The 144,179-nt window shown below is 40.4% G+C and overlaps 1 protein-coding gene across 2 annotated transcripts; it reads left to right on the top strand.

Moving 5' to 3' along the window:
- Window positions 1-24,244: 24,244 nt before the first annotated feature.
- On the top strand, window positions 24,245-137,210 carry CASR (calcium sensing receptor). Of its 2 annotated transcripts, none has more exons than XM_002813225.5 (7): window positions 24,245-24,389; window positions 99,510-99,936; window positions 102,673-102,979; window positions 107,137-108,021; window positions 121,475-121,705; window positions 127,700-127,823; window positions 129,276-137,210. In XM_002813225.5, the coding sequence occupies exons 2-7, from the start codon at window positions 99,752-99,754 to the stop codon at window positions 130,778-130,780; spliced, it is 3,237 nt and encodes a 1,078-aa protein (XP_002813271.1). In that variant the 5' UTR covers window positions 24,245-24,389; window positions 99,510-99,751; the 3' UTR covers window positions 130,781-137,210. The 2 variants fall into 2 exon arrangements, with proteins under 2 accessions (XP_002813271.1, XP_063578711.1); XM_063722641.1 differs by lacking the exon at window positions 24,245-24,389 and adding an exon at window positions 24,908-25,111 and having other exon boundaries at window positions 127,670-127,823.
- Window positions 137,211-144,179: the final 6,969 nt, after the last annotated feature.

Raw genomic sequence — 144,179 nt, 5'->3', positions numbered from 1 at the left:
TTGTAGGAACATAGAAGGTACAATATTTATGGGGTACATGAGATACTTTGATACAGGCATACAATGCATAATAATCACATCAGGGTAAATGGAGTATCCATCACCTCAACATTTATTCTTTGTGTTACAAACAATCCAATTATTACTTTTAGCTATTTTGAAATGTACAATTAAATTATGATTGACTGTAGTCACCCTGTCACCCTGTTCTCCTATCAAATACTAGATCTTGTTCATTCTCACTGTTTTTAGTCACCATTAACAATTCCCACTTCCCCACAATGCACCCCCACTACCCTTCCCAGTATCTGGTAACCATCCTTCTACTCTCTATCTCCATGATTTCAGTTGTTTTAATTCTTAGTTTCATAATTGTCAAAAGATGTGAAATGTGTCTTTCTGTGCCTGGCTTATTTCACATAACATAATGACCTCCAGTTCCATCCATGTTGTGGCAAATGACAGACTTTCATTCATTTTTATCACTAAACAATACTCTGTTGTGTATATATACACATTTTCTTTATCCATTCATCTGCTGATGGACCCTTAGTTTGTTTCCAAATCTTGGCTATTGTGAATAGTGCTGAAATAAACATGGGAGTGCAGATACTTCTTTGATATACTGATTTCCTTTCTTTGGTGTATATACCTAGCAGTAGGATTACTGGATCACATGGTAGCTCTAATTTTAGTTTTTTGATGAGCCTCCAAACTGTTCTCCATAGTGATTGTACTAATTTACATTCTCATCAAAACTATACAAGGGTCACTTTTTCTGCACATTCTCACCTGCATATGTTATTGGTTGTCTTTTGAATAAAAGCCATTTTAATGAGGGTGAGATGATATCTCACTGTAGTTTTGATTGCATTTCTCTGATAATCAGTGGTGTTGAGCACTTTTCATATACCTGTTTTCCATTTGCATGACTTCTTTTGAGAAAGGTCTATTCAGATTTTTTTGCCCATATTTTAACCAAATTTTAGATTTTTCCTATAGAGTTATTGAAGTTCTTTTTTTTTTTTTTTTTGAGACAGAGTCTCACTCTGTCACCCAGGCTGGAGTGCAGTGGCATGATCTCGGCTCACTGCAACCTCTGCCTCCTGGCTTGAAGCGATTCTCATGCCTCAGCCTCCCTAGTAGCTGGGATTACAGGTGCATACCACCATGCCCAGCTAATTTTTGTATTTTTAGTAGAGACAGGGTTTCACCATGTTGGCCAGGCTGGTCCCAAACTCCTTACCTCAAGTAATGAACCCATCTCGGCCTCCCAAAGTACTGGCATTACAGGCATGAGCCACTGCGCCTGGCCAAGGTTGTTGGAGTTCTTTATATATTCTGCTTATTAGTCCCTAGTCAGATGAGTAGTTTGCAGATATTTTCTCCCATTCAGTGGGTTGTCTCCTCACTTTATTGATGCATCCTTTCCTGTACAGAAGCTTTTTAATTTGATGTGATCCCATTTATCTATTTTTGTTTTGGTTGCCTATGCTTGTGGGGCATATGCTTAAGAAATCTTTTTCCAGTTCAATGTCCTGGAGAGGTTCCTCAATGTTGTTGTTTAGTAGTTTCATAGTTTGAGGTCCTAGATTTAAGTCTTTAATCCATTTTGATTTGGTTTTTTACATGGTGAGAGATAGGGATCTAGTTTCATTCTTCTGCATATGGATATCCAGTTTTCCCAGCATCGCTTATTGAAGAGACTGCCCCTTCCCCAAAGTATGTTCTTAGCACCTTTGTGGAAAATGAATTCACTATAGATGTATGGATTTGTTTCTGAGTTCTTTATTCTATTCCGTTGGTCTATGTTTCCGTTTTTTATTCCAGTATCATGCTGTTTTGGTTAACATAGTTCTGTGGTATAATTTGAAGCCAGGTAATGTAATTCCTTCAGTTTTGTTCTTTTTGCTCTGGGTAGCTTTGGCTATTCTGAGTCTTTTGTGATTCCATATAAATTTTAGTGGTTTTTTTCTATTTCTGTGAAGAATGTCATTGGAATTTTGATAGGGATTGCGTTGAATCTGTAGATTGCTTTGGGAAGTATAAACATTTTAACAATATTGATTCTCCCAATCCATGAACATAGAGTATCTTTCTATTTTTTGTGTGTGCTCTTCAATTTCTTTCATCAGTGTTTTATAGTTTTCAGTGTACAGATCTTATACTTCTTTGGCTAATTCCAAGGTATTTTATTTAATTTGTAGCTATTGTAAATAGGATTACTTCGTTGTTTCCTTTTCAGATTATTTACTGTTGGCATATAGAAATGCTACTGATTTTTGTATGTTGATTTCATATCCTGCAATTTTATTGAACTTGTTTATCTGTTATAATAACTTTTTGGCAGACTCTTTAGGTTTTTCCAAATATAATATCATATCATCTGCAAACAAGGATAATTTAACTTCTTCCTTTCCAATTTGGATGCCCATTATTCCTTTCTCTTATTTGATTGCTTTAGCTGGGATTTCCAGTACTATGTTGAATAACAGTGGTGAAAGTGGGCGTCTGTGTTGTGTTCCATAACTTAGAGGAAAAACTTTCAGTTTTTTCCCATTCAGTATTATGCTAGCTGTGGGTCTGTCACATATGGCTTTTATTATGTTCAGTTATATTTCTTTTATATCCAGTTTTTTGAGGGATTTTTATCATGAAGGGATGTTGAATTTTATCAGATTCTTTTTCATCATCAGTTGAAATGATCATATGGTTTTTGTCCTTCATTTTGTTGATATGATATATCATATCAATTGATTTGCATATGTTGAACCAGCCTTGCATCCCTGGGATAAATCACACTTGGTCATGATGAATGATCTTTTTAATGTGTTGTTGAATCAGATCACTAGTAGTTTGTTGAGGGTTTTTGCATCAATATTTATCATGGATATTGGCCTGTAGTTTTCTTTTTTTGATGTGTCTTTGTCTGGTTTTGGTATCAGGGTACCACAGGCCTTGTAGAATGAATTCAGAAGTATTCCTTCCTCCTCTATTTTTTGGAATAGTTACAGTAGAAATGGCATTAGTTCTTTAAATGTTTGGTAAAATTCAGTAGCAAAGCTATCAGGTCCTGAGCTTGGCTTTGCTGGAAGACTTTTTATTATGGTTTTGACCTCATTACTTGCTATTGACCTGTTCAGATTTTGAATTTCTTCCTGGTACAATGTATGTATCTCAGAATTTATTGGCTTCTTCTATGTTTTCCAATTTTTTGGCATATAGTTGCTCACAGTAGCCATTAATATCCTTTGTATTACTGTTATAGTTTTAATATCTCTTTTTTAATCTCTGGTTTTATTTATTTGGGTTTTTCTCTTTTTTTCTTAGTCTGGCTAAAGCTTTGTCAATTCAGTTTATCTTTTCAAAAAAACAACTTTTCATTTCATTGATTTTTAAAATTGTTTTCTGTATCTCAATTTCCTTTAATTCTGCTCAATCTTTATTATTCATTTTCTTCTACTAATTTTGGGTTTGGTTGGCTCTTGCTCTTCTAGTTCTTTAAGATGCATTGTTAGGTTGTTTATTTGAAGTATTCTACTTTTTTGATCTAGGTGCATATCGCTATAAACTTCCCTCTCAGCAGTGCTTTCTCTGTATCCTGTAGGATTTGGTATGTTGTGTTTCCACTATCATCTGTTTTACAACATTTTTAAATTCCCTTTTTAATTTCTTTATTGACCCACTGGTCATTCAGGAGCATATTGTTAACTTTTATGTGTTAGTATAGTTTCCAAAATTCCTCCCGTTTTTGATTTCTAGTTTTATTCCATTGTGGTCAGAGAAGATGCTTGATATTATTTCAATGTTTTTGAATGTTTTAAGACTTATTTTGTGGCCTAATATATGGTTTATCCTTGAGAATGATTCATTTGCTGCAGAAAAGAATGTGTATTCTGCAACCATTGGGTGAAATATTCTACAAATATCTACCAGGTTCATTTGGTCAGTAGTGCAGATTAAGTCTGATTTTTCTTTGTTGATTTTCTGTCTGGAAGATCTATCCAATGCTGAAAGTGGAATATTGCGGTCTCCAGCTATTATTGTATTGGGGTCTGTCTCTCTCTCTAGCTCTAACAATATTTGCTTTATACATCTGGGTGCTCCATAGTTGAGTGCATAGATATTTAAAATTGTTATATCTTCTTTCTGAATTGACCCATTTATCATTATATAATGACTTCCTCTGCCCTTTTTTTATAATTTTTGTCTTGAAATCTATTTTATCTTATATAAGCATAGCCACTCCTACTCTTTTTGATTTCCACTAGCATAAAATATTTTTCCATTGCTTTATTTTCAGTCTACTTGTGTCTATATAGGTAACATGCTGTTTTTGTAGATTGTTCAGTCTTATTTTTTATCCATTCAGTCATTTTATGTCTTTGATTGGTGAGTTTAGTCCAACTACATTCAATGTTGTTATTGAAAATAAATACTTACTCCTGCCATTTTCTTATTTGTTTTCTGGTTATGGTCTTCACTTCCTTCTTCCTTTTGTTCTTATCGTCCTTTAAACAAAGGCAATTTTCTCTGGTGGTATGCTTTAATTTCTTGCTTTTTATGTTTTGTGCATTCATTGTATGCTTTTTGATTTGAGGTTATTGTGAGGCTAAAAATAATATCTTATAATCTATTATTGTAAACTGATGACAACTTAACACTAATCGCATAAACAAACACAGCAGCTAGCAAACAAGCAAAGATAAAACTAATAAAAAACTCTACACTTTAACTTTATCCCGCTGCATTTTAAATTTTTGTTGTTTCTATTTATATCTTGCTGTACTATGTATGTGTTGAAAAGTTGTTGTAGTAATTATTTTTGATCAGTTAATCTTTTAGTCTTTCTACACAAGATATGAGTAGGTTATGCACCACAATTATGGTGTTATAATATTCTGTGTTTCTCTGAGTACTTACTATTACCAGTGAGTTTTGTACCTTCAGATGATTTCTTTTTGCTCATTAACTTCAATTTCTTTCAGATTTAAACCTCCCTTTAGCATTTCTTGTTCTGGTGTTGATGAAATCCCATAGCTTTTGTGTGTCTCGAAAGTCTTTATTTATCCTTCATGTTTAAAGGATGTTTTCATCAGGTATTCTGTTCTAGGGTTTAAAAAAATCTTCCTTTAGCACTATTTATTTTATTTATTTATTTATTTATTTATTTTTGAGACAGAATCTCACTCTGTTGCCCAGGCTGGAGTGCAGTGGCGCGATCTTGGCTCATTGCAACCTCCACCTCCTGGGTTCCAGTGATTCTTGTGCCTCAGTCTCCCAAGTAGGTGGGACCACAGGCACACACCACCACACCCGGCTAATTTTTGTATTTTTAGTAGCGATGGGGTTCTGCCATGTTGCCCAGTCTGGTCTTGAACTCCTGGCCTCAAGTGATCCACCCACCTCAGCCCCCAAAGTGCTGGTATTACAGGTGTGAGCCACTGCACCTGGCCCCTTTAGCACTTTAAATATGTCATCCCACTCTCCCCTGGCTATAAGGTTTCCACTGATAAGTCTGCTGCCAGACATATTGAAGCTCCATTTTATGATTTTTTTGTGTGTGTTTTTTTGTTTTGTTTTGTTTGAGACGGAGTCTTCTTTGTCGCCCAGGCTGGAGTGCAGTGGTGCAATCTCAGATCACTGCAACCTCCACCTCCCGGGTTCAAGCAATTCCCCTGTCTCAGACTCCCAAGTAGCTGGGACTACAAGAGTGCACCACCACTCCTGGTCATTTTTTGTATTTTTGGTAGAGGTGGGGTTTCACCATGTTGTCCAGGCTGGTCTCAAACTCCTGACCTCAAGTGATCCATGTGCTTCAGCCTCCCAAAGTAAGTCATTATTTGTTTCTTTTCTCTTAGTGCTTCTAGGATTCTTTCTTTATCCTTGACTTTTGGGAGTTTGATTATCAAATGCCTTGAGGTAGTCTTCTTTAGATTAAATCTGCTTGGTGTTCTATCACATTCTTATACTTTAATATTGATATCTTTCTCTAGGATTAGGATGTTCTCTGTTATTGTCCCTTTGAATAAACTTTCTACTCCTGTCTCCCTCTCTATCTCTTCTTTAAGGCCATAACTCTGAGATTTGCCCATTTGGGGCTATTTTCTAGATATTATACATGTACTTCATTCCTTTTTATTCTTTTTTCTTGTGTCTCCTTTGACCATGTATTTTAAAATAATCTATCTTCAAGCTCACTAAGTCTTTCTTCTGCTCAATCAATTTCGCTGTTAAGAGACTTGCATTCTTTAGTATGTCAATTGCATTTTTCAGCTCCAGAATTTCTGCCTGATTCTTTTTAATTTCAATCTCTTTGCTAAATTTATCTGATAAAATTCTAGTTTACTTCTCTGTGTGTCTTAAATTTCATTGAGTTTCCTCAAATCAAGTATTTTAAATTCTCTGTCTGAAAGGCCACATTTTCCTGTGTCTCCAGGATTGGTCCTTGGCACCTTATTCAGTTCATTGAGTAAGGTCATGTTTTACTGGATGGTCTTAATGCTTGTGGATGTTTGTCAGTGTCTGGGCATTGAAGAGTTAGGTATTTATTGTAGTCTCTGTAGTTTGTGCTTGTTTGTACCCATCCTTCTTGGGAAGGTTTCCCAAGTATTTGCAGGGACCTGGGTGTTGTGATCTATGTTTTTGTGTCACTACAGCCATATCTGCATTAGGGAGCACCCAGAACTCAGTAGTGCTCTTGGAGACTTGTAGAGGCACAGTCTTGATGGTCTTGATTAAGATCCAGAAGAATTATCTGAATTACCAGGCAGAGACCCTGTTCTTTTCCCTTACTTCCCCCCAAACAAATGCAGTCTCTCTTGGCTGAGCTGCCTGGAGCTGAGGAAGGGATGATACAAGTACCCTTGTGGCCACCACCATTGGGACTGTGCTAGGTGAGACCTGAAGCCAGCACAGCACTTTGTCTTGCCCAAGGCCTGTTGTAACCACTGCCTGGCTACTGTCCATGTTTCTTCAATGCCCTAGGGCTCTGCAATCAGCAGATGAAGAAGCCAACCAGGCTTGTGTTCTTCCCTTAAGGGCAGCAAATTCCCCCAGGCCCTGGGCAGGTCTAGAAATGCAGCTGGGAGCCCAGGATTTGAATCAAAAACTTCAGAAATCTATCTGGTATTCTATTCTACTGCATCTAAGCTGCCCCTCAAACCACAAGACAAGGTCCTTCCCCTTGCACCCTTAACTTACCACAATCAGAGGAGCCTCTCCTAGTGGCTACCACCACTGCTGGTCCAGTAGGAGTTCTGCCAGGCCACTGCCAATGTTCACTTAAAGCCCAAGCCTCCTCAGTCAGCTTGTGGTGAATGCTGCCAGGTCTCAGACTCACCCTTCAAGGCACTGGTCTTCCCCTGGGGTAGATTCACTTTCAGTCTGTATGTATCCATGTAGGTGAAGTGTTATTTTTGTAGATTGCCCAGGGCAGGCTCAGAAATGGCATCCAAGAGGCAAGGTCTGGAATTGGGGACCCCCAAAAGCCTGCTTGGCTCTCCACCCCACTGTGGCTGAGCTGGCACCTGAAGCACATGACAAAGTCTGCTTTATCCTTTTTTTTTTTTTTTTTTTGAGGAGTCTTGCTTTTGTCCACTGGGCTGGAGTGCAATGGCGTGATCTCGGCTCGCTGCAACCTCCGCCTCCCAGATTCCAGCAATTCTCCTGCCTCAGCCTCCCGAGTAGCTGAGACTACAATCACCTACCACCACGTCTGGCTAATTTTCATATTTTTACTGGAGATGGGGTTTCACCATGTTGGCCAGGCTGGTCTCAAACTTCTGACCTCAGGTGATCCACTCACCTCGGCCTCCCAAAGTGCTGGATTACAGGCAAAGTCCCCTTTACTCTTACCCCTGCTTTTCTCAAGCAGAAGGAGTCTCTCCTCATAGCCATGTTGGAATGTAGTAGGTCATACCTAAAGCCAGCACATCTCAGCATCTCACCCAAGGACCATGGCATGTGCTACCCAGCTGCTGCCCCTGATTATTCAGGGCACAAGGGCTCCTTAGTCAGCACGTGATGAATCCTGGCAAGACTGGGTCCTTTTCTTCATGGCAGCAAGATTTCTTTGGCCCAGAGTGTGTCCAGAAGCATTGTCCAGGTGCTAGGGCCAAGAATAGGAGACTTACAACTCTGCCCAGTGCCCTAGCCTACTGTGGCTTAGCTGGTAACCAAGATACAAAACAAAGTTTTATTTACTCTTCCCTCTCCTCATGTGGAAGGAAGAAGTCTTTCAGTGCTGTGAGCTGCACTGCCTGGGGTTTGGTGAAGGGTAGCACAAGCACTTCCTTAGCCACCCTGACTGGTGTTTCACTAGGTCCTGTGTCCCCAAAGTCCACTGGCTCTGAGCCTAACACAGCATTAAGACTTGCCTAGGAGTTGCAGTCCTTGTGGCCTAGACTGCCTTTCAAGTTTATTTAGAACCCCAGAGCACTTTAGCCCAGAGTGGTGAGGCTTGCTGGAACTCAAGTTCCAACCACTCAGATGAGTGGTTCCCATCTGGCTAGGACTGGTTGAAATGCTCCCTCCATGGGCACCAGCTGAGTTCTGCCCTGTGTTGCTTTCCACTGTGACAGGGTAGTACTGAGTTCCAACACAAAGTCCCATAATTGCTGCACTCTCCGTCCTCCAAGTGCACAGAGTCTTCATGGTACACAACCACTGTGAGGATGGGGGAAGGGTGACTGACATCCGCAATTCAAGACTGTCTATCCTACCCTCCTCAGTGCCTCTTTCAGTGATATGAAGTTAAAACCAGGTACTGTGATTGTTCACATGATTTTTAGTTCTTATGAAGGTGATTTTTTAGTGTAGGTAGTTATTGAATGTGGCTGACTGCCACAGTTACTACTTGAGACCATCACTATGACAGTTACTACTGTTACTACTTAAGACCATCATTACAAGACTGCATGAAGGGGGACGTATGCAGAAATGAAAACTTAAGACAAAAGTAACTATTTTAAAGGAAAGGTAACATGTGGAAGAAGAAGAGAGAAGAAGAGGGCTCCCTGCTTCTAGTGAGCAAAGGCAGCCACCTGAACCTCTACAGACCTTCGTATTTATTAGGTAGAAAGAGTAGGGAGGAGGAGATAATGATTGATCAGCTGCTTAATTGATCATAGGTTCACATTATTGCTAACAGGCTTCAGATGTGCCTAATCACAAGAAACACTTGTGCCCAGGTTGTGACTGCCCTCAGCATTCCTTCCAGGTGACAGACACAGTTTGTCAGTTTTCCAATATCCTGCTTTCATGAGAAGAGTTTGCTGTTTACTCATATAGCCTCCAGTGGTATACTGAGTTGATCACAACCCTCACTCTTTTGGCCTGCAACATCTCTCCCTTTTTGTTTTTGAATTAATTGAGAAAGGATTGCAAAATTTGCAACAGTATACCAAAAAAGCGATCCTTTAGCCTTCAATTTGCACTCTACAGGTGGGTCTATTAGATGCCATGGGTTGTGAAAGATAAATTTCCCATGTAGTTGCACTTCCAAATCCCTGATTCCCTTGTTTCTCCTTTGGTGGAGAAGGGTACAATTTTCAGGGAATAAGCAACAGTTGAGCAATATATTCTCCCTGGTTCAAAAACCCAAAGATCTTGTGACATTACCACCACTTAAATTTCTCCTTCATAATCCAAATCAACAGCTCCTAGGACTAGAGTAATGCCCTGTAAGTTAAGTGACTTTTACCCAAAACTAATTCCATGTATCCTGTTTTTCTACACTTATAACACTTAGCGTTTCTGCAACCACAAAAGAAGATGGTACAAGCCAATTTTCATTCTCCTTCTCCTGTTCACCTTGATAGGTGCTGTAGGTGGGGCAAAAAAAACTCTCTCAAACCCTGAAATAATAACAAAAAGATGGTATGTACAAAACTCCCACTCCAAACAAAAATGAGAAAAGAAATAACCAAATCCTTCCCCATGTTACCCTGATTCAAGAACTTCCCATTCTTTGTACCTCTAGGGTACTCACCAGTACCTTTTTAGAGCACTGACCTTATGTTGTTGCCGGCAGACTTGTAATGGGGTTTCTCATTCATCTGGTTGGTTTTAGTTTTTTCTGGGCTTTAGTTTTTTCTGCTCCAGCAGACCTTCCTCGTTCAAGTCCCTATAGGATCCTATCTGTCCCTATCTGTCCCTGTCTGTCCCTGCAAGTCTCTGCTAGTCTCTACTAGTCTCTGCTAGACTTTGCTAGTCTTTATCTATCCCTATCTGTCTCTGTCTGTCCCTATGGTCCTTGTTAGTTCCTGTAAGTTCCTGCAAGTCCCTGTCTTTCCCTACCTATCTCTATTTGTCTCTATTTATCTCTATTTATTTCTATTTATCCCTACTTATCTCTATTTGTCCCTTCAGGCCTCCTCAGGTCCCTTCAGGTCTCTGTTTGTCCCTGATAGTCCCTGATAGTCCCTGTTCGGGTGCCACTTGTGTCTGACTGCCACGGTTACTACTTGAGACCATCACTACAACAGTTACTACTGTTACTACTTGAGACCATCATTATGAGACTGAACGAAGGACGGGGACAAATGTACAAATGAAAACTTAAGACAAAAGTAACTATTTTAAAGGAAGCATAACCAGGGAAGAAGAAGAGGGCTCCCTGCTTCTAGTGAGCAAAAGCAGCAGCAGCCCTGAACTTCTACAGCCCTTCGTATTTATTGGGTAGAAAGAGCAGGGAGGAGGAGATAATGATTGATCAGCTGCTTAATTGATCACAGGTTCACATTATTTCTAACTGGCTCCAGATGTGCCTAATCACAAGAAACAGTTGTGCCTGGGTTGTGACTGCCCTCAGCATTCCCTCTGGGTGGCAGACACAGTTTGTCAGTTTTCCATCATCCTGCTTTCATGAGAACAGTTTGCTGTTTACTCATATAGCCTCCAGTGGTATACTGAGTTGATCACGATCCTCACTCCTTCAGCCTGCAACAGTTCAATTGAGTGTCCTTGCAGGGAGGATGATCAGTGGAGGCTTCCATTTTGCCATTTGCTCCTCCTCCCCAGAAGTCAAGTTCGTGATTAAATTTTGATTATTTATATTTTTCTATTGATTTTTCCACTTTACATTGCCAAATGTATTAACATAATGAATTTTATTTCTTCTATTAATATAATTATATGTACTTTTTTGTTTCTAATGACATTTGTGACTTATCTCTTTTCATGTTTTTTGACTTGGCAAAATTTTTCCATTTTATTGTTTTCTTGGAAGAATACTAGTTGTTAATTGAAGCACTGGATTTTTTATATGTTTTTATTTTATTAATTTCAGTCTTTAACTTGTATTGATTTCTGTCTTCTACATTTTTAGGCTTATGTATTGTTCTTTTTTTGACTTAAATATTTACTTACTTTATGTAGTACTTATTTTTTTCCAAGGAGTAAATTTAAGACTACAAATTTTTCTTTGAATAATGCTTTGGCTAAATTCAACAGGTTTTTATATGTGCTTATTGCTAGATCATCTATAATGTCAATTTGATTTCTTCTTCTTTAACATAGGAATTATTTAGAATACTTTTTGTTAACATTCAAGTGTAGAGATTTTAAATTGTGATGTGTACATACTTATAATTAGTTATTGTAATTAGAATAATTAATTAATTTTTAAAATGTGGCTTTTATGAGGTCTACTTTGGAGAATGTGTTGTTTTCTATGTAGTCTAATACATGGACAATTTATTTTTTTATTTATTTTTATTATACCTTAAATTTTAAGGTACATGTTCACAACATGCAGGTTTGTTACATATGTATACATGTGCCATGTTGGTGTGCTGCACCCATTAACTCGTCATTTAACATTAGGTATATCTCCTAATGCTATCCCTTCCCCCTTCCCCCACCCCACAACAGGCCCCAGTGTGTGATGTTCCCCTTCCTGTGTCCATGTGTTCTCATTGTTCAATTCCCACCTATGAGTGAGAACATGTGGTGTTTGGTTTTTTGAAATACATGGACAATTTAAAAAATACATTCTAGAGGTGATCAAAAAAGAACTTGTCATGCACATCTGTGTGACGAGATCACCAAACAGGCTTTGTGTGAGCAATAAACCTTTTTAATCACCTGGGTTCAGGTGGACTGAGTCCAAAAAGAGAGTCAGCAAAGGGAGATGGGGTGGGGCAGTTTTATAGGATTTGGGTAGGTAATGGAAAATTACAGTCAAAGGGGTTGTTCTCTGGCGGGCAGGGGCAGGAGTCACAAGGTATTCAGTGGGAGAGCTTCTGAGCCAGGAGAAGGAATTTCACAAAGTGATGTCATCAGTTAAGGCAGGAACCAGCCATTTTCACTTCTTTTGTGATTCTACAGTTGCTTCAGGTCATCTGGATGTATACGTGCAGGTCACAGGAGATATGATGGCTTAGCTTGGGCTCAGAGGCTGACAGAACTATTCTATGTTGAATACAGTGTTGTACATACGTGTGAATGTTTCATCAGTCTTAATTGTGTTGTTCATGTACTCTATGTTCTTATTCATTTTTTATCTACCCAATCTTTTAATTTCTTTAAAAAGATGTCTTAATTCCCCTTTTATGAATGTTAATCTGATAATTATCTTTGTTCTTCCAATAAATTTTCTATGTTTCAAGATAATTTTTGGTATATTATCTACGTGCTTTTTGCTCTTGGTAATGTCTTCTTTCCCCGTTTTTCTTCCTCCCTTCAAACCAGACCTTAGATCTTTCATGCCTCAAGGGAGGAAAACTGCTACAGAAAAGAAAACAGAAGAAAATAAAATTCAATATTAGAGTTGAATGCTTTTGAGTTGTACATGCCTGCATTTCACAAACCTAACTTATGATGTATTACAGTCCCTAAGCTATGTAATAGATTTGCAAGAATTATGATGTTTTAATAGCTAGTTTTTACTATCTCAGACTAAATGCAGGTATACTTTGGAGATATTGCAGGTTTAGTTCCGGACCACCCCAATAAAGTGAATATCTCAGTAAAGTGAGTCACATGAATTTTTTTGTTTCCCAACGCATACAAAAGTTATGTTTACATTAAACAGTAATCTATTTTGTGTGCAATATATTATGCCTAAAACATATACATACCTTAATTTTAAAATACTTTATTGCTAAAAAATTCTAATGATCACCTGAGCCTTCAGCAAGTCGTTTTCTTTTTGCTGGTGGAGAGTCTTGCCTGCTGTTAATGGCTGCTGACTGATCAATGAGGTTGTTTCTGAAGGTTGAAGTGGCTGTGACAATTTCTTAAAGTAAGACAGCAATTAAGTTTATCATATAGATTGGATCTTTCACAAAAGACTCCTCTGTAAAATGTGATGCTATTTGATAGCATTTTACCCACAGTAGAACTTATGTCAGAACTAGAATCAATACTCTCAAACCCAGCTGCTGCTTTTTCAACTAAGTTCATATAATATTCTAAATCCTTTGCTGTCATTTCAACAATCTTCACAGCATCTTTGCCAGAAGTAGATTTCATCTCAAGAAACCACTTTCTTTGCTCATCCATAAAAAGCTACACCTCATCTGTTCAAGTTTTATTATGAGATTTCAGCAATTTCATCACATGTTCAGGCTTCACTTCTAATTCTAGCTTTCTTGCTATATCTACCACTTCTGCAGATACTCCCTCTACTGAAGTCTTGAAGGCCTCAAAGTCATCTATGAGGGTTGGAATCAACTTATTCCAAACTCCTATTATTGTTGATATTTTGACCTCCTCCCATGACATCTAAAATGGTGAATCTTTTCCAGAAAATTTTCAATTTACTTTGCCCACATCCATCAGAGAAACCACTATCAACAGCAGCTATAGCCTTACAAAATGTATTTTTTAAATAATAAGACTTTAAAATTACTCTTGATCTATGAACTGCAGAATGAATGTTTAGTGGGCATGAAAACAATATTCATCTCCTTGAACATCTCCATCAGAGCTCTTGGGTGACTAGGTGCATTGTCAATGAGCAGTAATATTTTGAAAGGAATCCTTTTTTCTGAGCAGTGGGTCTCAACAGTGGACTTAAAATATTTATTAATCCATGCTGTGAACAAATGTACTGTCATCCAGGCTTTCTTGTTCAATTTATAGGGCACAGGTAGCATAGATATAACATAATTCTTAAGAGCCCTAGGATTTTTGGAATGGTAAATGAGCATGGGTTTCCACTTAAAGTCACCAGCTGCATTAGTCCCTAACAAAAGAGTCAGTCTGTCCTTCACAGCTTTGAAGCTACACACTGACTTCTCTCTAGTTATGAGAGTCCCGGATGAAATCTTCTTCCAACATATGACTATTCCATCTACACTGAAGATCTATTTAGTGTGGTCACTAAATAGATAATTTATCAATTATCTTAGCTGGATAATTTGTTGTAGCTTCTATATTACCACTTCCTGGTTGCACTAATATATTATGAAGACAGCTTCTTTACTTAAACCTCATGAACTAAGCTCCTAGCTTCAAAATTTTCTCCTGCAGCTTACTTACCTTTCTCAGCCTTCATAGAATTAAAGAGAGTTAGGGCCTTGCTCTGGATTAGGTTTTGGCTTAAGGTAATGTTGTGGTTTGTTTGATTTATCCAAACCACTAAAACTTTCTCCATATCAGCAATAAGGCGTTTTACTTTCTTATCATTCATATGTTTACCAGAGTACTACTTTTAATTTCCTTCAAGAACTTTTCCTTTGCATTCCCAGTTTAGCTAATGGATGCAAGAGCCCTAGTTCCAGCCTGTCTTGGCTTTTGACATGGCTTCCTCACTAAGCTTCATCATTTCTAGCTTTTGATTTCAAGTGAGAAATGTGTGGCTTTTCCTTTCATTTGAGCACTTGGAGACCATAGTAGGTTTATTATTTGGTTTAATTTCAATATTTTTGTGTCTCAGGGAATAAGAAGGACAGGTGGAGAGACAGGGAAAGGACGAGTTGGAGGAGCAGTCAGAACACACACAACATTTATCAGTTAAGTTTGCCATCTTATATGGGCAAGATTTATGGCACCCTCCAAAATTTACAATCATAACATCAAAGACCACTGATCACAGATTAGTGTAACAGATATAATAATAATGAAAAAGTTTGAAATACTGTGTGAATTGCCAAAATGTGACATAAAAACATGAAGTGGGCACATGCTTAATAAAGTGAACCACAGTGGTCAGGACTCAAAGTGATTTCAATGAACTGGAGTGCTAGGATAGCCAGCTAAGATACCAGCAGGTTCAAGCTGGGTACAGTGATGCATGCCTGTAGTTGCAGCTACTGTGGAGGTTGAGGCAGGATGATCGCTGGAGCCAAGGAGTTTGCACAACAATCGCACCTCCAAATAGCCACTGCACTCCAGCCAGGACAACTTAGCAAGACCCTATCTGTAAAACAAACAAACCAAAATCCCACAAATTTAGCAAGAACCAATTAAAGTTTTATAGGGCCTGAAGCCTATAGAATTTGAAATCCCCTCTTTAACAACAACAACAAAATACATTATTAATAACAAAAAAAATCAAGTACAAAAGTAAATATTTATTAGCATGGGAAAGAAATCACCACAGTCTTAGAGTTATGTCCCTTTATTCAGAGAAGCTTACTTTAAAATATTTCTTTATTATAATCTAGTTTTTACTCCCCACCTAGAACACTCTACAAGTCCCAGAATCTCTCAGCATTCACAGAGGCCATATGAATGAAAGACCCCGAAGCTTAAGCTTTATTAGCTTTAGAGTATAACTACCTCTGGCAAAAGTTCTACGTTTATGTTAAAATAATTAAATTTTATTTTTAAAATAGAGGATGAAGAGAGCCTGACTTTGAGACACTTGTGTTAAAAAAAATCAGGGGAATTTTCTTCAATCACAATCTTCCTGTACATTAATATTATGACAGTAAATAAAAGTGGGCCAGCTTAGGCAAGGGATATTCTAACTTTAACATGTGCATTAACCAAATCACTTCTGGGAGTTCAAATTGAAAAAGTTCAAATTGAAAACATTGGCAAAGCAGAGCCATGTACTAAGGGAAGCAGATAATATGACGAGAGAGATTCTTGCCACATGAGGAAAGGACTACTGAAAGAACTGAAGTGTTTGGCTTTGGGAAGTAAATGTTGCTGGGAGAGAGCTGATGAGGAGTCATGTGCCACTTCAAACTATAATACAAGGTTACAGTAACCACACTGTATGATACTGGTACAAAACAGACACATAGACCAATGGAACAGAATAGAGAACGCAGAAATAAGACCACATACCTACCGCCATCTGATCTTTGAAAAACCTGTCAAAAACAATGGGGAAAGGATTCCCTATTTAATAAATGGTGCTGGGAGAACTGACTAGACAGATGCCAAAAATTGAAACTGGACCCCTTCCTTACACCTTATACAAAAATTAACTCAAGATGGATTAAATACCTAAATGTAAAACCCCAAAGTATCAAAACCCTAGAAGAAAATCTAGGCAATACCATTCAGGACATAGGCACAGGCAAAGATTTCATGACAAAAACACCAAAAGTAATTGTGACAAAAGCAAAAATTGACAAATGGGATCTAACTAAATGAAAGAGCTTCTGCACAGCAAAAGAAACTATCATCAGAGTGAACAGACAACCTACAGAATGGGAGAAAACTTTTCAATCTATCCATCTGACAAAGGTCTGATATCCAGAATCTACAAAGAACTTAAACAAATTTACAAGAAAAAAAAACATTAAAAAGTGGGCAAAGGATATGAACAGACACTTCTCAAAAGAAGATATACATGTGGCCAACAAGCATGAAGAAAAGCTCAATATCACTATCATTAGAGAAATGCCAATCAAAACCACAATGAGATACTGTCTCACACCAGTCAGAAAGGCAATTATTAAAAGTCAAAAGACAATAGATGCTGGAGAGGTTGTGGAGAAAAAGGAATGCTTTTACACTGTTGGTGGGGGTGTAAATTAGTTCAACCATTGTGGAAGACAGTGTGGCAATTCCTCAAAGATCGAGAGGCAGAAATATCATTTAACCCAGCAATCCCATTACTGGGTATATACCCAAAGAAATATAAATTATTCTGTTACAAAGATACATGTACGCATATGTTCATTGCAGCACTATTTACAATAGCAAAGACATGGAATCAACCTAAATGCCCATCAATGATAGACTGGATAGAGAAAATGTGGTAGATATACACCATGGAATATTATGCAGCCATAAAAAGGAAAAAGATCATCTCCTTTGCAGGAACCTGGATGGAGTTGGAAGCCAGTATCCTCCGCAAACTAATGCAGGAACAGAAAACCAAACACTGCATGTTCTCACTTATAAGTGGGAGCTGAATGATGAGAGCACATGGACACATGGGGTGGCAGGAACAACAGGGTTGGGTGGGAGGAGGGGGAGCATCAAGAAGAACAGCTAATGGATGCTTGGCTTAATACCTTGGTGATGGCATGAGCTGTGCAGCAAACCATCATGTTACATGTTTACTTACATAACAAACCCGCACATCCTGCACATGTACCCTTGAACTTAAAATAAAAGTTGAAGGAAAAAAAAGAAGACTTACTCCTATTGTTCTAGAGAAAGAAAGAGTGAGAGTTGCAAGCAGCTGATTCAACCCAAGGTAAATCAATTCAACTCAATAAGTATTTATGATGTCTAGTATTTGCCAGAAATGTTTTCCGGCACTGGAGATAAAGCAGTGACCAAAATGGACAAAAGTTCTCCTCTCATCGAGTTTACATTAATGCAAGAGAGATAAACAATAATACATAAATATATAATATGTTGTGTTGAGGTGATGATGTACCCTAAGAAGAAAAATACAGCAAAGTACCAGCAACAGTGAATTGAGAATAAAATTTTTTAAAGATGCCAAGTAAAATTGCATCAAAAAGCATCAAATATCTAGGAATAAATCCAGCAAAATATGTGCAAGACTTCTACACAGAAAATTGTATAAAGCATTAGTGAGAGAAATTAAAGAATACTTAAATAAATAGAAGGCTATACTGTGTTTGCAGATTGGAACTCTAAATATTATCAGGATGTCCATTTTCTCCAAAATCGACCTATAGATTCAGTGTAATTCCCCAAAATTAAGGGGTGTGTGTGTGTGCTGATCAGATGATTCTAAAAATGTATATGAAAGTAAATGGCCATGGAGAGGCAAGGGACCTTAAAGAAGAATAAAGTTAGAGAACTTATTGTACCAGATTTCAAGACTCATCGTAAAGCCACGATAAATAAGACAGTGTGATATTTTGGCAAAAGAACAGACAAACAGGCTGATGGGATACAATAAAGAGTAAAGAAACAGACCCACACGTATACTGGTACTTTATTTATGACAAGAGTGACACAGAGCAGTAGAGAAAGGTGGATATTTTTAATAAATGGTGCCGAGTCAACAGGATATCCATTGGAAAAAAATGAAACTTCACCCATACAAAAATCAATTCCAGGTGGATTTTAGATCTTAATCTAAAAGGCAAAATAATAAGGCTTTTAAAAGATAACATTGGAGAATATATTCGTGACTTGATGTAGGCAAAGTTTTCTTAAGCAGAACTAAAACACACTAACCATCAAGAAAAAGATGAATAAATTGGACTACACTAAAAATAAGAACTTCTCTTCATAAAAAGGCACTATTAAGAGAATAAAAAGGCAAATCACAGAAATGGAAATGATATTGCAATATCTACAGTCTTAGTAATTAAAGGGTAAATTTTAAATGTTTTCACCACAAAAAATGTTAAGTATCTGAGATGATGAATATGTTAACTAGCTGACTTAATTATACACATTGTATTAGTAAATTATAAAATCACTTTGTACCCCATAAGTTTATATAATTATAAATCGGCAATTTACAATAAAAAATCTACACTTGACAAATAACCTATACCTAAAATATAAAAGAAACACTTATATATTAGTTTTCTAAAAGAGAAATAACCCAATTTTTTTAAAGGAAGGAGAGAAGGAAAGACAGGCTTTTCATTGAAAAGACTATCCAATTAGTCAATAAACATTGAAAAAGGTATTCAGCTTCACTAATCATCAGGGAAACACAAATTAAAATTGCAGTGAGATACCAGTTTATACCAGCCAGAGTTATAAATAATCTGGTTTTTTTGTTGTGTTTTTTTGTTTTTTTGTTTTTTTGTTTGTTTTTTTGTTTTTTTGTTTTTTGACGGAGTTTCATTCTTGTTGCCCAGGCTGGAGTGCAGCAATGGCACGATCTCGGCTCACCACAACCTCCGCCTCCTGAGTTCAAGCAATTCTCCTGCCTCAGCCTCCCAAGTAGCTGTGATTACAGGCATGCACCACCACACCTGGCTGATTTTTTTGTATTTTTAGTAGAGACGGGGTTTCTCCGTGTTGGTCAGGCTAGTCTCAAACTCCTGACCTCAGGTGATCCATCTGCCTCGGCCTCCCAAAGTGCTGGGATTACAGGCGTGAGCCACCGCACCCGGCCATAAATAATCATTTTTTAAAAGATTATACCAAGTGTTGGTAAGGAAATGGATACATAAGAACTCTCATTTGCCACTGGTGGAAATGTAAATGAGTATGACCACTTTGGAGAATTCTTTGGTAATATCCTCTAAAGCTAAACATACATACCTTTTGACCCAGTAATTCTACTGCCATATATTGCTCCACAGAAATGCAAGCACAGGCACACCAAGAAATAGCTACAAGAATGTTGATAGCAGCATTGTCCATAATAGCTTAAAACTGGAAGCAAACTTGAATGTCCATCAAGAGTAAAATGGTTCAATAAATTGTGATAGTCATGCAACAGAATACTATATAGCAATGAAAAGGAAAAAAACTACTGCAAAATATGGTTGAATCTCACAAACATTGTTGAAAGAAGCTAGACCAAATGAGTATTTAATAAATAGTTCTATTAATACAAATATAAATGATATATAGTGTTATAAATCAGGTTAGTGGTTACTCTGTGGGTTTTACAGAATGAAAAAGGGTATGGAGAGTTTCTATAGTGCTATTCAAGTTGTACAGATTTCTAAATGTGTGCTATATTTCAATAAAATAAGTAAATTTAAAAAAAAAACAGAAAATAGACTGGAACCTGAGTTTCTTAGAGTAATCCAAGATGAGTTAGGGCTGTGGGAGAAAGATTGAGAAAATACTACACTACTGAGACAAAAGACTGGGAATCCAGGAGGAAAGATAGTCAAGGAGAAATTCACAGTAGCTGGATTGCCTAAATGTTTTTAAAGAGCAGAGTATTTAATGTTCACTTTAAAATTGTGTTCTATTATGCCTGTAATCCCAGCACTTTGGGAGGCCGAGGCGGGTGGATCACAAGGTCAGGAGACTGAGACTATCCTGGCTAACACGGTGAAACCCCGTCTCTACTAAAAATACAAAACATTAGCCAGGCGTGGTGGTGGGCACCTGTAGTCCCAGCTACTTGGGAGGCTAAGGCAGGAGAATGGTGTGAACCCAGGAGGCAGAGCTTGCCGTGAGCCGAGATTATGCCACTGCACTCCAGCCTGGGCCACAGAGTGAGACTCCATCTAAAAAAAAATAACAAAACAAAATTTAAAAATTAAATAAAATTGTTTTTGATGCTACAATTTGCTCTAACCACTCTGTGACTCCATCTTCACCACCAATTTTATTGTTCTCAAGCCATCAGTAAAGTTTGCAACACCCCAAAAAAGCAGGGTAAGGAAACAGTGATGGAGTAAGATGAAAGAGGGGCTATGTCATTTATGAGATAGGAAAGCCAAAGGAATACCTCTCTGAATAGAGAGCAAAAGAAGGGAGGGATCACAAGTTCAGGAGTTCGAGACCAGCCTGACCAACATGGTGAAACCCCATCTCTACTAAAAATACAAAAAATAGCCAGGAATGGTGGCACGCACCTGTAATCCCAGCTACTCAGGAGGCTGAGGCAAGAGAATCGCTTGAACCCGGGAGTCGGAGGTTGCAGTGAGCTGAGATTGTGCCACTGCACTCCAGCCTGGGTGACAGAACAAGACTCAGTCTCCAAAAAAAAAAAAAAAAAAAAGGAAGGAGAGAGCCCCAGACTGAGAGAAGGAAATGCAATGCAAAGGTCCAACACAGGGTATGCTGCGCACATCCAAAGACCAGCAAGGAAACCAGTGTGTGTGAAGCCAAGGAAGCTGGTAGAGAGATCAGAGACATAGCCAGGACCCATATGATCTGGCCTTAATGGGCCATGAATTTTACTGAATTTCACTCTGAGACAGGAATCCATTACAGACATGGTTTTGAGCAGAGAAATGACCGAATCCAATTTTATTTTTAAATGTGTCATTGCAGTTGCTTTGGGAAGAACAGCCTGTAGGAAGGCAAGGCCGATGCAGGAAAACCAGCCAGGAGATCTTCTAAGAGAAAGATGATGCCAGCTTGGATAGGGCTAGTAGTGGTGGAGGTAGGAAAAAGAGGTTGAGTCTGGTTGTATTTTGAAAGTCAATCCATCAGGACTTGTAGATGGGTTGGAGATAGTGAGTGAGGAAAAGAGAGGCATCAGAGGTGTCTCAGGAAAGAATTGCCTAATCCAATTGAACAAGCTTCCCCTGATGTAGCTCCTCCAGTGGAAGCATTTAGTCCTTCCACTGGACTGTCTGAATGGTCTTTTCCCTCCAGCTTATCTGCCTAATAGCTTCCCAAGTGGCTTTCTGTTCTTAGCAGTCAGGGGCCCAGGTGATGTCTACACACCAAATATTCTTGAACCAAAAGGCAATCAGATTATGGTTTTGTACATTATGGATTTTCAGACTTTATGGTTTCAAAATAAATTTCCTATACCAAAGATACTTTTTAACTGCTGGGGACCCTATAAACCCTTTTTTCCCCACACATCCATTTTAATACTTGTCCAAAGGGTTCACAAAAATAGCAAGGGGAGCTGCCTTAGGGGAAACAGAGGCCACATGATATGGAATTTGGGGATGGGAAATGCTGGAACATGAAAGGAAGGAGGAACAGCCCCATCATCTTGGCCCTCGGGGATGTTAGGAATAGAGGGTACACCAGAAAAAGGTGTAAGGGAGTAAATGATTGAAGTGTAAACCTCCCAAATGTTTTCTCTTTCAAAAGTTACCTTAGAGAGAATCTACTAGTGCTCTGTTAATTATACCATGGTCACAGAGGCGCTGCTATTGTTCTGAGCTTACTTGGAACTCTTCTTTGGGATCTGTCCAAAATGAGTGAATGTAACTTGCTCCAAAATCTGTGTATCTAGAGGTTAGATTCCTGAGAAGCCCTGCTGTCAAGAATCCCAGATTCCCCTGGTTGGCAGGAATTTTAAAGCTTCTAGCCATAGCGTTTGAGCTCCCAAGGCTGTCCTTCAGCATCTTCCCAGGCAGCCCTGATTCATTGTGGACTGAAACCTGCCTGTCATTCCTTCTATCCACTGGTCATAATAGAGTATGGGCTTGTATTTCCCAAATGTAAATATCACTGGTCCTATTAGTTCTTTTAGATCTTTCTTTCAAGTTGCTCATTTTTCTCACATAAGAAAATTTACCTTAAATGGAAACCACATCACTTTGTCAGTGGAAAACTATGTCAATTGGAACTTAACTGCATAAGGAATAATAACAGATGGAAGAGAAAGCGATGATATTAAATTCTACTTAGGAGCTGTTGCCTAGCAAAGGTTCTGAGCGAGAGGTAAGCTCTCTCTTTGTTAAAACAGGAGATTAGCAAGTGTTATAGAGGGATGTGAAGACAAATACCACAAAAATGATACTCCTTCCTTGACATAATCCATAGGAACAAAAGAAGTAAAAAGGGCATATCTTTTTTCACCTTGTGATCCACTGTTATCTAATTTTATTGTCTGGGCACCACCCAATACCAAGCTTCCAATCTCTACTGGAAGATGTACATACTGGGACACACTGGTAAAGTGATCAAGCACCAGGACTGTAAGTCAAGCTGATCAGGTTCATCTCTTGGCTCTGCCAACTCCTAGCCACCCAACCCTAAATACCTGAAACTGTATGCATCAGTTTCTTCGTCTTTAAAATAGAAGCAATAATAGATCTTCAGAGTAATACTTTCTTAAAGATAGTGCCCAAATTTGAACATTATGCCCAGGTGTAATCTGACCAGTGAAGAGTATCAATTCAGCCTAAGATTGCAGCCTCATTCAGGTTTTGAACTGAACTCATTCAGCCTTTGGGTGTTCACAAAGCTGTGCTTGTAGCCAACTAAAATAAAACCTAAGGTATCTTGATAGGCACCGCTACTGAGCCACATCCTCCATTACTTACATTGCTGGGTGTTTCGGCCTGAGGGAGGACTTCACATTTATTCCTATTAACTAGATTTTCCCCCTTCACTGGTGCTTTAGCATTTGCTCAGCTCCTTCTCCTACCCTGTATTTGAGGGAAAGGAAGCCAAATGGGCAGAACTGGGCCATAACGAGGATGTGTTTGACATGCTGGATTTGAGTCTATGTTCCATTGAAGAAAAGAAAAGGAAACTTTGTTGAGTATCCATTCTACACTGAGCACTTTCCTTGACTATTTCATTTAACACTCCAAGGACCCCTTGAGGTAGATGTTATCGCCATTTTGCAGAGAAGAAATCTGCATTTTTATTTGAAGTTCTTAAACATGGTAAACGACCCAATTTTCTGCTTTTTGCTTAACAGTATTTTGCAGACATTTTATCACGTTACTTCATGTTTTCCTTTTTTTTTTTTTGCTTTATAAATAAATACATACTCCCTCCTTATTCTAAACAGAATTTGAAGCACTTCTGTCTTGATGTTTATCATTTTAACAGTTGTATAATGTCCCATTAAGTCACCCTAATTTATTCAACCAATTTCCTACTGTTGACAGTTTGGCTCTCTTTGCTTTTCGTGGTTTTTAAAATTATTTTCTGTAACAAATGATCCTGCTAAAAAAAAAATCTCCGCACGAATATTATTTTGTTATGGAAATTTCCGCAAGCGTGGAATACTGCATTAAAGGGGATAATATTTTTGGTGTTTCTTTATAGAGACTAGCAAATTGCCCACCCAAAGGAGTATGCTTTATTTGAGAGTAAAAAGCCAAAAACAAACAAACACATACCAAAAAAACTGGTTTTCTACAAAAGAAATTAATTTTCCACTTATTCATAAAATATTCTAGTGCTGTGATGGGTGGCAGGCACCGTGCCAGGGGCTAGGGACAAGGATAAGCAAGGCCAGGTCCGGGCCTCCAAGCAGCGCGCTGTGGAGTCGGGTAGAGTAGACGAAGTGCAACAGGCACCTGGCTGCAGCCAGGGAGGACCGCGCGCCCCTTCGCGCAGGAGAGTGGAAGGAGGGAGCTGTTTGCCAGCACCGAGGTCTTGCGGCATAGGCAACGCTTGACCTGAGTCTTGCAGAATGAGTAAGAGTTTGGGCACGCGATTTGTATTTATTTTACTGTGAATCTCTGGCCTTATATCAGAAAAAAAAAAAAAAAAAATTGTGCCACCCTCGGCACAGAGAACGTTGGTGGCGTCGTAAGCGCCCTAACCTTTCCATCGCCAAGGAGTAGGGGTCGGGGAAGAGGACAGCGGGAACAGGATTTGGGAGCCGGGAACCCCTGGATCGGCACGGGAGAGGGCAGGAGAGGACCTGAGCGCGGGGCTCGCCGTCTGCTAGGGACCCGAGCCGGCGTGTGGCCCTCGGGGAACCGAAGACACGCCCTCAGCGACCCTGAAGAGTCAGCTAAGCTCTCTGCGGGCTAAGGAGACGGTGAAGGAACCGGGACTAACTGGGGTGGGGGTTAGAGGGCAGCCCGCGAGTGGGCTACGAGGGGAGCTGGGCTCGGCAGTCGGGGACCCCGAGGGGGCAAGCGGGCGGGGAGCAGGAGAGGGGCGGAGCTCCGGGGCCGGGGCCGGGGCCGCAGCGGCCGCCCAGAGGGTCTGCGGGGGCTGCTGCGGCCGGACCCGAAGGCGGGCGCCAGGAGCGCAGCGAGCCAAGCGCGCCTCTCCAAGACCGTGACCTTGGCATAGGGAGCGGGGTCTGCGCGCCGTCCTGAGATCAGACCCGAGCCCATCCTCGTGGAGACCCACGGCCGAGGGGCCGGAGCTGCCTCTGTGCGAGGGAGCCCTGGCCGCGGCGCAGGTAGGACCGGGGAGCCCAAGGAAGGCTGGCGGAAAGCGCCCCCGGTGGGGGAGGGGCCGTGGCGGGGTCTGGGGGCCAAGGGCTCGGGGCCGAACGAGGGGCACACGCCGGAGCAGCTCCAGCCTGGGAGCATTGGGCGTGAACGTGGGGGAAAGTAGGGACCAGATTACAGGATCAAGGCTTTCCCCGGCTCAGAACTGGATTGTTCAGTGCCCCTAGAAGGGGCAGCGGGTCGCCCGCGCGAATGAACGGGAGCGCGCACCAAAAGGCCTGCTGTTGGTTGTTTCTTGTGCCTCTGCCTTGTTTCTGCCTGTGATATAGTCAGAAAGGACTCTCTTTCCACGTGTTAACAAGGGGACAGGTAGCTTTTACAGAGTGTATGAATATGGAGGGGAGGGCCACAGAGTCAGCTCTGGCCCCAGGGGCCGTCAGTGCCCCCACAGGATTCCTGGTCCAAGCTACCAGCTGTCTTGGGGACTTTGCTTCAGGGGCATCAAATTAGATTGTCAGTTCCCGGGGCCTGAGCACCAGCCTCCATGTGTATTTCCTGGGGAGAAAAAAAAAAGGGCATACCAGACTGATGGAGTCTTATCATTATTTTAACATTATAGCTTTCAATGGATAACATGCATATGTTTCTTTTTTTAAGTCAAACAATACAAACATTTATCTTCTAGAGGCAATGCCTGCACTAGCATGTGTGTCTATTGCTGTCTCCTTTCTACACCCATAGCCTTTCCCACTCTACGTGTTCTGTCACCGTCTTTTGATTCTTTATCCAGAAAATGATGTCACCACCACTGCCCACATCCCTTAATCTCCAGTGTTCCTTCTTGCAACGCCTCTCTTGTCCTCAAATATTTTTCACCAGGTTGTCCTCAGGGTAGGGAGCCCACTAACGAGAAGACATTTCGTTTACTTGCTTCAATTATCCCAGAGATTTGAAGAAAAGGCACATTGGGGAAGAGTCCCTGACAAGTTCTAAACACACTTATCTTTCCCCTTAAACTGGATCTTCCAAGTGCAGTTTAGGTAGTCTGTTACTGAGAGAAATAATGCAGGCTGTTTTCTGAAATGCTCTGGATTTCCAGAACTTAACACCACAGTAGTTCCTCTTCCTTAAAACAGAGTTTCATCAGTCACACCTTGCTGTTGCTTTTCCCATCTCCACTCCAGGATTCCCTAACTGGCATGCCTAGGATTTTTCCTCTGTAGGAACCTGGGAGAGCGGGTGCTTTATACCTGCCTCCCAGGTGTCCAATGAAGGAGCTGAGGGACAAAGCTTTGTGGTGGACAAAAGGGGAGGGGAAGATGTAGGAGAAGTTGGAGAGGAAGTAGGAAGGAAGAAGCAGGCCGAGACCCTTGAGTAGAGAAGACTCCTCGAGCACAGAGCCCTGTCATTTAGGAACAGTTTCCATATAATTTCTAAGAGACCACACATGCGAGTTACTTCCTGCCAACAATCAGCAGTCAGCTCTGTTCCAAGACTTCTTCTATGCTAGACCAAAACATAGTAAGTGAAAAAAAATCAGCAAATCAACCAGTTTTTGTCTCTATGATAAAACAGAGTGGTTGAAATTAAATTAGTTAAAAATTTTCATTTTCACTGAATTAGCAGGTTGTTTAGGAGCTATGTCCATTGTTTAAAATCACCTAATAGGTACTCCAGTCTCCACATTTTTCCTTTATTTTGTTTATCTTTTCATATTGCATAACCTTGAACTGGATCCCAACCATGTCAGAAAGTTCAGGCTGATTAGAAGCTGCCACTTCTAAGACTTTTTGGTGGGAGAGAGTGGGGAGGAGAGGGTGAGAAAATAATGACTGATCCTTGTGATAGGGTAGGGGTATAATGAAGAGGAAGAAGTTTTTGAGACTGGTGAGGAGTTGCATATAATTCTTAAGATAACACAGCAGTGAGTAAGAGGTAAAAAAATCGTTCATCATTCATCATTCAAAATGTTTATAGAGTGCCTAGCTATGTGCCAGTCACTGGGAACTAACTGGTATATAAAACCAGGTGAGGTCCCTGCTCTCCTGGAGCTTATAGATGCTTTGGGGTGGCAGCTGTTAGGAAAATAAATATTGACTATAAGTTATTACAAACTAAGATAAACTGTCTAAAGGAAAGAAACGAAGTTCTTTGAGGGTGTATACAGACTGAACTGTGAGACCAGGGAAGGCTTTCTCAAGGAGATCTCCCTTGAGCCAAGATTCAAAGATGGAGAGGAAGGTTGAGGATATATTTGTTGTTGATGTAGGACCAGAATGTATCCATTAGGAATGGTGTTTGGCTGCTAGTCATTAAGAAGACTGACCGCCCTGTGACATTTGCTGTACTACATGAGCACATGTGCCAACTTGGCATTTTTGGCACTTTGGGAAAGAATGCTCTGTTATCACAGTATCAATTGCATTGTCTTCAGTTGGTCATGGTTTGCCATTGCTGTATTCTTGCTTTATAATTAAATGTTTCAATTAACTTTATTCTTATCCACTTATTTTATTGTGTACAATAAAATGTGTGCATTGCAGTTCAAATGTGAATCATCCATATTCCCATTAATAAGGTAAATATATATATAACCCTGATACCAAATGTGGTTTATACACTGACTGTTCAATGTTATCACTAAATAGATTCTTTGATAGGTGAAAATAGGTGTGGCAGGTGGGCTGTAATATCTTCCTTCCATCCCTAGCCACTGCTCTAACTGGGAGGATGCCAGAATTTTTCAGTTATTCTAAAGCTGCATGATCCTTTTCAAAGATTCATATACAGCTCTTCAGTAAAGAAAAAAATCACCAATTGCACTGAAGCAACATATTTAACATTCAAACAAATATTTTTATTCATTCAACAGTGTTTACAGTAAACCTTGTATGTGCCCAGAGCTGTGCTAGACAGTATAATTAAAACCAATTACTAGGACAGAGTCCCAACATTTAAGGAGTTCATAGAAGTCTAAGAGAGGGAGTCATGCTCATCCATGTGCAGATAGTATTGTGTTCATTACAATGAAAGCATAATCAGGGTATGTTGATGTATAAGGGAAGGGAGTGGTCAATTCTACCAAAGGAGGAACGGTCAGGGAAAGGTTCTTGGAGGAGGTAAAGCTTGAGTTGAATCTTGAAAGGTGAGGAGTGACACCAGGTAGACAAAAGAAGAAGGTATAATGGGAGAGAGATTCATATGCAAAAACAAGCAATTAGCAACAACTAAACCAGAGGCATGAAATATCATGGCAAGTTCTAGGACCTGCAAGTGGTTCAAGGAGCTGAAGCATAAGGAGCCAAGAGGTAGGGAGGCTAGCAAGGTGGCTAAAGTATGCACGATGGGGTCACAGAAACAAAGGTTTGAGTCGTGGTTCTGCCACTTTCTAGCTGTGGGACCTCAGTTAAGTAATTTAGCCACGGTAATTAATGGTAATAAAGGTAATACTTCCCTCATAGGATTGCTGCAAAGATTCAGATAAGATATGCACAGATTATGTGCTCAGGAATTGTTGGCTATTCATTATTTATTCTAGGGCAAAGGAAGCTGCTGGAGGGTTTTACATAGAGGAGTGACTCGTGAGCATTTTTGCAGTCACTCTGGCTGCATGTGGATGCTGAGTTGAAGGGGGGTCATTTGGAACAAAGTAACTATTTAGAGACATTATAACCATTTAGATAATGGTAATGGTGGCCTGAACCATGGTGGTCATGGCAGCAACCATGGAGAAAACTAGCTAAATGCTTGAGATATCCTCAAAGTAGACTCCACCACAGAACTAAGTTACTCATTAGATGTGGTCAGTGAGGGAGAGGATTTGAAGAGGTGAAGCCTGAGATTCTGGTCTGTTATCCTTTGACTCTGTCATTCAAGTGATCTTGGGATAGAAAAAAAGAAGTGAGTATCAACCAGGACTGGGGATCAGGAATCTGGGAAGTGCTTGTATACAGAGAACTTCATGATTGGTACCAAAAAAATGCTATCTCTGATTCAGAAGAGCCCTTGACCATTTCTGTGTCTGAACATAAAATAGGATCAGTTAATCCATACCAAATATAATATCCATCTTCTCTCTCTCTCTTATTCTCTCTTTCTATTTCTGGGAGGCTTTCAGTTCAAAGTGGGTGGACATTAGACTTCACCTATTTGTCATTGCCTTGAAGCGACACGTGTACCTTGCCTGACACCAGCCTGATTCACTTTTTTCTCCTTTTTCTCATGTCTTCTCATATACAATAAGCACTAATTGAGGTGCCCACACGGACTTTATTAAAGTCCATGAGAATTAGAGGATTCAGGTAGTTCCTATTTCATCATGCAATGCAGTCTTGGTAACCACAGTATCCATTCATAAGGCAGGAAACTATACAGACATGTGTGATAGTGTTTGTTGAAAAGCTGCCGAGAGCTTTATTACTGTTTCCACCGAAGGTGGATACTAGGAAGTGCTGATTAAGGGTGTGCTTTTGGATTCAGTTGCTCAAACAACTGTATTATTACTCAAAGCCACAGAAATGAACATTATAATTAGGCAGAGCCAAATGAGTGAGATGGTCAAATATGAAATGAGGAAAACAAGGTCAGCCTCTGCCATGGACAGTCTAGTTTGGTGGAAAGTGGGCTTTCTATCTCTGACCTTCAGCATGACATTAACCTAGCTGAGCCTCAGGTTTTAGTGGTGGACATTCCTTTGAGATCTGTGAAGCTAAGGTAATGTCTCCTTCACAGGGCGGTTGTGAAGTTTAAATGAGTTAAATGTGCTAAACACAATGTGTGGCGTATGGTGGGTGCTTAACTAGCTCATATCCTTTGGCTCAGTTAATCCCCAGGGTCTTTCCTCACATTGAAAAAGCAGGAAGCGTGCAGATTTCTTGGGTTAAGTAACCTGAATTAATTTGTTTTAATGTGCTTTTCATCTATGATTGATTTTTTTTCCCTGGGAACCAGGGTGGAAACCTGTTTTCCTCCACCCTCAGTGAATGCTTATCAGTGATGATGGGGGCAAAGGTAATATGATACCTGCAGAGAGGAAACTAATTTTAGCCATTCTTCCTTCAACAAGTCTGTCACACACATGCAAGTAAAATTACTAACAAATAGAAAAATTGAGTAATTTGACTTCTTCCTCCCATATTTTCTGTTGGTAGAGTTCCTGTTAAGCATATTTTTTGTTTATCTTTTGTTTTTCATGTAGGTAGAAAGAAGCAGGCTCAAATAAATTGTAGTTGTACCCCTCAATAATTGTTTGTCCTTAGGAACAAAGTTTTGCTTTTCTTCTCTTAACAGAAGTTGATGGTTGAAAGAATTATCATATCTTTCATATAGTTTTTCTAAATATTCTATAATTTGACATAAGCTTTTAGTTTAGTTTTGTTCACCAGTTGGGTCCCAACTGCATGTCAGATTCGTTGAGTTGGCACTGTGTACTCAACACAGTTGAGTTGAGACGCCAGCTGTGGTGCCCAGATCTCCAGTCTGGTAGCCCTTGTGAGAGAGACTGGGTAGGAAGAGAAGTGGGGTGGAGGGTGCAAGCTGATCTTAAACAGCTGATGGTGGTGGGGGTGACACTCAGGCTGAGGCTCTCTACCACAGCTTCAGGCTTCCAGTGCATCCAATCATGCACTCCTTTGGGTCAGGATCTGGGTCTACTCATCCCTATGCTCCAAGCCCCTGCCCATTAGAGCCCTTGTGCTAAGTGCTTGTCGATTAAGAGATTCGGGGAAAGGTAGTGAGGAGGCTAGGTAATCTTCTCTTTTCACACTCTTAAAAATGAAAATAGTCCAAGTAAAGTTTATGCAATTATCAACCAATTTCCATTCATCCTCATCTTTTGAGAGGCAGTACACTACAGTGGTAATAGCCTGGGGCCAGGAATTAGACTACCCAAGCTTGTATCTCAGTTTGACAGCTCACTGGCTTTGTGACCTTGGGCAGGTTGTTCAACCTCTCTATGCCCCATTTTCCTTATCTGTAAACTGCAGTTATTAACACTACTTACCTCTTTAGTTGTTGAAAGACTTATATGAGCTAATACACGTTGTTCAAGCTCATCAAGTGTAGACAGCATGTCTTATTCAACATTGAAACTCCAGAATCCATCATAGTGCCTGGTACATTGGAGGAGCTGAATGAATGAATGAATGAATGAATGAATGAACAAATGAATGAGTGACTTGGTGAATGAACAAATCTCAATATGTAGACTGGTATAACAGTCAGCAATTGACAAAGCACCCTCTTAATGTTAATTCATTTGATTCCCAGAACATGTCAGGAGATAAATAAGGCAGCTGAGCAGGGAAGGTATTATCTCCATTTTACAAATTAGGAAACCAGGGTACTGAAAGGTTGGCTTGCCAAAGAAAGTGCAACTATAAATAAAAGATCTGGTTAACGTTGCTGATTCTACTTACTCCTAGCTCTCTGCTCTTCCCAAGATTCAGCTGCCTCTCCACCTTACACAGATTTCACAGAATTCAAAGGATGTCCACCAGCAAAAATGAAAACACATAGCTTATTTAGCTTTCTGAAGAAATGAGTTTCTTACTGTAAATACACTCGGTCAAGTTAAAACTTAAAGTTGCAACTTGAAGTTTGGAATGTTTTTATTTTTTGGAGAGGGGAGCAGTGGATATTTTGTAAGAATGAGGAAGTTCTTTCTAAGTATGAAAGTAGCAGAGAATCATGAAGGAAAATATTGATAGATTTCATTACATAAACATTTAAAATACTTGGGTTTTTTTGTTTTTTGTTTTGTTTTGTTTTTTTGAGATGGAGCCTTGCTCTGCCACCCAGGCTAGAGTGCAACAGTGTGATCTTGGCTCGCTGCAACCTCTGCTTCCCGGGTTCAAGCAATTCTCCTGCCTCAGCCTCCTAAGTAGCTGGGATTACAGGCACACATCACCATGCCTGGCTAATTTTTGTGTTTTTAGTAGAGACTGAGTTTTACCATGTTGCCCAAGCTGGCCATGAACTCCTGACCTCAGGTGATCCACCCGCCTCAGCCTCCCAAAGTGCTGGGATTACAGGCATGAGCCACCATGCCTAGCCCACATTTAAAATACTTGTATATAAAAAGTTATAATTAAATTAAAATGAAAATAAACTCAAAAAATTTTGCAACAAATATGCCAAAAGGTTCAAATTTGTAAATATAAAGAGCTCATAAAATTTAATAGGAAGAACATTAAGACCATGGTTTCAAAAAATTACCCAAAGGATGTAATGGTTTTCAAATGAAGACAATCACATGGATGGTGAAACATACAAATATTTTAACTTTTCTTAAATAAGGGAAGCACTTTTACAATGATATACCAATTTCCTTATCAGGAACATTAAGATGTTGAAGATAATGCTAGTGGAGTGGGGCACAATGGAAACTGTCATAACAAATTACCTGGAAAACAATTGTCTTAAAACTGTTCACAGCCTTTGACCAAAGAATTTCATTTTGGGGATTGTATCATTAAGAAATTATCAGAAATATGGTTAAAGACTTATTCCCAATGATGTTCTTCACAGTGAGTATTTGAAACTGAAACACAAGAAAAAGCCTGTGAGTCCAACAATAAGGGAATGGTTAAATATAATGTGGTGGATAGGAAGCAGTATAGGCTAGCAGCTAAAAGCATGATTTTGAGTCTTACCACCTGGATTCAAATTCTGGCTCTGTCATGTAACTGTCATGTAACTCTGCCCTGTAACTTTGGAAACTCTCCAGGCCCTACTTTTTTCATCTGTACAATGGGGACAATAAGAGTATCAAACATATAGGGCTGTTATGTGACTTAAATGGGTTCATACAGGTCTACACTTCCAAAATCTTCAAAGCTCTAAACACCTAAAGGTTTTATGTAACTTAATTAGCAGCAAAACATCAGTGAGCTGACACAGATCTACTTTATTCTATTTACTGTGACTAGATTTGGCAGATATAATCAATGTTAATCCCTTTCCATAGTTTTACCTTTCTTGCAGAATCTCCAAGATTCTCATTATGAATTAATAACAATCCTACACATTTGAAAAGACTAATTTTGAAGTCAAAGCTAACTAGAGAGCAAGTATATGTATTTTGAACTAATCTCTTGCCCAAGAAACTTTCGCAAATCTTCCATCCCAGGGCTCTCAAACTTTAAGGTGGGGAATATTCTTAATGCATAGATTGCCAATGTCCATCCCCTAGAAAATCTGATTAAGCGGGTCTGCAGTAGGAGCCAAATATATGTAGTTCCTGTGAGCTCCCAGGCGATGATGGTGAGGCTGATCTGTGGATCACCTCTTTTCTCTGCAGCTGCCTCTCCAGCTTATACAGATTTCATGGAACTCCTGTCCACCAGCAAAAATGAACACACATAGCTTACTTAGTTTTCTGAAGAAGTGAACTTCTTACTATAAATATGCTCAGTCAAGTTAAAATTTAAAGTTACAACTCGAAGTTTGGAAAGTTTTTAACTTTTGGAGAGGGGAGCAGGTAGCCGCACTCTAATCCACTCCTTCTTTAATTTTCATCACCCCTCACATTGTATCTTTTTACTTGAACCTTTTCATTTCTGAAAATCTTCGACCTTTTTTTTTCATATTATCATTCTCCTATTCTCTCATTTCTGGTTTTTTTTTTTTTTTTTTTTTTTTTGAGTCTCACTCACTCTGTCACCCAGTCTATCGTGCAATGGGGCGATCTCAGCTCACTGCAGCCTCCACCTCCTGGGTTCAAGCAATTCTCCTGCCTCCAAGCAATTCTCCTGCCTCAGCCTCCCAAGTAGCTGAGATTACAGGCATGCACTACCACGCCCGGCTGATTTTTGTATTTTTGATAGAGACAGGATTTCACCATGTTGGCCAGGCTGGTCTCAAACTCCTAAACTCAAGTGATCCACCTGTCTTGGCCTCCCAAAGTGCTGGGATTACAGGCATGAGCCACCGTGCCCGGCCCTATCCTCTCATTTCTATGGAGTGCTTTTATTCTTAGGAATAGTAATGTAATAAAATTATTTATCAGTTTCTGAATACTTACCATGTGCCAGTAACACAGTTAAAAGTGGAAAGTTTCTTGGCCAAGAGATTAGTTCAAAATACATATACCTGCTCTCTAGTTAGCTTTGACTTCAAAATTAGTCTTTTCAAATGTGTAAGATTGTTATTAATTCATAAACAGAATCTTGGAGATTCTGTAAGAAAGGTAAAACTATGGAAAGGATTAACATTGATTATATCTGCCAAATCTAGTCACAGTAAAGTAACACAATTACTACAGTTACTTTATTTTTTTATCCTTCTGACAACCCTGAAAGGAGGGTTATTGGAAGGGTTTTTATACTTTATGCTTTTTATCCTGGAAGGGATAAAAACCCTCCCAATAACCCGCATTTAAGTGATGAGATGACTGAGGTCCTAGGCCTGAGGGTTTGTAGGTGGTGGAAACTAGTCATCTTGGCCCCAAAGCCTAAGCTCTTTTCATTTTACTGTCCCGCGCATTTCACATGGTGGTACACATCCCGTGCTCTCCAGTCTACATGCCTTCTCATTCCTGCCTCCATTACTTAATTCCTGCAGAGTCCCCAGCTTGGAACTCCCTATCTCCTTATCACCTATTCAGGTACCAATCTAGGCCTTCTATAACATGAAGTGTCCCCAAATATACTTGCACAGCCTACACTCAGCTGCATCTGTTGTTCCTAGTTGGCCTTTTATCATATATGCATTTGTTTTTTTTCACCAAGGGATTTTTGTCTTCCTAACTGGATTTAGAGCTCTTTGAAAACAGGGCCCATCTCATGCATCTCTGGATCCCCCTTGGAACAGCCATGGTAAGGACTGATTGCCTCCTTCATCCCCCACTTTCTACTCTTCTTCCTTCCTGTCCCCCTACTCACCACTTGTCCCTTCCTATCTTGGTGAAATCAAGCCACACCAACAAGAAGGCAAAAAAAAATAGGCCAGGTTTCACCTTTCTAATCTCCCTCCCTGTGTGTGGTTTGTTAGTGTTTGCCTTGTGGTTCCACAATGTCATGAGAGGGAAGTTTTTTTATGAGAAGGAGCTTTTCTCATGAATGTTGTGAGAAGGAACTTTTCCTCTACTTGGCAGAGAGGTACTAGCCATGTCTTATAACCCTTGTCCCTCTTGAGGGTTTCCAGAACTCCCTTCCTTCTTTCCATGTTTATTCAAATTCCGTTTTCATTATTGTACTTCCCAGTTTCACCCAACATCCATGTTATCACCCAAGTATATATGTCAAGAGTCCTTGCCTGCCCATTCCCAGCTTATACATCTATGGAGCTACTTTCTGCAGTGAGATCTGTTGGGAGCAGCATGGCCAACACATTCACTTGGTCCGTACACTTTGGTTATATTCTTCCCTGCCACCTCCCTTCCTCTTCCTCCTCCTTTCTTCTTCTTACTTTTTCCTCCTCCTCCTCCTACTTCCTGCTGCTCCTTCTCCTCCTTTTTCCTCCTCCCTCTCTTTCTTCACTTCCCTCCATCCCTCCTCCCTTCCCCATCTTTCTGAGGTTATTACTCCTATTATTAGTTGGGCAGTGTTATCAACCCACTATGACAGCAGTCAACACTCAACTTACACATCCCAGAGCTTGTAATCTTCCTTTTGTAATTTTCCCACAACTTGTCATTTCCTTGTAACAGGGCTACAGAGCAGCTGGGCCTCCCAGCAAAAGGGTGAGATTTCCTGTGGTGCTTTCATTTCCTCCCCATCCATTTAGTACAAAAGTGCTGGTTGTGTTTGTGTTACAGGTTCATGCAGCTACACTGCTACACTGACACCACCACTATTGCATAATTTCAGATTGAATTAATTTTCTTGTTCAAACGGGTTTTTCTGACCCATATTTATGAACCAGCTTTGTGGTGTTCTTGATGCTTTCCTTTGGTGTGTTCTGTAATCTGAATTTCTTCTCTTTGGTGCCTCATTCCATGTGCTATTCTTGGTAGTTTTCATAGTGGAACACTAGGGGAAAAAGTTATCCTGAGGAATATCATTTACTGTTTATTTAGTGTTGACAATGCGTTAGGCATTATGCTAAAGATTTTATACATTTCTTCGTCTAATCCTATCAAAAATTTTAGGTAGTTATTATCCCAGTACACATGGGAAAACTGAAGTTTAGTCAGGTTAAGTGATTTGTATGAGGTCTCATGGCTAGTAAGTGGAACAACCTAGATTCAAAATCAATTCATATCATTCCAAAGCCCATAGTCAAAAATGTAGTTTATGGAATCTTTTAACTCACCTTTTAAAAATGTAATGAGTTTTTCAATAGCTCTCTCATACCCTGCTGTGAGAGTATAAATGAATACACCCTTTCTGGAGGGCAATTTAGCAATACATATAAAAAGCTTTTTAAAATATTCTTATCCTTTAATCTAACAATTCCCATGCCTGAGTTTATGCTAAGGAAATAATCATTAATATGTTCAAAGATTTTACCCTAAGGAAATTCAGGATGGCCATATTCATAATATGAAATATTTGAAACAGGTTGTATGTCCAATAAAAGAGAATTGGCTAAATAAAGCATGATACATAATCAATGAAATACCAAATAGTAATTATAAATCATGTGGAAAAAGACTATGTAGTGACATAGAAATGTGTTTATGATATAAACACATGGTACGGTATGGTAAATAACATAAATGTATAGTATGGTAAATAACATATGCAACATATGGTATGGTAAATAACATACCATAGGATTCAGATTAAATCAATTTTTAAAAAATAGATACTACAAAATAAACTGAAAGACAAATGACATCAAACTAGGACATGAATATGTAGCATATATTTAAAAATGTGAAAAGCTGTGAGATGAAGTAAGGTGCTGGAATTAAGACTAATTTTTATTCTTTTATCTTTTTTACTATGTAATAATTAATTTTTAATTGACATTTACTTTTTTTTAACTTTTTGGTTTTTGTTTTTGGGGTTTGTTTTTGTTTGTTTTGTTTTGTTTTTGAGGCAGGGTCTCACTCTGTCACCCAGGCTGGAGTGTGGTGGTGAAATCACAGCTCACTGCAGCCTTGACCTCCCCAGGCTCAGGTGATCCTCCCACCTCAGCCTCCCAAGTAGCTGGGACTACAAGCGTGCCCCACCATGCCCAGCAAATGTTTGTATTTTTTGTAGAGATGGGGTTTCACCATGTTGCCCAGGATGGTGGTTATTTTTTTAATAGGAAAAATGTCTGCATGTTGTCCCCTTTGCTACCCCCAGTTTTACTGAGGTATAATTGACAAATAAAATTGTATATGTTTAAGATGTATAATGTGATGATTTGACATATGTAAATATTGTGAAATGATTACTACAATCAAGCTAGTTAACATATCCATCACCTCACCTCAGTTACCTTTTTTTGTATGTGTGGTCACAACATTAAAGATCTACTTTCTTTGCCAATTTCAAGTGTACAATACAGTATTATTAACTACAACCAAGATGCTGTACATCAGAGCGCCAGAATTTATTCATCTTAGAGCTGGAAGTGTGTACCCTTTGACCAACAACTCTTTGGACTTCCATCTTGGGCATTTCCTCTGTTGGTGTTTTTATGCTAACTCCTTGGTCATTTTTTTGCCCACCAACCTGGTGGGCTGAGCTTGGGAGCTAATCATTTGGCCTGGAAATATTGGCACAAAACTGAACTTTTGTCTGGTGCTGTGTATCCTTGTGTGGCTCCGGTGGGAAATTCATAACTTGTTTGAGCAAAGCAAGCTAACTAACTAAATGTCCTTTCCACCTCCCTCTACTAGTTTTGTGAACCCCAGCAGCCCTTATTTTTTCCTCTAGAGTTTAGTAGCTATCTTTCTTTACCTTCACTCACATTGTGAAGGAAAATCTATACTTTTTTAAAAATTACAAGACCTTTGACCAATGTTCATATTTATCAGTGTTCCCATTTTATATTTACAATTTCCCCCATAACCAAATAAGCATTTCTATAGACACAACATTCTGTCTCCTCAGTTTCTTTAATAACTCTTTTTTTCTTAGTTTGGGTTTTCATTTGTTTTTCTTCTCTTTTGACTCAGCGTGTTTTGTTTGATCCAGTGTCAGGACTAGGCCACTTCCCAACTGCCTTGCGCTGTTGATTCATATCGATCTCGTAAACTCATCACATCGCCTCCCCTTCTTTCAGGCTTCAAGATGTCCTTGCAGAGTTCCCCATTCCTTCTTCAGCTTTTCTTTCTGCTGTCATCACTTTGATCATCTGTCTGCCAGCTTTGGCTTCCTTCATTGACCCCCTTTCATTCCTTGCCTATAAAGTCCACCTATCAGTCTCTCATCTATTTTTATTCTTCATTGACTGTTTCAACTGCTAGTCCTGAGTCTAATCATTTAAGCCTTTGATTTGGGCCTTCCCTGAAGCATTTTTTCAGATCTTTTAAAAAATGGCTCACCACTCTGACTTCTCAGAGCTCTGCAGAGCTTTTTGACTCATGCTTTTTTCTTTAGGGCATAATTGATTATAGAAGGAATAATTAACCTCAGGAGATAAAATACTGAAACAACATCAATTAGCATTCCTTCTATTAAAAAAAGTTTAGATAAAAAGCAAGTCATCTTTATAAAGAGCAAATTATCTGTAGCCAACTCAGAGAAAAGGATTTATGACACAGAATTTCCGCCTCTCAGAATAAATGCTGAGGAGATGATCAGACAAATGTTAAATAAGTACTTGCAAATAAGTAATTGAAATGTTATTTGTAGTAGTAAAAACTTAAGAAATATCTTAAATGCCCAGCAGTACATGATTGGCTATGTAAATTTTGACTCATGCATACTGTGAATTACTAGGAGTCATTAAATATTATGTTTTTGTGATAATATGTACGTATTTATGATAATAAATATACATTTTGAATAAAAAGTTGCAGACCAGAATGTATAACATGATCCCATTTCTGTAAAAATCGTATATGTATGTATATATATAATCACTGAAATAAGGTCTCTTGGTGATGGGCTTTTTGAGGGATTTTTTATTTTTTGTTTCTTTTTGTTTCTTCTTTCTACTTTTCTACATCATTCGTGTATTTTACAGTTAGGAAATGTTGTTTTTTAAACAAATAAAACAACTATTAGTTTCTTAGTGAATTACATAGCTAACTTCATTTTTTAATTGTTCATTTTATATCTTCCTAACATTTTACTATGAAATTACTCAAAAAAATTTCTTTTTATTATAAAATTGTAATTCATACTAGAGATAATATGTTTTATATATACATATATATGAGAGGATATATATATATATATATGGGGGATAAAGAATAATTATAAAATGGACACCTGTATTCCCAAATTCAGCTTAAGAAAATTAATTCTTTGAAACCTCTTTGTATTCCTAATCAAATCTTTCCTGCTCTTTCCTCCAAAGAAGTAATCATTCCCAAATTTGTATTTCACATTTCCTCTTTTTATAGATTTATGATATTTACATATTCAGTTCATTATGCTACTACTTGTGTTACTATAATGCACATTAGTTCATAAACAATAAGTAAATAAGGGAATTGCGTCAATATACATGGAAGTCACATTGCTTATACATCTTTCCCCATACATAAATGATCTGTACCACCAAGGAACTGCAGCTGCCTGCAGGGTACACTAACACAGCTGAATACAGCAAGCTGTGAATTTCTGTACATGGAACTCATCCACTGCAAGTTCTTCCTCTTGGCTCGCTTTGGCCTTCTATTCAATCTGAGAAGTGCTTATTATATAGTTCTTCCTGATCTTTGGGCATTTTATCCTAAGGTAGGTTCTTCAACCCTTCCTTAAACCTTCTCCTAAGAAATTATCTTCCTTTTTTCTATATGCTGAATTATTGTATTTGCAGTGGTATTTGTTTAATGTAAATGGAGAAAGTAGTATTTATTGATTAAGAATGTAATTTGCCTTATAATTTTCCCAGTGTTTTATTAGGATTTTTATTGTTTTATTAAATTCTGGTTACAAAATTATAGAGGATCTTTTTCTCTTTTTTCTGTATAAAAATAGTCCATAATCTGTTACTTTTAATCCTTAGTTTTGCAGAATGTGAGGGTTTAAAAAAAAACATATATTACCAAAAAGAAAAGACTGATTTCATAGAAGTAAAAAGTAGAATAGTGGTTACTAGAGGGTAGGAAGGATGCGGGGGTGGGAGGTGATAACCAGAAGTTGGTTAAGGTACACAAAATTACAACTAGATAGGAAGAGCAAGTTCAAGTGCTCTACAGGACTATACCGTGACTATAACTAACAACAATTTATTGTGTATTTTCAAATAGCTTGAAGAGCAGTTTTTTTTGTTTGTTTGTTTGTTTTTTTGAGATGCAGTTTCGCTCTCGTTGCCCAGGCTGGAGTGCAATGGTGCAATCTTGGCTCACCGCAACCTCCTCCTCCCCAGTTCAAGCGATTCTCCTGCCTCAGCCTCCCAAGTAGCTGGGATTACAGGCATGAGCCATCACACCTGGCTAATTTTTTGTATTTAGTAGAGATGGGGTTTCATCATGTTGGTCAGGCTGGTCTCGAACTCCTGACCTCAGGTGATCCACCTGCCTTGACCTCTCAAAGTGCTGGGATTACAGGCATGAGCCACCACACCTGGCCAAAGAGCAGATTTTGAAAGCTCCCAACACAAAGAAATGATAAAGTATTGAGGTGATGGATATGCCAATTACACTTATTTGATCATTACACATTGTATACACGTATTGAAATATCACACAGTACCCCATAAAATGTATAATTATGTGTCAAATAAAAATCATAATAAAAGCAAAATAAATACACATATATATATATTACCTTATACCAGAAACAGCTGTATCCCTAAACAATATATTTTTAAATGTTTCATTGTTTTGAGTTCTGTACAAATGGAGTCATGCTCTTTGCATTTTTTCAATTTTTTAAAAAATGTATTATATTTGTGAGAGTAATCCATGTTAATGACTATCACTGTAGTTTATTCATTTTTACTGCTGTTTAGAATTTCAGTGTATGAGTGTGCCAAAATTTATTTATCTGTTCTTCTGTCAGTGGAGCAGTTGGTGTTTGTGGTTTCCTGCTGTTATAAAAAATGTTATCAATATTTTCGTACGATTCTTTGGCACATGTACAAAAGTCTCTAGGGAATTATACCTAGGAGTAAAAAACATTTATGTTTATTGAACAATGCAAAATGGATTTCCAAAGTGATTTTACCCATTTAAACTTGTTCATTAGTGTAAGAGAGCTCAGCTAAGCACATCCTTGCCAACGGTTGAATCACTGCCAAATTGTTGTGGTTTCAATTCGATTACCAATGAGTATATGCTTCTTCTCTTTGTCCATTCATATTTTTTTCTCCATGTAATGCTTGTGAATATCTTTTGCCCATTGGTTTTCAAGTAGGAGTTTTCTATTCTTCTTTCAATAGGAATGCTATATATTCTGGATACTAATCTTTTCCGTTTACATTGCTGTAACTATCATCTTCCAATTTGTGGCTTATTTCACTTTTAGGTTCTTTTTATGAACAGTACTTCTTAATTTAATGTAATTGAATTTATCATTTTTTGTTTCACCTTTTGTGGCTTTTTTTGTTGTTTAAGAAACCTTTCTTAAGAATAGTTATAAAGACATTCTCCTATAATTTCTTCTAAATTCTTAAAAGTTTTTCCTATCACATTTAAATCTTCAAGGCATTTGCAATTGATTTTTGTGTATGATTTGAGTACAGATCCAAATTAATTTTTTCCACAGGGATAACCAGTTGCCTCAATACTGTTATAGAATAGTCTGCCCTTTCTCCTACCAATACATAGTACCATCTGTCAATTATCAAGGTCCCATGTATGCATGAGTCTGCTTCTGAGCTCTGTTCTGTACTGTTTGCCTTCCCTGCCATTATCAACTATCTCAATTATTCCAGCCAAATATTAAACTTTGGTAGTAGATAGGGTGAGCCTCCTTTCTGTGTTCTTTTTCTTCTGAAGTATTGACTGTTTCCAACTCTTTGCTTGTCCACATAACTTATAAGAATCAACTAGCCAAGTTGTGAATTTGCAACACACACATACACCTATTGAGATTTTTTATTAGAACTGCGGTGAATTTGGACAGAGCTGACATTCCAACAATATTGAGCCTTCCTATCTGTATGAACACAGGAGAGACAGTCATGGGTTGCTTTACAATGGGGATATGTTCTGAAAAATGCGTTGTTAGGTGATTTCATTATTGTTCGAACATCATAGAGTACACTTACCCAAACCTAGATGGTATAGCCTACTTACACCTAGCTATATGGTATAGCCAGTTGCTCCTAGGCTACAAACCTGTAGAGCATGTGCCTGTATTGAATTCTTGTGGGCAGTTGCAACACAGTGGTAACTATTTGTCTGTCTAAACATATATAAACATAGAAAAGGTACAGTAAAACATGGTATAAAAGGCCAAAAAAAATGGTACACATGTATAATAAGGTACTTACCATGAATGGGACTTGCAGGACTGGAAATTGCTCTGGGTGAGTCAGTGAGCGAGGGATGAGTGAATGTGAAGGCCTAGGACTCACTGTGCACTACTGTAGACTTTATAAACACTGTACACTTAGGCTATACTAAATTTATCTTTAAAAATAAAGTAATTGTACTATGATGTTGGGATAGGTAAGATGTCACTATGTGATAGGAATTTTTTAGCTCCATCATAATTTTATGGGACCACCATGGTATATGCAGTTTGTAGTGTATGACTATATTTAGATTTTCTTTAATGTCTTTCAGCATCTGAATTTTTCTCCATAAAGTTCTTGTACATCTTTAGTTTATTTTCCTTTTTTCATTTTTTTAAATTGATGAATAATATACATAGTTTGTGGATACCTGTGATAATTTAATACATTCATGTATCTTGTAAAGATGAAATCAGTGTACTTGGGATATCCATCACCTTAAATACTTGTCATTTTTTAGGCTAGGACCATTCCAATTCTTCTCTTCTAGCTATTTTGAAATATACAATAGATTATTGTAAACTAAAGTCACCCTGCTGATCTTTCTAAACACTGTCTTATTTATTTTACCAAACCTTGTATTTGTACCCATTAATCAAGTTCTCTTCATCCCCCAAGCTTCTGGTGACCACTAGTCTCCTCTGTATTTTCATGTCCACTTTTTAGCTCCCATATATAAATGAGAACATGCGCTATTTGTCTTTCTATGCTTGGCTTATTTTACTCACTATAATGATCTCTAGTTCCATCCATGTTACAATAAATGATAGGACTTCGTTCTTTCTTATGGTTGAATAATATTCCATTGTGGACAGGCCCCATATTTTCTTAATTTATTCATCTATTGATGGGCACTTCAGGTTGATTCCATATTCTGGCTATTGTGAGCAGTGCTGCAATAAACATAGGAGTGCAAATATCTTCTTGATATATTGACTTTTTTAGATATCTGTCCAGTAGTGGAATTGTTAGATCATATGGTAGTTCTATTTTTCATATTTTGAGGAACCTCCAAGCTATTCTCCATAGTGGCTGTACTAACTTACATCCTCACCAACAGTGTATGAAGGTTCCCCTTTCTCCTCATTCTCACCAGCATTTGTTATTACCTGTCTTTTTTACAAAAACCGATTTAACTGGGGTAAGATAATATCATGTTATAGTATGATTTGCATATCTCTGATGATACATGATGTTGAGCATTTTTTCATATACTTGTCAACCATTTGTATGTCTTCTTTTGAGAAATGTCTATTCAGATCTTTTGCCCATTTTTTAATTGCGTTATTCGTTTTTTTGCTATTGAGTTGTTTGAGTTCCTTATATATTCTGGTTATTAATCCCTTGTCAGATGGGCAGTTTGTATGTATTTTCTCCCATTCTGTGAGTTGTCTGTCCACTTTGTTTATTGTTTCTTTTGCTGTAAAGAAGCTTTTTAGTTTGATGTAATCCCATTTTTCTATTTTTCCTTTTTGTTATTTGTGCTTATGAAGTCTTACCCAAAAAAATCCTTGCCCAGACCAATGTCCTGAAGCATTTCCTGAGTGCTTTCTTCTGTTAATTTCATAGTTTCGGGTCTTATATTTTTGAATCAATTTTGACTTGATTTTGGTGTATGGTGAGAGACAGGAGTCTAGTTTCATTCTTCTGCATATGGGAAGTTACCAGTTTTCCCAGCACCACTTATTGAAGAGACTGTGATTTCCCCATTGTATGATTGTGGCACCTTTATCAAAGCTGAGTTGCCTGTAAATGCATGGATTTCTATCTGGGTTCTCTCTTCTGTTCCATTGTCCTACATGTCTGTTTTTTTATGCCATTATGCTGATTTTGTTACTATAGCTTTGTAGTAAATTTTAAAGTCAAGTAGTGTGATGCCTCCAGCTTTGTTCTTTGCTCTTTGGCTATTCAGGGTCTTTTGTAGTTCCTTGTAAATTTTAGGATTTTATTTTCTATTTCTGTGAAGAATGCCATTGGTCCTTTGATAGGGATTGTATTGAATCTGTAAGTTGCTTTGGGTACTATTGTCACTTTAACAATAACAATTCTTCTAATCCATGAGCATGGAATAGCTTTTCATTTTTTGTGTGTGTCCTCTTCAATTTCTTTTATCAGTGTTTTATAGCTTTCCTTATATAGATTTTTCACTTATTTGATTAAATTTATTCCTAGATATTTTATATTCTTTGTAGCTATTATAAATAGGATTTTTTTATGATTTCTTTTTCAGATTGTTCACTGGTGGTATATATAAATGTTACCGATTTTTGAGTGTTGATTTTTGTATCCTGCAGCTTCACTGAATTCATTTGTCAGTTCTAATAGTTTTTTGGTGGAGTCTTTAGGTTTTTCTCATTATAAGATCATGTTGTCTGTAGACAAGGCTAATGTGAGGCCGGGCGCGGTGGCTCACGCCTGTAATCCCAGCTCTCAGGGAGGCAAGAGGCGGGAGGATAGCTTGAACCCAGGAGTTCGAGACCTGCCTGGGCAATATAGCAAGACCCCGTTCTCCAGAAAAAGGAAAAAAAAAAAAAGACAAGGCTAATTTGACTTCTTCCTTTCCTATTTGGATGTTCTTTACTTCTTTCTTTTGCCTAATTACTCTGGCCAAGGACTTCCAGTACTTCATTGAATAAAAGTGGTATAAATAGTCATCCTTGTTTTCTTCCATATTGTAAAGGAAAGTCCTTTAATTTTTCTCCATTCACTATGACGTTAGCTGTGGCTTTGTCATGTATGGTCTTTATTGTTTTAGAGGTATGCTCCTTCTATGCCCAGTTTGATGAGGGTTTTTTTTTTTTAATCATAAAGGTATGTTGAATTTTATCAAATGCCCTTTAAATATCTATTAAAATCACATAGTTTTTGTTGTTGGTTCTGTTAATGTGATGTATCACAGTTATTGATTTGAGTATGTGGAACCATCCTTGCATCCCTGGGATGAATCCTGCTTAATCATGGTGAATGATTTTTTTAATGTGTTGTTGCGTTCATTGTGCTAGTATTTTGTTGAGAATTTTTACATCTGTATCTATCAGGAATAGTGGCCTGTAAGTTTTCTTTTTTTGCTGTGTCCCCATCTGGTTTTGGTATCAGGATAACGCTGACCTCAAACAATGAGTTTGTAAGTATTCTCTCTTCTTTAATTTTTTTGAAATGTTTGGATAGAGTTGGTATTAATTCTTCTTTAAACGTTTGATGGAATTCGTCAGTGAAGCCATCAGGTCCTGGGCTTTTCTTTGATGAGAGACTTTTATTATGGCTTCTATTTCATTACTCAATATTGGTTTATTGAGGTTTTGGATTTCCTCATGTTTCAACCTTCGTAGGTTGTATGTGTCCAGGAATTTATCCATTTCTTCTAGATTTTCCAGTTGGTTGGCATAATAGTCATAGCAGTCTGTAATGATTCTTTGTAATTCTTCAGTCTCAATTGTTATGTTTCCTTTTTTGCTTCTGATAGTATTTAGTTGGGTCTTCTCTTTTTTTCTTATTTACTCTAGTAAAAAGTTTGTGAATTTTGTTTGTCTTTTCAAAAAACCAATTTTTCATTTTGTCGACCCATTTTTTTGGTCTCAATTTCATTTATATCTGCTCTGATTTTATTATTTCTTTCCATTAATTTGGGGTTTGGTTTGTTCTTGCTTTTGTAGTTCCCTGAGGTGCATATTAGCAAATATTAATAGCTCTAAAGGGAGAGATAGACTGCAATGCAATAGTATTGTATTGCAAAGTCCCCTACAACAAGTAGAGGACTTTAACACCTCATGCTCAGTAATGGACAGATCAGACAGAAAATCAGCAGGAGAACATCAGAGTTAAACTACACAACACACCTAATAGGCCTAACTGACATTTATAGAACATTTCACCCAACTGCTGTAGAATACACATTATTTTCATCAGCAGATGAAACATTCTCCAAATAGACCATATCTTAGGCCACAAAACAAGTCCAAACAAATTTTTTTAAAAATGGAAATTATATCAAGTATCTTGTCTGACTACAATGAAATAAAACTAGAAATCAATGATAAGAGGAACTTCGGAAACTTCACAAACACATGGAAATTAAACACTGTTTCTGAACACCAATGAGTCAATGAAGAAATTAAGAAGGACATTTTAAAATGTCTTGAAATGAATGAAAATGGAAATGCAACATACTAAAATCTATGGGATACAACAAAAGCAGTACTAAGAAGGAGGTTCATAGCAATAAATATGCTTCTATCAAAAAAGTAGAAAGACTTCAATGGTTCATTTTATTTTTGAGAAAATTACTTTTCGTTACTGTTGTAAGTAGCAACTACTTATAATAAACTTCCTTCCTAAGAGTAAACTTCTTTCCTGAGAAGGAAGTAAATAAACTTCCTTCCTGAAAAGGAAGTTCATACCATTAACTCTGATGTTTCTCTGTTGATTTTCTGTGTGAATGATTGGTCCATTACTGAGAGTGGGTGTGAAAGTCCCCTACTATTACTGTATTGCAGTCTATCTCTCCCTTTAGGTCTAATAATAACAAAATGTGTTATTATTGTAGCAAAAGTAGTACTAAGAAGGGAGTTCATAGCAATAAATTAATATCTCAAAAAAGTGGAAAAACTTGAATAGTTCATTTTATTTTTGAGAAACTTTTTATTTTAAGTAGTATCTACTTACAAAGTATATATTTCACTTATCAATTATTAATGGAAATACAAATGATTCTTTTATACTTTATATCAAGCAACTTTGCTAAATTCTCTCTTTGTTTTTTCTTTAGACGGGTCTCACCATGCTGCTTAAGCTGGGCTCAAGTGATTCTCCCACCTTAGCCTCTTGAGCAGCTAGGAATACAGTCACCACACGCAGCCTAAATTTTCTTATTAATTCTAATTATTTGTATGTAGATGTTAAGATTATCATGTTTTCTGTAATTAATGATCTTTTTTTCTAAACTTTACATGCTTGATATATTTTTGTTATATTACTAAGCTGGCTGAAACCTCTGGGAAAATGATAAAGAGAAGTGATGATGGGGCATCCTTGTCTTGCTCTTGATTTTTAAAGGGAAGACTTTTAAGATTTTTGTCAGTAAATGTGGTATTGGGCATAGATTTTTTTAATGATCACTGTTTATTACATTAATGATATTTCCTTCAACTCCCAGCTTGCTAAGGTCTTCCCATGAAAGGATGTTGAATTTTATCAATTTTATCTTTCTCCCCAGGGGAGCAGACATCTGAGACTAATGAGTTGGCCTCTGGAGACCTGGAATGTGTGGAAAGCATGTTTGGCTTCTTTCCCTCCAGCACTGGATGGCTACGTATTTTGGAACATGCCTTCCTCATACTGATTAGAAAGAGTGAACCTGAAGTTTAGCCTTGAAGAAAAAGGAAAGAGTGCATGCCTTAGATGTAGATTATTTAGGCTAATGTGGTGGAGGAAAAAGATCTTTTGTGTAGTTCACTCTCAGTCACTAGAGGTTGACATTGGGGCTTGTGGGTCTCAGCTAATATTCTCAGTATATACATTTCCCCTGAAATCTTGAGGGCAGGATTTCTAAGTCCCCAGCCAAAAACCACCTCCTAATGCAGTAGTACTCAAACTCAAGTGTGTATCAGAGTCACACATTGTTGGGCTCCACCCGAGTTTACGTGACTCAGTAGGTCTGAAAATTTGCCTTTCTAAGAAGTTTCCAGTTGATGCTGATACTGTTGGTCTTGGAGTCCACACTTTGAAGAACACTGCCCTAAAGCAGTCTCTCTGAAACATCTTCACACCAAAAAAAGCCCAGGACCAGATGGATTTACAGCTGAATTCTACCAGAGGTACAAAGAGGAGCTGGTACCATTTCTTCTGAAACTATTCCAAACAATTGAAAAGGAGGGATGTATTAGTCCATTTTCATGCTGCTGATAAAGGCTGGGCAATTTACAAAAGAAAGAGGTTTAATTGGACTTACAGTTCCACATGGCTGGGGAAGCCTCACAATCACAGCAGAAGGCAAGGAGGAGCAGGTCACATCTTATGTGGATGGTGTCAAAGAGAGCTTGTGCAGGAAAATTCCGCCTTATAAAGCCATCGGATCTCATGAGACTTATTCACTGTCACAAGATCAGCACGGGAAAGACCTGCCCCCATGATTCAATTATCTCCCACAAGGTTCCTCCCACAACACGTGGGAACTATGGGAGTACAATTCAAGATGAGATTTGGGTGGGGACACAGAGCCAAACCATATCAAGGGACTTCTCCCTAACTCATTTTATGAGGCCAACATCATCCTGATACCAAAACCTGGCAGAGATACAACAAAAAGGGAGGAGCCAAGATGGCCGAATAGAAACAGCTCCGGTCTACAGCTCCCAGCGTGAGCGACGCAGAAGACGGGTGATTTCTGCATTTCCATCTGAGGTACCAGGTTCATCTCACTAGGGAGTACCAGACAGTGGGCGCAGGTCAGTGGGTGCACGCACCATGCACGAGCTGAAGAAGGGCGAGGCATTGCCTCACTCAGGAAGTGCAAGGGGTCAGGGAGTTCCCTTTCCTAGTCAAAGAAAGGGGTGACAGACGGCACCTGGAAAATCGGGTCACTCCCACCCGAATACTGCGCTTTTCCGACGGGCTTAAAAAACAGTGCACCAGGAGATTGTATCCCGCACCTGGCTCAGAGGGTCCTATGCCCACGGAGTCTCGCTGATTGCTAGCACAGCAGTCTGAGATCAAACTGCAAGGCGGCAGCGAGGCTGGGGGAGGGGCGCCCGCCATTGCCCAGGCTTGCTTAGGTAAACAAAGCAGCTGGGAAGCTCGAACTGGGTGGAGCCCACCACAGCTCAAGGAGGCCTGCCTGCCTCTATAGGCTCCACCTCTGGGGACAGGGCACAGACAAACAAAAAGCAATAACCTCTGCAGACTTAAATGTCCCTGTCTGACAGCTTTGAAGAGAGCAGTGGTTCTCCCAGCACGCAGCTGGAGATCTGAGAACGGGCAGACTGCCTCCTCAAGTGGGTCCCTGACCCCTGACCCCCGAGCAGCCTAACTGGGAGGCACCCCCCAGCAGGGGCAGACTGACTCCTCACACCGCTGGCCAGGTACTCCAACAGACCTGCAGCTGAGGGTCCTGTCTGTTAGAAGGAAAACAAACAGAAAGGACATCCACACCAAAAACCCATCTGTACATCACCATCATCAAAGACCAAAAGTAGATAAAACCACAAAGATAGGGAAAAAACAGAGCAGAAAAACTGGAAACTCTAAAAAGCAGAGCACCTCTCCTCCTCCAAAGGAACGCAGTTCCTCACCAGCAACAGATCAAAGCTGGACAGAGAATGACTTTGACGAGCTGAGAGAAGAAGGCTTCAGACGATCAAATTACTCCGAGCTACGGGAGGATATTCAAACCAAAGGCAAAGAAGTTGAAAACTTTGAAAAAAATTTAGAAGAATGTATAACTAGAATAACCAATACAGAGAAGTGCTTAAAGGAGCTGATGGAGCTGAAAACCAAGGCTCGAGAACTACGTGAAGAATGCAGAAGCCTCAGGAGCCGATGTGATCAAATGAAAGAAAGGGTATCAGCGATGGAAGATGAAATGAATGAAATGAAGCAAGAAGGGAAGTTTAGAGAAAAAAGAATAAAAAGAAATGAGCAAAGCCTCCAAGAAATATGGGACTATGTGAAAAGACCAAATCTACATCTGATTGGTGTACCTGAAAGTGACGGGGAGAATGGAACCAAGTTGGAAAACACTCTGCAGGATATTATCCGGGAGAACTTCCCCAATCTAGCAAGGCAGGCCGACATTCAGATTCAGGAAATACAGAGAACGCCACAAAGATACTCCTCGAGAAGAGCAACTCCAAGACACATAATTGTCAGATTCACCAAAGCTGAAATGAAGGAAAAAATGTTAAGGGCAGCCAGAGAGAAAGGTCGGGTTACCCTCAAAGGGAAGCCCATCAAACTAACAGCGGATCTCTCAGCAGAAACTCTACAAGCCAGAAGAGAGTAGGGGCCAATATTCAACATTCTTAAAGAAAAGAATTTTCAACCCAGAATTTCATATCCAGCCAAACTAAGCTTCATAAGTGAAGGAGAAATAAAATACTTTACAGACAAGCAAATGCTGAGAGATTTTGTCACCACCAGGCCTGCCCTAAAAGAGCTCCTGAAAGAAGTGCTAAACATGGAAAGGCACAACTGGTACCAGCTGCTGCAAAATCATGCCAAAATGTAAAGACCATCGAGACTAGAAGAGACTGCATCAACTAACGAGCAAAATAACCTAACATCATAATGACAGGATCAAATTCACACATAACCATATTAACTTTAAATGTAAATGGACTAAATGCTCCTATTAAAAGACACAGACTGGCAAATTGGATAAAGAGTCAAGACCCATCAGTGTGCTGTATTCAGGAAACCCATCTCACGTGCAGAGACACACATAGGCTCAAAATAAAAGGATGGATGGAGGAAGATCTACCAAGCAAATGGAAAACAAAAAAAGGCAGGGGTTGCAATCCTAGTCTCTGATAAAACAGACTTTAAACCAACAAATATCAAAAGAGACAAAGAAGGCCATTACATAATGGTAAAGGGATCAATTCAACAAGAAGAGCTAACTATCCTAAATATATATGCACCCAATGCAGGAGCACCCAGATTCATAAAGCAAGTCCTGAGTGACCTACAAAGAGACTTAAACTCCCACACATTAATAGTGGGAGACTTTAACACCCCACTGTCAACATTAGACAGATCAATGAGACAGAAAGTTAACAAGGATACCCAGGAATTGAACTCGGCTGTGCACCAAGCAGACCTAATAGACATCTACAGAACTCTCCACCCCAAATCAACAGAATATACATTCTTTTCAGCACCACACCACACCTATTCCAAAATTGACCACATAGTTGGAAGTAAAGCTCTCCTCAGTAAATGTAAAAGAACAGAAATTATAACAAACTATCTCTCAGATCACAGTGCAATCAAGCTAGAACTCAGGATTAAGAATCTCACTCAAAACCGCTCAACTACATGGAAACTGAACAACCTGCTCCTGAATGACTACTGGGTACATAACGACATGAAGGCAGAAATAAAGATGTTCTTTGAAACCAACGAGAACCAAGACACAACACACCAGAATCTCTGGGATGCATTCAAAGCAGTGTGTAGAGGGAAATTTATAGCACTAAATGCCCACAAGAGAAAGCAGGAAAGATCTAAAATTGACACCCTAACATCACAATTAAAAGAACTAGAAAAGCAAGAGCAAACACATTCAAAAGCTAGCAGAAGGCAAGAACTAACTAAAATCAGAGCAGAACTGAAGGAAATAGAGACACAAAAAACCCTTCAAAAAATAAATGAATCCAGGAGCTGGTTTTTTGAAAGGATCAACAAAATTGATAGACTGCTAGCAAGATTAATAAAGAAAAAAGAGAGAAGAATCAAATAGCTGCAATAAAAAATGATAAAGGGGATATCACCACCGATCCCACAGGAATGCAAACTACCATCAGAGAATACCACAAACACCTCTATGCAAATAAACTAGAAAATCTAGAAGAAATGGATAAATTCCTGGACACATACACTCTGCCAAGACTAAACCAGGAAGAAGTTGAATCTCTGAATAGACCAATAACAGGAGCTGAAATTGTGGCAATAATCAATAGCTTACCAACCAAAAAAAGTCCAGGACCAGATGGATTCACAGCCGAATTCTACCAGAGGTACAAGGAGGAACTGGTACCTTTCCTTCTGAAACTATTCCAATCAATAGAAAAAGAGGGAATCCTCCCTAACTCATTTTATGAGGCCAGCATCATCCTGATACCAAAGCCGGGCAGAGACACAATGAAAAAAGAGAATTTTAGACCAATATCCTTGATGAACATTGATGCAAAAATCCTCAATAAAATACTGGCAAACCGAATCCAGCAGCACATCAAAAAGCTTATCCACCATGATCAAGTGGGCTTCATCCCAGGGATGCAAGGCTGGTTCAATATACGCAAATCAATAAATGTAATCCAGCATATAAACAGAACCAAAGACAAAAACCACACGATTATCTCAATAGATGCAGAAAAGGCCTTTGACAAAATTCAACAACCCTTCATGCTAAAAACTCTCAATAAATTAGGTATTGATGGGATGTATCTCAAAATAGTAAGAGCTATCTATGACAAACCCACAGCCAATATCATACTGAATGGACAAAAACTGGAAGCATTCCCTTTGAAAACTGGCACAAGACAGGGATGCCCTCTCTCACCATTCCTATTCAACATAGTGTTGGAAGTTCTGGCCAGGGCAATCAGGCAGAAGAAAGAAACAAAGGGTATTCAATTAGGAAAAGAGGAAGTCAAATTGTCCCTGTTTGCAGATGACATGAATGTATATCTAGAAAACCCCATCGTCTCAGCCCAAAATCTCCTTAAGCTGATAAGCAACTTCAGCAAAGTCTCAGGATACAAAATCAATGTACAAAAATCACAGGCATTCTTTTACACCAATAACAGACAAACAGAGAGCCAAATCATGATTGAACTCCCATTCACAATTACTTCAAAGAAAATAAAACACCTAGGAATCCAACTTGCAAGGGATGTGAAGAACCTCTTCAAGGAGAACCACAAACCACTGCTCAGTGAAATAAAAGAGGATACAAACAGGTGGAAGAACATTCCATGCTCATGGGTAGGAAGAATCAATATTGTGAAAATGGCCATACTGCCCAAGGTAATTTACAGATTCAATGCCATCATCTTCAAGCTACCAATGACTTTCTTCACAGAATTGGAAAAAACTACCTTAAAGTTCATATGGAATCAGAAAAGAGCCCACATCTCCAAGTCAATCCTAAGCCAAAAGAACAAAGCTGGAGGCATCACACTACCTGACTTCAAACTATACTACAAGCCTACAGTAACCAAAACAGCATGGTACTGGTACCAAAACAGAGATACAGATCAGTGGAACAGAACAGAGCCCTCAGAAATAACGCCGCATATCTACAACTATCTGATCTTTGACAAACCTGAGAAAAACAAGCAATGGGGAAAGGATTCCATATTTAATAAATGGTGCTGGGAAAACTGGCTAGCCATATGTAGAAAGCTGAATCTGGATCCCTTATACAAAAATCAATTCAAGATGGATTAAAGACTTAAACGTTAGACCTAAAACCATAAAAACCCTAGAAGAAAACCTAGGCATTACCATTCAGGACATAGGCATGGGCAAGGACTTCATGTCTAAAACACCAAAAGCAATGGCAACAAAAGCCAAAATTGACAAATGGGATCTAATTAAACTAAAGAGCTTCTGCACAGCAAAGGAAACTACCATCAGAGTGAACAGGCAACCTACAAAATGGGAGAAAATTTTTGCAACCTACTCATCTGACAAAGGGCTAATATCCAGAATCTACAATGAACTCCAACAAATTTACAAGAAAAAAACAAACAACCCCATCAAAAAGTGGGTGAAGGACATGAACAGACACTTCTCAAAAGAAGACATTTATGCAGCCAAAAAACACATGAAAAAATGCTCACCATCACTGGCCATCAGAGAAATGCAAATCAAAACCACAATGAGATACCATCTCACACCAGTTAGAATGGCAATCATTAAAAAGTCAGGAAACAACAGGTGCTGGAGAGGATGTGGAGAAATAGGAACACTTTTACACTGTTGTTGGGACTGTAAACTAGTTCAACCCTTGTGGAAGTCAGTGTGGCGATTCCTCAGGGATCTAGAACTAGAAATACCATTTGACCCAGCCATCCCATTACTGGGTATATACCCAAAGGACTATAAATCATGCTGCTATAAAGACACATGCACACGTATGTTTATTGCAGCATTATTCACAATAGCAAAGACTTGGAACCAACCCAAATGTCCAACAATGATAGACTGGATTAAGAAAATGTGGCACATATACACCATGGAATACTATGCAGCCATAAAAAATGATGAGTTCATGTCCTTTGTAGGGACATGGATGAAATTGGAAATCATCATTCTCAGTAAACTATCGCAAGGACAAAAAACCAAACACCGCATATTCTCACTCATAGGTGGGAATTGAACAATGAGAACACATGGACACAGGAAGGGGATCATCACACTCTGGGGACTGTTGTGGGGTGGGGGGAGTGGGGAGGGATAGCATTGGGAGATATACCTAATGCTAGATGACGAGTTAGTGGGTGCAGTGCACCAGCATGGCACATGTATACATATGTAACTAACCTGCACATTGCGCACATGTACCCTAAAACCTAAAGTATAATAATAATAAATAATAAATAAATAAATAAAAATAAAAAATAAAAAAAGAGATACAACAAAAAAAGAAAACTTCAGTCCAATATCCCTGATGAACATCAATACAAAAAATCAATAAAATACTGGCAAACCGAAGCCAGCAGCACATCAAAAAGCTTATCCACCACGATCAAGTTGGCTTCATCCCCAGGATGCAAGGCTAGTTCAAATTACACAGATAAATCAGTGTAATTCATCATATAAACAGAACTAAAGACAAAAACCACATGATTATCTCAATAGACACAGAAAAGGCCTTTGATAAAATTCAATATCCCTTCATGTTAAAAACTCTCAATAAGCTAGGTATTGATGGAACATACCTCAAAAGAATAAGAGCTATTTATGACAAACCCACAGCCAATATCATACTGAATGGGCAGAAGTTGGAAACATTCCCCTTGAAAAGTGGCACAAGACAAGGATGCCGTTTCTCATCACTCCTATTTAACATAGCATTGGAAGTTCTGGCCAGGGCAATCAGGCAAGAGAAAGAAATAAAATCATCCAAATAGGAAGAGAGGAAGTCAAACTGTTTCTGTTTGCAGATGACATGATCCTATATCTAGAAAACCCCATTGTCCCAGCCCAAAAGCTTCTTAAGCTGAGACTTCAGCAAAGTCTCAGGATACAAAAATCAATATGTAAAAATCACAGGCATTCCTATACACCAGCAATAGACAAGCAGAGAACCAAATCATGAATGAACTCCCATTAACAATTGCTACAAACAGAATAAAATACCTAGGAATATAGCCAACAAGGGAAGTGAAGGACCTCTTCAAGGAGAACTACAAACCACTGCTCAAGGAAATCAGAGAGGACACAAACAAATGTAAAAACTTTCCATGCTCATGAATAGGAAGAATCAATATCATGAAAATGGCCTTACTGTCCAAAGTAATTTGTAGATTCAGTGCTATTCCCATTAAACTATTGACATTCTTCACAGAATTAGAAAAAAACTACTTTAAAATTTATATGGAGCCAAAAAAAAAAGAGCCCATATAGCCAAGATAATCCTAAGCAAAAAGAACAAAGCTGGAGGCATCATGCTACCCAACTTCAAACTGTACTACAAGTCTACAGTAGCCAAAACAGGAGGGTATTGGTACAAAAACAGACATGTAGACCAATGGAACAGAATAGAGAACTCAGAAATAAGACTGCACATCTATGACCATCAGATCTTTGACGAATGTGACAGGAGCAAGCAATGGGGAAAGGATTCTCTGTTTAATAAATGGTGTTGGGAGAATGGGCTAGCCATATGCAGAAAGTTGAAACTGGATCCTTTCCTTACACCTTATACAAAAATTAACTCAAGATGGATTAAACACTTAAATTTAAAACCTAAAACTATCAAAACCCTAGAAGAAAATCTAAGCAATACCATTCAGGACATAGGCACGGGCAAAGATTTCATGAAAAAATGTCAAAAGCAAGTGCAACAAAAGCAAAAACTGACAAATGGGAGCTAATTAAACTAAAGAGCTTCTGCACAGCAAAAGAAACTATCATCAGAGTGAACAGACAACCTACAGAATGGTAGAAAACTTGCAATCTATCCATCTGACAAAGATCTGATATCCAGAATCTACAAGGAACTTAAACAAATTTACAAGAAAAAAACAGCCCCATTAAAAAGTGGGTAAAGGGGCCAGGCACAGGGGCTCACACGTGTAATCCCAGCATGTTGGGAGGCCAAGGCAGGTGGATCACTTGAGGCCAAGAGTTCAATACCAGTCTGGCCAGCATGGCAAAACCCTGTCTCTACTAAAAATACAAAAACTAGCTGGGCGTGGTGGCACACCCCTGTAGTCCCAGCTGCTCGGGAGGCTGAGACAAGAATTGCTTGAACCTGGGAGGTGGAAGTTGCAGTGAGCCTAGATCGTGCCACTGTACTCCAGCCTGGGTAACAGAATGAGACCTTGTCCCCTGCCACCAAAAAATAAAAATAAATAAAAATAAAAAACATAAAGTGGGCAAAGGACACAAACAGACACTTCTCAAAAGAAAACATTTATGAGGCCAATAAACATGAAAAAAGTTCAACATCACTGATCGTTAGAGAAACGCGAATCAAAACCACAATGAGATATTATCTCATGCCAATCAGAATGGTGATTATTAAAAAGCAAAGAAACAACAGATACTGATGAGGCTGTGGAGAAATAGGAATGCTTTTACATTGTTAGTGTAATGCAAATTAGTTCAACCATTGTGGAACACAGTGTGGCAGTCCCTCAAAGACCTAGAACAATAAATAACATTTGACCCAGCAATCCCATTACTGAGTATATACCCAAAGGAATATAAAAGATTCTATTATAAAGTTACATGCACACTTATGTTCATTGCAGCACTATGCACAATAACGAAGACATAGAATCAACCCAAATGCCCATCAATGATAGACTGGATAAAGCAAATGTGGCACATATACACCATGGAATATTATACACCCATAAAAAGAAACCAGATCACGTCCTTTGCAGGGACATGGATGGAGCTGGAAGCCATTATCCTCAGCAAACTAACGTAGGAACAGAAACCCAAATATCGTATGTTCTCACTTATAAGTGGGAGCTGAATGATGAGAACACATGGACACAGGGAGGATGAGAACACACACACTGGGGCCTGTGGAAGTCAGGGTCAGGGAGCACATCAGGATAAATAGCTAATGCATGCTGGGCTTAATACCTAGGTGATGGGTTGATAGGTGCAGCAAACCACCACGGCACATGTTTACCTGTGTAATAAACCTGCACATCCTGCACATGTATCCTGGAACTTAAAATAAAATTAAATAATTTTTAAAAAAAAGAAATCAATGATAATTATATCCCTAGAAGGAGTTTGGATTCCAGATTTTCTATAATTTTTTTTCGTTTTTTTGAGACAGAGTTTCCCTCTTGTTGCCCAGGCTGGAGTGTAATGGCGCGATCTCGGCTCACCGCAACCTCCACTTCCCGAGTTCAAGCAATTCTCCTGCCTCAGCTTCCCAAGTAGCTGGGATTACAGGCATGTGCCACCATGCATGGCTAATTTTTGTATTTTTAGTAGAGACAGGGTTTCTCCATGTTGGTCAGGCTGGTCTCGAACTCCTGACCTCAGGTGATCCGCTTGCCTCGGCCTCCCAAAGTGCTAGAATTACAGGCATGAGCCACAGTGCCTGGCCGATTTTCTACAATTTTTAAGCAAGTTACTTCATTGTTCTGGGATGCATTTACTCTTGTGAGACTCAAGGTAAAATACCTAAGCACCCAGAAAGAAAGGTACAATATAATTCAAAATAGTTCTTAGAATTGCAGATTCTTCTAGTGGGACATGCAGATCTCACGTCCACACATACCCAGGGCCAGATGCCCTCTTGTCGTCCCTCAGAGATGATCATTCAGCCTCTTTTTGAATGCTTTTACACCATCACATGTATTTCCATTGTTGCATAGTCCTCATTGTTGGAATAAGGACATTTTTCTCGTGCTCTTTTGAAAATCTAGTGCATTATTGTACAGATCTCATGGTTAGAAAATTCTTCCTTACATCACATCAAAATCTGTCTCCCTTTAATTTGTGCCTGCAGCCCTATTGTCCGTACCCACCCAGGAAAACACTAAGACCTCTTTCAGCATCCTGCAGATCCCAATCATGTCCTGACTAGAGTTCTCCAGGCAAACTCTCAGAGTTAGTTCCCATAATTGTTTCCTCTTTATGGCTTCATTACCAAGCTTTCATTGTCCAGCTTGGACAAACACTAGCTGGTTTGGATCCTCTCTCTAAGACTGAAATATACATACTTGGCACCATACCCCATGTGAATTCTGGGCCAAGGCTGAGTATGATATGTCTCTTGGTCCTCCTGGTCCTTGTTAATAACCCACTTTAGTAGTTACCTGGACCCTGTGGCTCATATATTGCCTATGTATAATCCAGACTCTTCTATAGTTTTGCTTACTATTTGGGTACAATTGCTAAGCCAGTGTCAAAAAACCTAGCTGAATTACTGAAATCAACATCGTTTCAGTGACCATGGCATAGGGAAGGCAAGGATGATCTGAGATGACTTACTTATACTGGCTCCTGACTATTGTAGCTGTGGTTGTTGAGAGGGACAGCCCTCCACCTGAGAATAGGTTTCTCATTTCTTCCACATGATTGTCTCTTCTAACCAGGATCTGCCATTGTTCTGGACCCATATCAGTGTCTTGTCTGCCCATGTTTAGCTCCTCAGCACTTGACCCTGTGTCATGTCCTCTTCCTGAAAACTCCAAGGTGACTGCTGAAAGTGCCTGGGTTTTTGTTGTTGTTGCTTACTATCTCTTTATCTCTTTGTCTCTTTGTCCTGCAAATCTCTGTGCCAGATCCTGTCATTGGCTCTTTTAGGTTTGTTGATTCTACTTTATGGCCCTGATTTCTTTTTTTCTACATACAGTATCCGTTTGAAGATTCTTTAATGGAGCATATCCATTTTTCTCATTAAAGACTTTAATTTATGCTGTCTTCTAAAGGAAAAACAAAGGGCATTCTTCAGAACTTCTTTTAAAATATGCCACAGTGGCTATATAGTATCTCAAAGTGGCAGGGGTTGGGGGGCAGTATAGACAAACAATTGCAGAGCTGAAGAGGACCCAGTCCTCCTAATCCGCAGTCCAGAACCATTGAACTAACTCTATGCAGACTATCATTTCTATGGCTCAGACAGGATAACGAAGGGATGACATTGTTGTTCTCTTAGTTCAGAAGGCGTAAACCTCAGTGAGGAGGTGGGATGGATACAGAAGTTGGCAGATCACTGAGATCATTTAATGCCACATTCTGAACATATCTAAGTCCCAACTCTAATCCAACAGGGAAAGATGTACTACTATTCAGGTAAACTCAATTGTCATTCATTTTGTATGTAAACTGTATAGGTACACTGTACAGCCTAGACTCTAATGGCTAGAATTTAGCCAAATAATATCTCTCCTGGCTGCTAAGGAGTCCTTGGAATGAAAGTGACTAAAAAAAGACCATGTCCCCTAACTGGACACGTGGCAGCAGGGTAGTAAGGCAAATTCCTTGTTTGAAAGCATCCATAGCACAATATTTTTTCGTTGACTGGACAAAGGGTCACACGAAAGCCCATGATAAATGACTTGCTTTTCTTCAGTCATTTATTAACCACAGAAGTGTGGAATGCATCACTGAGAGACTAATCCATGCCACACATTCAAGGGACATAAAGCAGAGTTTTCTAGACTGCTAAGGAAGCAGGTAGAAGAAGGAAGGAGGTAGGTCTATCCTTGCTTTTGCTGCCATCTCAAACATAACTGCCTCTAGCACCTTGAATAACAGATGGAGAAAGTTTTTGCCTATGCACTTGAGAAAACTGGGCCATACCATGATTACGGCCCTCTGCCTCCATGGGTGAACTAAGGGCACAGCTGGACAGTTGGGCTATGTATGAGGCAAACAATCTGCTGATTTATTTTAAACCATCATGCTGGTATGTGCACGACCAAATGAATGTGCTCCCCTTTTAAGTAAAGCCCCTTGAAAAGCTTTCTGCTTATCCCATGATACTTCCACGTTGCTCAAGAGATTCTTAGGCAGTTGAGTGCAGGAATGCACAAAAAAAGATGACAGCCATCTATCTACATCCACAACTCATAATTAACTACTGTAAATATTTTGGCCTATTTGCTTCCAACATTTTTCTTTATTTAAGAAACCTCTTCCTATTGTTTCTTATTAAAGTGAAGTACAGATTATTACAGAGATCTCAAATCATGCAGAAAATAACACAAATTTAAAGTTTTTTTAAAAGCACCTGAAAGTTCATCATTAATATTTGGTGAACATTATTCAGGATAGGTTTCTATATATCCCACTTTTTGGAATATCATCAGTTTTGTCAAAGTTTCTACCTTGGAAAAAGGATTTGATTTTTCAAAATAGGTCAGAGTTGCCAGGAGCCATTGAAGTCCAGTGAATAAGGTAATTATTAAGCCATGTGACAAGATTTTGGTGCCAAGTCAGGTATAATTGGTTTTCTTGGACAGCTCAGAAATTGCCATGAGAGGCACCCATATCAGAAGTGACCAACAAGACCTACCCTCAGAGAGACTGTATCTGAAGGACAGGTGCCTGAGGTTGCAGAAGTGTTGGGGATCATAACCACTAGAACTGAGCCAAGGCTGTGTTTCTTGAGGGCTGTGGACCTCAGTTAGGTCCTTACCCTCACGGGGCCTGTGTTTGCTCATCTTTAATGGAGTGTTTATAATGTCCACTTTTCACAAGCTGTTATGAGACTCAAATTAGGTCAGGGACATGAAAGCTCTTTTGCAAATGATTAAGCCCTATACAAATGTTAGGCATTACTGCTTAAGTATATTTGTCAAATTAATCTTGTTTCTTGATGGGTACACCTCCTACAGACAGTTCACAGACAGCCACATCATCGAATCCTAACTGGGTGGGGCTCTTCTTTCCCCCTTGTACTCTCCTTGGGCTGCAGGTTTGTCCCTTCAGGGCTACCTTGTCCTTGATGTGATGTCCACTTTACCTGACTTTTCCAGTACTTGAGCATGGGCAAGGGAAATCATAGAAGGCAGGCAAGACACAGTTTGAATCACTACCACCATTGTTTCTAGCTTCCTGCAACCTGTGTGGCAAATGACGTCAGTCCGGGGTGTCTCTGGAATTTTAGAAGGATCTGGTCAGTTTCCTTAGTTACCTGGAAGTTCTTTTGACATTTAACTTATCAACTCGTCTTTCACCAAACAGAGGAATCTGAGATCTGGAAGGTTTCTCAGAAGTTCTTATGCTGCATAAATAGGGAATAAGGACTAAAAACTATAGTTATCTGTACAAACGAGAGTAATAACTGTACCATTCTAATAGTGGTTGAAAGGACTAAATTTCAGGTATTTAATATAGCCTGGCACATAAAAATGCTCATTAAATGTTAGCTATCATTTTGGGTGTTATTATTATTAATACAAGGACTAGAACTTCTAGGCTCTGTAAGTTAGAAAGATATTAGCTTATATGTCATGAGTGATTTTTGACACATGAAAGAATGCCTCATCAACAGTGAGATACTGTTACTCATGCATAATTTACAAATGTAATTTTGCCATTTGGAATGTCTACTTTTTGATTTGTATCCATTCATTCAACATATATTTATTGAGTACTTACTATATGCCAGGCATTGTGCTGTGCATTGAACATACAATGGTGAACTACACAGACCTCATCCACGTGGAGCTGTCTAACAAAGGAGACAAACAGTAAACAAATAACTATAGCAATGAATATTTGTCTAGAACTTGTTTTGAGTGCAGTGAAGGGAAAAAAAAATTTTTTTTTTGAGACAGGATCTGGCTCTGTCACCCATGCAGGAGTGCAGCGACATGACCTCAGCTCACTGCAACCTCCATCTCCCGGGCTCAAGCCATCTTCCCACTCCTGAGTAGCTGGGACTGCAGGCACATGCCACCATGCTCAGTTAATTTTTTTGTAGTTTTTTGTAGAGACAGGGTCTTTCTTTGTTGCCCAGGCTGGTTCAAACTCTTGAGTTCAAGCAATCTGCCTACCTTGGCCTCCCAAGGCGCTGGGATTACAGGTGTGAGCCACCACGCCTGGCCGGGAAAATACAATTCTATGAGGTTATGTAGCTGATGGTACCCAATCTTGTGTGATAGATGGGAAAGGGGCAAGGAAGATTCAGGATGTTTCCCTAAAGTAATTGACGTGTGAGTTGAAATCCAATGAATGAGTAGGAATAATGTAACAACGAGTGAGAAGAAGCAGATTCCCAAGAGAAGGAATGTGTGCAAAGGCCTTGAGGCTGGATGTTGACATTCAGCTTATCAACTCATCTTACACCGAACAGAGAAATCTGAGATCTGGAAGGTTTCTCAGAAGTTCTCATGCTGCCTAAAAAAGGGAAGAAGGACTAAAAACTATAGTTATCTGTAAAAATGAAAGTAGTAACTGTACCATTCTGACAGTGGTTGAAAGGACAAAATTTCAGGTACTTAGCATAGCCTGGCACAGAAAAAAAATGTTCAATAAATGTTAGCTATTATTTTTGGTGTTATTAATACAAGGAATAGAATTTCTAGGCTCTATACGTTAGAAAGATATTGGCATAGGCATAGTCACATCTAAGCAGAGTGAGAGGGTGTGGAGCAGAAAATGAGGTTGGGGGTTGTAGGAGACTAAACAAGGCAGGCATGGTCTCATTGCAGACCCTGTTAAGAATTGTGCTCTTGATTCTAACAGCAAAGGGAGTCCATTGAAGTGATTCAAACAAGATGAACAGATTTCTGTATTCAAAGATCATGCCACTGCAAGGAGAATAATGGATTGGGGGCGGGGGGGCCCAAGTGGATGCAGGTAGTTAAGTGTAGGAGGCTGTCACAGCAGGCCGTGGGAGAGTTGATGGTAGCTTAACACAGGGCCATAGTGGTGGAGCTGAAAAGAACCAAAAATTATTTACGGGCCAAGCATGGTAGCTCATGCCTGTAATCCCAGCACTTTGGGAGGCTGAGGCGGGCGGATCATGAGGTCAGGAGATCAAGACCAGCCTGGCCAACATGGTGAGACCCCCGTCTCTACTAAAATACAAAAAATTAGCCAGGCGGTGTGGCAGGAGCCTGTAGTCCCAGCTACTTGGGAAGCTGAGGCAGGAGAATCGCTTGAACCAGGGAGGCAGAGGTTGCAGTGAGCCGAGATCATGCCACTGCACTCCAGCGACAGAGATCTGGCGACAGAGCGAGAATCTGTCTCAAAAAAAAAAAAAAAAAAAGTTATTTACAAGGTAAAATCCACAAGATCTGGTGGTGAACCGGATAAAGGAGGTAAGAGAAGAAGGTGAGGAGAATCCATTTATTCATTCAGCAAGTATTTATTGAGCCCCAGATGCTCTGCTAGGTACTGAGGATTAAACTGTGAACAAAACAGAAAAGTCTCTGCCCTCAATAGGTTACAGTTTGGAGGGGATTGGAACTGAAGAGTTGACAATATGCAAGTAAACAAATAGTGATTTGTTTGCATTGCAAATTATAATTACATATTACAGTGTGGATGATTACAGATAAGTGCTACAACAAAAAAGTAAGGGACATGTCAGAGAGAGTAACTCAGGAGGAGGTGACACTTAAAGTAAGACCTGAAGGATGAGAAAGAGACAGCCAAAAGAGCCAGTGAAAGAGCATTCTGGGTAGAGGAAACAGTAAGTTTAAAGATCTTGATGTATTCCAGGAATAGGTGGGAAATTAGGGTGGCCGGAAATAGTGAGCAAGGAGGAATTGTACAAAATGGGGTGGTAGGTCATTTGTAGGTCATACTGAAAATTTTGGATTTTTTTAAATACAGCAGCTAGAATAACCTGACTGATGTTTAAAAGATTACTCTGTTGTGTGAAAAATGGGGAAAAATTAATTATTTCACACCAAGAGTAAAAGCAGGGAGAACAGTTAGAAGCCAGTCATTTCAGGTGATAGAGGATGATAACTTGCACTGGGGCTGTGATGGTGGATCAGGGAAAGGGAAACAGATATCAGAGGGATTTTAACCAACTGGCCTCACTGAAGATCCAAATGACCCCTAAAGAAGTGGTGGCATGATTCCATTGCATAAGTTGACAGCCTGGTGTAGCCTACCTATGATTCATCTCACCAGACCCAGCCCAGATCAGGATTCAGGGACCCAAACCCAGCATCAGAGTAGCTGGGATCAGGGCCAGGGGTCATCAAGACTGGGGTCACCAAAGTCACATCAGGGTCTGTAGCAGCTCATAGTGAAGGGAGGAATCTGTTGAGCTGGGTTTCTATCACTGCTGCCTGCCTGGGGCCAGAAGTGGTAACCAGTTCAGAACCTGGGTGAGGGTAGAGCTGCATCAACAGTGGAGGTTAAAGTGGCAAAGATGCCAGTTCAGGGTTACAGGGATGGAGATATGCCACCTATGACACCAGTTGGATGAGACATTTGGTGGATGAGTCAGGCATTGAAGATTTATTTGTGGAATAGCAAGCAGTGCAATCTCAGTGTTCTCTAGCTCCTTGTGATTTAGACAAGAGGGATCACTGCCTTGCAGACTTAGTTTGATCTAGAGTTTGAGGCTTTTTGGTAGCCTTACCAGTAAAATACTTGCCTTCTTGACCTTGTTGTCTATTTCTCTGCCATTTCAACATTATTTTCCACATGAGGTAAAATATTCAGGATTCTGTGACAAGTTTCAGCTCAGTTGCTGCTGTGTGGGTATGCCTGCATGCACATATGTGTAAGCACATGTTGTGTCTGCTGTGATGAGCATGTATGGCAGCTGGAGTGTCAGTAATGGTACATCAGGGCATGTTAACCTGCAGGGCCACAAGCATCTACATTTTTTAAAAAGAGAGAGAAGAGAAGAGACACCTGATCCCAAGATAGAGACAACAAAGAAGGATGTTCCATTCTGGTGTCAGTTACAAAAAACAGCAGCATGCCTCTTCCTGAAACTTGTTTGTGTCTGACCACTTCATCCTGCCCTTCTCAATTGCCAGTCTCAATCTCCAGCCAATGCTGATTTCTACCCAACAACACCTAGAAGAATTTGGCAATTTATCCCAACAATAAGCGAAGAGCCAGTGATATGTCTGAGAGTACTAATTATTTCCAAATATTGGGAATCCAGCGTTACACAGACTGAAAATTTCTGAAGAAATACAGAGCAACATCTCTGTTGCTGTATGTCATTACCAGCATCCTTGATAACAGTTTACCACAATGCATTAAATAAATCATAGAACATCAAGGATTTACAGCTTTTTGAGCTTGATATCCAGATGAAGAGAAGACAGAGTAAGAAAAGTAAGAACGATATTTTTGTCTTCTAAACTCTGTACTTTGGTTGCTGGGTCCTCTTCTTGGTGATTCAACAATGTACTTTAAGCTATTGAAGACTTTGCGCTGGGCGTGGTGGCTCACACCTGTAATTCCAGCACTTTGCGAGGCCGAGGCAGATGGATCACATGAGGTCAGGAGTTTGAAACCAGCCTGGCCAACATGGTGAAATCCCGTCTCTACTAAAAATACAAAAATTAGCTGGCTGTGGTGGCAGGCGCCTGTAATCCCAGCTACTCAAGAGGCTGAGGCAGGAGAATCACTTGAACCCAGGAAGCAGAGGTTGCAGTGAGCCAAGATCACGCCACTACACTCCAGCCTGGGCGACAGAGAAAACTCCATCTCAAAGAAAAACGACTTTGATAAATGCTTGTTTATGTCTGACCACTTCATCCTGCCCTTCCTCCAGTCTCAATTCCCAGCCAATGCTAATTTCTACCCAACAACACCTAAAAGTTGGCAGTTTATCCCAACAATAAGCCAGGAGCCAGTGATATGTCTGAAAGCACTAATTATTTCCAAATATTGGGAATTCAGCATGACACAGAGTGTAGAAAGAGACATTGAGTTTTATTTAACTGAATTTTTCCATATATTTTTGATCAAGAACACTTTGGGAAATGCTACTTTAAGATTACCATTCATTTTCTTTTCCCCTCACCCCCTTCCTTGGAGAACCATCAATGCTCACTGTTCCAGCTGCCATCTTAATGCTAAAGTCTCTCTTGTCTCAGCCCAAGCCCCTCTCTACCCCAGCTCTAGGACACCCCTGCCCATAGCACACCTTCACCTAGATGGCTCACAGTAGGGCACAGTAGGAATCTACAGAGGTTCAGAGGAAGTTCTGAAATCATTAATTCTTCATTCAACAAATATGAAAAAATGAAACTGATGGAATGGAAGAGGCTCTACTTCTGCAATTTTTATTAAACCACCTTGAGAATTGAACCCCAAACTCAGTGAATCTTTGGTTCCTAAAGGTGTAGAATCTTTACTGATCTATTGACACTAGAAAGATAGTAACAACAACAACACAAATTTATAGTACACCAGTGAACAATGAAATCCCAGTACACCTGGGAATAATGCAATCTAGGTTTAAATAATTCCCCCATCATTTATTACAGCATGATTTGGACAAGTTGCTTCACCTCTCTGAGTCTCACAAAGTTCATCTTGTGAGTAGTGATAGTATCTGTGGAGATTATTGGGAAGATTTGATGAACAAATATGGCAAATGTATAATACCTTTTACCTATTGCTCACCTCCCTCTTATTTCTCCATTTAACTCCCATCCTCTCCCATTTCTTTTTATATCCATTAAGCCAGCACAGTCTCCATAAAAACAACTGAATCTACACATCTATTCAAAGCCTTCCTCCCTGCCCTAGCATATTGACTATAATTCTACCCAAAAGAGAGAACTGGCTGACAGCTTTCTGCCAATATTGGAGTAGGCTGATCTTTTTCTGGAATAGCCTCTAAAAGACAATAGCATTATTTTTTAGTAGATTCTACAAAACAAGAGAAAGGGGACTGGAAAAAGGCCCTTTGCCCTTGGGAGGGTCCATTCCTAGCTGGGGGTAAAGGTAATTATCTCTGACTTTTGGTCTTCTCATCTGCTAAATAAGTCCTGAGATATCTGCCAGTTTTAATAGCCTGTGTACTCTGGGTGTATGCATAGAGTGCCTAGCAGCTTGCCTATACATCTTCATCCATGAAAGATTCAGGAAGAGAGAGGATATCTGTTGAGCACACTACTGCATCATTTATTAGAGAAAAAAATTCCTGTTTGGGGGTTACTAGTCTTATATCACATACAACAGACTTTAAACCAACAACAATCAAAAAGGTCGATAATAATAATAATCTTTTATTAGTAGTAGTAATAATAAAGGATTCAATTCAACAAGACGTCTTAATGGAGCACCCAGATTCATAAAACAAGTTCTTAGAGATCTATGAAGAGATTTAGATAACCACACGATAATAGTGGGAGACTCCAACACCCCACTGACAGGATTAGACAGATCATCAAGGCAGTATCTAACAAAGATATTCTGGACTTAAACTCAACACTTGACCAATTGGACCTAATAGACATCTACAGAACACTACACCCAAAAACAACAGAATATACATTCTTCTCATCTGCACATAGCACATACTCTAAATCAACCACATGCTTGCCCATAAAGCAAGTCTCAACAAATTTAAAAAAAAAATAGAAATCATGCCAACCACACTATTGGACCACAGAGCAATAAAAATAGAAATCAATACCAAGAAGATCTGTCAAAATCATACAATTACATGGTAGTTTAACAACCTGCTCCTGAATGACTTTTGAGTAAACAATGAAATTAAGGCAGACATCAAAAAATTCTTTGAAACTAATAAGACCAGATATACAGCATACCACAATCTTTGGGACACAACTAAAGCAGTGTTAAGAGGAAAGTTTAGAGTGCTGAATGCCTACATCAAGAAGTTAGAAATATCTTAAATTAACAACCTAACATCACACCAAGAAGAACTAGAAAAACAATAGGAAACCAACCCCAAAGCTAGCAGAAGAAAGAAATAGCCAAAGTCATAGCCGAACTTGATGAAATTGAGATGCGAAAATCCAGACAAAAGCTGGTTCTTCAAAAAATTAAGCGAGATGGATAGGCCACTAGCTAGATTAATAAAGAAAAAAGAGAAGATCCAAATAAACACAATTGGAAATGACAAAAGTGACATTACAACCAACCCCACAGACATACAAAAATTCCTTAGTGAATATTATCAACACCTCCATGCACACAAACTAGGAAACCTAGAAGAAATGGATAAAATCCTGGAAATCCGAGCCTCTCAAGATTGAAACAGGAAAAAATTGAAACTTTGAACAGACCAATAATGAGCTCCAAAACTGAATCCGTAAGAAAAAGCCAACCAACCAATAAAAGCCCAGAGCCAGATGGATTCACAGTCAAATTCTACCAGATGTAAAATTATTCCAATCCTACTGAAATTATTCCAAAAAATTGAGGAGGAGGAGATTCCACCCTAACTCATTCTATGAACCCAGCATCATTCTGACACCACAACCTGGCAAAGACACAACCAAAAAAGAAAACTTCAGACAATATTCCTGATGAACATTGATGCAAAAATCTTCAACAAAATACTAACAAACCTAATCCAGCAGCACAACAAAAAGTTAACCCACCACAATCAAATAGGCTTTATTCCTGGAATGCAAAGTTGGTTCAACATATGCAAATCAATAAATGCAATTTCCCACATAAACAGAATTAAAAATGAAAACTGCATAATTATCTCAATAGATGCAGAAAAGACTTTTGCTAAAATTCAACATCCCTTCATATTAAAAACCCTCACCAAATTAGACATCAAAGGAACATACTTCAAAATAATAAGAGCCATCTGTGACAAACCCACAGCCAACATCATACTGAATTGGCAAAAGCTGTAAGCATTTTCTCTTGAGAACTGGAACAAGACAAGGATGTCCACTCTCACCACTCCTATTCAGCATAATACTGGAAATCCTAGCCAGTGCAATCAGGCAAGAGAAAGAAATAAAAGGCATCTAAATAGGAAGAAAGGATGTCAAGGTTTCTCTCTTCACAAACAATATGATTCTATACTTAGAAACCCCCATAGACTCTGCAAAAAGGCTCAGAGAACTGATAAACAACTTTGGTAAAGTTTTAGGATACAAAATCAATGTACAAAATTCAGTAGCATTACTATATACCAATAACATTTAAACTGAGAGCCAAATGAAGAACACAATTCCATGTACAATAGCTGCAAAAAGAAGAAAATGCCTAGGAATACAGCTAACCAAGCAGGTAAAAGTTCTCAACAACCAAAATTACAAAACACTGCTGAAGGAAATCAGAGAAGACACAAACAAATGGAAAAACATTACGTGCTCATGGACAGGAAGCATCAATATCATTAAAATGTCCACACTGCTCAAAGCAATTTACAGAGTTAATGCTATTCCTATCAAACCACCAACATTATTTTTCACAGAACCAGAAAAGACTATTCTAAAATTCATGTAGAACCAAAAAAGACCCTGAATAGCCAAAATAATCCTAAGCAAAAAGAACAAAGCTGGAGGCATCACACTCCCTGACTTCAAACTATACTAAAGGCTACAGTAAGCAAAACATCATTGTGCTGGTACAAAAACAGACACATAGACCAATGGAACAGGATAGAGAACCTAGACATAAAGCCACACACCTCCAACCATCTGACCTTTGACAAAATCAACAATACAAAGCAGTGGGGAAAGGACTCCCCACAGGATCATCTCAGAATCATTTACTATTCAGTAAATGGTGCTGGGTTAACTGGCTAGCATAGGCAGAAGATTGAAACTGGATCCCTTCCTTTCACCATATACAAAAATTATCTCAAGTTGGATTAAAGACTTAAATATAAAACCTAAAACTATAAAAATGTTAGTGGAAAACCTAGGAAATGACATTCTGGACATCAGCCTTGGGAAGGAATTTATGACTAAGTCCCCAAAAGCAATTGCAACAAAAACAAAAATTGATGAGAGAGACCTAATTAAGGGAAAGAGCTGCTTTCTGCACAGCAAACAAAACTATCAACAGAGTAAACAGACACCCTACAGAATAGGACAAAATATTCATAAACTACCCATCCAACAAAGGTCTAATATCCAGAATTTGTAAGGAACTTAATTGAACAGGCAAAAAAAAAAAAAAAAAAACAATTTAAAAAGGACATGAACAGACACTTCTCTAAAGAAGACATACACATGGCCAAATGTATGGAAAAATGTTCATCACCACTAATCATTAGGGAAATGCAAATCAAAGCCACAATAAGATACCATCTCACACCAATCAGAATGGCTATTACTAAAAAGTCCAAAAAAAAAAAAAAAAACAGATGTTGGGGAGTTTGCAGAGAAAAGGAACACTTATGCACTGTTGGTGAGAATGTAAATTAATTTAGCTACCGTGGAAAGTGGTGTGGAGTTTCCTCAAACAACATAAAATGGAACTATCATTTGACCCAGCAATCCCACTACTGGGTATACACCCAAAGGAAAATAAATCATTCTACCAAAAGGACATATGCACTCATGTGTTCGTTGCAGCAGTATTCACAAGAGCAAAGACATGGAGTCAACCAAGATGCCCATCAGTGGTGGACTGGATAAAGAAAATGTGGTACATATATGCTACAGAATACTACGCAGCCATAAAAAGGAACAAAATCATATCCTTTGCAGCAACGTGGATGCGGCTAGAGGCCTTTATCCTAAGCAAACTAATGAAGAAACAGAAAACCAAATACTTCATGTTCTCACTGATAAGCAGGAGCTAAACATTGAATTCACATGGACACAAAGATGGGAACAAAAGCCACTTGGGCCTACATTAAGGGGGAAGATGGGGGTAGTGTGTCCGGAATTGGTGCGTTCTTGGTCTCACTGACTTCAAGAATGAAGCCACGGACCCTCGCAGTGAGTGTTACAGTTCTTAAAGGTGGCGTGTCTGGAGTTTGTTCCTTTTGATGTTCGGATGTGTTCGGAGTTTCTTCCTTCTGGTGGGTTCGTGGTCTTGCTGGCTCAGGAGTGAAGCTGCAGACCTTCACAGTGAGTGTTACAGCTCTTAAGGTGGTGTGTCTGGAGTTGTTCGTTCCTCCTGGTGGGTTCGTGGTCTCGCTGGCTTCAGGAGTGAAGCTGCAGAACTTCACGGTGAGTGTTACAGCTCATAAAGGCAGTGTGGACCCAAAGAGTGAGCAGTAGCAAGATTTATTGCAAAGAGAGAAAGAACAAAGCTTCCACAGTGTGGAAGGGGACCCAAGCGGGTTGCCATTGCTTCTCTGGCAGCCTGCTTTTATTCTCTTATCTGGCCCCACCCACATCCTGCTGATTAGTCCATTTTGACAGGGTGCTGATTGGTGCATTTACAATCCCTGAGCTAGACACAAAAGTTCTCCATGTCCACACTAGATTAGCTAGATACAGAGTGTCGATTGATGTATTTACAAACCCTGAGCTAGACACAGAGTGCTCATTGGTGCATTTACAAACCTTGAGCTAGATACAGAGTGCCGATTGGTGCATTCACAATCCCTTAGCTAGACATAAAGATTCTCCAAGTCCCCACCAGACTAACTAGACACAAAGTGCCCATTGGTGTATTCACAAACCCTGAGCTAGACACAGGGTGCTGATTGGTGTGTTTACAAACCTTGAGCTAGACACAGAGTGCCAATTGTTGTACCTACAATCCCTTAGCTAGACACAAAGGTTCTCCAAGTCACCACCAGACTCAGGAGCCCAGCCACCTCACCCAGTGGATCCTGCACGGTGGCTGCAGGTGGAGCTGCCTGCCAGTCCAGCGCCATGCACCCACACTCCCCAGCCCTTGGGCGGTCGACAGGACTGGGCTCTGTGGAGCAGAGGGTGGCACTCATCCGGGAGGCTCCAGCCGCGCAGGAGCCCAGGGTGGGGTGGGGGTGGGGGTGGAGGTTGTGGGGGAGGGGTCAGGTGTGACAAGCTGCAGGTCCTGAGCCCTGCCCGGCGGGGAGGCAGCTAAGGCCTGGTGAGAAGTTGAGCACAGCAGCTGCTGGCCCAGGTGCTAAGCCCCTCACTGCCCGGGGCTTGCGGGCCAGCCGGCAGCTCCAAGTGCGAGGCTGCTGAGCCCACGCCCACCCGGAACTTGCGCTGGCCCGCAAGTGCCGCTTGCAGCCCCGATTCACACCCGTGCCTCTCCCTCCACACCTGCCTGCAAGCTGAGGGAGCCGGCTCCAGCCTTGGCCAGCCCAGAAAGGGGCTCCCACAGTGCAGCGGCAAGCTGAAGGGCTCCTCAAGCACGGCCAGAGTGGGCCCCAAGGCCGAGGAGGTGCCGAGAGCCAGCTAGGGCTGCAAGGGCTGCCAGCACGCTGTCACCTCTCAGTAGGAGCACTTGGGTTGAAAGCTGCCTATAGTATACTATGCTCACTACCTGGGTGACAAGATCATTCGTACACCAAACCTCAGCATCATGCAATTTACCTGTGTAACAAACCTGTATGTGTACTCCCTGAACCTAAAATGAAAGCCAAGATAAAAACTATTCAAAAATAAATAAATAAATAAATCCGTATTTTCTAAGGACATCTAAATGACTGTGGTCGTGTCAGTATGGCTACTTCAAAATAATATGTCCTTCCTGAGATGTATATGCCTGTGAAGGACACCAGCAGTCTGAGGGAGGAGCAGATTCGAATGGTCCAGTGGAAGAACATTGAATTGGGGATCTGAGAACTGGTTCCAGCTGAAGCTTTGCCAGTTACCAGTTGTTTAGTATTGGACAAGTCACTTAATCCCCTGACTCTCAGGTAGTTTTGTTGCTGTTTAAGTATCATGGGGCTAACACTAGTAATCTCTTCTTGGTCTAATAGTGCTCCATCTTTTCTTCCTAAGTCTAGTCAAAATCTCTTCTTGGTCTAATAGTGCTCCATCCTTTCTTCCTAAGTCTAGTCATATTTTGAAAACAAATTGGTTTCACTGTACATGCTATTCCATAAATTTATTTTTTAATTTAAATTATCAGCATATAATGAGCATTTTCACGTGTCTTAAGTAGTTTTATGACATGTTCTTAAAGATTACATTGTATTCTGTTATGAGACTATACCATCTTTGCACACCAAGCCTCACTTGTGGAACATGGAAATGCCTTTATTTCCTATTAGAAATAGTATTAACCAGGTGCAGACAAAAGGAATTAATCTGGACTTCTTCAATTGAGATTACACCTTATGTGTTTCAGCTACATAGACCCATCTGTCTCCGGCTGGAATTAGGAGCCTAAAAAGAGAAGGGGCTGAAGGACTGCTCACTTAGAAGAGTAGAAGGGGCTGAACAGGACAGGAGGTGCATTTGTTTATTGAGGGCTGACATGCCACACACTTAAATGTGTTAGTACAACAACCCTGTGAGGTAAGGCTTATCCCCCATTACATTTGCTGTAAGAGCTGAACTGAATCCACGCTCACAGCTACCATGTTGAAAGGGGAAACTGAGAAGGGCCCAGAAGCACCGCTGTGCCCCCACCCCTGAGACTCCACCATCCTCTTCTCCACACCATGACACCTGATCCTCTCCTTTGCCTGTCCACACCTACCATCTCAATGCCCCACTCTTCTCAAATGCATCCCTCAGATATTCACTGATTTATCCTTGCAGGACTTCTCAATCATGTATTTACCATCTTATTATAAATGATCTAATGCTCAGATTCTTAGGGTTACAACAGTTGATTTACATAGCCTTGCCTATGTGCAGTTAAGTCACTTCAAGATGGAAAACTCCCTGGTTAAACTTAAAATGTAGTAATCCCACAACATGAATACTCTGGACTAAGTATATATTTTATTGTAAACAGTCTTAAATAAAATATATACATCGTTTAAATCTGCTAAACACTTTTTACCAACCTCTATACTCTTCCCACCCACCTCCACCCACCCTCAAAATCAGGCCACCCTTCTTGTAGAAAAATTCTCTGCTTTCCTACCAGAGTGTGTAGCGTTCATTTGCATTTCTATTTAGGTGAGTTTATTTCATAACAGCCAAGGCAGTGGGCAGAGCCCACAGGAGTCTATACCCTTCTCTGCCTCTAAGCAGTCACGAACAAATGAAGTGAGTTAGATGACTTCTACTATCCTTTCCAAATTTAAAATTCTGCATAATTTGGCCATATCTTAATGTTCCAATAAAATGCATCTTTCCAATGTGGTTTACTTTACTGTGTTAAACATTTGCACCCTAAAAATTAGAAGTAAGAAGTCTCAGCCAAGCATGGTGGCTCACACCTGTAATCCCAGCACTTTGAGAGGCCAAGGCAGGTGGATCACTTGAGGCCAGAAGTTCGAGACCAGCCTGGCCAACGTGGTGAAACCCCACCTCTACTAAAAATACAAAAATTAGCTGGGCATGGTGGTACACACCTGTAATCTCAGCTACTTGGTAGGCTGAAGCAGGAGAATTGCTTGAACCTGGGAGGTGGAAGCCACAGTGAGCCAAGACTGTGCCACTGCATTCTAGCCTGGGCAACAGAGTGAGACTCTGTTTTAAATAAATAAATAAATAAAAAAGGAAGCCTCCCATTCCTAACCAAGTAAACTATGAAATAATGAGAGACTGTACATTTCCGTTCTACTGCTAACACTGCTAATGTGTGGCCCTGTGACTTGGCAAGCTGCTTCCTGTTTCTGAGCCACAGTTTACCTATTTGTAAAATGGAAGATTTATACTAAACATATTCTGAGATGCCTTCTTGGCCCCGGCATTACAGTATTGGATTCTAATCATGTATTCATTCTGCTCAGAAATGTTTCTGGCGTTTCTGGTCTTAAGTTATCAATAACCCCTGGTAGAGTCTGGGACATTGGGACGAGATCCTGCAAGCTCAGCCCAGGCTCGCCGGCAGCTGTTTGAAGGAGTCACTCGCATGGACCAGTAAAGCAAAGGCAGCGACGACGCCTCGCGGTGAGGGCCAGAGCCCAAGTCCAGGGGAAACTTTGCTCCTTTAGCGCCACGCATTACAAAACAACCTCTCCTCCTTGCTGACACTGCCGCCGCATCTGGGATGAAAATCGAGCCTAGATCTTTCTGCTCCAGCACAGCCCGCCCTGCAGCGGATGCGGGCGTGAGGAGGACGCAGGAGCGGCCGGGGGCAGGGGTGCTGCTGACCGTGGAGAAAGCAACCTCCTTCCCTGAGGGGCTTCCCCTCTCTGCGCCACCATCCCCCACCCCCTGCAACAGGGCAGTGGCTGAACCCATCTCTGTAGGTGGGAGGTGGGATGGGAGGGAGGAGGAAGACGCTCTCACCTGAGCAGGACTTGGAAGGGAGACAGGAAGAGAGCCCACTTCCAAACCCAGTCTCTTCCACTGAGGTTCCACCTGCATAGAAGGGGCTTCCTGGGACCCACCAAGCCCGTGATACCACTTGGTCGTGTTACAAGAGAAGACACCAAAGCCCAGAGAAGGAAGCAGCTGTCCCAAGGAGGAGCAGCTAGGTGGGGACTAGAACCACCATCTCCTGGCCCCTTCTAGTTCTCTGTCCCCTCCACTAGACTTCTTCAGCCAAAGGGGGTTTCTCTTTTTTTAGTTTCTTTGCAAACCTGCTTCCAAATATTTGCATTGACCTATCAGATTGATACTTAAAGAATCAGGGATTTGTGCATTTGACACCTGAAACTCTTCTCTCCCCCAAGGACCTTCTTGTGTGTTCTGCTTACCATCCACTCAGAATTTTTGCAGCTTTTTGAGGGTCATCATCCACCTGCAGTCACTTTAGAGACATCAGAAAGTGTCATGATCATGATCCTCTTGTAGAGGTGAGAAGTGTGTCCTGCAGCTAATCCCATCCACCATGCAGACAGGATGCTAACCAGTCTCAGAGGACGCCATTCCTCTGGCCCACCTGTTGGGTGGCTTACCCGGCTTTCTGCCCCAGTCCTGTCTCAGCATCATACACTTGCTGTTTGAAGGTGGCCATCCCATGAGCGGGCTAAACCAGGCATTCTAGGACTGGTCAGGAGGTGGCAAGTCACCATGCTGATCAATTCAATTAGTAAAGGCACTGTTTGGGAAGAGAGAGGGGGTCACTATCATCATCATATGAAGAGCTAATGTTTTTTGAGCATTTACTGTGTGGTAGACTTTATGCTAAATTCTTACAAGTATTGTTTTAATATAATCCTTACAGCAACTGTACTATTGTTATTCCTGTGTGGACAATGAGGAGACGGAGGCACATAAGGAAAAGGTTACTAAATGGTGAATAAGGAAACTCAGCTTCCATTCTTCCTCTGTCTCTCTGTAATCTCGGGCTAGTCACTTAACCTTGCCTTTCTGGTATATGAAACATCTGAATTGGATGAAATTATATGCATATGTGCATTTTTCTGGAAAGAGCAGCCACAGTTTTCATCAGCATCTCAAAGACACCCATTACCCCCCTCCCACTCACAAAAAAAAAAAAAAATCAAAGAACTCTCGGGGCTATCTCATCTTGTAGCCTTTTTCACACTAAACAATCTACCTTGCATTCTCTTCTAACGTTGTAAATACCGATGGGCTTGAGCAGTACTGATAGGCAGATTCAGATTACAGTCACCCCTGAGCCAAAGACCTCTCTGTGATTCAGGGGTGTGAAGGGCTCCTGGCTGTGCACTGGCCTTTCCAGCACACCCGCATGTCTAGATAGCCATCGCAGGAAGGACGACGTGGGGATGGAATCATCAGATTCACCCTCCAGCTACTTGCAACACCTCAGCAGTTTTACTTCAGCTTTTTGTATTCTTTACTTGCAACTGGACTCTAAGTTTATATTGCAACCCCAAGAAAAGATTCACAATCCCTTTTTTTTATTGTACTATAAAAAGAATTCTAGTGATAGAACCTCCACAGGGCTTGAAGTAAAGCAGCCATTCGTTAAGTGTCTGCTGTGTCCTGAGTATGTCAGCAATGAACAAGACAGACCAGGTCCCTGGCTGCATAAAGAGCAAGAGGGACTGTGGCAGGGAAGCGCCAGGCAGATGCAGAGAGCACGAGAGTGAGGCCTGGAGAACCAGGAGGGGCTTCCTTGAGAAGTGGTGTTTGAGCCACTGAAGGATCCCTGAAGAATGCCTCGTCCCTGATAGATGAAGAGAAATGAATTAAGCAAGAGGAGCAGGTCAGAGGGGTGGAAAAGCATTCTGAGAGGAATGGGAAGGGCCCAAGGCAATAAAGAACTTGGCCCACTGGAGGAACTGAAGGGAGGGCAGGCTAAGTGCCAAGAGAGGGAGAGTGGTGTGGGAGACGCAGCCGGAGAGGAGGTAGGGCCAGTGTATGCAGGGCCCAGGAATCACCATCTGGGATGCTCACTGGCTGTGGGCTGTTGGCAAGGCAGGTAACAGCTCACGTGTTCCATTTCCTTATCTTCAAGGTGAGAGTCTTCAATTAGATGATCTCGAAAGCCCTTTCTGACTCTACTATCCTGTGATATTGTGACTTCAAAGAAAGTGAAATGACTGCTGAGAAAGAGAAAAGTGGCCCCTGACAACCTGGATCTGGGTGGTCCCAGAAGCTAGGCCTTGGCATTCTCCTGTTAAACATAAACAACTTCACAGAACATCAACAGTAAGCAAGATGTCTCTGTGACCATGATAAAGACAAAAATAAGACCACTCCACAATCATGTCTGAACACAGACAAAAAACATTAACATTGTCCAAACCATGGAACTAACCAAACATTTCCCTATTCTGGCTCGGAGGAGTGACTGCTACTCCTTTACCCTTACAGCTTCAGTCTCACTTAGTCTTCCTCCCTTCTAGACAAGATTTATTAAGATATGGAATCATAGAATTTACCCCTGCTTCTGACAGCATGCAAAGCTCCACTTTCTTAAACCCTCCCCAAAATCGCCTACCACAAACCCCACTCCCATAAGTCCTTTCTAACACCTTGTCGGTGAGACGCCCCACAGTTCTCCTCTGCTATGTCTTGTCCAAGCACGGGGTGTTCCTCATGCAAGTGCAGGGCTGGCCATGAGAAGCAATGCCACCCTACACTTTGCTCTCCTGGTGCCTCTCTTGTCTCACCAGTTCCAGCCCAGTCCTGGGGGTCTTTGGCTGGATGGAGTTGACATCAGTCCCCTCCTCTGCTCTTCTCTAATCTCACCACATGTACCCTGCTCTGGGCCTCAGGGTATTGGGGAGTAGAGCTGGGAAGTAGCGGAGGAGAAAATGAGGAAGAGAAATGCAAGAGGGAGACTTCACAGGGGAATTTTGTCCACCTGATGATGTGGGAATGGAATTAAAACTGTCTCCAGAGCAAATGTTTCTTCTCTCACTTGAAGTCTGGGCTTCCTCCTTTTATGTCTACGCCCCACCCAGATTACGCATGGGCTACTTGGGAGGTTGTGGTATTTCTGTTTCCCAACCAAACACCACCACCTCCCCTTAAAGCCATCTTCACAGGAAGGTAACCAGCTCCCAGTGGAAATGACCCATTTGACAGTATCTAAGGGGAACAAAAATTGTTGCTGTTGCTGATTCAGATTCACAGCTTGGACTTCCCACCCTTAGCTAAAGGTTTTTCACTGGGGGGAGTCCCCACCACACAACCTACTCTATTCTGTTCATGTGAGCCAGTGGTAAACAAACCAGACTCCTGGTGCCTCCTGAATCAGATGATAACCAAGGGAAAGAAGTGACCTCTATCTCTGGACACAAAACAAACTAGAGGACCCTTACTCCTCTGATTGAGAAAGCTGGTGAAGTCAGCTCCTTTCAACTTGGAGAAGCCATTGCTCACATCAGGCACATAACTGTTTCCAAAGTCATGGAAATGTCCAGTTCATGGCAAAAGCAGGATTTTCTTTGTGCTCAGTTTCATGAAGAGGTCAATCAGCTTTTTCAGTAAAAGGCCAAATAGTAACCATTTCAAGCTTTGTGGGCCAATCTTTGGCATAACTACTCAGATCTACCCTTGCAGCACAAAAGCAACCATAGATATAATGCAAGTGATTAGGCATGACTGTATTTCAACAAAACTTTATTTATAAAAACAAGCACAACAGATTTGGCCCATGGAATGTAGTTGGCTGGCCCCTGGTGTAATGTAACCAACACGTGAGCACAGCTGAATAAGAAGAGGAATAATAACCTTTGCCCATTACTTTCTAAACAGCTTACTTCTCATTAGACAGATTGAGAGGTTTAAAATCAGTTTGGAAACTGCTGGAGGATGAAGGAAAAAGAGGGAAAGAAGAAAGAACAAAGCAAACATGAGAGGATGGAATTTTATTTATTTCAAATGGAATTTAGTTATTTCAAATGAGTAATGGAAGAATCAGAGTGGAAAGAGTTATTTGTAAGGCCTCTGTATAGCACGCTGACCCTAGGCATCTCTTACCCTGACCAGCTGGTCAGGAGTCACTCACTGAGGCTCAGGCTATGTGGACTAATCCAACTTCAAAGTCAGGTTTATAGAAACATATGTGGGCTTCTTTGGGGAAAGTTTGTCTGAAACAGTCTTCCTCCGGACCAGCTTCGGGTGTCATTAGCAACAGAGAATCTTCTCATAGAGACAACTGAATGTAGTATGTTCCAGGATTTATTTTTTAAATGCTGGTTCCTGATTCTTCGGGGCAAAGCCGGAGAAGGCAGAGAGACACTGAGAGTGCACTGCATCAGCACAGATTGCAGAACTTTTAGGACCATTTCAGTTCCTGAAGAAAGAGCCCCTGAAGAGCTCATAGAAAGGGCTCACAGGAGAGTAGAGAAGGACCAGGGAGTGCTGGACACTTCTAACAGTCACAGGTGCTGTGACTTCTAACAGTTGCAGGTAAACAGGGTCCCAGACCTTCCCATCTGGGACTGATGGATTGGTTGTGAAGAATATATACTCATTCCACAAATTTAAAAAGGGAATTAATAATGAAAGACTGAAGCGTAAAGTAGAGCACCCAAGACTCTGCTCGGAAAGGTAGACGCAAATGATAACCACATAGGTAAATCCCCTGCATGTGGCTGGGAAGAGAGGGTGAGAAGTAGTCTATCTATGGTTAGTGGCCATTTTCTCTAGTTCACAGACCATGCATATTGATTATAGATTCAGAAAGTTACCCTAACTTTACAGCAATGACTTCTGAACTGTGCTTTCCTGGAATACTGGTTTCATAAGATGTTAGTGGTTATTTTGCAGGAGAGAGGTTTCAGGGAAACTGAAGAATGAATTGACATTGACAGGAAACTGTTGTGTATCCATTCAAAATACATTTTTGTTTGGCTGTGTTATCCTTGGAGAAAAGTAATAGTATCGGAAGAATCCTGGGCAATACAGCAAGGTCCTGTCTCTACAAAATTTTTTAAAAAATAGCCTGGAGTAGTGGCATGTTCCTGTAGTCTTAGTTACTCAGGAATCTGAGGCAGGAGGATCACGAGTCCAGGAGTTCTAGACTGCAGTGAGCTATGATCATGGCACTGCACTCCAACCTGGGGAAAATAGTGAGACCATGTCTCTAAAAATAATAATACATAAATAAAATTAAATTTAAACAATCATTCTTAGGAAACACATTTTTTAGAGCTCAGAACAGAATATGACCCTGGACAGATGCATATAAAAGACAGTCTAGCAATGGCTTTCAAACTTGTTAAAACACAGGTTGCTGGTCCCACACCCAGAGTTTCTGATTCAGTAGGTTGGGATGGGATTCGTGTTTCTAACAAGTTCCCAAGTGATGGTGCTGATGCTGGTCCAAGGACCACAATTTAAGACTCACTGCCCTGTACCCGGCCCCATGCCCAACAGATAGGAGGCTCTTTTTACAGTAACAAGAAGTTTCTGTCTGAGGGTTACCACATTAAAAGAAATCAATTGGATGGATTTCCACCATGTATGAGGATATATTGGCTGACCCAGCATCAAAGTCAGGGTTAGAAACATCCGTGGGCTTATTTGGGGAAAGTTTATTCCAGACAGTCTTCCTCCAGAACAGTATCGGGTGTCCTTAGTAATGGAGAATCTTCTCATAGAGGCAACTGAATGTGGCATGTTCCAAAATTCATTCTTTAAATGCTGGTTCATGATTCTTCTGGGCAAAGCTAAAGGGGCCAGCTAATAAATCAACACATTTCCTGACAGGGAGACATGTTCCTTCAAAAATGGGAACAAAATTCAAAATGAATTTAGTGGGGAGGCATAGTTCTTCAAAAATAAAATTCAGTTTGAACAATTTCAATCTGAGATATTTGGGGATAAAAAATACACATATAGGTTCTGAAGGGACTACTCAAGCAAATGTATATTAGGAAATCAAGGAGGCCCTAGAAGGCCAGAATGTGGACATGAGTCAGCCAAATTGTGGAGTTATGGACAAAAGCTAACAAACACATCTTGAAATCTCCAGTGGGACGCAAATTCTTTTAACCTAAGGTCAGCCCCAAATCATGGTACCAATTTCTGTTAACATGCTCTAAAAAATGACATGAAGAACTTAGAATAGGTTCTTGGCATATTAACAAATATATCTAGAAAAATATGAAGTAGTCCTAAGCAGAAAGGTTTGAAAGAAATTTGGATAGTTAAGCCTGAAAAAAAGTGAAGGTGATTCTATCTTTAAATTAATGAAAATTTTTGTCTCTGGCCTTTCATTGCAGTGGTAAATTAGGCAAGAATAAATGGCCTTAATTTCAAAATAGATGTGATATTAGTTAACTGTGAAGTAAAATCCTCTTTAAAATGGAGTAATGAAACACTGGAGGCTTGTTATTTTGGGCCTGGAAATTTGTAGAGATGCTAATTGTAGCTAACAGTACTTATGCTTTTTTTTTTTTTTTTTTTTTGACAGAGTCTTGCTCTGTCACCAAGCTGGAGTACAGTGGTGTGATCTCGGCTCACTGCAATCTCCACCACCCGGGTTCAAGCGATTCTTCTGCCTCAGCCTCCCAAGTAGCTGGGATTACAGGAGTGCACCACCACGCCCGGCTAATTTTTGTATTTTTAGTAGAGATGGAGTTTCTTCATGTTGGCCAGGATAGTCTCAATCTCCTGACCTCATGATCCACCCACCTCAGCCTCCCACCTTGGGATTATAGGCATGAGCCACCACACCTGGCCAAAGTGTCTTTAAAATTCCATAGAGCTCTTCCTTGGTTCCTGCACAATCTCAAAGCCAGTTGAAGAAAGGAATTGCCATGCTATTGAAAAAGTCCAAATGCCCACCAATGGGAAAATGAATGAATAAATTGTGATGTATTCACACAGTGGAATATTATACAGCAGTTAAAATCATGGATTATAGTAAAATACAACAATATAGGTGAATTTTATTAATATAATATTGAGTGAAAGAAGCTCAGAAGATTACATATAGTATGATACCCTTTTATAAAGCTTAAAACAACTAAAATTTTAAGTACATTTTAGGAATATAGGTAGATGCAATATAATCATATAAAAGGAAGACAAGCAATGACCACAATGAAAAAGACTGGCAGTACCAAGGGTGGACAATGACATGGAGTGATAGAAACTCTCATAGAGTGGAGTGGGAAGATAAATTGGTACAACACTTTGGAAAACGTTTTGGTAGTGTCTACTAAAACTAAAGATACACAAACTCTATGATCTGGCAACTCCACTTCTGGGTATATATTCAACATATATTCACGAAAAGACATGTTTAAGAAAGCTCATGGCTGAGGGTGGAGCAAGATATCTGAATAGAAGCCTCCACTGATGGTTCCCCCCTGCAGGAACACCACATTTTTTTTTTTTTTTTTTGCTTGAATCGTAGCCCTCATAACTTTGTTTTATTTATTTATTTATTAATTTATTTATTATACTTTAGGTTTTAGGGTACATGTGCGCAATGTGCAGGTTAGTTACATATGTATACATGTGCCATGCTGGTGCGCTGCACCCACTAACTCGTCATCTAGCATTAGGTATATCTCCCAGTGCTATCCCTCGCCCCTCCCCCCACCCCACAACAGTCCCCAGAGTGTGATGTTACCCTTCCTGTGTCCATGTGTTCTCATTGTTCAGTTCCCACCTACGAGTGAGAATATGCGGTGTTTGGTTTTTTGTTCTTGCGATAGTTTACTGAGAATGATGATTTCCAATTTCATCCATGTCCCTACAAAGGACATGAACTCAGGAACACCACATTTTAACAACTAACTACACACAAAAAAGCACCATCAAAAGAAGCAAAAATCCGGTGAATAATCACAGCACCTGGTCTTAATTTCATATTGCTCAAAGAGGCACTGAGGAGGGTAGGAAAGACAGCCTTGAATCGCTGACACCACACCTCCCTTATCCCCCCAGAAGTGGCTATGTGGTGCAAGAGAAAATCTGTGCACTTTGGGGAAGGAGAGCACAGCGACTGGGCCACTTGGCATTGAACTCAGTGCTGACCTGTCACAGCAGAGAGAAAAGCTGTGCTGGGCTCAGCTGGCATTCGCTGAGGAGGAGGGAGCATTTGGACCAGCCCTAGCCAGAAGGGAATCACCCACCCAAGCAGTCGGAACTTGAGTTTCTGCAAGCCTCACCACCACGTGTTAAAGTGCTCTGGGGTCTTACGTAAGCTTGAAAGGCAGTCTAGGACAAAAGTACTGCAATTCCCAACTAAGCAATTCCTAGTGCTGGGCTAGGCTTAACACTAGAGCCAGTGGACTAGGGCAGCAGGTGACCTAGGGAGACACCAGCCAGGGTGGCTAAAGGAGTGCTTGTTCCACCAATCTCCCAACCCCAGGTAACACAGCTCGCAGCAACTAAAGTGACTCCTTCCTTCTGCTTGAGGAGAGAAGAGCGAAGAGTAAAGAAGACTTTGTCTTGCACCTTGGATACCAGCTCAGCCAAGGTAGGATAGGGCACCAGGCAGAGTCATAAGGCCTCCATTCCAGGCCCTAGTTCCTTGACAACATTTCTAGACATGCCCTGGGCCGGAAGGGAACTCACTGCCTTGAAAGGAATGAGCTAGTCCTGACAGAATTTATCACCTGCTGACTAAAGAGCCCTCAGGCCCTGAATAACCAACAGTGATACCCAGGTAGTGTGCCGTGGGCTTTGGGTGAGACTCTGAGACATGCTGGTTTCAGGTGTGACTTACTACCTTCCCAGCTGGGGTGGCAATGGCAAAAGATTCCTTCTGCTTGAGAAAAGTAAGGGGGATGTTTTCTTGCTAGTACCTTAGGTACCAGTTCAGCCACAAGGGTGTGGAGCACCAGGCAGGCTCTTGGGTCCCGAGCCCAGGTATAGGCTCCTAGACAGCATTTCTGGACGTGCCATGGGCCAGAGGGGAGCCCATTGCCTTGAAGGGTGAGTCCCAAGCCTGGCAGCATTCACCACAACCTGAGGTGCCCCTGGGCTTTAAGTGAACATCTGCAGTGGCCAGGCAGAACTCCCCCTGAGCCAGTGGTGGTGGTGGCCACCAGGAGGGGCTCCTCTGCCTGTGAAAAGGTGAGGGAACAGTGAGAAGGACTTTGTCTTGTGGTTTAAGGGCCAGCTTAGATGCAACAGAATAGAATGCCAGGTAGATGTCTAAGGTTGTTGGCTCAAATCCTGGCTCCCAACTGTGTCTCTGGACCCACCCAAGACCTGGGGGAACTCACTGTCCTTAAGGGAAGAACACAAGCCTGGTTGGCTTCTTCACCTGCTGATGGCAGAGCCCTAGGGCACTGAGGTAGAACATAGATGGTAGCCAGGTAGTGGTTACAGCAGGCCTTGGGCAAGACCCAGTGCTGTGACAGCTTCAGGCCTAACCCAGCACAGTCCCAGTGATGGTGGCCACAGGGAAGCTTGTGTCACCGCACCCCCAGCTCCAGGCACCTCAGTACAGAAAGAAAGGCTGTGTTTGTTTTGGAGAAAGTAAGGAAGAGAACAAGCGTCTCTGCCTGTTACTACAGAGAATTCTTCTAGGTCTTATCCAAGACCACTATTTGGAAATACACAGTCGGAGGAGACAAAAGAAAAAAGAACAAAAAAGAATGAAGCACACCTAGAAGATCAAGAGAATGCCCTCAAAGGCACAAATCTAAGAGTTGCTGGCCTTAAAAAACAGGTAGAGAAATAGATAGGGGTAGAAAGTTTATTCAAAGGGATAATATTGGAGAACTTCCCAAGCCTAGAGAAAGATCAACATTCAAGAACAAGAAGGTAATAGAACATCAAGTAAATTTAACCCAAAGAAGACTACCTCAAGGCATTTAATAATCAAACTCCTGAAAGTCAAGGATAAAAAAAGGATACTAAAAGAGCAACAGGAAAGAAACATATAACATACAACAGAGTTCCAATATGTCTGGCAGCAGACTTTTCAGTGGAAACCTTATAAGCCAGGAGAGAGTGCCATGACATGTTTAAAGTCCTGAAGAAACAAGACCCAATGATCTGTTGCCTATAAGAAACACACTTCACCTATAAAGATACACATAGGCTGAAAATAAAGGGATGGAAAAAGATATTCCATGCCAATGGAAACCAAAAAAGAGCAGGACTAGCTATACTTATATCACACGAAATGATTTCAAGACAAAAATTGTAAGAAGAGATGAAGAAGGTCGTTATATAATGATAAGGGGATCAATTTAGAAAGAGGGTATAACAATTTTAAATATATATGTAGCCAACACTGGAGCACCCAGATATACAAATCAAATATTATTAGAGCTAAAAGAAGAGACCACAGTACAATAATAGCTAGAGACTTCAACACCCCACTTTCAGCATTGGACTGATCTTCCAGACAGAAAGTCAGCAAAGAAACATCAGACTTAATCTGCAGTATGAAACAAATGGGCCTAATAGATATTTACAGAACATTTCATCTAACAGCTGCAGAATACACATTCTTCTCCTCAGCATGTGGATCATTCTCAAGTATAAACCATATGTTGGGTCACAAAACAAGTCTTAAGGCATTCAAAAAATTGAAATAATATCAAGCATTGTCTTTGACCACAATGAAATAAAACTAGAAATCAATAACAAGAGGAATTTTGGAAACCATACAATCACATGGAATTTAAACAACACGTTCTTGAATGACCAGTGGGTCAGTGAAAAAATTAAGAAGGAAATTTAAAAATCTCTTGAAGCAAATGATAATAGAAACATAACATACCAAAACCTATGCAATATAGTGAAAGCAGTACTCACAGGAAAATTTAAAGATATAAGTGCCTACATCAAAAAAGAAGAAAAACTTGCAATAAATAACCTAATGATGCATCTTAAAGAACTAGAAAAGCAAGAGCAAACCAAACTAAAAACTAGTAGAAGAAAAGAAATAATAAAGATCGGAGCAGAAATAAATGAAATTGAAATGAATAAAGCAATAAAAAAGATCAATTAAATGAAAAGTGGGTGTTTTGAAAAAACAAACAAAATTGACAAACCTTTAGCCAGACTAAGAAAAAATGAGAGAAGACCCAAATAAATAAAATCAGAGATGAAAAAGGAGACATTACAACTGATACCACAGAAATTCAAAGGAACATTAGAGGCTATTGTGAGCAAATATATGCCAATAAATTGGAAAACCTATAAGAAATAGTTAAATTAATTGAAACATACAACCTACCAAGAGTGAATCATCAGGAAATCCAAAATCTGAACAGACCAATAAAAAGTAATGAGAACAAAGTCACAATAAAAAGTCTCCCAGTGAACACTGGGACCCAATGGCTTTACTGCTGAATTCTACCAAACATTTAAAGAAGAATGAATACCAATCCTACTCAAACTATTCCAAAAAACAGAGGAGGAAGGAATACTTCCAAACTCATTGTGTGAGGCCAGTAGTACCCTGATACCAAAACCAGACAAAGACACACACACACAAAAAAGAAAACTACAGGCCAACATCTCTGATGAATATTGATGCAAAAATCCTTTAAAAAATACTAACAAACCAAATTCAACAATACATTAAAAATATCATTCATCATGACCAAGTGGGATCTATCCTGTGGACACAAGGATAGTTCAACATACGCAGATCAATCAGTGTGATACATCATAACAACAGAACGAAGGACAAAAATCATATAATCATTTTCAATTGACACTGAGAGAGCATTGGATAAAGTTCAACATCACTTTGTGATAAAAGCCCTCAAAAACCTGGGCATACATGGACGTAATTCAACATAATAAAAGCCATATAAAACAAACCCACAGCTAGTATCATACTGATTGTGAAAAAAATCTGGTAGCCTTTCCTCTAAGATCTGGAAGAGGACAAGGATGCCCACTTTCACCACTGTTATTAACATAGTACCGGAGTTCCTAGCTAGAGCAATCAGACAAGAGAAAGAAAGGGCATCCACATTGGAAAGAAAGAAGCCAAATTATCCTTGTTTGTGGAAGATATGGTCTTATATTTAGAAAAACCTATAGACTCCACCAAAAAAACTATCAGAACTGATAAACAAATTCAGTAAAGTTGCAGGATACAAAATCAACATACAAAAACTAGTAGCATTTCTATATGCCAACAGTGAACAACTTAAAAAATAAATTAAAAAAGTAGTCCCACTTACAACAGTCACAAGTAAAATTAAATACCTAGGAATTAATCAAAGAAGTGAAAGATCTCTACAATGAAAACTATAAAACACTGATGAAAGAAATTACAGAGGACACAAAAAAAGGAAATATATTCCATATTCATGGATTGGAAGAATCAGTATTGTTAAAATGTTTATACTGCCCAAAGCAATAAAAGATTTAAGGCAACCCCTATCAAAATACCAACAACATTCTTCACAGAAATAGAAAAAACAATCCTAAAATTTATATGGAACCACAAAAGACCCAGAATAGCCAAAGCTATGCTGAGCAAAAAGAATAAACCAGAGGAATCACATTATCGACTTTCATATTATGCTACAGAAGTATGGTAGCCAAAACAGCATGGTACTGGAATAACAACAGACACATAGCTCAGTGGAACAGAATAGAGAACCCAGAAACAAATCCACACACCTACAGTGAACTCGTTTTTGACAAAGGTGCCAAGAACATGCATTGGAGAAAAGACTCTCTCTTCAATAAATGGTGCTGGGAAAATTGGATATCCAAATGCAGAAGAATGAAACTAGACCTCTGTCTCTTACCATATACAAAAATCAAATCAAAATGGACTAGATACTTAAATATAAGACCTCAAACTATGAAACTACTAAACAAAAACATTAAGGAAGCTCTCCAGAACATTGGAGTGAGCAAAAATTTCTTGAGTAACACTCCAGAAGCACAGGCAGCCAAAGCAAAACTGGATAAATGGGATCACATCCAGTTAAAAACCTTCTGCACAGCAAAAGAAACAATCAGCAAAGTGAAGAGACAACCCACAGAATGGGGGAAAATATTTGCAAACTAGCCATCTGACAAGGGATTAATAACCAGAATATTAGGAGCTCTAACAACTCTATAGGAAAAACATCTAATAATCCGATTTAAAATGGGTAAAAGATCTGAATAGACCTTTCTCAGAAGAAGACATACAAATGGCAAACAGGAATATGAAAAGGTGCTCAACATCACTGATCATCAAAGAAATGCAAATCAAAACTACAATGAGATATCATCTCACCCCAGTTAAAAAGGCTTTTATCCAAAAGACAGGCAATAATGAATGCTGGCAAGGATGTGAAGAAAAGGGAACTCTCATACGCTGTTGGTGGGAATGAAAATCACTACAACCACTATGCAGAACAGTTTGGAGGCCCCTCAAAAAACTAAAAATAGAGCTACCATACAATCCAGTAATCCCACTGCTAGGTATATATATCCAAAAGAAAGGAAATCAGTATATCAAAGGGATATCTGCACTTCCATGTTTGTTGCAGCAGTGTTCACAAAAGCCAAAATTTGGAAGCAACCTAAGTGTCCATCAAAAGATGAATGGATACAAAAAATGTGTTACATAAACACAATTGAGTACTATTCCATCATAAAAAAAAAAATGAGATCCTGTCATTTTCAGCAACATGAATGGAACTGGAGATCATTATGTTAAGTGAAGTAAGCCAGGCATAGGAAGACGGACTTTGCATGTTCTAACTTATTTGTGAGAGCTAAAAATTAAAACAATTGAACTCATGAACATAGAGAGTAGAAAGATGGTTACTAGAGGCTGGAGAGGGTAGTCGGGGAGTGGGGAGGAAGCAGGGGTGGTTAATGGGTACAAAAAGTAGTTAGAAAGAATGAATAAGACCTAGTGTTTGATATACAACGGGATGACTATAGTCAATAATAATTTCATTATACATTTTTAAATAACTAAAAGAATATAATTGGATTGTTTGTAACACAAAAGATAAATGCTTGAGGGGATGGATACCCCATTTACCATGATGTAACTTACAAATTACATGCCTTTATCAAAATATCTCAGGTACCCCAGAAATATATATACCTGCTGTGTACCCACAAAAATTAAAAATTAAAACAAGAAAGTTCATAGTGGCACTGTTCATTAAAACCCCAAAGCGTTCATTAACAGGAAAATGGATAGGTAATGTGTGGTAGAATCATAGGAAAATACTGTACAATAATGAGAAAAAACAAACTATGGTTACATACAATATAGATGAATCTTGCAAGTATGTTGGACAAAAGAAGCCAGATACTACATAATTCCACTTATATAAAGTTCAAAAACAGGAAAATCACCATCTTTGATGGTAGAAGTCAGAGTACTGGTCATCTTTGAGGAAGGTAATGACTCTAGGGAGGCATGAGTGGAGGCTCTGGAGTTCTGGTTCTGTTTTTTGATTTGGATGCTGGTTACGTGAATGTTTACATTGTGGAAATTCTTGTATGATTTGTGCATATCTGATGTCTATTATACTTCAATTAAAAATTTATTTTAAGAGTGAGAGAAAGATAAGGGAGATAAAGAGAAGGGAGTAAAAATAGATAATAACAAAAAGGATGGAAGATAAGTATCAATAAGCATAGTTTTCAAAATATATTTCAAAGGATATACAGTATGAATAGGTAGTAAAATCTAAGTAAAATCTTTTTTGCAATGTTTTTCATGTTTAACATTTATGTCCATTCATATAGCCATTGTTTTAATAACATTCTACCACATATTTTCTGGTTTAAAAGTAATATACTTGTCTGTGTGTATCTATGGAGGATTGGTTCAGGACCTCCTCAGATACCAAAATCTGCAGATGCTCAAGTCTCTTATATAAAATGGCATAGTATTTGCCTATAACCTATCCGCATCCTCCTGTATATTTTAAATTACCTCTAGATTACTTACAATATCTAATATAATGTGAATGCTCCATAAATAGTTGTTATACTCTATCGTCTAGGGACTAATGACAAGAAAAAAAGTCTGTACATGTTCAGTACGGATACAGCCATTCATTTTTTCCAAATATTTTCAACCTGCAGTTGACTGAATCCACGGCTGCAGAACCCACATGTATGGAGGACCAAGTGTACATGTTTATTTTATTAAATTTCAAAAACAAAAAATGAAACCACAATTCCATCACTGAGATATAATCATTCTTAACATTTTGGTGTGTATCCTACCAGTCTTTCTGTCTTATGATTTATGAAGTTTTTAAAAGGATGGGGTGAGGAGAGAAGCAAGGAATGATCAGCATGTGGTTGAGGATAATGGCTTCTTTAGTGCCAACATGGCACATGTATACATATGTAACAAACCTGCACGTTGTGCCAATGTACCCTAGAACTTAAAGTATAATAATAAAAAAAAAAAGAGGCACAAGAACAGGATGTAATACAGGAACCCACCGGTAGGTTACTATGGATGTTTTTTGTTTTAGGTGGTAGATTAATTATTAAAAATAACTTAGGAAATAAAAGTGGGCCAGGTCTGGACCAAGAATGAGGATGTATCACCAACAAGGATTATGATTAATCCAATTTTGTGCACCTGTGGTCCAATTAAAACTAAAAGAATTCTCATAATAAATAGATTCTGTGCTGTAATTGAAAGTAAGTTTAGTCCTCTGAAGTCCTAAACTGACATTTTAAAGACAAACTGTGCACTGACAAATCAGGGGGAAAAAAATTACTTCCCTTTTCAGTAAGAAGAAGCTTGCCCTTTGATTACTAAACCTCACATAGTTTTACAATGAGTTGTGAATTCCAGCTCCTGTTCATGATAATATTGGTCATAATGATTCAAACGTTCATGTGTCAGAACGTTTCAGTGTAAACCAGATAAACTTCCCAGGTCCCTTCTACCTCTAAAATTCTGTATTTTAGATTAATGACCTGATGTGTCTACCCACTCAATTAATAAAGCAAGAATGACTTTCCCAGACCCCTTCCTGTTAATTACACAGAGAGTTTCAACTGGGGACAGTTCTTATTGCTCACAGCAAAAATCCAGATTTATTGGTTTGTTTTCGTGTTTATATCCCTGTTGCTCTTAATAAAAATGAAAGGTTTAATGTGGTGAGGAAATCGGGGTAAAATATATGGAAGAATTTAAAATAATGCACACGTAATGTTAGAACACTGAAATGCATGCCTTTGGTTTCTATTTTAGCTACAGCGGAGGCACAAATTTGGCTTACAGCTTCCTAACACTCAAAGAGGGAAACAGGAGAAGAGAGAAGATTTGTAATGCCTATAAAATAATTTTGGCCAGGTTTTCCAAAGAAAACCAGAATTTCCATGTGCTTAGAAAGATGTCCCCACGATGTGCTAGAACAGGCTTCTATCGGCTCTTGAGAGCCGATGGTTAAATATTCAGAATTTTTACAAATATGTTGTTAAACCATTGGTAGCTTGAAACTGACCATGGTGGGAATATTTAGCATACACTGCAAGTCAGGTCTTGTTTTTCTTTTAGAAGTCAGTTTACCAGCACACCACCACATGTCCCCAGTGGTCCTCAGACAGAGACACTGTGTGAGGTCAGGAGAGTTGCAAGTGGGTGGGGGAAGGCTCAGTGTACAACTTTCTATGTACAATAGAAACCCATTCCTCAGGAGTAGCAGAGAACAGAAACATATGCCTGAGACCAGAGAATGACTTCAAAGTTACATCAGCAGTCACCCACCCCAACTGAGTCCTTCTTTCCAATAATACCCTTTGGAATGTCATACCTGGGATTACAAAAACTGCTCTGCCCACTGAGGGGCAGACACATCTCCCCATTCAAAGATACACCTAAACAAATGGGAGAATCTCAGTTTACAAACTTTATGTTTTCCACTCAGTCAGCACTTCCGAGCCCATGTTTCACAGCATCATGAAAAGTGTCCTTCAGGGAAGAAAAAAAATGTCCCATACCAAAATAAGCAATAATCTTTATTGCAGGACTTCTCAGAGCCTTTAAGGAGGCATATGTGCCCTTGTGGCAGAGTGTACATTAGTTCCCAAACTTGTTTTACCCCAGAACACTTCCTAGTGACACATCTTGGGACATCAGACTGAAAAACGCCACCCTGGGTAGTCAGGGTTCCTTATGATTTGGAGAGGCAATCCCAGGATGTTATTCCACAGAAATGTTTCTTTTATGTAGGACTTGAGGCTCTGGCATTTTTCTTTATAAAAACATGAGTTGCATATCTTTGCTTTTCAAATGAACCATTTCATTAACTCTGTTGGTGTTCATAAATCCATCAGCAGAGCTGACTTAAGGCATGAAGGAAACAGTTCAGGACAAGAAGTTTCTTAACTTCCTGTGGGCTATGTCGCCAGCAACTCACTCAGTCCTATGTGGACACAGAGTTTGCTATGTTGCAGGCAGTACACACAAGTATGCACCCACTCAACCATCATCATGGAGCCCCTCCATGTTCCAGGCCGCGGATAGGACAGACCTGGCCCTGTCTTCAAGGAGCTCAGGATGCAGCATTAATGAATGTCAGCTTCCTTTATTTACAGCCTTTCTTTGCTTTGTCTAGGCTTCTGTCTCCCCACTTTGCTCTGTGCCCTGTGCTGCTCCTCACCACTCTTGTTCATCCTTTTCCCTCCCTTCCCTGATAGCTTTTTCCAATGACTCACAAGAACCCAGCTCAGCTGCTTTTCATTACGCTCCTGTCTTTGCATTTTTCCAACTCAATTAAGCCATTACCAGAACTAAATGAGGCATGGACTCCCCAAAAGTCACACCTGTTGTCAGGGAGATGGAGGGCAAAACTGTGTGCAGCTGGCAGGCAGACAGCAGAAGCTGGGCTTGGGCTTGCGGGAGGCAGCCAAGGGTGACCAGGCAATTTGTGTTTCCCCCAGTGCTGAAAGAGGGCCCTCATTTTAAAACAAGATGTGCCTTGCTTTGGTACAGAAGGAATGAAGTCTGATATAGAACTAGGGATGGCCGTATTCGTGATGGCAGGTAAGAGTCCCTAATTCTTTGGCAAATGTGCACCAGCTGTGTATAGAAACCCATATTGTGGATGTCTCTTCAGCAAGAGGTAAAGGAAGCTGCAACCACAGCCAGGCACATGAGTTTGGTGATTATTAAACTTTTTCAGGTTTATTTTTCCTGTTCACCCTCATTAAAACATACACATTTCACCTTTCTGCAATAGTGGCTTCAAACCCTACTGTTAGTATCTTTACGATCATTGTGACGAAAGAGAGCAAAGATTACAGTACAATAAACCAGAGACATAGCAGTGTACTCACGTTATGGAGATAAATTCTATTGGAAATCAAATTTGGTCTTATAATTCTCTTTTTTCTAGGCAACCTAGAATTTTTTTTTTTTTTTTTTTTTTTTGCCATCTAGGAATTCAAAAATAGTAGCTTTTGAGCTTGCTGTGCCTTTAATTTACTGAGTGATTTTATGTTCAGAAGGTCTGCGCCTGTGTTTTCTCTGTTTGAAATGTGAGCAAAATCATTCAGCTCTAGAGATTCACAATTTCCAGAAATGTTGAGGCCAAGAGGTGAGAGTAGGGGTGGTTTTTATTTGGAAGAAAATTGAAATGTGGCACTGTTCACTCCTGACGTTGTTTTGCTATCCTCTGTTAACTTGTCTTGACTCCGGAACTTGGATTAGCCATGTAGCTACTCTTTGGACAACAAGTTCAACAAACATTTTTAGAGCATCCATTTAGTACCAGGTTCTTTGTTTGATGCTGAGGATGCAGCTGTGATCATGGAGAAGCCTCTGCCTACAGGAACCATCAGTCTCGTGGGGTGACCCCTTCCCTGTCCTGTCCAGGAATTGCCCAACCAGCCTCTGGTCTTTACTGTGTACACTTCATACATTCATTCAACGAATATTTGTGAATCATTTGTGCCAGGTGCTGTGCTGGGTGCTAGGCAACAATGGTGAAGCAAAGAGACAGGCCTTGGCCTCATGAAGTTTCTTGTCCCCACCTTGACTTAATTCTCTTTCCCAGCAATCACCAGAGAATATCACTATTTGCTCTGCACTCCCTCAACACTTAAACCATGCCTCTTTATAGCATTTAGATCACCGTCCTTATAATACACCTTTCTGTCTCTTTTTAAACCTTGAGCACCTTGAAGGCAAAAATTTCAACTTTCTTTCCCTAGTGTCTTGCATTCCCTGGTATCTAGCACATAGAGAGCTCAATAAATGTTTTTTGAATGAGTAAGTCATTGCAAGAATTTATAACTTCATGAACCCATGGAACCCATTGACTGGTCTGCCCTCATCTCCAATCCTTGGCTGAAAAGCCTAACAAGCCATTATCTATCCGTACTGAAACACTCCTCCTGATGTCAAGAACCTTCTAAACATAAAACCACCTGGTGCACGGATCATTTCTTCTTCCAAGATGTATCTGCCATTGAGAGAAAGAACAAATATTAGCTTCAGCTTTGTTTGTAATACTCATTTGCAGGAAGGCAAACATGATTATATATGATTTAAATGCAATAAATGTATAGTAAGGAGAACAAATGAGTTTATTTGTGATTCTTTGCTAGTACTGTTGGAGATAACTACAGTAAGAAAAAAAATATGTAATAATAGTGGTTTAAACCAGCCAGAAGCCTTTTTTCTCTGTCAGGCAAAAGTCCAGGAATAGTTCAATATTAAGGTTCTGCTCTATGAAATGCTTAGCTCATGGCACCATCATTCCCTAGGTTGTAGCTCCTTGTTCAAGATGGTCTCCAGCTGTCATATCCACCTCCGTGCAGCAGAACAGAGGAAGTGGGGAGAAGGGATGAGGGGCAACCAGGAATCAAGTACAAAGAAAATAAAGCCTTTACAACATGGAAGGTGGAAGGTGATGGGAGCCTGGACAAAGGCAGTGGCCACAGGAGTGTGTAGGAGAAGGCAGAGTGGGAAGCAATGGCAGAATCACAGGACCAGGAGACTGGATGTTGGAGGACAGGGAGATGGAGGATCTAGAATGACGGAAGCAATGGCAGAATCACAGGACCAGGAGACTGGATGTTGAAGGACAGGGAGATGGAGGATCTAGAATGACCCTTAGATTTGAAAGCAAATTCGACCCTGACAACTGGACTCAAAAGAGTGGTTTGAAGAATATGTTAGACTAAGAGAGTTAACTGCTGCAAATTGACCCCAAATCTCTCCTTCCTCTATTCCTTATTGCCATTAATTTTCTGTTGAATGAACTAATTAAGTTAATAAACTCCAAGTAGTTAATATTTCACAGGAAAAATTTAACAGGTCTCAGTGACTAACCCTAGCCAGTTATAATGTTCTCTCTCCTACCTAATTCAGTCCATGAGACTCCTTAAAATTCTGAGTTCTTAAGGCATTCTTAAGTCAAGTGCCAAAACTGCTCACTCGAGTAAGCTGAATATACAAAGAATCTATTTCCCCATCTAGAAAGTGGACTTGGTATTACCCTCATTACAAAATTGTTGTGAAGTTTAAAATACATAGAATGTTTAAGGGATCTGGCACAATGCCTGGATCAATAAATGCTAGTTTCTGTCTCTTTCCAAAGTACTTTCTTTTTTAATGCTTTTATTTGACAAATATTTATTCAGCATTTACTATTTCAGACACTGTACGAAGTAAGTGCTGGAGGGCAAAGTTGAATTTAGAAAAAAATTACTTTTTTTTTTCCACTTCTGAGTGTTAAGGTAAATTCTGATCATTTAGCCCAGCATGTCTACCCCCTGGACTGAGAGCTCCTGAGGATATAAACATGCATGTGTTTGTCACCTTTATATTCCCAGCACATGTACTTAATACATGTATGAGTGAACATATGACCAGAGTCCAAGGAATGAAGCCAAAAATCTAAAAGCAGGACTAGGGTCAGAAAACTGGGATGGTCATGGATGTTCAGACATTACAGGAGGAGATTCCATGAAAACTGAGTGTCTGCTGGGGTCATCCTTCTACCTGAGGCCCAGCACACTCTGCTAGGAATGCTGTTGGAGGAGAAGGTGGAATTCCTAAGGAGCAAGAGGCACCATGTGACAATGATTAAGACATTGAGCTCTGGAATCAGACATTTATGAACATAACTATGATAAAGTGTGATGAACCTTCCAAGAGGGAAGCTCCAAGATCCAAGACATAAGAGACTATGTTCTTACAGGTGGACCTCCCTCACCTAAGGGTTCAGGGAAGGCCTCCTTCAAGAGCCTTGCAAATTGCTTACTGCACAACTGAGGGGTTAATGTGGGCTGAAATCCAACCTGTGTTCCACTAAAGCTGTGCACGTTGACTCAAAGCCGTGTGCTCCCCAGAAGGAGCTCTTTTCCTCATTCACCCGAAGGCCTACAGTTCACTCAGACATGCTCCACAATTAAGGACATCTGAAAGCTCAAAGATAAGTAGATGTTTTCCAGGCCAAGTTTAGGCCAGAGGAACCAAGGAGGGGAACAGCAAGTGTGAGATCTGAGCATTTTAAAAGTCTGATGTACTTGAGGAACTGAAAGAAGTTCAGCAAGTTTGGAGTGTGACATACAAAGAGAAGACAAACAAGAGTGGAAGGGTATTCATTAAAGCCAGTATTTTCTATGAGTTTACTAGTTACATTGTGCTAATGGCTCTCCATGCATTATTTTGTTTAGATCACAGACATTAAGTGACCTGCGCAAAGTCATATTAGGAAGTGGTGGAACTATGATTCAAAGCCAGGTGTGACTCCAGAGCCTGTGCTCCAAAGCACTTGTCCTCTGGCATCCAAAGATTTGCAAATTGCAAAAGAGCAAAACTGGAGATGGGAATGCCAGTTAAGAGATAGTTGCAGAAATCCAGGGTAAAAATGATGGCAGGGCCAGGCATGATGGCTCACACCTGCAACCCTAGCATTTTGAGAGGCCAAGGTGGGAGGATCACTTGAGCCTAGGAGTTCAAGCCAGCTGTGGGCAACAGAGTGAGACCCATCTCTACAAAAAAAAAAACATTTAAAATTAGCCAGGTGTGGGTAGCATGTGTTTGTAGTCCCAGCCACTCAAGAGGCAGAGGTGAGAGGACTGCTTGAGTCCGGGAGGTTGAGGTCGTAGTGAGCTGTGATGGCGCCACTGCATTCCAGCCTGGGTGACAGAGCCAGATTCTGTCAGAAAGAAATAGAAAAAGAAAGAGAGAAAGAAAGAGAAAGAAAGAAAAGAAAGAAAAAAAGAAAGAAAGAAAGAAAGAAAGAGAGAAAAGAAGGAAGAAAAGAAAGAAAGAAAGAAAAAGGAAAAGAAAGAAACGAAAGGAAAGAAAAGAAAAGAAAGAAGGGAGGGAAGGAAGGAAGGGAAAGAGAGAGAGAGAGAAAGAAAGAAGGTGGGGAGGGGAGGGGAGAGAGAAAAAGAAAAAGAAAAAGAAAAAAATGATGGTGGACTAAAAATAGTCTTGGAAATGGCGAGGAGTAAATGGATTCCAGAGAGAATTAAGAATTAGAATCTATAGGGCTTAGGGGTTGTTTAAATATGAAGGACAACGATGAGAACAGAAAGGAGGAAAAGATGGCTCCTTATTTTGTGTCTCTGTGGATGGCATGTAATCTTCTAAGATAGAAAACAGTGAAGGAGAAACAAGTTCGGTAGGGAGGTGAGTTTAGGGCCTGTTAAATTCAAACAATCTGTAGAACATTCATGTGGCATGTCCAGTTGGCAGTCCAGTGCTTGGCCCTGAACCTCAAGACAGGCTGGATATTTAGTCCCATCAACCTGTAATTGGTAATTGACTCACAGGGTGAGTGAGATAGGGTGCAGAGTGAGAAGAGCAGAGTTCCTACTCTACTAATCATAGTATAGCAGGAGGGCTTTCTCCTATATCCAGTTGTTGATCTTTGTAAAACACAATCTAATCCATGATTTCTCTGAATTTTGTATAAGAACTGTTCTTAAAAGACTTACAGAGTGTCATATTACAAACTGAAACCAGAGACCTGCACAAAAAAAGGAGACTATCATAAAAAATAAAGAATAAGTGGTCTTTTCCAACATTTTTGTTTGGTTCAAAGTCAGATTTAAGCTTAAATATGACTCATTCTCTATTTTCTTTCTTTTTTTCTGAGACAGAGTTTCACTCTTGTTGCCCAGTCTGGAGTGCAATGGCACGACCTCGGCTCACTGCAACCTCCACCTCCCAGATTCAAGCAATTCTCCTGCCTCAGCCTCCCAAGTAGCTGGGATTACAGGCGTATGCCACCATGTCCAGCTAATTTTGTATTTTTTTAGTATAGACAGGGTTTCACCATGTTGGTCAAGCTGGTCTTGAACTCCTGACCTCAGGTTATCCACCTGCCTCAGCTTCCCATAGTGCTAGGATTACAGGCGTGAGCCATTGCACCCAGCTTCATTCTATATTTTCTATAAGAACTTACATGCTGAATAAAATATCGCTAATATTATTATAACAAAAGAAGCTGCTGCTACTAATAGGCCAAATTTATGCCTCATTCACACAGGAAAATGAATGGATTAAAATCCAGCATCAGCACCAGTGGAGGTCTTAGGTTATCAAGGGCCTCTTTAAAATTTTACCTCTCATAACCTAACATAGTTCTTCCCCAATATGGGCAATTGACGTTTCCTGTATTTTACATGAAGTGCTATAAAAATATGACTCCAAGCCAGGCCTTTTCAATCTGCCACCCCTAGGCCCCTCTAAATGGAAATTCTGAGCCACCTTGGTTGCAGTGGTCATAACAAGATGGGATTTAGGTTTAGCTGAATCCATTTTGTCTTTCTTTTCTTTTAGAAGGCATCACAGGAGGCCTCTGCATGATGTGGCTTCCAAAGACTCAAGGACCACCCACATTACAAGTCTGCAATGAAGAAGGCAGAAATGGAGATTCAAACACCACGTCTTCTATTATTTTATTAATCAATCTGTAGACATGTGTCCCCACTGCAGGGAGTGAACTGCTCCAAGGGAGAAACTTCTGGGAGCCTCCAAACTCCTAGCTGTCTCGTCCCTCGCCCTGGAGAGACGGCAGAACCATGGCATTTTATAGCTGCTGCTGGGTCCTCTTGGCACTCACCTGGCACACCTCTGCCTATGGGCCAGACCAGCGAGCCCAAAAGAAAGGGGACATTATCCTTGGGGGGCTCTTTCCTATTCATTTTGGAGTAGCAGCTAAAGATCAAGATCTCAAATCAAGGCCGGAGTCTGTGGAATGTATCAGGTAAGAAGAGGGGCCTACTCTGCCAGTCTCTTCTCTTCTGAGTGGTTAGAGAAAAGCTGCACCAAACCCAAAATAATTTTTTCAAACTTTGTCCTATCTTTTCAAGAACAGTGATTGATTGGTAATCATGCTGAAGCTTATTGCCCCCACAACCTGCCTTTTTTTTCCTGAAGACTTCTTTTTAAATAAAATATCAATGGTATTAAATAGAAAATCCATGCATGGCCTGTTAAAGCACCTGGTGGTCATTTGGTGACCAACTTATCATCGTTCACCTGGCAGCAGTGTTGCTTAATGGAAGACTAAGTACCTAGAAGGAAATTTATTGCAGGTCTTGCAAACCTGAGTAGTAAAATCCCCCATTGACCTTACATGCTCCAATGGATAGTAATACCTGAGTGCTGGCTGCCTCACTCTTTTTCTTTTTTTCTTTCTTTTTTTTTAAGGCATTTAAGTTGAGAGAAACCACAGTAGTCAGCATGACCCAGGCATCTTCAAACTGTAAAGTGTAGTCCATAGCATTTTGGAACTACTGCCATCAAAAAGTCTTTTGCATAGGAAGGTTATCCCCCCTCGCCACCCTCCCCACCCCCCATCCACCCTGCCAAGACAGAATGCATCTACTCTCTCAGTAGATTCTCTCTGCAGCCACTTGAAGAAAGCTAATATGTCTCATCAAATATTTTCTTCTCCAAGCCACATAGTCTGTTTTATCATCATTTTCTCCATGATATGCTTTCCAGACCCGTCATCATCCTGGTTGTCCTCCATCTGATGCCCCCTAATTTACTGCGACCCTTTTGGAATATAGTCTCCAGGGTGAGGCACATCTCTTTAAATAGGATCTGACTTCTGCAGAATACGGTTGGGACTGTATATCACCTCCCCTGATCTACATTGGAGACTGACTGTGCTCCAAATCTTGACCCATCTTCTGGAGAGACTTGCAACTTCCAGAAGGGATCCAGCACTTTTCCTTGCTCTTCCCAATAGCTGGAAAATGAAAATGAAAACTAGGATTGTTCCAATAAAACTAGATTTCTGTTCATGTTCTAATGAGAGCTAGTAAATTGATAATATTTTCACATTTTTCTTATGAATGCAGGAAATCTAAGTGCAGAATTGCACTGATGCTGATGATATCCTTCACATAACCCATGTGGACAAATACTCTGTTGTACCCTGCTGCACAGAGCTGTACATGTGGCATGTGTATACAGACCTAAGATCAAGCAAAAGGCTTGCCTTAAAATAATATATATTTTTAAATTATATTAAAGATAATAAAATTAGCTTAGCAGCATAGATGTTTAATGTAAAAAAATCTGTAATATTTCATAATAACTTTGTAGGTTTAAAACAAATAGTTAAACAAATACATGAAGGAAACTTAAAGAAAATGGTAACAGAAAACATCACATTAAAAGTTAGACCAAGAGCTTAGGGAACCTAACAATACAATGGAGTATAAAAGATCGTATATCTCACCTCCTGTCACTGTCACTGAATTCAGGTAGTGAAACTCACAATATAAAGAAAGAACCTGGTGAGTTGTTTTTTCCTCTAGACACAAATACACTGATTCAGCACATTTACTGAGCCCTGACTCTGAGCAAAGAGCTAGGGAAGTGAAAACTATGTCACTGACCCTATTTCTCTTGTTAACTTGTTTGATTTTTATTTAAAATGTTCTTCTTTGAAAAGCAATGCATGTTCATTTTTTTAGATATAAAGTATAAATAAGCCAAAAGCACATAATTTTAAAACTCAGCATTCCACCTGCCAGAAATAACCACTGTTGTACACCCAGACTGTCTGTGTATGGCCTTCATAGGTTTGTTATTTGTTTACAAAAATGAGATCATTCATGTCCCTTTCCCCATGACCTTCAGGAATGTCATAGTCTAAACGTATGATTCTGCAAATCTGATCTGAGGTTATTTTTAGGCACCCACATATTAATATCCTAATGTATTTATGTTTTCCTGGTCCTTTTCTTGTACATCTACATATTGCTTTTATTTAAGTACCTCATATCAGCTACTTCAAATTCGTTACTGGAGAAGACAGATACAAATTATTCAATGAATTACAAATAGCAATCTTTTATTTTTCTTTTTATTTTTATTATTGTCATTATTGCTCTCTGTCTCTGTGTGAGGCATCTGCTGAAGATTTTGCATAATTAGCTCATGTCATCATCTTCACAGTCACCCTATGAGGCAAGTGTCATCCTCCTTTTATTTTTATTTATTTATTTATTTATTTATTTATTTTTGAGATGGAGTCTCACGCTATCACCCAGGCTGGAGTGCAGTGGCACAATCTCAGCTCACTGCAACTTCCATCTCCCAGATTCAAGCAATTCTCCTGCCTCAGCCTCCCCTGTAGCTGGGATTACAGGCACCTGCCACCACACCTGGCTAATTTTTGTATTTTTAATAGAGACGGGGTTTCACCATGTTGGCCAGGCTGGTTTTGAACTCCTGACCTCAAGTGATCCACCCGCCTCGGCCTCTCGAAGTCCTGGGATTACAGGCGTGAACCACCACGCCTGGCCGTGTCATCCCCATTTTAACAGAGAGGGCTCTGTACAGAGCATGCCATGAAGCCAGAGAGTAGTAACAGGGTTCTACTGGCAGGGTTCAATGATTCAAACCCAGCTTTGCCCGGTCTTTACTGTAAAGTCGTTGACTAGAAAGCTTCCCATTTTCTTCCACTTCTTCTTTCTTCCAGGTATAATTTCCGTGGGTTTCGCTGGTTACAGGCTATGATATTTGCCATAGAGGAGATAAACAGCAGCCCAGCCCTTCTTCCCAACTTGACGCTGGGATACAGGATATTTGACACTTGCAACACCGTTTCTAAGGCCTTGGAAGCCACCCTGAGTTTTGTTGCTCAAAACAAAATTGATTCTTTGAACCTTGATGAGTTCTGCAACTGCTCAGAGCACATTCCCTCTACGATTGCTGTGGTGGGAGCAACTGGCTCAGGCGTCTCCACGGCAGTGGCAAATCTGCTGGGGCTCTTCTACATTCCCCAGGTAATCAAGCCTTCTCAGATGGGGCACTGGGAGCAGGATCAGAAGAAGCAGGCTTGGGGGTGCCATGCCCAATATCCATACGGTTTACCATATTCCCATCTCTGGCACAAAAGACCTATGATTTAGTTGATATGCTGTATCATGACCATTTGGGATTTCTGAAACTCCAGTGTCCACAATGTCAATGATACCTTCACTACGCTTCCAAAATTCTTTTAAATGTACCTTGCATAAAACTGTGTCTTTTTTTAAAAAGAGGCATTCAGTTATTTGTTTCCCACTCTATTCCTTTAGTAAATTTTTTTTCCTTCTGCTTTTACTAAAAGGAATCAGAGCATATGAGGTAAATCCCACCTCTCAAATCCAAAATATCTGTCCCGAATTCCATTTCCTGAAAAGTCTCTGCTGCTCCACTGTCTGGTTGAAACTTTAGCTCAGAGGGAAGCAGAGAATATTTTCTCACAAAACAGGAACTTAATCATTGTGTTGCACATTCCAGAAATGGAGAAAATTCTATTTCATTCAACAAATATTTATTGAGTATATATGTATAAGCAGTCTCCACTTCGCAGGAACTTAGCCTAGGTGGAGAGATGGTTGCATTTTCATTTACTAACAGTTTATTGAAGCAAGTGCTTTAATAAACATTCAATGGTGCATTTTTTTCACCAAAAAAAGATAACAAATGTGAAATGCCATTTTACAACCTGACATTTTCCTTCTTAACACTATAGAGCAAAGCATTTTTCAGTTTAATATTTATAAATCTATGACATCATTTTATAATAGTGAAAAAATAGAAACAACCTAAATGTCTGTGGGTGGGAGAATCAGCTCAATTGTGATGCATCCTTACATTAAGTTTGAAATTAAATTATGAACTACACCTTAAATTTATTTTTTTGAATGTTTAATATTTAAAATTTCTAAGAGTACCTTTGATAAATTTACATTTCTATGTTGAGAGGGCTCCTTTTTTTTTTTTTTTTTTTTTTTTTTTTGGTGATTGCCATTATCTCTTTATATACATGAGACAAGAGATAGTTTTGTCATCATTTACGGAATCCTTACTTCAGGGAATTAAAGGTGTTTCCCATGGGGAAGCCCTGGCTTTGTAACTTTTGTGCCAAAGTGATCTGACAAAGCCTGTATCAGTAAATATGCTGCGTATATTCAAACTTAGATACACAGTTAAAGTAAGTTATTGTCACCCCATGGCCAGCAGGCTAAGATGTCAAGTAAAGAAAGAACATGAAAAGGGGAGGGGGGTGTTAATTCTTTGTGCTTTGGATGAAAGATAAGGTTAAGTTGAGTTTGAATTATAAAAGTGCTTTGATTATCAATCAAACCAATATAAGTCTATCCACAGTAGGGGTTCTCTGCCATGTCTGCCATGGCTACCTATTGGAATCACTTAGAGAGCTTTAAAAATACTGGTGCCTAAGTCCCACTCCGCAAAGATCAAGGTTTAATTGAGCTGAGATGCAGCCTAGGTGTCAGGAGGTTTTAACACTCTACAAGTGATTCTAGTGTGCAGCTGGGCTGGGAACCACTGCCCTGCTGGGTGGGGTCATGGACCCAGGGGTATTTCGTATGCCAGCCACGCCACCAAGTGGATGGAACAAGCAGACCGGCTAGACAAATTGCGGTTGGAACAGTTTTCTGAATCATTCATGAAATTCTCCCCTCTTACAATAAAAAAAAGTTTTGTGTGTTTCTGAGGGGTTTTTTGGGGGGTTGGGGCACAAAATGGTATTTATCCCACTTTAGAGTTGCTTTTTAAAAACTTGGTAAACACTATAAATATATTCCTTAAGAGAACATATCCATGAGGAATATTATTGTTTTTGATTTTGATTCCATTAAAGCCCTTTTGACCTATTTTTGAAAAAATCACGAAGCAAGCAATAATGGATGGATTTTTTTAAATGGTAGGTTTTGTGTTTGCAAAAATCTGATTCAGAGGCCTATTGTTTGGGTCTGCTAACAGAATTCTCTGAAAACAATAACATCTAAACAAATTACTTAATTTAACCACCTGCCTCATAAGTTCTGTAGTATTTCGAGAATACCTTATTCTGATAAAGGAAAAAATAATCAATTTTATACTATACCTTCTAAAATAAAAGCTCTTGTCAGAAAACAATCATACTTGCTTTTTAGTCAAGTTGGCCTAATTTTTTTACAGACCAACGCCTTTTATGTTTCTAATGTAGAAACATCCATCAATAAGAAGAAACACATTGGAGATTTTTTTTTTTTTTTTTTTTTTTTGGAGATAGAGTCTGGCTCTGTCGCCCAGGCTGGAGTGCAGTGGCAGGATCTCGGCTCACTGCAAGCTCTGCCTCCCGTGTTCACGCCATTCTCCTGCCTCAGCCTCCCAAGTAGCTGGGACTACAGGCGCCCACCACTATGCCTGGCTAATTTTTTGTATTTTTAGTAGAGACGGGGTTTCACTGTGTTAGCCAGGATGGTCTGGAAATTTTTATTTAAAAATATTGGACATGGAAAATTAATTGTTTTAAATGGTGAGAGATATTAAAAAGGCATTCTCCCAAATACCTTCAACTTGTTTTCTTAAGAAGTTTAAAATCTCTCTGGAAAAACTAGAGAACACAAGATATTAAGCTACTTCATCTCCTAGAAGAAATTCTATTTGTGTAAAAATGTTTCATTCTTCAGAAAAAATGGTCCCATAACTTGGAACTTCCTAAGTGGTGAGCCATGATGACACAGAGTGCTGCAAATGAGCTGAAGCCGGCCTCATCGAAGATGTGGATCCCCTCAAGTGTTGGGGTGGCCAGGTGGGGCCTGAGTGATCAGAGCACTCCCACCAGGGTTGATCAGCTTCCTCCGTTTGCTCCATGTGTTGCCATAATGTGAAAAGAAGTGGGAAGGCTCTGCACTAACTAATGCTTTACATGGTATTCGGCTACTTCTTCAAGCAACGATCTCTTAACATCAAGGGCAAGACTTTCTTCCCTTGGTAGTCCACGCCCTTGCTCAGATGCAGAAGTGGCTATGTCTTAGAGAGTGCAAACATGTCAAGACAGCTTCTCCAGGGTTCTTGTTCAGCCTCTTAAGATTTTTGAGACCCACATCAAAAGCCTGTCAAGCAGGCTCAGGCATCACCTATAACTGAATAAAGGAAAGGGCTCTGGAAGGTGCTTCCCAATGGAAGATTCTTCACAATGCTACCTTCGAAAGTGGGTCTGCTAATGATGAGTTAATGGGTGCAGCACACCAACATGGCACATGTATACATATGTAACAAACCTGCACGTTGTGCACAAGTACCCTAGAACTTAAAGTATAATTTAAAAAAAAAAAGTGGGTCTAGCCATAAAATCAATCCAACAATAATGGGATGGAGAAGAAGGGTGGTTTTTCTGATGATATTTAATTACATACGTCATTGTTATTGTGATACAGGGGGATTGAGCCTAGTGGTCTTAGTGGTCTAATTGAGCCTAAAATAAACAGTTCTCAGAAATGACTGCAATTAAGGTTACTTTTTTCTAAAGTACTGGGGTGCAGGGAGGAGAGGGAGGAGGAGGAATAACCAGAGGAGGGGAAGAGAGAAATTAGGCAGAATAAGAAAAGGGAATTCCCGGGGACTCCTCTGAAGAGCCTTAAGTTTATAATCCATGGGGAACCTGATTCCTTCCAGAGGCAAATTTTGAACAAAGTGTTTATTGCAGTAAAAGGAAGTTAAACTCTTCAGATCAGAAGCTGAGCCCAACAAGCCAAAGTTGTGTACATGGATATGTTATAACCAATGAGGCAGCACAGAGGAGGTTAGAGAAAACATGAAACGGTGCATAAAGACTCTTCTTGAAAGGCTAAGTACATCCCACTATTGTTGGGTTGATTTTATGGCCAGACCCAGTTTTGAAGTTAGCATTGTGAAGAATCATCCATTGGGAATTGGGATGCTCCCTCATAGACTGAAAGGTGCTTAAGTGCTCACGCTGGAGTGGAACAGATGCTGCTTTTCCTTACCCTTTCTTTCATCCTGTACGCAGTGAACAGCATAGTTGATAAATGAGACCAAGGCATGCTCAGAAAGCCACCTCCGCAACAGCCTGGAGGCTCACTCAGTACCTCCTCACTCACTCACTCACTCACTCATTCACCATGTTCTTGGTTCTCTCCAGGTCAGTTATGCCTCCTCCAGCAGACTCCTCAGCAACAAGAATCAATTCAAGTCTTTCCTCCGAACCATCCCCAATGATGAGCACCAGGCCACCGCCATGGCAGACATCATCGAGTATTTCCGCTGGAACTGGGTGGGCACAATTGCAGCTGATGATGACTATGGGCGGCCGGGGATTGAGAAGTTCCGAGAGGAAGCTGAGGAAAGGGACATCTGCATCGACTTCAGTGAACTCATCTCCCAGTACTCTGATGCGGAAGAGATCCAGCATGTTGTGGAGGTGATTCAAAATTCCACGGCCAAAGTCATCGTGGTTTTCTCCAGTGGCCCAGATCTTGAGCCCCTCATCAAGGAAATTGTCCGGCGCAATATCACAGGCAAGATCTGGCTGGCCAGCGAGGCCTGGGCCAGCTCCTCCCTGATCGCCATGCCTCAGTACTTCCACGTGGTTGGAGGCACCATTGGATTCGCTCTGAAGGCTGGGCAGATCCCAGGCTTCCGGGAATTCCTGAAGAAGGTCCATCCCAGGAAGTCTGTCCACAATGGTTTTGCCAAGGAGTTTTGGGAAGAAACATTTAACTGCCACCTCCAAGAAGGTGCAAAAGGACTTCTACCTGTGGACACCTTTCTGAGAGGTCACGAAGAAAGTGGCGGCAAGTTTAGCAACAGCTCGACAGCCTTCCGACCCCTCTGTACAGGGGATGAGAACATCAGCAGTGTTGAGACCCCTTACATAGATTACACACATTTACGGATATCCTACAATGTGTACTTAGCAGTCTACTCCATTGCCCATGCCTTGCAAGATATATATACCTGCTTACCTGGGAGAGGGCTCTTCACCAATGGCTCCTGTGCAGACATCAAGAAAGTTGAGGCGTGGCAGGTGCGTCCTTCATTTATATAGCAATTTGCTGTATAATAAAGCAGAGTTGGGCTGCAACTCCAGGCAAGAAAAATAGTGGTTACTTGAAAAGGGCAATATTTAAATGAGGCCACTAAATGGAGCTTTGGATTCAAAGTACCTTTTTTAAATCTTGAGCAACTAATTTGAGCAAAATTGATAGTAATTTGATTATCTATTTAAAGCCTTGAGTCAACTGTTCTTTAGTCCAGTGGTTCAGAATAACTGAAGTATGGTCCCAAAAAGTTTTCAAATATCCCAGAACAGATTTAGTAATGAGTAGGGTATTTTTCTAATGTCTAAATTATCAATATTGTTCCCTTGTAAGAAGTATTTTTTGAGTACCTGTTACATTCCATATACTAAGTGGCATAAAGCTCGTATTATTGTGTTCAGCCACCACTTTTGCCATTACATTACTGACAGCCTATACCAAGCCACTCAGCAGGTCAGCTAAGCACAGCGTAGGACAAAAGCAAATCAAAGGCACAGAAAACAAAAACTCTTTGTAAAAAGATTTGATATTGAGTGTTTCAAAAAGAAGCACTGAAGTCATTATCATAGAAAAAATCAGAACTTAAGAGGAGTTCCCACACTTGTTTAGCCTTGTTTTGTATTTTTGAATTACACACAGGAGAGACATCATAATCTTTTTCATTTCGAGAGCTTATATCCTAAATAGCTGTTGGGGTCTTGCATATGTGCCTTATTTTTTTCAATCAGACCACATTTTACACTCCTTTTGTATTTTCCTTAGTTCCAAACTGACCTATCAGAGAGATTGCATGACAGTGGAGAGGGCGGGAATTCCTGAATTTGAATGGAATGTCCCAGCCTCCAGCTCCCCCATTTCCTAGCTGTGTGATCTTAGGCAAACCATAGCTGTAAGTCACAGTGTCTCCATCTGTGACACAGACTTAATGTCTAGCTTACTTTCCACTCAATGTTCTTTTGACTTAGGTTCATGACATTAAATGACATGATATATGTAAAAGCAATTTGTAAACTTTCAAGCTCTAAACAGATGTGTGATTATTATAGTAGGATTTCAGTACATCTCTAATTAATCCATCAATTAGGTAAAAATGATAACTACAACACCTTTGTATACAGAACCCAACCACCACACACCCTTTGGGAAGGATACCAAGAAGCAAAAAGCATACAACTTGTATCAGTCACTGTAGAGATTCTCATGAAAGACAAGGAGTGAGTGACTGTCTAAGTTGGTCAAATGAGCCAGAATCTTCAAGTTCTCAGCCCTTCTTGTATGGGAACCTCTCACCCAACCATCACTGTTGGCTAAAATTTCTAACTTCTCTGGGGTACTGAGAGCTTCCTTCTTCACACGGAACCCCTACCTTGCCAAGATAGAGGTGCTGTAATAAAGGTCAGGCACTCTAAAGTCTTCAGGAGTGATGATGCTAAGGTATGGGGTTTTAAGTAGGAAGAGTAAGGGGGCAATCTTCTAGGTGGTTGATACTATTGTCTTTTCTTTCTTACCTCTCACATCCAATGCAAGGAGGACCTCAGCTCTTGAAAAAACTGCAAGACAAGAGTAGGGTTGAAGGAAAAACAGGCTTCAAGGGGGAAACTTGGCAGTTCTACTCTTCAGTGGCTCCTCTTCCAGATAAGGAAATAAAATACAGATGGTCAAGACCAGACCCTGGACCTGTGAGAAAAAAAAAAAAAAAAAAAAAAAAAAGCCATGACAGGCTACAGTCACAACTGGGACTTTTAGTTGTGTAATAGAAAGCCCTAACCAAATTGGCATAAACAAAAAAAGAGGAAATGTAGTGAGTGGGTCATGTTACTAAAAATCTCAGAAGTGTTCCAGGTACAGCTAGGTATTTTCATCTCATCTTTCTGTTCTTCATTCCCCAGGGTTAGCAATTTTCAGCCTCTGTAGCAGCTTGAAGCTAGGATCTCCTTATTTCCCAAGATATCTGTAAAAGTTCCAGAAACCACGTTTATTGACCATTCATTGGTCATGGATCCATCCCTGATGCTAGCAGTCCTCCAGACTACATAGACTTCTTAGAGTAAGGGGGGAGTGAATCCCCAATGGGAAGTCAGGATGACATTACCAAAAGGAGGAAGAAATAGAAGCAAAGCAGCCAATATTCAAAATGTCCACTACACAGACACTTCACCCAACCGTGGCCCAGGTAAAGATATGTTCTCCTGACTCTTACATGGCCTGGAAAAATCCCCCCAGGAGAGAGCACAGATAGGAAAATGGAATCAGAACTCTAGGGAGGAATAACATGGGATATTGGCCAAAATGTCCTGAGTACTTGGTGTGGGTCTCCTTTGAGCCTCAGGCTGTTGGGTGGGCGTTCCAGAATTTGAGATCTTGGCCAGGAGATGAACTAGCAATTATTCATTCTCATTATTAAGACCTACATCTTCATCAGGAAATCAACTAACAATTATTCATTCATTCTCAATATTAAGATCTATATGCAAACTTATCGCCTATAATCTAATCCAAGTCTGCAGCTAGAACTCCAGGTCTGCCTTCTCTCAGTTCTTCCCCTATAAGCCAACCTGCATGACACCTCCTCACAAATCACTCATTAGATTTTGGCACAGCATCTTTGCATAGGCCATAGCCCACACCAGAAGGGCCATCAATTTTTATCTCTGCTGTCATTTTCCACCATGAACATTTAAATTGTTTTCAAAATCCACTTTCCCCTGGAAGTCTTTTCAAATCGTATTCCCACAACACATTTTCTGATCATACTTGCGTCCTCATTTTTGATGTTTATATACCCAGCTTAAGCTTCCACAGCTCTTTAATTGACTGAAATAGACACTTATTAGTTAAAATTCTGGTTATAAGGGTCAATCACAATTTTTCCTTTCTTTCTCCCCAAAGAATATATATCAGTCAACTCATATGCCTCAAAAGTAGCACTAGCAGGTGACTTATGAGCATACAACTCACAACTGCCTCCTGACCTCTTCTTGGAGACCCCCAAGCCCTCCTCACATCCCTTCTCAGCTCTCTCTTCACTACTCCTTTGCTGTACTCTAAGCTTCGTAAGATCAGGAACCATGCCTGTATTGTTCAGTACTATATTCAGAATGCCTGACGCTGGAATATTCATAGAATGAATGAATGAGTGAATAGCAGTCTAGTTGATTTGACCTGTCAACACTACCTAGAGGCCTTTGCAGGGAACTGTTTGAGCCAACAACCCATTCTTAAATCAATCATTGTGGCCAAGGCATTCTAGGCTCTGTTTGGACAAGCTTTGGTCATGTGCCCACTATCAAGTTTGAGTGGAACATCATGTAAGCATGAAATCACCTTCTTTCTTCTCTCAGGATGATCATGCACAAGGTGTGCTTGGTACTCTCCTGAACCTCACACCAACACTCACTAGTCAAAAAACAGGCATGCAGCCATGGTGAAGATGGAAGTCAGATGGAGCTGATCTTTCTAGGAATTGCTGGTACTGCTGGAAGTTGGAGAATGGGGGATAAATTGTGAGGACAGCCAGAGAAGATGGAAGGGAGATAAGAAAACATGGCTGGGGTTAGAGAAGGGAATTGGGGCCTGGATCTTCCCCATGCTCTTACCACAGGAACTGGGCAAGATAATGAACTTCATTATCTTGTTCGTTATCTGTGTGACCTGGCCCTCATTATCTGTATAAGAGCTGGAAGTCCTAGACCAGAGTGGGGGAGTTTCTGGTCTCTAGTGTTCAGCTTAATTCAATTGACGCTGCTAAGAATGTGTGCCAAGAGGTGATTTCCATTTACGCTTATAATGAGCAACCGTTTGACTTTAAAATCTTTTAGGGTAAGTACCCTAAAAGACCACAAGATGGGAATATTATGGCATAAAAGAATATGTTAGCTTCTAAGTGCATGCATGCCCTGTATTTGCCCCTCTTTTAGATCTATGTGTCTTTTTGGTGGTGTTTTCTTTGTGAGCCTATAAGTCTCTTTGTGTCTGTATGTTATGTTCTATGTTCAGATCTTTTTGTTTGTTTGTTTTTTGTTTTTTTGAGGCAGAGTCTTGCTCTGTCACCCAGGCTGGAATGCAGTGGCCCGATCTCGGCTCACTGCAACCTCTGCCTCCCAGGTTCAAGCAGTTCTCCTATGTTCGGATCTTTCTACTAGCTTTTTTTGTTTCTCTTCCCCTTCGTTTATTCTTTTTCCTCATATTACTCCCCAAATAAAATAAATAATTTGGAAGCATATTATATTGGATAATAATCTCAAGTAAAATTTTATATTTCATTTTAAAAGGAACTGTCAGTTCCTTTTTAAAACATTTTTAAAAGCAAAAGAAGCCAGGCGCAGAGGCTCACGCCTATAGTCTCAACACTTTGGGAGGCCAAGGTGGGTGGATCATGAGGTCAGAAGTTCGAGACCAGCCTGGGTAACGTGGTGAAACCCTGTCTCTACTAAAAATACAAAAAATTAGCCGGGTGTGGTGGCAGGCACCTGTAGTCCCAGCTGCTCGGGAGGCTGAGGCAAGAGAATCACTTGAACCTAGGAAGCATAAGTTGCAGTGAGCCAAGATCGCACCACTGCACTCCAGCCTGGGCAACAGAGCGAGACTCCGTCTCAAAATAAATAAATAAATAAGAAAAAGGGTGTTCTTTCTCGGGCAGATATCTAAATTATCTTCTAACTTATGTTGCTTTTTTGTGGATCAATCATTATCAATTTAAAGATTCCCTGTCATTGCTCTTAGGAGTGAAATGGTTTTCATCTCCATCTTCACTGTTATGTGAATTAAAGGCAAGATATTATGCAGAAAATAAAACGTCCAAATGCAAAACTTGCAAGTCAGCCTGCCAAAAGAAATATTAAAGATGTTTAAAGAGGTGACTTAGAGATATGACTTAGTAAGCATAATAACTGATTGATTATAAGTGGAGAACGTACAAATTTTGAGTAGAAAATATTCCACACTCATGATTTTATTTATATACCTGCTGTGAGGACATAGTACAATACAATTCAGGTTAGGATTTGAAGTAAGGAAAAAAATATATATCATTTAAGACGAGTCTTGAAGGGTAGATAGGATTTGTGGATACGGAGAAGGATCTACGCCTTGGAGGAAAGGTCACAAAATGTCCTGCTAAGCAAAAGAATAAAGACTAAAAAAAAATAGTACATAGTGTATGATTTCATTTATGCTATACTCTGTCTCTACTGACAGAAAGAAAGATCAGTGGTGGCCTAAGGCTGCGAGTGGGTAGAGGTTGACTTTCAGGGACACCACAGAACCTTTTGGGATGGTGGCAGTGGTAGTTACCAAGCATATACATTTGCCTAAACTCAGAACTATACACTTAAAATGAGTGTATATAAATTATACCTCAAAAAAGTTGATAAAAAAAATAACAGAAAGTCCCCAGGTGGGGAAGTCCTGGCTATGGGTGGAGATCAGGATGTCATTCAGGTTAGACCATTTTCCCACTTATGGCCCCTCATGTTGCCACAAGCATTACACATCTCTACCATTTCATTTCTAAAATATGTCCATTTTCTCAACCTACATTTTATACCAATTAACCTGTTGTAACTAGAGATAGACAACTTAACAGATGTCTAATTTCACTCCTGCATGTGAGTAGGTAGTATAGTGTAATGGTTAACCGTTTGGAATCTCAAGCCAGACTGAGTTGGTTTAAATTTTAATTGCCACCTAATTGCCTTATGACCTTAGGCAGTCACTTAGTGTCCTTGTGCCTCACTTTTCTCTCTCACCTGAGAAATAGAGATCATGAAACTTGTTAAGTTTATTATGAGGATAACATTACTTAATATGCACAGAGTGCTTAGGATAGTGCCTATATACTATGTGCAGTAAATATTAGTCTTGAGTATTATTCTTTTGTAGGTGAGGAAGGTAAGACCCAGAGAAGTCAGAATGATTTTCCTAAAGTAATATATCTAGCTAGTAAAAAACCTACATCTGCTCCAGGTGATCTGTTCCCCGAAGAGGCCAAAGGAGTTGCTAAAAGAACGACTTTTGCCCTCTGGGCACCACGTGCCTTCTAGCTCCTGAGAGGCTGCCAGATCAGCCAGTGGTTTCCAATTGAAGACACTGGTCCACTGCCTTGAACCCTGGGTGTTCACCAATTGTCCTGACACCTCGGTCCTTACACAAAGAGAAAGTATAGTGTGCAAATAATTGAGAGTGCACACAGCCAACCAGGTTGGAGTTTATTAGACATCTCTTTGTCCATCTCGAATATTACTGTTTTTCTTCTTTCTAAAACAGTGCCTGCTTGGCCAGTAGTGGTCCCTCAATAAATACTTGTTGAATAAACAAATGAATAAAGAAAGAAAATGGGACAAAAATAACTCCTGAGAGGACAGTGGAGGACAGTAACACAGTACCTAGATACAGGCACAGATAAGGGAGGTCAGTGATCTCAGAGAAGTGGTCAGAAAACTCTCACACAAGAAACCACAGTAATGCTGACTTCATAAACTGGGGCTGGAACTTAGCTCTGCATTATCAACAAAGTAAATTACATGAAGGAAAGCATGTTTTGGTAAGCATTTTAAGAGTATAAACAGGGTTATTGAGACATAAAGATCCAGAAACCATTAAATTTTAAATTATTCTTGTATTTTTAACTGATGTAGGCCTCCTAAGAATCTTTATCAGGAACAATTTATTAGCCTAATTTGTACTAATAAATATGCCTAGAAGAAGAAAAGAAGCAACTTTAAAAAAATTATTTTGGCCTTTTTATTTGTTTGCTTGTTTTTGTTTGTTTGAGTTTAGAATTTAGATCATATTTTCAGTCTTACTCAGCCTGATTCAGCCCAATTGAACTGGTTAGAACTCCCAGTATAATCTTGTATAGATATAGTGAGGACAGACATTACTGTCTGCATCTGATCAGGGGGAAAGCATTCAGTCTTTTACCACTAAGTATGATGTTAACATTCATAGATGCCCTTTATAGAGTTGAGAAAGTTCCCTTTTATTCCTATATTGCCGAGAGCTTTTATCAGGAATGGAGGTTGGATATCATCAGTGCTTTTTCTGTATCTATTCAGAAAATCATGTGGTTTTTCTTTTGTAGTAAGTTATTGTAGTTGACCGTCAAACCAACCTTATGTTCCTGGGATTAATCCTACTTGGTCATAATGTATATTCCTTTTTGTACAAGTATTTGTGTGTTTGATTTACTAAAATTTGGTTAAGAAATTTTGCTTCTATGTTCATGAGGACTATTGGTCTATAGTTTTATTTTATTGTAATATCTTTGTCTGGTTTTGGTGTCTGAGTAATGATGACCTCAGAATGAGTTTGGCAGTATTGACTTCTTTTTTGATGTTCTATAAGACTTTTGTAGAATTGGTATTAATTCTTCCTTAAATCTTTGGCAGAACTCATCAGTGAAGCCACCTTTAGTTGGCTTTCTTTGTGGGATTGTTTTGTTTTGTTTTGAGATGGAGTCTCGCTCTGTCGCCCAGGATGGAGTAAAGTGCCATGCTCTTGGCTCACTGCAACCTCCGCCTCCCAGGTTCAAGAGATTCTTCTGCCTCAGCCTCCCGAGTAGTTGGGATTACAGGCATGCACCGCCACCACCAGCTAATGTTTGTATGTTTAGTAGAGATGGGGTTTCACCACGTTGACCAGGCTGGTCTCTAACTCCTGGCCTCAAGTGATCCACCCACCTTGGCTTCCCAAAGTGCTGGGATTACAGGCATGAGCCACTGTCCATGGCCTGTGGGAAAATTTTGAACTGAAAATTCAATTTATTTAATGGATAGAATGCTATTTAGGTATATATGAGTCAGCTTTGATAATTTGTCTTTCAAAGACTTTGTCCACATCGTCTAATTTGTCAAATTTACTGGCATAACTTTATTTATAATATTGTTTACAATGCTCTCAGACTATAATTATAATGTCTGCAGCATCTGTAGTGTTGTCACTTCTCGAATTTATCATATTGTAAATATGCATCTTCTCCCTTTTTTCTGATCAGTCTGGCTAGAGATCCATCAACTTTATTAATCTTCTCAAAGAATCAGCTTTTGGCTTTAGTGATTTTTCTCAATATTTTTGTTGTCTATTTCATTTATTTCTATTCTGATCTTTGTCATCTCCTTTCTTCTGATTTATTTGAGTTTAATTTGCTCTTCTTTTTGTAGTTACTTATTTGGAAACTGAAGTCATTGATTTAAAAACCTTTCTTTTCTTATAATATAGATATTTACTGCTATAAATTCCACTATAAATATTGTATTAGCTGCATCCCTCAAATTTTGATATGCTGTGTTTTCATTTTAATTCAGTTTAAAATATATTCCAACTTTCCTTTTGATTTCTTCTTTGGCCCTCAGGTTTAGAAGTGTGTTATTTGGTTTCCAAGTTTCCAGTGATTTTTCCAAACATTTTTCTGTTATTTGTTTTTAATTTAATTCCGTTGGAGTCAACAAATTTTGTTTGATTTTAATATTTTTAAATTTATTGAAACTTGCTTTATAATCCAGAATATGGTTTATCTTTATAAATATTTTGTGTTCTTGAAAATAATGTATGTTCTATTGTTGGGATGACTGTTCTGTAAGTATCAATTAGATCAAGTTGGTTGATAGTACTGTCCAAGTCTTTTAAGTCTTTTATATTTTTATTGATTTTCTGCCTACTTCTTTCAGCTAATACGGATGCCTTATTGACCTTATTTTTCTCATTTATCCTCAGACTGATAAAAACCTCATCATGGGCACCACTTGTCCACATAGTCGTGCTGGACACCTACAGGTTTAATACCTATTCTATTAATTATGCACTCAAAAGACATAGTTTGAGTATCCACTAAAATCTAGGCCCTCTACAAACCACTGGAGATACAGAATGAAATAAGACAGTTCTTGCTTTAGAGAAGTTTGGTCTAATGAAGTGTGGGTACAAAATTCCTAGCTACAAAGATTCCAGGGTGCTTCCTTCTCCAGATAAGATGTTTACATTGCCATCTCTTCCCTCCTGCTTACCCTTTATCTCCCTGCCACATCCGAAGTTGGACTTGCCATGTCTCATTACTCAACTCGCTACACCAAGTATCCTAGAGGCTACCTTGTTATCAAGGTTCCTGCCAACTACAAATGTCGGTTTCACTAATTAATTCATATTTGGATTTTTAAAGTCCTTTTCCATGCCTTCTTTTTTGCAACAGCTTTATAAGATGTAATTCACATGCCATACAATTCAGTCATTTAAAGTATACAATTAAGTGGCTTTTAATACATTCACAGTTATGCAACCATAACTACAATCAATTTTAGAACATTTTCACCACATCAAAAAGCAACCTCATATCCTCTAACTGTCACTCCCTAGGCCCCCAAAGCCCCAGTCTTAGACAAACACTGATCTACTTTCTGCTTCTATACATTTAGACTTTCCTGGATATTTCATATAAATAAAATCATAAAACATATGATGTTTTGTGACTGGCTTCTTCTTCCTTATTGTAACATGTATCAGTACTTCATTCCTTTTTACAGCCAAATAGTATCCCATTGTGTGGATATACCACATTTTATTTATCCGTTTTCCCAATTGATGAACATTTGCGTTGTTCCCACCTTTGGTTGTTATGAGTAATGTTGCTATGAACATTTATGTACAAATGTTTGTGTGGACATATATTTTCATTTTTCCTAGGTATGTACACACACACACACACACACACACACACACACACACACACGAGTAGAATTGTTGGGTCAAAGGATAACTCTATGTTTAACTTTTTAAGGAACTGCCAGACGTTTTTTCCAATGTGGCTGCACCGGTTTACATCCCCACCAGCAGTCTATGGAGGACTCCAAGTTCTCTACATTTCAATCAGCCCTATTTCTTATCTAATCCAACGCCTTTTTAATATGAAATCTAGCCTCTTTTTTGCCTTGGCTCCTCTTTACTTATCTTCTGTATTTCCACTTGTTCTCTAGTACATACATGATTCTTGAGAAATTGATCTCTTTACTGGTCCCATAACACATCATGTTTATTCCTAATGTGATATCTTTGCCCATGCTGTTCCACTGTTTTTAACACCTTCCTTCCCTCTGTCCTTTGCCAGCCAAAATATGCCTGAAACCTGCATTGATCATTTCAGCCCTTTTTAATTTCTATCTCCTCTGCTAAGTTTCTCTGTACTTAGAGATGATACCCCATCAGTTAGCAGTTAACTATATTTTATCTTGCACTGTTTACTGCTTCATTGAATATTTATGTTGTGTATTTTATCCCCTAATCCATATGAAAACTCCATGAGGATGGGATGACCTTTTCTTGTAGTTCTGCAGCCCAGTTCAGAACACACAGTGGATATTCTGTAAATATTTCCTGGTTGATTGATTCCAATACTATAAAATTCCAGTCTTGTATTTATTATGAGTTTTTTAATGAATACTTAGAAACTTTAAGAAAATGATTTTTGATTGTTTCTCCTTTGAAGTTAGGATTATGGTGGAAATCTCCAGCCCATGCCAATAATAATGCAGAAGACTTGTAGCCAGGGATGAGCTTTAAGTCACTTGTCTGACCAGTGTGAAAGATGACCAGCTAATTATGAAAGGATCTTGTTCGGTTCCCCTCCCCACTTCTACCCTGATGCTGGGAGAGTTCCACTTCAGAGAACTAGTGGACAAAGGAGAGAAGCAGCTTGTTGCCTGGAATGTTAAGAACTAAGGAACTGAAACCTAAATAGGAAGAAGAAATGTATGCTAACTACTAGAGCTTTACCACTATATATGCATTTCAATAAGGATGTATTACTGACCTCTAACAAATATTTGCCATGGACACTGTAAGCAATTTATATTGGAGGTGTAGGATGGTGTTGTAGAAAAGCCATGTTTAACCCCCAGCTCCAGCACTTAGTGGCTACATGACTTTTGCAAGTTTCTTGACCTTACTATGCCTCCGTTTCATCATCTAGAAAATGAAGATACTAATAGTTCTAATCCACAGAGGTGCTGTGAGGATTAAATAATATAGTATGTATTAAGTATTAGAACAGGGACTGGCACATAGGAAGTACAAATAAGAGGTAGTTTCCTACCTCTTCACTTTTTTCATCTCCTTTTCCACACACACAGACCTGGCATGGCATGTGGACAGGATAGTGGAAACTCTATGATTAGGATGAAGCATTTGCACTGACAAGTCATGGTAGGTACATGGGACCAAAGTATGGAGGGCTTTGGAAGCTACCTGGATAAGTTTGAAGCACACTTCATCTGAGTCATGGTAGGTCCCCAGCAGGAACTGGGAGGGGCACGATTACAGCATGGAGAAGGATGATGGCCCTGTCAGAAAGGCCCCCAAACTGCTAAGAGCAAGGTTTCGAGCAATGTGGGAGTGGGGGCGGTATTAAAGAGCAGAAGAAATGCATGTTCCTCTGAGGGCAAGAAGGATGTGTCAGGAAAAGGATGTGTTGGGGTAGAGACAAAAGATGTACACCACTCTGGGTAGGAGAAAGTCAGGTCACCCCAACAGCGAGGAGGGATAGGAAGTGGAGGTGGAGATAAAAGAAAGGAACACATCTAGAACACCTCCTCTCCACTGACTGCCTTAAGGCCTCAGTAAAAATGAAGGCAAACATAAGGTTGTCAAACATCAGAGAAGGTGGGAAGGCTCAGGAGAAGATGAGGGACACAAATCCTTAGTAGGAGCCATTCTCCATCTTTTTTGAGGATGGCTCAGCAGCTCTGGTTGCAGAACCAGGTAGCAGGGAGTGAGGGGTCCCTTTCCTTCATAGACCTGAGTTGAAAGTCAGGGCAGCCAGGGCCTGCCAATGGAGCAGTGTTCACAGACTGCAGGTTAGGGGAGGTTCCCAGGGTGGTATGCCTGTGAGCACACATATTCTATCATGGACTCTGCCCCCAAGCATATCTTGGAGCTACTTATGGATAAATCCAAGTGACTACTCTCCTGTATTTAATATTCCTTACTATAAATAAATGTTTGTCTAAAAATAAAGTTAATACAGATATCAATTGTTAAGAAGCAATGCCATCTCTGGAGTGGAGTGGGACAGAAGAGGTACTGGCTCAGTCCACGTGTTTGTCACACATATCAGAATAATTTGGCCTCAGAAAGGCCTATTAAGGCCATTCATTAGATGGACTCAGCCCAAATGTTGTCCCAGTGTGAGATTAGATGTTGGATTTTAAGTACCTTAAAAACAATGATAAATGGCTGGGCGCAGTGGCTCATGCCTGTAACTCCAGCACTTTGAGAGGCTGAGGCAGGATGGTCGCTTGAGCCCAGGAGTTCGAGACCAGCGTAGGCAACATAGTGAGACCTTGTCTCTACAAAACCAAAAAAAAAATTAGCTCAGAATGGGAGACTACTGGAGACTCAGGAGGTGCAGTGGAAGGTGTACCCTACACTCACAGGCTGGACCCTGCCTTACTCTCACTTGGTGTCACAGTGACACAAGGCTGGCCTCACATGAAAGATAAGTGGCTGAGTGCCCACTGCCTCCTCTTGACTGATGTCAGGAGCATGTGAGGAAGCAGAGCCAGGAGCCCGTGAGGAAGCAGAGCCAGGAGCCCAGCGATGCTGCAGTAGAGTATAGCAATTAAGAGCGCAGGATTGTGACCCTGGATGAGATACTTAAAGTTTTCAGTGCCTCAGTTTCCCCAGCAATAAAATCAGCTTAATACTATTTGTTGTGCGGATTTGATGAGATAATGGATATAAAGTACTTAGGGTCATGCATGCCTGAATGGTAGTAAAATGACTGATACCTAAAATGTTTACATGACAACATGTGATATGTGTTAGTAATCATTATGATGACTTTTTTGTGCAAAGGCTTTGTGACACATAAAACCTTATAAAAATTCAAGGATTTGCCATGACTCTGACAACAATAATGGCCAGGGCTTTGCCCACAGCCTCATCTCTTTCTTCCTTCCACCCCACTCTGTGAATCTTGGCAGCAAAGCACTTCCACAGCAGCAGGACCATAGGGAAAGAAAGTGCGGAGAATAAGAGCATTCAGCCATTTCTCCAGTCCTTCCCCAATGCCCAGCTTAGAAGATGCCAGGGATGGGCTCTGGCTTATAAATCCTGCCCCTCCTGGGGCACCACCAGGTGATGGCACACCTGCAGCACCTTTGACCTGGCCAGTTGCCAGGTGAGATGTCTCCCTTTCCTTTCCCCATCTTCGAGAAAGTGTTTCCTACCCTAATTATAATTTGAATAATAATTAAAGCCCATGGCTTAACAGGGCTGCTGCTAACACAGGCAAGTACTTTGGTGTGAATTAGAAAAAGCTGTCTCTTCCTCAAGTCACGTTCCTCCCACTTTGTTGCAACAAGATAGTTTACCGTCGTTGTGCAGGGCAAAGCCTACCTAATTGGTTCTATGTGGCAGCCCTGTGGCTTGTACTCATTCTCTGCTCCTCTTTAGGTCCTGAAGCACCTACGGCATCTAAACTTTACAAACAATATGGGGGAGCAGGTGACCTTTGATGAGTGTGGTGACCTGGTGGGGAACTATTCCATCATCAATTGGCACCTCTCCCCAGAGGATGGCTCCATCGTGTTTAAGGAAGTCGGGTATTACAACGTCTATGCCAAGAAGGGAGAAAGACTCTTCATCAACGAGGAGAAAATCCTGTGGAGTGGGTTCTCCAGGGAGGTAGGTGCTGTCCATCAGAAAACCAGATGTCTCCACCAGGGGCAGGAAACTGTGCTGGGCTTTGGGAGGGCCTTTGTTTTCCCCACTGGACTTCCAAAATAAAGAGTCCACTTCCCTGAACTCTCTGGCCTCTGCAATCTTGGGGCTCCCTGTGAAATCCATAGTGTTTAGTGTAAAGAGAAGAATCTCCAGAACCTAAGCCCCATGCCTTCCTACTGTATTGAAACAGTTTCATTTTTTCACAAATATGACTCCCTAGCTAGTCACAAAGTTTCCTTGGCTAAAACTTTCCCTAACTAGAGCAAAATATTTAAGCAAATGTAAACATCGCTCAAGTCAGTGGCTCTCAGCTGGGCCAAGGGCAGGGGAAACAAGTTTTAGAGTGGAAGGGACTGCTTTTGGGTTGTCACAATGACCAGGAAGTATTAGTGGCCTTCAGCACTTGGGATCCAGGGATACTAAGTGTCCAGCATGTGTGGGACAAGCTTACATGACAAAGAATTGCCCCCACCTCAATGGCCAGTAACAGCCTTTGAAAGACACTGGAGTCCAAAATGGAGCTGGATGTTTTCACCTGAGTCATTTGGTGTTGTCACCATCCTTACAGCCTGGACAGTTCACACAGAGGTAGTTCACTGTCATCTAGACAGCCTGGGGCTGCTGAACTGTAAATCAGAAGGACAATTCATTCTCCTCCTCCAGGAGACCTGTAACAAAGAGGAGGATGCTTGTGTTCCTGAGTATCACTGCATCTAGAAGCCTGTTAATAACCAGAAGCCCACTCCTCAGTCAATTTGCACTCAAGGAAGAGAAACATGATACACTGGAATGATGACCATTCTGTGATGTTTGTGTCCTAGAATATAGCAGGCTCCTGAGAACCCAGGTCCTCTGTAAGAACACAGATCCTAGACAGGGCATCCTCTTAGCATTCGCCTTTTATTATCACCTTTGAGCATCTTGGACCACATTTTTTTTTTTTTTTTTTTTTTTTTTTTGAGATGGGGTCTGGCTCTGTTGCCTAGGCTGGAGTGCAGTGGCACGATCTCGGCTCACTGCAGCCTCTGCCTCCCAGGTTCAAGCAATTCTCTCACCTCACCCTCCCAAGTAGCTGGGATTACAGGCGCACCACCACACCCAGCTAATTGTTGTATTTTTAGTAGAGACGGGGTTTCACCATGTTGGCCAGGCTGGTCACGAACTCCTGACCTCAGGTGATCCACCCTCCTCAGCCTCCCAAAGTGCTCGGATGACAGACATGAGCCACCGCGCCCAGCCATCTTGGACCACCTTTTATAACATAACCAAAGACTCACTTCATCTTCTTATCAAGTGCTTCTTAGGTTGACAGGTTCCTGATGAGATGCTACAATTTCACTGTTACCCAGCATGTAGATGGGTTACCACTGGGAAGGTCTCCCATAGACAGTGAATCTCATCCACAGTGTGCCGTTTTTAATAGCTTACACCTCAGAGGGTGGGTTCTCAATTATAAATATGTCATGACTTTTCCAGATGGAGATTTGGGGGTTCCAGATGTTATATTCCTCTGTCCACTAATTATTCCTTTGTCTAATTTATCACGCATTTTCACTGACTGGAGTCTAAATTGATCAGCTATACTGCCACCTGTTTACCCCTGTTGGATCATCCAGTTTATCTTTCACCCGCATTAATGCATGGAATTGAATTCTCTAATGGCACATGTCTCTCCACTGCAGCAGGGAACTATCTCCTGTACAGTTCTCCATAGCCCTAAATGTCCTCTCCCAGGCTATGTACATCATGGGCTTAAACATTGATAGATGAATAACACAGGGAATTCTCATTAATTCAGTCACTTATGTTCTTGGAATAGTTGACACAGTTATAAGTTAAATCTAATTTTTTCCATAGAAACATTACCTCAAACGTAGCACACAATGGATACTCAACAAATCTTAGGATCTACTCTATTATTTTGTGTACTTTTTGTGGAAATGACCACAAAAATACCACCTATATTTAACTATAAATTATATATTAATAACTTCTCTACATATTTCACAAAGTTGTTATTGAGATCAAACGAGATCAAGGATGAAAAGCATATGATAAACTGAATCATACTACTAATATATAAATGCAAAGTATTATTAATATGGCATTATACTTAACTGATGTTCTCAATTTTCTTACAAATGTAGCACTAAATTTAAAGCTAGATAGAGCTTTAAAGATCCTTGTATCCAAGCTTCCAATTTGAAGTTGATGACACTGAGGTTTTAGGATGCAAAGGTGACTTCTCAGGCCAAACAGATGGTCAGTATAAAAGCTGAGACTAGGCCCCAAGGGCCCTAACTTAGACCTCAGTGCTCCATTCCCTACACTATGCTGCCAATAATTCTTTCCTTGTTTTGCTGCAACAAATAAGAAGTAAAAGAGACACCTTAATTAGGGTCTTGGAATTCAGATGAGCTTCCTTGGCCAGAATTGGACAGGCATCTTTAATAAGACTGTTGAGGAGGCTTGGAGATACTTGACTGCTTTTTGGAAAAATTGATCTTTCTGGTGGCTACCTCAGCCCACTCCTGTGGTGATAGGATTTCTCTTTAGCTCATGATTGCTGAAGGATGCAGTAAGCGGACCCAGATGGAGACATTCTTCTAAGCCTTGACTGGTATAAAGCAGAGTTTGGTTAGTGAAAAGTGCAGACTTTGAAGACTGACCTGAGTGCGAATCTCAGCTCTCCAGTCAAGCCATTGTGTGACCTTCAGCCTGTTCCTTAACCATTAAGAAGAGAAAAAGAGGCATGGCAGACATTGCTATAGGCCCTCATTATTTATACTCCTCTTTTTCTTTAAAAATAGAACTCTATTTTAGCTAGACACATGACTACCCAGATTCAAGATGACATTTTTCAGCCTTCATTTCTACTAAGTGTGGCCCCGTGACTAAATCCTGGAGAACGGGATGTAAGTGGCAGTGTTGTGGGATGGCTTCTGGGAACCTTCTTTAAGAAAGTGCTTGCAAGTATCCTTTGCTCTCTTCTTCATCCCTTCCTCTATCTTGCCTCCTGGAAACCAGATGTCACTATCAAGGACTATGAGGCAAAGACAAACATGTCAGAACCACCAGGTAGAAAGAGTCTAGGTGTCCAACATTATGGAGTGCTATATCACTCTAGACCACATCCCTAGACATTTATACGAGAGAGAAATACAGTTCAGTCTTGTTGGAGTTATTACTTTGAGATTTTTGGCACTCACAGCCTAGCAGAAACCAAGAAGGAAAGCTACTAAATTTATTTTGTGATGATAATATAATCTTGATACCAAAAACAGATAGAACAATACAAGCAAAGACAATTATAGGACAATATTGTTTATATACATAGATGCTCAAATCCTAAATAAAATATCACCAAACAGACCAGCAATGTATAAAATAAACATCATCTGCTAGTAGAGTTAGCGGTGAATGTACAGGAATGTAATGATAGCCAAACTTTACAAAGTTCATAAATGTAGATTATTACATTAGCAGAATAAAAGATAAAAGTTCTGCAATGTCAGTAGACACAGAAAAAGTATCTATTAACATTCAACACCCTCTCAGGTTAAAAACAAAAATTTCATTAATCTAGGAATAGAAGGGAACCTCACTTTACTTTGTTAAAGGATACAGCAACCATCATTCTTTTTTCATTGTATTTCTTTTAAGTTCTTGGGTACACGTGCAGGATGTACAGGTTTATTACATAGGTAAATGTGTGCCATGGTGGTTTGCTGCACCTGTCAACCCATCACCTGGGTATTAAACCCAGCATGCACTAGCTCTTTTCCCTAATGCTCTCCACCCCACTACCCTTTCCCAACAGGCCCCAGTGTTGTTCTCCACCCTGTGTCCATGTGTTCCCATTGTTCACCTCCCACTTATAAGTGGGAACATGGGGTGTTTGGTTTTCTGTTCCTGCAAAACATAATTCATCACATAAACAGAACTAAAAACAAAAACCACATGACTATCTCAATAGACACAGAAAAGGCCTTCGATAAAATTCAACATCCCTTCATGCTAAAAACTCTAAATAAACTAGGTATTGAAGGAACATACCTCGAAATAATAAAAGCCATTTATGACAAACCCACAGCCAATATCATACTGAAAAGGCAAAAGCTGGAAGCATCCCCCTTGAAAACTGGCACAAGGATGCCCTCTCTCACCACTCTTATTCAACATAATATTGGAAGTTCTGGCCAGGGCAATCAGGCAAGAGAAAGAAATAAAGCGTATTCAAATAGTAAGAGAGGAAGCAACCATCATTCTTTAATGGGGAAAATTTAGAAGCATTCCTAGTGTGGGTTTGGAAAACAGGGCCTTTAGCTTTCATTGAGTGATCAAATGGGTTGGTAACTCAAGGACTGAGAGAACATGTCTGAGGATACCTTGTCACCATAGTTGAAGATGATGATGTGAGTTGTCCTTTTCCCTCCCCTCCCCTTCCCTTCCCTAGGTCATGAGAGTCTTGGCAATCATCAGGTCCATTACTGCCTTTCCATTCCTCATTCATTAGAAGATAATGTCAATCATCTTCTGTTCAAGTTTTTTTTAACTCCTTTGTCAAGCCAGTCATTTCTGCTAGAAGCAACGACAGTTATTTTACTGCTTTCTGTGTTTGTAAGACATCTTACAAAGTAGTAGGTAGAGGGGAGACCCGTTAAATAGACATTATGGAAATAGTAAGAGCCCTACTATGTATTAAGCATTACTCCAGGCTTTGTACCTGGGGTTACAAAGATGAGTGAGAAGTGCTCTCTACCTTTAAGATACATATGCTGTTGCAAAACGGACTTCATTCTTGTGATACATTTCTTGTCTTTGAAACATATAGATTGTTAGATAGTAAATGACTAATAAATTTCTAGAATAAATACTCAATTAGCTGGTGCAAAGAATGAGATAGAAGCAGGACTTCCTGAAATGGTGAAGCAATGATAAAATTGGACAAAACTGGACAAAAACCACTGAAGAACCTGGAAGTTAACCAGAAGCACACAACAAAAGGTGAAGGGTTTTGTTTGTTTGTTTTGTTTTGTTTTGTTTTTAACAAAAACTAATGAAATTCTGGTAAGAACACTGGTAGTCTATGGCATTTTAGCCTGGGCCTGCTCTTCAGTTGTTTCTAATAATTCAGTTGTTCTTTTGGATTTTCTTTATGGCGACCATATCATCTGCAAATAACTACAGTTTTATTTGGTCCTTTTCAAAATGTATGCACTTATTTTTCTTGTCTGATTCCACTAGCTAAGACCTCCAGTGCAAAGTTAAAGAGTAGTGGTGACAGTGGACATCCTTGTTTTAAATGGAAATACTTTTAATGTTTTCTCTATATGAATGATATTTACTCTAAGAGGTTTTTTGTTACCCTTTTTCAAGTTAAAGATATTTCTTCCCACTCCTTTTTTACTAAGCTTTTATCAATAGTTTGTGTTGGATTTCATCAAATGCTTTTTATTTATCTGTTGGTGATCATATGATTTTTTCTCCATTAATTTGCTAATGCAGTGAATAATACTTATAGATTTGTCTAATATAGACTTTTTTGCACTCCTGAGCATAAACCCACCATGGTCATGATGCATTTTCTTTCTTATGTCCTTTGAGTCTGTTGTCTAGTGTTTTAGTATTTCTCATCTGTTTTCAAGTAGTGGAAAGTAGTGGCGCTTTTCCCGGATCATCACAGAATCCCATGGAGGTGTGTGTGCGTATGTGTGCATGCATGTGTGTGTGTGTGTGCATGTATACACACACACTTGCCCATAGGCATCTGTCCCTTTCACAGATACTAGAACCAAGGACCTCTGGACCTCCCTTTGCCTGGAATGGGCCCAGCATCTGTCACACTGATTCTTGTGCCCAAACTCCTCCCTCTTACATGTTTTGAAGAGACAGTAGGGCTGGCCCCTGACCCTACAACTACAGCCACTCACCTTTGTGCTGTCTGTCCTCCAGGTGCCCTTCTCCAACTGCAGCCGAGACTGCCTGGCAGGGACCAGGAAAGGGATCATTGAGGGGGAGCCCACCTGCTGCTTTGAGTGTGTGGAGTGTCCTGATGGGGAGTATAGCGATGAGACAGGTAAGGGAACCCCTCTTGGGCATTGTGCAGGGCTTGGTCCACTTCGGAGGCCTGGGGTCAGTGAAGCCCATGGAAGGGCTGGGCTGAGATGGTGCTTTGCACAGTTTCTCATTTAACAAGGATATGTCTAAGCATCACAAAATGTTGGGCATGGAGGTGGAATAGAAAAAGATGTTAGATGTTCTTTTAATACCGTAAAAGCTAACAACACCTATTACACAACTTTATCTTACTTTATATTGTTGGCCAATATATTTCCTTTTTGTTAGAGTTTAGTGGCCCTGAATGGACAAAGTTCTGTCTGCTCCAGACTCCAGAGTTAATAGGCCATCATAGAATTGCCTGCTGGGTACCTGGCACTGAATTTGCTATCTTACTTGTGTTTTTCCTGTTTCTCAGGTTATTTTTAGGTGGGAATAATAATTAAACCTATCCTATAGAGTTTTGAGAATTAGATGATTAATATTGGCAATGCACATGGTAAGTTCTACATAAATATTTGTTAAATAAAACTTTGGCATATTAGAAGTACTCTATAAATATTAACTATAGTTGATATTATTATCTCATGTTATCCTCACCCCAGTAATGGGGTTATTGCTGCTCCCATTTTATAAATTAGGAAACTGAGGCTCTGAGAGGTTAAGAAGCTTGACCAAAGTCACATCACTAGTAAGTAGTATGGCCAGGATTCCATCCAGATCTCTAACTCCAAAACCCATGCTCCTTTCACTGCCCAAAACTGCATACTGCCTGGGAGTTAGCAGAGACTTCGTAAACAGTTGTCAATTGAATGAGTCTGCAGCCTCCCTCATCGAAAAGTTGTGGATGTGGAGTGAGGAAAGCACAGGTCATGTGCATGGGATACTCTGCTTTGATCTAAAAGGAAGTCTGCTCTGGCACGTCTACAAAGCCCATCCATATATCCAAAATAAATCACTCTCCATGTGAGATGTCAGATATGTTCATTTGCCTCACTAGAGTAGCCAGTTTACTGCCCATATGTATCCCACAACATCATGTTGTAAACCTCAAATATTACCCAATAATATTTAAATAAATAAATCAGGCTAAGCTTGAATCATTCTGTGAAGAGTTGATGGACCATGCTAGACCTCTGGTGTGCAGGGCAACCACCTGTCCAGCAAGGTTGATCATTCCCTGCCATCAGCAGGTAGTGTTAAATGAAACAAGGGCCTCACCCATGTCATGTGCAAAGGGAAAACAAACTAACAATAGAACCATCAGAGTTACATGAAATTAACCATGTTATTAAACATGTCGGGGTTCAGCATATTTTTGATAATGTAAAAATCAGAATGATTTCATCAAAATGGAGAAAATATGTAGTGACCACATCCAAAAAACTATGTATTCCCACCACCACATATACACTCACACATTTTAGTCTGTGCCACACAATAACTCACTCTTCACCGGGACATTTTACAGATGCCAGTGCCTGTAACAAGTGCCCAGATGACTTCTGGTCCAATGAGAACCACACCTCCTGCATTGCCAAGGAGATCGAGTTTCTGTCGTGGACGGAGCCCTTTGGGATCGCACTCACCCTCTTTGCTGTGCTGGGCATTTTCCTGACAGCCTTTGTGTTGGGTGTGTTTATCAAGTTCCGCAACACGCCCATTGTCAAGGCCACCAACCGAGAGCTCTCCTACCTCCTCCTCTTCTCCCTGCTCTGCTGCTTCTCCAGCTCCCTGTTCTTCATCGGGGAGCCCCAGGACTGGACGTGCCGCCTGCGCCAGCCGGCCTTTGGCATCAGCTTCGTGCTCTGCATCTCGTGCATCCTGGTGAAAACCAACCGTGTCGTCCTGGTGTTTGAGGCCAAGATCCCCACCAGCTTCCACCGCAAGTGGTGGGGGCTCAACCTGCAGTTCCTGCTGGTTTTCCTCTGCACCTTCATGCAGATTGTCATCTGTGTGATCTGGCTCTACACCGCGCCCCCCTCAAGCTACCGCAACCACGAGCTGGAGGATGAGATCATCTTCATCACGTGCCACGAGGGCTCACTCATGGCCCTGGGCTTCCTGATCGGCTACACCTGCCTGCTGGCTGCCATCTGCTTCTTCTTTGCCTTCAAGTCCCGGAAGCTGCCGGAGAACTTCAATGAAGCCAAGTTCATCACCTTCAGCATGCTCATCTTCTTCATCGTCTGGATCTCCTTCATTCCAGCCTATGCCAGCACCTATGGCAAGTTTGTCTCTGCCGTGGAGGTGATTGCCATCCTGGCAGCCAGCTTTGGCTTGCTGGCGTGCATCTTCTTCAACAAGATCTACATCATTCTCTTCAAGCCATCCCGCAACACCATCGAGGAGGTGCGTTGCAGCACCGCAGCTCATGCTTTCAAGGTGGCTGCCCGGGCCACGCTGCGCCGCAGCAACGTCTCTCGCAAGCGGTCCAGCAGCCTTGGAGGCTCCACTGGGTCCACCCCCTCCTCCTCCATCAGCAGCAAGAGCAACAGCGAAGACCCATTCCCACAGCCCGAGAGGCAGAAGCAGCAGCAGCCGCTGGCCCTAACCCAACAAGAGCAGCAGCAGCAGCCCCTGACCCTCCCACAGCAGCAACAATCTCAGCAGCAGCCCAGATGCAAGCAGAAGGTCATCTTCGGCAGCGGCACGGTCACCTTCTCACTGAGCTTCGATGAGCCTCAGAAGAACGCCATGGCCCACAGGAATTCTACGCACCAGAACTCCCTGGAGGCCCAGAAAAGCAGCGATACGCTGACCCGACACCAGCCATTACTCCCGCTGCAGTGCGGGGAAACGGACTTAGATCTGACCGTCCAGGAAACAGGTCTGCAAGGACCTGTGGGTGGAGACCAGCGGCCAGAGGTGGAGGACCCTGAAGAGTTGTCCCCAGCACTTGTAGTGTCCAGTTCACAGAGCTTTGTCATCAGTGGTGGAGGAAGCACTGTTACAGAAAACGTATTGAATTCATAAAATGGAAGGAGAAGGCTGGTCTAGGGAGAATGCAGAGAGGTTTCTTGGGGTCCCAGGGATGAGGAATCACCCCAGACTCCTTTCCTCTGAGGAAGAAGGGATAATAGACACATCAAATGCCCCGAATTTAGTCACACCATTTTAAATGACAGTGAATTGACCAATGTTCCCTTTAAAATTAAAAAAAAGAAGAGCCTTGTGTTTCTGTGGTTGCGTTTGTCAAAGCATTGAGATCTCCACGGTCGGATTTGCTGTTCACCCACATCTAATGTCTCTTCCTCTGTTCTGTCCCACCCAACAGCTCAGAGATGAAACTATGGCTTTAAACTACCCTCCAGAGTGTGCAGACTGATGGGACATCAAATTTACCACCACCAGAGCTGAGAGTCTAAAAGACAGAATGTCACCAGTCCTGCCCAATGCCTTGACAACTGACTGAACTTTAAATGTTCACAACATAAGGAGAATGTATCTCCTCCTATTTATGAAAACCATATGATATTTTGTCTCCTACCTGCTGCTGCTATTATGTAACATCCAGAAGGTTTGCACCCCTCCTATACCATATGTCTGGTTCTGTCCAGGACATGATACTGATGCCATGTTTAGATTGCAGGATCACAAGAATCACCTCAAATTGTTAGGAAGGGACTGCATAAACCAATGAGCTGTATCTGTAATTAATATTCCTATATGTAGCTTTATCCTTAGGAAAATGCTTCTGTTGTAATAGTCCATGGACAATACAAACTGAAAAATGTCAGTCTGGTTTATATAAGGCAGTATTATTGAGCTCTATTTCCCCACCCCACTATCCTCACTCCCATAAGCTAAGCCTTATGTGAGCCCCTTCAGGGACTCAAGGGTCCAGAAGTCCCTCCCATCTCTACCCCAAAGAACTCCTGAAGCCAGATCCACCCTGTCCCCGTGCAGAGTAAGTTCCCAATTATTGACCTGCTAATAGCTGCTAGGGTAGGAAAGCGTGGTTCCAAGAAAGATCCACCCTCAAATGTCAGAGCTATGTTCCCTCCAGCAGTGGTGTTAATACTGCTGGTCACCTAGGCTCTGGAGCCAGAGAGACAGACCGGGGTTCAAGCCATGGCTTGGTCATTTGCAAGCTGAGTGACTGTAGGCAGGGAACCTTAACCTCTCTAAGCCCCAGCTTCTTCATCTTTAAAATGAGGATAATAATCATTCTTTCCCCTCAGAGCTCTTATGTGGATTAAACGAGATAATGTATATAAAGTACTTTAGCCTGGTACCTAGCACACAATAAGCATTCAATAAATATTAGTTAATATTATTACTGATACTGTAATAATTATTTTTTCCCTTACTTCAAATACAAAACAAAACATAAGTATTAACCATTCAGATTGTACTGCCTAGCACACTGATCACAATCACTTTCTCTGTAATAAGCCCAAGAGCTCTGGGGCCCAACACATGGGGTCAGCCCTAGTAACACTGGCTCATGGTGAGGAAGCCAGAAAGCTGGTCAGCCCCTCAGGTGGCCCAATGCCCTGTCTCCGCAGTGTCAGGGCCTGGACCTCCAGCATCCAGGGAAGACCATCACCAGTCTAGGAGGAGGTTCTAAGCTGAGGCCAAACCATTGCAATTAAATCTCCTGAAGGCTCAAATTTTACAGCTCTTGGTGACTTCTTCCCCTGACCACTTTCTTCCAAAGGGGCGCCTTTCAGTGATTTGTAGGGCAAATTGGTTGACTTGATAGCTGTTAAGATTATGATGAGAAACCATTAGAGGGCACCATGTGGGAGTGTGACCGTGAGCAGAAGGTGGTGACTCAGGATGACCCAAGTGAGGTGCCTGCTCCCCACCTAGGAAGGGCACCGGCCCCCACCCAGCCTGTGCCCCCCTTCAGTCATGCCTCTGAGCAAGGCACCGAGCTGAGTGGAGATTTATATTAAACATTTTACTTGGTCTTAAAAAAAATACTGAAAATGTGATGGTTTCAAAATAGCTATGAGGGAACAGCCTCAACAGAATGTGACATACTTCTCCCTCCAGGGTTTGACTTCAATGTCCGCGTCACCCAAGGAGCTTTAGGAGGAAAACACAAGTTTACAGTGAGCTTTCATTTCACCAAGTGCTTGCAAATAAGGAGTCTCTCCCAATGCTATTGTCAGAAAGGCAGATACAGCAACACTGTCCCAATTTATACATAGCAGGCACAACTCAGCACAAAATCAGGGGTGTGAAATATGAACTTGCATTATTTTTCTACAACAACTTAATTTCTATCTCAAATTCCCCTCCAGCCTAGTGACAAACTTCATCTTAGTCGAATCGGGGTTTTCACAGTAACCTCAGTGTTTTCTGAGCTAATTTAGATGTTTGGGGATCAATTCAGAGGTTGTTCCTTCTCCCTTCCAGGAGGGTTTTTGTAATGTCGGGGTGGGCCTCCTCAGTCATCAGCAGCTCCCTTGTGACATTGCTGAAAGCAATCTTATCTGGCCTTCGCTGGCATGCTCTGAGGCATTGTATCCTCATCTGGTCCCATCATGGGATTCGTGGTGGTTTTCACGCATGCCTCACTGTCCTAACCAGTTGGTCTCTGTGGGGCCTGCTAGCTCTTGCAGCTACCTCCATGCTCATCCCTGAGGCCCAGAAATCACTGGCAGCCTCATTTGCACGTCTACTTGACTGCTGTCTCCCCATGACAGTACAGAGCTTATGGAGGCTAACAAAGCTTCCAGGGTACCAGAGAAGAAACAGGGTACATGTCTCCAAACCTGAATAGACTTCGTAGTGGGCAAATAATGGTCACCCAAAGATGCCCACATCCTCATCTCTAGAACCTATGGCTGTGTTGTTACATGGCAAGGGTGAATTAAAGTACAGTGGAATTAAGATTGCTAATCAGCTGACCTTGAGATAGGAAGAGTGTCCCAAATTATCCAGGTGGATCCAGTGGAATCCCAAGGGCCCTTAAATGTGGACGAAGCAGAAGAGTCAGTGTGAGAGCAATACAGTATGAGAAAAACACCACTGGCCAGTACTGCCTTTGCGTAGGGAAGTGGGCGTGAGCTGAGGAAGGCAGGCTGCTTCTAGAAGCTGGCAAATGCCAGAAAACCGATTCTCCCCTAAAATGTCCAGAAAGGAATGCAGCCCTGCCAACATCTTGATTTTAGCCCAGTGATACCCTTGTAGGACTTTGGACCTCCAGATCTGTAAGATAATACATTTGTGTTGTTTTAACCATGAAGTTTGTAGTAATTTGTTTCAGCAGCAACAGAAAACAAATACATTTGTATTGTTATCTCCTTCCCTGAGTTTTGGTAGCCAGAGCCTGTCTAAGAGATCTATTCCTGTTCTCACTGTGGTCCTCTTCCCTCCACCTAGCTCACTCGTTCCCCTCTAATATTCTATTCCTCTACATCTGCTTGGGAAAGTATAAACCTCATATTCTAAGTTTCCTGGCTTTGGCTATGGAAAATCCACGGCCATGTTGTCTCATTCTATTATCTGTCAGTAGGAGAAACCTGAAATCGGTAGCTTCAACAAACTAGTGTTTGCTTTTCTCTTGAATAAATGAAGTCAGGAGGTAAATATATGATCACCTTTTAATGACTTTTAAAAATATTTCTTAGGTTTTGTTAGCAATGGGAAACTGCTTACATTTCTTTTGAAAATTAAAATGAATTAAAAAGTTAAAAAGATTTTCATTCAAATGAAAGTGTCTTAGAAGATTTTAAGAATTTAGGTTGGAACTTTAGAGGTGATTATCAGCATATAACATCAATACCCTGAAAGTCCCTATGATCATCACACGTTGTCTAATTGCACTAATTTTGATTTTGGGGAAGTTAGGGCTACCCTACCTTTGTCTCCAAAAGTCACATTTCAAGGCAATGTTGTCTGTGGTTTTGCTCTGGCTGAAATCGCATAGCTATGGGCTGGCTCTGCCCAGCCAGAGCTTCCCTTTGCTCATCTGCTGCATTTGAAATAATTATTGCTAGAAGAATAATGGAACATCAATAAGGGGTGCTGGCTAATCACTGGAGGAGGTGGCCCTCATTTGTCTGAGCCTGAGTGGTCATTTTAGGAGTCCACTGGAGACAAGAACACTCCCAAAGGTGGGTGGAATTGGGGTAGGTGGGAGGAAGTCGCCATAGTGAGATCACGGCCTCTGGGAGAGAGGCCCAGATCATGGAAAAAATATCAAGACTTGGATGACAACTTTGAGTGACTTTGCTATTATACAAGGAGGGAGGCAGGGGTCAGGGAAACAACAAGCACAGGGTAGAACCTGTCACAGGAATAAAGGTGCATTCCAAGGATCCAAAGAAGAGTCTTAGCCTTGAGAGGAAAAGCTCAGCAAGTGGTATGAGAAATGGAGAACTGCTAGGTGAAGGCCAACACGGCAGGAAGCTGGGCAGAACCAGCATGAAGGTGCCTCTGGGAACTGGAGGGACAACTGTGACTCTAGCACCAAGTGGGGCTAGGGGAACCTTCTCCTCTGTTAGGAATAACCACCACATCCATCCCCTCCCCTGACCCCTGGACAAGAGTGGAGGACACTTGGAGTGGAGACAAGCAGGGGTACCCGTTTAAATCAACAGCTGAGGCCAGATGCAGAGGCTCATGCCTGCAATCCCAGCACTTTGGGAGGCTGAGGTGGGAGGATCACTTGAGCCCCAAGAGTTGAAGACCAGCCTGGGCAACATGGCAAAACCCCATCTCTACAAACAATTAAAAAAAAAAAAACAGCTGGACATAGTGTTACGCGCCTGTAGTGGCAGATACTCAGGAGGCTGAGGTGGGAGGATCTGCTTGAGCCCAGGAGGTGAAGGCTGCAGTGAGCTGTGATTGCACCACTGCACTCCAGCCTGGGTGACAGAGCAAGAACCTGCCAAAAAAAAAAAAAGAAGAAGAAGAAAAGAAAAAGAGCTTTATTGGAGGATAGAGGCGGGGGAATAATAGAGATACAGCACCAGCTCCCTGCCTCTAAAATGTGGGCACCTGGGTAACTAGATAGCACAGGAAGTTAGAACAAATAAAAGCAGCAAACTCTGTGACTGAAGTTTCAGCATATGGAAGGCAAATATTTTCAAGTTTAGTGAAAATAGGTAAGAGATCAAAGCCCAAGAATAAACCCTGGGGTCATTGCAGGATTTGATCCCTCACAAGGGCATCAGGAAATGTTTTTGGAAGAATGTGATTGTCTTCCTTGATATCAACCCAAAGATGTGGTTATTGTTCAGAATGTCCTGATTTTCTTTAAATGTTTTGTTTCTATCTGACCTCTCATTATAAATGAGAAACCTATAAATTATAAATATACACTCATTATAAATGAAGATTGCTTGGTAGTGGACTAACGGATGATTGTTTCTGCTTCTTTAGGATTTTCTAAATTTTTCCCAAGTTTTGTACATTAAGCACAAAATTATAACAGGAAAATAAAGAAAAGAACTTAAAATAAACATGCAACCAAATTATAAACAGATAAGCATATCATATTAGATAGGAATCACCATATTGGGTCAGTCACCCCTCCTACAAATTTTTCTTTTTTTTTAATTATACTTTAAGTTTTAGGGTACATGTGCACAACGTGCAGGTTTGTTACATATGTATACATGTGCCATGTTGGTGTGCTGCACCCATTAACTAGTCATTCACCATTAGGTATATCTCCTTATGCAATCCCTCCCTCCTCCCCTCACCCCACAATAGGCCCCGGTGTGTGATGTTCCCCTTCCTGTGTCCATGTGTTCTCATTATTCGATTCCCACCTATGAGTGAGAACATGTAGTGTTTGATTTTTTGTCCTTGCGATAGTTTGCTGAGAATGATGGTTTCCAGCTTCATCCATGTCCCTACAAAGGACATGAACTCACCATTTTTTATGGCTGCATGGTATTCCATGGTGTATATGTGCCACATTTTCTTAATCCAGTCTATCATTGTTGGACATTTGGGTTGGTTCCAAGTCTTTGCTATTGTGAATAGTGCCACAATAAACATACGTGTGCATGTGTCTTTATAGCAGCATGATTTATAATCCTTTGGGTATATACCCAGTAATGGGATGGCTGGGTCAAATGGTATTTCTAGTTCTAGATCCCTGAGGAATCGCTACACTGACTTCCACAATGGTTGAACTAGTTTACAGTCCCACCAACAGTGTAAAAGTGTTCCTATTTCTCCACATCCTCTCCAGCACCTGTTGTTTCCTGACTTTTTAATGATTGCCATTCTAACTGGTGTGAGATGGTATCTCACTGTGGTTTTGATTTGCGTTTCTCTGATGGCCAGTGATGATGAGCATTATAAATGAAGATTGCTTGGTAGTGGACTAATGGATAATTGTTTCTGCTTCTTTAGGATTTTCTGAATTTTTCCCAAGTTTTGTATATTAAGCACAAAATTATAACAGGAAAATAAAAAAAGAATTTAAAATAAACATGCAACCAAATTTTAAACAGATAAGCATATCATATTAGATAGGAATCACCATATTGGGTCAGTCACCCCTCCTACAAATTTTTCTAGAGCTCTAATTAGCTCCCAAGACTTTCACAGGACTTTTAAATTTCCGAATGGGCTGAAGACATAGAATAGTGGAAAGGAGTGGGATTCTAGGCAGTATGACAGATAAGTTACACGTCTTTGGATGAGGTACTTAAGCTTTCTTTGTCTCAGTTTCCACTATGAAAAGTACATAGGCCAGGCATGGTAGCTCACGCCTGTAATCCCAGCACTTTAGGAGGCCAAGGCGGGTGGATCATTTGAGGTCAGGAGTGTGAGACAAGCCTGGGCAACATGGTGAAACCTCATCTGTACAAAAAATTAGCTGGGCATGGTGGCGTGCACCTGTAATCCCAGCTACTTGGGAGGCTGAGGTGGAATGCTCCCTTGGGTCCAGGAGGCAGAGGTTGCAATGAAGCAAGATGTAGCCACTGCACTCCAGCCTGGACAACAGAGCCAGACCTTGTCTCAAAAAAAGAAAAGTAAATAGACTATTACCTGCCATAATTACCAACTACGGTTGTTTGCCAAATAAAACAAGTGATTTGAAAGGAACTTCAGAAATATAGGCAAAATCTAACTAATTATTAAAACCATGGGTGACTGAAGTTTAGAGGATTTGCTTTTGAAATCTCAGGAAGTACCATGGAATGCAATGATTTCTTCTGTCAGGTTTCTTAGTTGGAGGCAATAGAATTTACTCTAACTAGTTCAAGCAGAAAGGTACTTGTTATACGGTATTAGGAAGCTTATAACATTTTGGGAGGCTCAGTGATCCAAATTTAGTTGCTATAAAATCAGGATCAATTCACCCAGGAGAAATACCTAATCCCTCTATGAGGGTGTTCTGGCAAAAGTTTCATAACCTCCCCTGCCTTCCACTTAGCACCAAGACACAGAGAACCAGACACTGGAACCTTCACTGAAGCTGGAGGAACCAAATCCCTCTGCCTGTGCTTGGCCCCACTCACACCAACTTTCCAAGTCTCACATCAGCCACATGCAGAGCCCCGGCTGTCAGGGAGTCTGGCAATGTAGCATTTGCTTCCCAGCCTCTATAGTGGAGGAAGACCTGCTAGAAGAAGGTCAGAGTGGCTACTGAACAAGCCTGTCCGCAGTGTCTACTACCCCAAAACAAAGATTTTTAAGATCAAACACAACATGAAAAACACACTCTCAAGAAAAATATAAGCAAAATATGATTTATTTTTATCTCCACAGCTGTGGTAGATCCACAAGATGCTGTGCTGGAGGCTGAACTACACCAGGCATTTTACCATGAGGGAGAATCTGCTGGCAGAGGAGATGGAAAGACAGTGGGAACTTGCACTGCAGGGGAGGGTGGCATCAAGTGTGTTTTGTTATAAGCCAATTAGTACTATTTGTCTTTTTAAATAACACACATATGTTTGTATGTGTGTCTTTGCGTGTGTTGGTGTTGTATGGTAACCAGACCTGATAGCAATAAGTTAACAAGAAATGAGGGTTTCCAGATGGAGATTGCTGGGGGGAGAGTGCTAAGTGAACATGCTATGTGAACTGCATGCTTTTTACAAGAGGTTGAGGTTCTCCCATCCAGTCCACCACCACTGGACTGCCCTGTATGTAAGTCCCCTTCAGTAAACCCTATGCCTGCTTTGCTGGCTCCAGGTCTCTTCTTCAGCCTCTTGAACCTGGTGCCATCCCTGCTGCAGTTAATACAGGTCCAGTACAACAAGTGTCTATTTAGTAGCCTGGAGAAAATGCATAATGATTTAACAATGATTATGTCTGGGTGTTAGAATTATTAGTGATTTGTATTTTCTTTGTAATATTTTTCTGGGCTTTTTTTCCTTAATTTCTTTCCATGAGCATAATGTATCATAAAAAAAGAAAAATCTGTCACTTGGGTTCTCAGATAGGACAATATTATGGTCATGGTTTTGGTTTGTTCATTTGTTTAAGTTTTTATTTGGACATAATTTCAGACTTACAGAAAATTTGCCAAAGTAAAAGTAGTACAAAGAACACTTGACTCCCCACTGCCCAGATTCAGTTACTGTTTACATTTTAGCCCATTTGCTTTGTCCTTTGTGCCATGGTCATTTAACAAACTGTGATGCGCATTAAGTATTTATGGATGAAATCATATGATGTCTGGGATTTGTCTTAAAATACTAGAATGGGGAGGAAAAAAAGAATAAGGGAGAAAAATAAAACAGGAAGAACAGAAAATTATGGTCATTGAAGCTGGGTGACAGGTAAAGGAAGGTTCGTTTTTCTATTTCCCTTTTTTTTTAGTTTTAAATGTTTTTCATAATAAAAAATGTTAAAAAGCAGTGGAAGGATAAAAAATACTATTAGTCAAAAAAAAATCACACAAAAGAATTTCACTGATTTGACTGGTTCAATTAGCCACAAGAAAAGTTTGTCAAACACTCACAAAAAAGAGAACCTGAAAGTCTGCCAGGCAACTAAAATTGTAGTTGGAAAGCAAAAAAATTAAAATCAAATTAGGACTTTTACAACAAGGTTAAAAAGTAATTCTTTGGACTATATCAGAAAGGCCTTTCTGGAGCTTGATGAAAAACAAGTCCCCTGGATCTTCTAACATTTCATCCGTTTTTGATCTTATCCTTAGATGAACCAACTCTTGGCTGGGTCATATTTTTTATCGTCTTCTGGCAAAATGTTAAAAATTTCCTAACAGATCCTTCTTAGCCTTTGTGCCAGAAATTTCTCTTTTATGCACAGTTCCAAGTAAATAATCCAACAGGCAGCAAAATTAATTAGTTACCAACGTGTTCAGGCTAAAAGAGAACCTGTCTGGGCCATATTGAGGGGAGGCCTTCACCCGGGGAGCGTTGGCAACTGCTGATGTCCTGTGAGAAAAACAGGAGAGGATCCAGCGCCCAACACCCAGGCTAAGGCAATTATGCTATAATTCCATGTCAGGGAGCCCACAGACATTAGCTATGCAAACATGTGGACTATGTCAAAACACAATCAAGTTCTAGAAATAATGCTTAGGGAAGAATAGGACACAGAATAGGATATCCACACAGGATAACATGAATACAATTTCACTGAAAAGCAAAATGAGGGAATAGGATGGAGGAAATTGAGTTTATTGTTCATTTGCTTTTCTTTTGTAAAGTTACATAACTTCGCAAAGGAAGTAAAAAGGAAGGAGAGAGGGAAGGAAGGAAGAAAAGAAGGGAGGACAGAAGAAAGCCTTATCTGAGATCTGAGATATATATTTTAACTGTGATTTAAGGGCTAAGAAAGCCAAGATTCTAGGAGACAGGAGATTAGAGGAAGTCAGTTTTGGGCTCTTGAGGTAAATCCAGCAGAATTATTGACTGGATAGGCTATGGAGAGTGCTAATTCATTTCCCACACTCTGGTCAATATTAAGTGACCTGTGATAAGGTGGAAGACAAAACATTCAAAGAACAATTTTTTAACATCACTTTGTTATGCAACCAAATACAAAACAGACAAAATGTTATTAGCATTGCTCAATGTCTCCTCTTTCTGTGCCTCATCATCCTCCTGCACCTCCCACCATGCTAATGAAGGCCCCAGACATCTCCAGCCTGGACCATCACAACTGTCACAATCTTATTGAGCAAGCAAAGCTCGTGGGATAGAATCCTAAAGTAACTGCATTTTTGTACAATTTCATGTGATATCCAAAACTCTGAACACAGTTTCATTTGGGCCTCCTCCCCTTCCTCAGCTCAGGCCTCCTGCAGATGAACAAGTCTGTAGTCAGAGAAGAGGGTGTGGTTAGCCATTTCCCCCTTCACCCCATTTGTGCCGGGCCCTTTCCTCTGTGCACACTTGGTTAACCCCTCCGAAACTGGGACACAGGGAGGAAGGAAAGTAAGTTACAGCTGACTCTTTTGCTTGTGGGTACTTTCATGTGTTCTTTGGAGCCTTCTTCCATTGCCGGAGACCTGTCTCCTCCAGGTTCCTTAATGGGGGTGATATACTCTCCTCACCTGGAAGCATCCTCTGATATACCTAGTTTCTATTTGCCCCTCTAGGCAGCCCTCTTGACCAGGACCTAAGAACATGCAAAAGAATAAACTCTAAATCCCTATTGCCCTGGGGTTCTTTTCCAGGAAGCAAGGGCCACTGGATAAAATAAATGACGCAATGCAGATACACAGAAACACTCCATTTACTTCCCCTGACAGCCACCTCCATGGAAGATTCAACACAGCTGAAATGCCCAAAAAAAAATGTTCTTGAGTTCACAGGTGTGAATAATAACAGGGACAAAAACTCTCTCCTTTGACCAAAACTTTAGTCAAGCTCCTCTGAGTGCTCCTCATAACTAGGCCCAACCTTGGGCTTCCCTCCCTGTCCTTGTTGAATCAAATGTGAGCAAGAATCCTATCAAGTCAGGTTAGGGAAAATCCCCCACTCTAGGTATCTGACCACCCTCAATATCTTATCACCCTGGCCTGCCTGCAGCAAGAATCCTATCAAGTTAGTTTAGCCGGACACCCCTTATCCCTGATGTTTCCTCTTAGTCATTTTCCACCCACAGTCACCACCCTGCTCCTTGGCTACAAATCCCCACTTGTCCTGGTTGGGGTCAGAGTTAAGTCTGATTGGCAAGACCCTGTTGCAGTGGTCCCTATACCTATTGCCACGGCCCCCTCCGGTAAAATCTGCCTGACCATCTTGCCTAGTGCTTGGGTAATCTTTTTTTTAACAACCATTATTTCAAATTCAAAATCATGCCCTCAAGATCACTTCCTTGGTCCCAAGCCCCCTCCCAAACTCCTTCCAGACATTCCCCTAAGGTGGGAGCGTGGCTTTTTTCATTATAATACCCTTAAGGAGTCAGCCACATAATCAGGACACCCAAAAGTAGAGATTTCAAAGTTCAACTGAATCCCTCAACACATTTGGTTTTGACTCTAGCTATTTTCTTGGCTCAACTCCCTGTTCTGTTATATAGGCAAGATTCTGTAGTTTCTTCCTTCCTATCTTGTCTGACTCCCCGCAATAAGTGATCTAAAACCACTAACTTAAAACATTTCGCTTCTGTTAACTAAAACCTCATAATTCACCCTTCCCAATAAACTGGATTTTCCTACTTGATCAACAATATTCAATGATTTTCATTTGCCACTTCAGAAAAACCCCACCAACATGAATGAGACACATTCTATTGCATTTAATGAGACATCAATGAGTGTGATCTGGAGAAAATATTTATTTAAGCCAGAAACAAAAATTTTGATCTGGAGAAAATATTTATTTGAGCCAGAAACAAAAATTTCTTTGCAACATTGGCAGTTATAGAAATTATCCTAACAAGAGTCAACCCCACAGAGCCTTGTGGACTTTGAAAGGATCTAAGACCACAGCAGAGACTCACCTTTTAGTAAAGCAGTAAGTCTTGACAACGCATGAGTTTGGACATTGATGGATGATCCTCTTGGATTTGATTTGAGCAGATAACCCACAAAAGGTGTGTATGCCTCTCCTACATTTTTGGATTCTTTCACTGTACTTGATAAAAGAAGGCAAATAGAATTTAGGTTGTCAAGTTGAAGTTAATAGTAAGATTCAAGTGATTTGGATTCTCTAATTATAGTCAAAGAAAACACTCAGCTTCCTTAACAAAACTAGCGGGTAAAACGATCTGACTTCAGATATATCAGATACACAAATTAGCACTATCCTCCAGAACCAAACTGCATCCACCTGGTTATAACAATCTCATTCTAAATCCCAGCACTTTGGGAGGCCGACGTGGGGGGATCACGAGGTCAGGAGATCAAGACCATCCTGGCTAACATGGTGAAACCCCGTCTCTACTTAAAAAAAATACAAAAAATTAGCCGGGCGTGGTGGCAGGCGCCTGCAGTCCCAGCTACTCCGGAGGCTGAGGCAAGAGAATGGCGTGAACTCGGGAGGCGGAGCTTGCAGTGAGCAGAGATCGCACCACTGCACTCCAGCCTGGGCGACAGAGCAAGACTCCGTCCAGAGCAAGGCTCCGTCTCAAAAAAAAATGCCATTCTATAATAAAAAATCCCTTTAATGCCTCTTTCATTAAACTGTCTTGAAAAGGGTTCAATATAGTATCACTTTTTACCAAATTCCAGTGCAAAACAAACAAACATTGCAGGTGGCAGTGTACTAAAGGATTCTTTCGAGTAACTCACAGTATAATTTTTGTCAGGTCACTTACTGTGGTAGGCAGAATAATGGCCCCCAAATATGTCTATGTCCTAATCCCTGGAACCTGTAAATATGTTCTGTGGCAAAGGGGAATTAGGTTGCATATGGAATTATGATTACTAATCAGATGACCTTGAGATAGGAAAAGTATCCAGGTGGGCTGGATCACAAGGGTCCTTATAAGTGGAAGAGGGAGGCAGGAGAGTCAGGGTCAGACTCAGAGATTTGAAGATGGTAGAAGTGACGAGACGCCAAGGAACACAGGTGGCCTCTGAAAGCTAGAAAAAGCAAGGAGCAGATTTTCCCTTAAACTTTCCAGAAAGAAATGCCAGTACCTTTAACCCAGTGAGATCCATTTTGGACTTCCAACCTCCAGAACTATAAAGTAACAAATTTGTGTTGTTTTAAGCCACTAATTTGCAGTCATTTGTTACAACAGCAATAGAACAGATACCTTCACACTTGCCCTTTCTGGGCCTCAGTTTTCTAATGTGTCCACTGTGGGAGGCAGGGGTGGTTCTGCTCTGACATTCTATGGTTGCGAGTCTTCCTGAACCATGAAAGAATCAGGTCTTTCTCAGACCACAAAGATTTTGTGTGTTCAAACCACTGCAACTTCTGAAAACTTTCACATGGTAATAGGAATTGGTTGTCATAAAATTCATTTGACAATATGATGTTAGGATTAAATGACACTACAGAGAAAAATCAGACAAATC

This window comes from Pongo abelii, chromosome 2 (assembly GCF_028885655.2).
Source record: "Pongo abelii isolate AG06213 chromosome 2, NHGRI_mPonAbe1-v2.0_pri, whole genome shotgun sequence".
In the NCBI taxonomy this organism is placed as follows: Eukaryota; Metazoa; Chordata; class Mammalia; order Primates; family Hominidae; genus Pongo; species Pongo abelii.
The sequence above is the reverse complement of the archived record's forward strand: the minus strand, read 5'-3'. Positions and strand labels throughout refer to the sequence as shown.

Bases quoted from the DNA above. Each gene is read 5' to 3' on its own strand.
- CASR (XM_063722641.1), top strand. From the start codon at position 99,752: ATGGCATTTTATAGCTGCTGCTGGGTCCTCTTGGCACTCACCTGGCAC. The intron at 108,022-121,474 runs GTGCGTCCTTCA...GCTCCTCTTTAG, and splicing joins AGAAAGTTGAGGCGTGGCAG to GTCCTGAAGCACCTACGGCA. The intron at 127,824-129,275 runs GTAAGGGAACCC...GACATTTTACAG, and splicing joins GGAGTATAGCGATGAGACAG to ATGCCAGTGCCTGTAACAAG.